Raw genomic sequence first — 121,896 nt, 5'->3', positions numbered from 1 at the left:
CCCAACAAGAGGGCCCCAGATCAAACCAAGCTTGAACTATCCCTGAAGGTAAAAAGGTTGAGGCTCGGGCTGTTCTACTTTGGGCAGGTCAGGGGAAGGCGGAATTCTCTGGAAAAGGAAATAACGCCGGGAATGGTGGAAGAAGGCAGCAGGAAAAGAGGAAAGTCACAGAAGAGATGGACTGACTCCTTAAAAGGAAGCCACAGGCTTGAGTTCACAAAAGCTGAGCAAGGCAGTTGAGGCCAGGTCATGAGGGAGAGCGCCCACTCGTAGGGTCGCCACAACTTGGAGGCGACCGTGACCGCAGGGGACAACCAGCTCCTCGGACCGCCAGGGCCTCCTCTAGACGGCAGACGGCGGAGACGTTCCTCTCTGCAATCCCCCCCCCAACATGCCTCACCACCGGGATCACGCCTTCCGCGTAACCGCCGCGGGACGAACACCAAGCCCTCCTGTCCCAGAAGCGCTTGCGCGTCAAGGCTTCTTCTGTGGAGCGGACGCGTTGGACCTGAAAAGGGGGAGGGGGCGCAGAGGGAGATTGAGTGGCAGCGTTCCAGCCCCGCCCCCTGCCTCGCCTTGCCCTTGTTCTGTCACCAACGGCCGCTAGAGGTCGCTCTGTAGAGAGTTCTCCTCCCTCCTTTTCCTTCCCCTGTAAGCGTCCGCCGCCGCCGCCGCCGCCGCCTCACCACCTCCAGACGGCTCTTAACGACAAGCGAGCTTAGCGCTCCAGGCGTGACCTCCCGGTTTCCGAGACGGTTTTGATGAGGGATGCTGCGGAGAGGCCCGGCGGAGCCGTATGGACCTGGACGAGGCCTTTGGGTTGGTGGGGGAGTTCGGCCCCAGGCAGAAGAGGCTCACCGCGTTCCTGGTGCTGCTGCAGGTGGGAGGACGGTCCAGCTCCTCCCCCCCTCCCTCCCTGAGTCAAATGGTTGCGCCTGAAACCTCCCCCCCCCGCGCAGTTTATCTCATTTGTCAGTCGCGAGGAAGAGGCAAAAAACAGCGCGGAAAATGTGGGGGCGGGGGCGGCCGAGAGGAGCGCAGCGCGAGTCGTCAAGGCAACGGCCGCGGCCCTGTGGCGACACAAGGGAGGCAGCGGGGGGGGGGCTTCTTCTCTGACGCCCAGCATGGGTTGTTGTTGGTGGTCCTCAGACCTTCGTGGACTACAGCCCCCAGAATCCCCCATCCCCGCCGAGCTTGGAGTCCCTTAACACCTGGAGGGTGGATGGGAGGGGGGGCACTCGGGAATCCCCGCGGGGCGCGTTAATGCCTCCCCCCCCCATCCGCCCCATTTCGCTGAGGGGAAGGGGCTGCCGTCGTGTCCGCGTTCCTGGAAGAAGGACGACGGGCCTCTTTTGAGTTCCGGGCGGTTTTACTGTCGAGGAAGTGGCTGTGGAGTTTGCAGCGCCTGGACGTGACATGTTGACTTAGACTGCGTGGCATGGAGAGGACGGGGGAGAAAGTGCTAGTTCCTGCCACGTGACGGCTGTGAGGCGATGCTGTTGCCTTCGGAAAAATGTGCACGAAGGTGGCTTTCGGGCAAAAAGTGTGCCGACGTCGAAGCCTCCCCCGTCTTTACACCCGCGTGTGTGCGCGTGGGAGGGAGGGAGGGAGGGGAAAATATATTTGCCTCAGCGTCTCAGTACATTAGCTGTGCTGAAAACTAACTCAGGGTCTTCCAGATGTTGTTCGGCTGCAGCTCCCATTAGCCCTTGCCTACATAGCCATTGAGAGATCTGGAAAGCCAGAACTAGCCCAACCTGGGTCTAAACCTTCAAGGCCATTCATCTCACATGCATTGGCAGATCTGCAGACTTGTACCTACGTGTTCCTACAATTACCACTCAAAGGCCCTTAAGACTTCCTTTATTTTTTAGTTTTCCCTTCTGTAGTCTTCCAGAATTCAGGATTGTGCATATGTGTTCTTTGCATTTTTAGTAATATCTCCTGATGAATTTGAGCCAGTGGACGCTTCATAAATTGGTTGTTGTGGGTTTTTTCGGGCTCTTTGGCCGTGTTCTGAAAGTTGTTCTTCCTAACGTTTCGCCAGTCTCTATGGCCGGCATCTTCAGAGGACAGCACTCTGTGCTTCATAAATTGTTAAATGACTAAAACATTAGCTTTTGATGAGGCAGCGGACGTTTGTCATTTTTCAGCTATGCTTGCACATGTGGTAGTGTGCGCCTCATTTCAAAAACCCACAACAGCTATCAGATCCCAGCCGTGAAAGCCTTCGAGAATACAAAAGTTTTGTGTACTATATCTGCAAGAATTGTAGTTTGTTTCTGTGTGTGTTCCAGATGTGATATAAATCAACCCTCGACTTGGGAACGGCCCTAGTTACAAACATTTCGACTTACGAACTGCTCTGATAGGAAAATTTGGACTCGACTTGTGAACTTGGACTCGAGTTACGAACGGAAAAAAAGTACAGGGAAGGCAGGGAAAGTGGGAAATTTGAACTTTCAGTTAGCAAAGAGGCTGCTTGTTTGCTTCCTCGCTTGTCCAAGTGGTTAGAAAGTGGGGAGAGAGACCTGGGACTGCCTGGTATTGTCATTTTTAAATGTAAAATTTAGTTTAAAAGGTGCTTTGTTTGGGTTAAACGGTGCTTGGGTAAAAGGGAGCTCAGTTTGAGTTAAAACCTGCTCGGGTAAAAACGTGCTTGGTTGCTTTAAAAGCTGCTTGTTCTGATTTAAAAGGTGCTTGGTTGAAAAGGTACCTGTCTTGGTGTAAAAGATGCTTGATTTAAAAAGTGTTCTTTTTAAACATTGTTCGTTCATTCTCTCTGTGGCTTCCTGCCGTAGGTTTTAACCTACGCCAGGGGTTGGCAAGTAATTTCTATAGGGGGCCACATGAAAAATCTGAATTGTGTTCGGGGGCCGAACCAACTTTACTTAAAAAAAAACTTTTTAGGGAGTTAACTATGTGAGTGTTGTAATTCATTCACCATGGGGGGAGGGGGAGAGAAAAAAACCCCGCCATTGAGCTAACTCACCTGTCCTCCATTTCCCCACAGCTTTCCTCCCCGACAGTCTTCTATCTCGCACAGGCGATGTGATGCGTCATCATGTTGCCTGCGCAAGGATCGCTTCCAGACTCTTGAGCCGCAGGCTGCGGAGCCTGCGGTTCGAGAGTAACAGTCAAGACAAGTAAGTTTTGCTTACTGCTGTGCTGGGTGACTGGAGCCGGAGCTCCGGCTCACTCAGCGGTAACGTGCGGGCCAGACAGGAGCGGTGACAGGTGGGCCGGACTGGAGCGATGACCGGCGGGCTGTATGTGGCCTGCGGGCTGCACTTTGCCCAGGTCTGACCGATGCCATCTTAGGATAAAAAAGAAAGGAAAAAAAATCTGCCCCTAGTGAAAGGGACGGATTAACCAACTTTGCATTAATTCCTATGGGAACTAATGCTTCGACTTACAAACCGCCCCTTGACCTAAGAACCAAAAACAGCTGGAACAGATTAATTGGTTTTCAGTGCATTCCTAGGGGAAATGCTGATTCTAATTACGAACCTTTCGATTTACAAATTTCCTTCCGGAACGGATTAAGTTCGTAAATTGAGGGTTGACTGTAGTATAATCTGCTGCAGAAATCAGGGCAAGAAGGACAGATACAGGAAGCAGTTGGTGGAAAGGGATGTTCCCCTCACTAACACAGTGTCCCCAAAAGCAGTGCTTCACTTTGTGCTGTAGAGGTAAATAGAAAAGGATATGTACGGTAGAATGTAAAGCAGTAGTTCTCCAGATTTGCTGGACTACAGGTGGACTATAAATACTTAACTGATGTGCTAGATGTGGAAGGCCAAAACTTTCCTAATTCCTGAAGTAAGGAAGTAGATCTTTATGCCATTGGTTTACAAGTTTCTCTGCCCCTGGTATCAGCTACAACTTATTGAGCTTGTCTCCTGTCTGCACACCTATTGTTTCTTGATCACACCAGAGTGTTATAATGTTGAGATCTGACCAGTATATTTATTGTCTGTCCCACTCTAAATATACTCTTTCTGTTTTACTTTAAAGGTGTTCGTGGCATGTCAGTCTATGCTTATAGTACTGGTGGGAGCTACACCTGAATATCATCTTGACAAAGAAGGGATTTCAGCAAGTACAGAAGCTCTGGCAAAACATGTCAGGTTTGCCAGTAATTTCACATCCATAGCAACAGAGGCAAGTACATTATTTTGCTGTTCTTTAACATTTTCCTGTGTTTTAGTTTGTTCTTCCACCCATCTGGCTTCAATGTAGGATGTTGCCTCTAAAATTTTTGGAATGAAAAATGCTTACGTTGGACTTATGTGCATTTTGCAGTTTTCTTTTAAATGTGGTTTTGGAATTTGCTGGTAAAGGAAAAGTCACTTGAACTGTTACTTTAACCTTTGTTTAATCTAGAATCAGAGATCATAGTTCTTTCTTCTTTTCTAAAGCATGTGTAATTCAGAATGTATTATCCTGGCTTTGAATTAAATATATAAATCAACTACTGTAGTTACTTCTAATCTTGTAGAAGTTACTATAAGATTACATACTACAGCATGATTTATATGCTTTACTAGTGAAGGCACTAGTTTGTAACATAATCTCTATACAGTATTAGTGTTTTGAAAAGTTAAAATTTTACAAACCCAAGGGACATTTCTGCCTCTACAGTCAAAGACTTACGTTGGCACTTTGCACATTCTTTGTTGTTCATCATTTGTTCTTGGATTCTTGTTTTATCCCTTTGTCTGTATTTTTAGTCCAGGATCCAAAAAAACTATGCAATCTCATGTGCCCCAGGAGATTCTAAACTTCCATTTCTCAAATATCTGCATGCCCTGCCCTGTCCCACTGCCATATAGTAAACTTTGTTTCGAAATTGATGTAACTTTCTGAAGTAGTTTATGATACATTTGGCCAGAGCTTTCCATGCCTTGGTATCTTCAGGGTTGGATTACTGCAATGTATTTCAGAAAATATTATGCCATCTGAAACTCACCTAGTCCAAATGCTGCAGCTAAACTGTTAGCAATGTTGGGCAAGGAGGTCATGTCTCTCCTATATTAAAATAATTCCACTTCCTCCTGATATGTTTCTGAGCTTAAGCCAAAGCCCTGTTAAATAATTTTAAAAGCCCTACATATATTACAACCCTGATGCCTGTTGGACTGCCTTCTCTCACATCAGTTTTCTGAGCCACTTTTTAACTACCTGCCCTTGTTGTCTGAACTGACATGGTCTTTTTGGTGTTATTTTGTTGCTTTTGGAATGCCTGCTTTAGATTGGCCTGCTTGTCACCCTCATTACTTTCAAGTAGGCACCATGCAAAAAGTATTTCTGTTCTTAGCTGTTGCCTCTGTGAATCACACATGTAGGTGTTTCGGCACCTGCACAAAACCTCATCAGAACATTCCAGAGCTCTAAAGAAAAAGAACCTTAAGGCAGCCTCGAGGGTTAGATAGAGAATCTTCCAATTTATGAGGTAGGCCTATTTGATGAGAAAACTGATGACACAATGAAGAAATTACACAGCAGAGAAATATTGCCGAAAGAATGGGCTTCTATACACCATACCAACAGAGACAATACCAGCAATACTAGAGCAATCCTACCCATACTTATAATCAAAGTTCTTATCGGATCATCAAAGACTTCCACTATTACCAACTCACAATACTGTAGGCAGCATTTCCAGTGCCAAAAATACAAACACCCAGTTCCAAACACCAAAGCAGAACAAACAAATGTGTTTAATTACTTACAGACTGAGATCTGCTTACCATTCACTTGCACCACACAGGATACCATTACCCTACTAGCGCCATATCTCACCATCTCGCACGCCGTCACCAACAACAAATGGTTCCTAACCATCACTGAACACTATTATGCCATGGAATTTATAACTTTCCCATTGACATGTCTCTTCAGACCCACAACTCCATGTCAGGTACTGTAGGGAGAGATGGCTACATTACTAGAAAAGGATGCTATACAGTCTATTCCTCTGGAACTGCTTCCCAAAGTGTTCTACTCTGATGTCTCACAGTTCCAAAGAAGGATGATGATCAGAGCCAATTCTGGACATGAGAGATGTAAATTCTTACATATATAGCAAGAAGTTCATAATGGTGACAATAGAAACAATACTACCACTCCTCAAAAAGGAGACTAGTTTGCTGTGATTGACTAGGAGGATGGCATTATTATCATTTGTTCAGACCATTGCCAGTTCCTAAATTTCATGTTTGGCAACCATATATACAAGATCAAGGCACTCTCTTTTGATCTTTCTACAGCATTCAGGGTTTCCATAAAGTGCATGGCATCAGTTGCTGCCTACCATAGGCTGCAAGGCATTATGGTTTTCCCTTAATGACTGGCTGATTGTAGTCAACTCCGTGGTCAAGGCAGAGAGATAAGTCCTGTTCAGCTTGTCTCTTGGTGGATCTTGGTGCTTGTGTGAATCCAGAAAAACCCTATTTATAACCACATCAGAAGGTTCACTGCATTGGTGTGTTGCAGGACTCCACAAATATGAGAGCCTACTTACCCCAAGACAGAATGAACAAGTTGATAATGTCGGGAAATGAATTCAAACCAGATGCGACCATCACAGCTCTCACAGCACAAAGACTCCTTGGTCTCACAACATTTACGATGGTGGCGATCCCAAGTGCACGCCAAAAATGAGATCAGCCCTGGTACCTGTTTTCTTTCAATATGTTGACAGATAGCAATTCCAAACTGCTGACTGGATCCCCTGAACTAGTGCAACAACTCCTGTGGTGGTCCAAAAATCCAGTTTAACTATAGGAAGGCCATTCAGGCACCCCAGGTCCAAGATTCAAGTGACAGCAGATGCACGCCTGACAGGATGGGAAGCACATCGCAGGTGTCAACAAATATATGCCATGTGGTCTGAAAAGGAGAGAAACACATAAAAATGGAATTACTAGCAGTACTGAAAGCTTTTAAGGCATTTGAGAAAATACTATCAAGCAAAGTAGTACAGGTTGCCACGTACAACACTACAGTCATGTAGTATGTGAACAAACAGGGCAAGACTCACTCCATGTCCCTTATAGGCATCGAACTTTGGGAATGGTTTTTTCCCCATATCTTCCCAACAACCATCCATGTGGCAGGGGAAGACAACCAGTTGGCAGAAAGTTTGAGTCAGAAGGTGTCTCGGGATCACAAATAGGAGCTGGCCACAAACATCTTCAAATATATTTATGACAAATGGGGTCAATTGGCCATGGACATATTTGTCACTCATAACAACAGAATATCTTGGCAGTTCCACTTGAGCAGGTTGAGGGAAAGATTCTCTAGAACAGTGGGTCCCCAGATATTCTTGGACTACAACTCTCAGAAATCCTGGCTAGCTTGGCTAGTGGTGAAGACTTCTGAGAGTTTTAGTCCAAAAACATCTGGGGAACCAAGATTGGGAACCACTGCTCTAGGAAATGCCTTCATGGCCCATTGATCCAGGAATTTTCTCTAGTTCTTTCCACCATTTCTCCTGCTAAATAGGGCAAAGGTAAAGCTTCACCAGGAGAAATTCAACATGATCTTGATAATTCTGTGGTGGCTGTGCCAACATTGGTTTGCAACACTGAAAATAAATTCCACAGATATCTACCACCTGCCCCCAATTCCTCACTTACTTACTTGGAACAACGGGATAATTCTCAATCCAGACTTAGCCGTGCTGAGGGTGATAACATGGAAAATTCCCCATTCTAAGTAGGATCATTCATGTGTCCCCGAAACTATCAACATAGCTACAAATACAAATGGCAGAAGTTCTCTTCCTTTGCTCAGTGAATTGGAAAATCTGACCTGCATTCTTCGTTGCACACAATGTTGCATCTGAAAGAGAATGGTTTATCTCATTCTTCCATCAAGGTTTATTTGTCTGCCATAGTGGCAAAGCAACCCCTAGCTCCCAAGCATCACAGTACTCCAGAAATCCAACTCTCAGGGGCTTGCAGCAGTCTTTCCAGATGTGCAACATCCACCACTACAATAATTGATTTCTCCCGTGCTTAACCAACTCCCAGCCAATAGCTAAGACAGACCAGAGTCTTCTTGCCTACAAAACAGCTTTCCTCATGCAATCACTTCAGCACAAAGGGCAAGTGAGTTGTGTGCCCTTTGACATGACCCATCTTTCCTGTAGTTTCACAAGGATAAGCATTTTCCCTGTCATGCCATTTCTCCCGTCATGCCATTTCTCCCAAAGTTAGTGTCAGGTTTTTACTTCCGTCAGCCCTCTAACTTTCTTTCCCTACTATGGATTTTGAGAAAGGCCTTCATATGTTAGATGTTCATAGAGCCCTGGCTTTTTACACATCCAGAAGCAAACACTTCCAAAAATCCAACAAGTTATTCATTAGCTATCAGTGTTCAAAGATGGGTGAGCATATTACCCCCCCTGCGATTATCAGAGTGAACACAATCAAGTTGTCTTGCCAACTGGAAAAGACCAGTACCTGTCTCTTTGGAAGGATACTCTTATCAAGTCTGTTGCAGCTTCCACAGCCTTTCTCAGAGGTACAGTATCCAGTTAAGAGATACCTACAAAATAGCAAAATGGTCTCAACCCTCAATGTTCATTAAACATTATAGGTTGAACTTCAGAGCTAAACTCAGTGCTGTGTTGGGAGAGTGGCCATGTCATCTATGTTGGCATGACATCTTACCAGCGATTTTGTCAAGTCACCCACATGTGTGATTCACAGAGACCATAATGAAGAAGAACAGGTTACTTAACTGTAGCTGTGGTTCTTCAAGTGGTCATCTGTGAATTCACACAACTCTCCCATCCTCCTCTCAGTCTAACATGCTGCTGTTCACTCATGGGCACTAGTGGACATGGGGAACTAAGGCCTAACCCTTAGGCACAGAGACATGTGCAGTGGATGAAGGGTTTCCCTAACAGTCTGTTTCCTTTGAGCTCTAGAACGTTCTGATTAATTTTTATACAGACAGAGAAACATCCATATATGTGAATTCACAGATGACCACTCAAAGAACCACAGTTATAGGTAAGTAAGACTTTTAGAAACCATTAATGTTGCCACATTTTATTTAGAGTAGTTTTGGATTTATTGGCCAAAATCTTATTATTAAATATTTCATATATAAGAGATATCAAACAAGATGTTTTTGTAATTTTCTCTCTATTGTTGCATGTCCAAGCACACAACTGAGTCAAAACTGGAAGATGTTTAACTATGCAGCAGAAAATAGCATAACTATGCACATCAGCTATGCAATTCTTGGTTTATATTGTCAAATCCAATAGGATTTAGCCATCACTTGTTTGAATGCATATTTACTGTATTAGCTAGTTGTTGTGAGCATGTATGCTTTATTTTACTATTGTTTGTTTTTCAAATTATAGTTAGCTACCCTGGGAAGATAAATTTTGTGCTGAAGGTACTGGATATTAATGATCTAACTATATAAATAAAACATAAGGTAGAATTTTTTTTTGCAGGATGTCCCTGGGAAAAACATCCATAAAGTGGGTATTGACCAGAAAATACTCTGCTACAAATAGCTGTTAATCATTCCCCAAAAAACCAAGAGGAACATACTGATAATGGGCATTTGCATACAGCCTTTCTTTTGTTTGAAGTATAAGTGGCCCGGTGGGCCAGATAGGCAGGTATAAATCAAATAAATAAATAAGTACTTGCTACTAAGTTACACTGTTTAATATTCAGCTACAAAGTAATGTATAAAGAATCATGTTGGCATATTCAAGGCTAATTTTATTTGGCATACTGTTTGTAGACTGTAACCCACTTATGAATGGGCATGGAGTGTAGCCACAACAAACAACAACATGGAGGATATACTCAGGGGTCTCCTACCAATTCTCCTCAAACTGAAGAAGCTGCCTGGATGAGGAGCAAAACATTTCACCCTAATAAGAAAGATCTTCAGCTGCCGTGATTCAGCATCCGGTTAACCTCACCTGGATGACTGAGAATCTTCACAGAAATAAACAACAACATTTATACAAGCATGAGGAGGAGGGGGATGTGAAATTGTCATAGAACTGCAAGATGTTTCGCACGGTGACAGTCTTGCCAATGATTACTGGACATTATAAACAGTACCTGGGGGTGACGGGAACAGATTTCTCAATGGTCAGTAAGAAGGGTGGGTGATAGGTATATGCAGGCATGAATGAACAGATTAATATGATATGGTGTATAATAATAATAATAATAATAATAATAATAATAATAATAATAATAATAATAATAATAATAATAATAATAATAATAATAATAATAATAATAATAATAATAATAATAATAATATACTGCCCATCTAGAACGTGTCTACTCTGGATGGTTTACATATAACATAAAAATAAACTAAGGTAAAATCCAGATTAATCACAGAGTCCAAGATGGGAAAGGAAGAAAAGAAGAAAAACAAGAAAGAGAGAGAAAAAGAAGAAAAAGGGATATAGGCTAGGTAATGGCAGTAGGGAAGGCCTGTCTGTATAGCCATGTCTTCAAGTTAGTCTTGCAAGCCCTCAGCGAGTTAGCCAGGCGGATATCTACAGGAAAGTTGTTCCAGAGGTGAGGGCCCACTCCCGAGAAGGCCTGATTTCTATTTTTTCCCCACTGGGCCTCTCTTGGCGTTTGGCCCCTCAGCCACCCCATCTGACTGGAGTGGGTGATACGGGTAGAACTGGGTGGAGGAAGGCGCTCTGACAGATATTGCAGGTCTGAACTGTTAAGAGCTTTGTATGTAATGGTTAGCACCTTGAAATCAGTGAAGTGGATAGGTAGCCAGTGTAAGACGACCAAGGTGGGGGAAGTGTGGTGAAATCTTTTCACCCCTGTAAATAGCCTGGCCACTGTGTTCAGGACCATTTGGAGCTTCTGCATCAGACTCAAAGGAAACCCCATGTAGAGAGTATTACAGTAGTCTATTCTTGAGACTACAAGTGCATGGACCAGCGTGGTGAGTGCCCCTGCATCTAGATAGGGACGCAGCTGGGCGATCCACTGAAGATGTAAATGGGCAGACTGAACCATGGATGCTACCTGGGTCTCTGTGGTAAACACCGGGTCAAGATGGACACCCAGACTGCATGGTGTATGGTGGAGAAAAGTCTTTGTCTAAGCCAAGTCTAGGAAAAGATGGATGAAGTTGGTGTAATAAGAGTGCAAAATGTACAAAATTGAGTCATAAAACATTCACTAGTGTTGAAAGTATAGACCAGCCTACACAGATGGACTGATTAACATACGTAACATTGAAAAAATAGTAAATACCTGTAAAGCAGCATCCTCTAGTGCCCTCCAGAGGTTTTAGACTACAGTTGTTAGTGGCCATGCCGCTTATGACTGCTGAGACCAAATCCAAGACATCTGGAGAATGACAGGTTAGAGAAGTCTCCTTTACATGAACATGTTTTCAGTTGAACAGGAAAATTTATTTCGATGCAAAAAATACCAAATATTCTGTACTGTGCTTCATTACTACTGAAGAAGAATGTAACTTCCTTTTTGAAACTTTTGTGCTGCTCTTTAATGGAAGGTGGTATAGTAATACTTACATTTTGAAAATGAAATAAAAGGACACGGGGTTCCTCTTGGCTTCAAAATGATGATCGTATTTTTTAAAAATAAGGAGAAGTAGCTTGCTTTTCTCTAAGGAATGATCTGGCTCAACAACAACAAAAAAATAGAAGCTTGATTAATGGGTATAGCTTACATTCAACAGTTATGGAAGCCTGTAAAGTTGTTTGTATAACATGCAGTTTCTTAAGTTTGGCTCTGTTTCTAACTTATCTTACCACTTATAGTTGTCACTGTTCATAGGACTGATGCAATAGGGATTATAAATAATATTAAAATCATGTGCCTTCAAGTCAATTTTGGCTTATGGCAATCCTTTTCAGTGTCTTCTAGGTATAGAATACAGTGGTGCCTCGCAAGACGAATGTAATTCGTTCCGCGAGAATTGCTGTCTTGCGAAGAAATCATCTTGTGAGGTTCCCTATGGGAACCTCGCAAGACAAATGAAATTTATTCGTCTTGTGAGGCATTGGCCTTGGGGGGAAAAAAACCGTCTTGCAAAGCATGGCCATAGAAGAAACCGTCTTGTGAAGCACCATAGCGATTGCAAAAACCAATCCTCTTGCAGGTTTTTCATCCCGCGAGGCATTCGTCTTGCGAGGCACCACTGTACTCAGAGGTGGGTTACCATTATCATCATCTGAGAACTCCCTGGTAATTAGGAGCTTGCCCAAGGCTACACAGGCTGACTTTACATGCACGAGGCACAGTGGGAATTGAACTTGCAACCTATGATTTCAAAGCTGGATGCCTAACTCACAGAGCTGATTATAAGGGTCCTTAAAATAATCAGTTATTAAAATTAGGCCATGACTGCAGGGGTTGTATTTTCATATTTTTCCAAACTGGGTCATATACCTGAAGAAAGTGATGTTTCTTGTCCTAAACCTAAGTCCTTACACGTAGGTTTAGGACAATTTACATAGGGTAATGGTGGACAGATGTCCGGATATTTTTGGCTTACAGTTCCCATCCGACTTAAACCAGTGTAGGCTGTTGTGTGGGACTGTGGAAGTTGCTGTCCAGAATCATCCACAGTACAACAGTTACAGTCATGGCCAAAAATATTGACACCCTTGCAATTCTGTCAAAAAGTGCAACCCTTCTCTCAGAAAATTTTTGCAGTTGCAAGTGTTTTGCTACTCACATGTTCATTTCTTTGGTTTGCATTGGAACAACACAAAAAAGAGAAGAAAAATCTGATACAATCCCACACAGAAACCCAAAAATACGCTGGCCAAAATTATTAGCATCCTGTCTAAATTGTAAGAAATAATTGCTTTTCAAGCATATGATGCTCCTGTAATTAGTATTTAGACACACCTGTGTCAGCTCGCGCTATTCATTGGCATTTGAATGAAAAGGGATGCTATGGTAGGAGACCCAGGGGGACACCACTGCTAACACAAAGGTATTAAAAAGCAAGACTGGAGTAGACCAAAACTTACGTGACAAAACCACAATCCTTTTGGGAGAACGTACTGTGGACAGTTGAGACAAAAATAGAGCTTTTTAGTCAAGGACATCATGGCACTGTTTACAGAAAAAGAAATGAGGTGTTCAAAGAAAAGAACACAGTCTCTACAGTCAAACGTGGAGGTTCAAAGATATTTTGAGGTTGCTTTGCTGCTTCTGGCACTGGATACCTTGACTGTGTGGACGGTATCATGAAATAAGATGATTACCAAATAATTTTGGGGTGCAACGTAGTGGCCAGTGTCAGAAAGCTGTATTTCCACCCGAGGTCATAGGTCTTACATCAGGACAATGACTCAAAACACACTTCAAAAAGCACTCCAAAATGGTTATAAACAAATGGTTCCAACGCAAACCAAAGAAATGAACATGTGGGTAGCATTTGCAACTGCAACACTTTTCTGAGAGAAGCGTTGCATTTTCTGACAGAATTGCAAGGGTGCCAATATTTTTGGCCATGATTGTACTCATCCTAGTCTCCATATAGTAGAAAATCTTAGGAGAGACCAATGAAAAATGACCTCAGGCAGATTGAGGGCCAGTTTCTAATTAGTGCAGTTGACTACTGAAAATCCACTGCAGAACTTTCCAGCCACTTTCTTGGCTCTTTTATATTTATTTCAACTCATTTTAATTTATGTAGGGGTTAAGTCTAGTTTACAATTTCTTGTACCATAACTGCATGAGGAAATCTCTGAGAATAAATACTTCCTGGCTTCCTTCTACGTTAATTGATGGTCAGAAACCAGGAAGTAATTACTCCAAGTGAAGACTTCCTCAATCAGTTAAGGCACTTGTGGTGCAGAAATATAATTTTTGGCTGCTAGTTTTTTTTAAAAAGGAATATTGGAAAGTCTTCATGATTAAAATTAGCTTGGAAGATGCATTTGGCCCATGGATCAGTATACAGTATTTGGTGTCTTATAATTTGCATTTTATAATTGCATTTAGCCTGCCTTATTATGCTCTTGTGTGCATCTTTCTCAATCATTGTTCTCAATAATATTTAAATGTATCCTTTCATTTTACTTCCTATTGAAAAAGTATTGTTTTAAGCATTGTGACATGGGTTTGTAAAGCATTCCCCCCTGCAATGTTCCACATGCCTGCTTTCATGTTTAAGGGATTCTTAATCCATGTTCTGGCTCCTTTAACCTTGCAATGCTTACACGGCAACGATGTCTGACCTCAAGTAAAGATGTATTAATATGCATTAGTTCCATACATTGGTGAGGAGTAGGGGAGAACTGCTGCACAGATTATGAACCCTTGTGCCGCACAGAATTCTTTTTAAGCAACTGCTTTTTGGCTATCTGGCATTTCACTTAAAATGGGCAAAAGCTGATATCTTTCTAACAGCCTCACATCTGTGTTACTATTTAAAGTTAATTGTAAACAGATGGAAACAATGGTCTTTTTCTGCTTTCTTCCTATCATACACAACTATTACCAATGAAATGTCCTCATGTTTTTAGGCATAACTTAAACTTGATGTACATTCTGAATTGTATTCTGGAGAATTGGGATGATGGGGGTGAGAAGTTATTTAGTGATTTATAGTGTCATAAAACGTCTGCTCCTGCAAATGTATACGTGGAAGTGCTTATGGTTATCTGGAACATTGCACCACTGTGTGTTGCTTAAAGTCCCTGCTGGAAAAAAAATGGAACAAAATGTTCTGCAGATGACACTGAGAGTTACATGTGCATTATTCATAAACTAGACGATCTTGGGCATGTCTAAACTTGTGTTACATCCTTATTCAAGAACTTCTGAAAGACCTAAAGATACAATGAACTCACCAAACATAAAAATTGTAGTTTTGTTTCCTTTATCTTTCTGAGCTAATTTTTTGTCAATTCATAATTGTTTCAAAGATCAGCATGCTAGATTTTTTTTCAGCTTTAGAAAGTTGGGTTTCTTATTGTTGCTGTTATTTTTCTAGCAAATGCATAGGTCATTTTAAATAACTCCTTTCTCTTACATGTTTTTAGGAAGGAAACAGTTTTCACATTAGGAGCTGTATTTGAGTTTTCTTCATTGTACATAAAGAACCACATTTTAGAGTTTTAGGTAAGAACCACAGATTCTAGCGGAAGAAAAACATGGGATATGTTCTTCTAGTAAATGTAAAAGAAGATTGATACAGTGTAGAATACAGCCTATGTCTTCTCAGCATCACTCTCAAGTATAACATTTTATCCACTTATATTTCTTACCGCTATGATTCTTAAGCTCATCTTTTCACTTTTTGTTTAATTAGGAATATAATCAATTGTGCAGCATTTGGTTTTTACTTGTCCTGATTGCTACCGAGCATATCAAGGACTTCATTATAGGCTCAAAATCTATAGTTCTATATAATTACATTGAAATACAAGGGACAGCTGTTTAAACAAATAGCTATGATTTCAGTTTGATATTTTTCTAGTTACCATAGTAACCAATGTTTGGTTGCAGTTCTTACCTACGCAAACTAAAAAATGTATTCCCTACCAGAGATTTCTTCTGTGTTCCTGGTGGCCTGAAGTAGATATGCTAATCTGTTCCCCTCATTACTACATTTTTGACCTTGAGAGTTCTAAAAGACTTTTTTCTGCTCCTTTTGTGTAATTCTGGGATACTCTAGTTCTGTTCATTACAGGGCCTTTGGCGTTTTTGGAGGGATTATTTGCCTTGCATAGAAAAGGCAATCCATTTCTTCTAAAGATAGTCAAAATGCATTCTAATCATGTGTCTGGAAACAACTGTTTGCTAACACATTACCTTTACACCTCACATCACCTTAGAAATTGTAATTGGGTATTTTTGGGTGTTGGGGGAAGATACTGTGGTGACTCAACGTGGATAATGTCTGTTTTTGTGGAATTTGCATCTGCTTTTAAAGTAGAGATGGACATAAGGAAAATGCCTACACCACCTGTGCCTCTCACCCAATCCCACGTCTATCCTGCAGTTGGTTTTCCCCCATGTTGAACTTGACTTTTTGAAGTCCACTGAGACTAAGAATGAGAAGAGCAGTTCAGGAGTATGTTAAACATGAGGAGGGCAGTGGTCCCCAACATGTTTAATGCCAGGGACTGGGTTTGTTGAGGACTATTCTTCCAAAGATCGGGGGGGGGGCTGCCGCCACTGGTGGCCATAAATGGGCGGGCGTGGGGGGCGACCGTGTGTGTGGGTACTTGTTATGCAGTAGGGTGTTGGAGGAATTTCCAAAGCATTAGATGTATCATAGAACACAGTGAAGACAATCATCATCAAGTGGAGAAAATATCGCACACCAGTGACATTACTAAGAACTGGACGTCCCTGCAAAAGTGATGAAAAGACTAGAAGAAAATTGGCCAGGGAGGCTGCCAAGAGGCCTACAGCAACATTAAAGGAGCTGCAGGAATATCTGGCAAGTACTGGCTGTGTGGTACATCTGAAAACAATCTCCCGTATTCTTCATAGGTCTGGGCTATGGGATAGAGTGGCAAGATGGAAGCCTTTTCTTATGAAAAAAACATCCAAGCCCGGCTAAATTTTGCAATAACATATTTGAAGTCTGCCAAAAGCATGTGGGAAAAAGTGTTACGGTGTCATGAGTCCAGCCGAAGATCCAGAACCTGAGGGGTTAACTGTAGCTGAGGAGAATGTTGAGCGATTAGAAACACAAACAGCCGAATCGCCCCCAGATTCTCCTCCCCCAGTAGACAGGATGAGGGCCAGGCTTCAGGGAAGACTTATGACGGAAAGGTCAGAGGATCGTTTGAAGGCTGCCCGTAGAAACATCCGATCAACTAGCCCTGAGTTCTGACAGGATGAAAAGGCTTCCAGCAGTTCAAGGGCTGTTTTTACTATATAAGCAGCTCCCAGACGGCTGGAAGTCCGTGAAGCAACAAGTCAAACCTCTGGCTTGCATCCATGCTCCTGACTACCCTGAACTGAACCCTTGGCTTTGGACTCTGACCCTGGACTACGTTCTGCGATTTGGCTTTGGACCCCGACCTCAGATTACAGGTTGTGATTTGGCTTTGGTATTTGGATATTGGCTCTGCATTCTCTGAACTTCTGACATAGGGCTGGCTTATCGGACTTTGCTCTTGAAAGCCCTGGGAACGTGACATATGGTCTGAAGAAACCAAGGTTGAACTTTTTGACCATAATTCCAAAAGATCTGTTTGGTGCAAAAACAACACTGCGCATCACCAAAAGAACACCATATCCACAGTGAAGCGTGGTGGGCAGTATTATGCTTTGGTGCTATTTTTCTTCAGCTGGGACAGGGACCTTAGTCAAGCTAGAGTGAATTATGAACAGTTCCAAATACCAGTCAGTATTGGCACAAAACCTTCAGGCTTCTGCTAGAAAGCTGAACATGAGGAGGAACTTCATCTTTCAGCATGACAACGACCCAAAGCATACATCCAAATCAACAAAGGAATGGCTTCACCAGAAGAAGATTTAACGTTTTGGAATGGCCCAGCCAGAGCCCAAACCTGAATCCGATTGAATATCTGTGGGGTGATCGGAAGAGCACAGGAGACGCCCTTGCAATCTGACAGATTTGGAGTGTTTTGGCAAAGAAGGGTGGGCAAATATTGCCAAGTCAAGATGTTCCATACTGATAGATTCAAACCCAAAAAGGCTGAGTGCTGTAATAAAATCAAAAGGTGCTTTGACAAAGTATTAGTTTAAGAGTGTGCACACATATGCAACCATATTATTTCAGTTTTTTATTATTACTTCCCTCCACCTAAAAGATCTCAGTTTGTTGTTCAGTTGAGTTGTACAGTTCATAGGTCTCATTAAAGGTGGAAAAAGTTCTGAAATGATTTATCTTTGTCTCATTTTTTTACATCACAGACACTTGACATTTTAACAGGGGTGTGTAAACTTTTTATATCCACTGTATTTGTTTGACCTTTTTAAAGTATTTATATGCTCACTTGGGTTAGCCTTAATTTTGTCTTTTAATGTTGTAAGCTGCCTTAGTTCCTTTCAAGGAGAAAGATGACACCAAATATTTTAAATAAATTAAATAATTAAATTAATTAATTAAGGAAGCTGCTTCAGACCATCTCACTTTTCTGGCTATAACTCCACTGTAAATTCCAATATACAGTGGTGCCTCGCGCAACAGTCGCTCCGTAGAGAGACGAATCCGCGCAACGATGCCGTTTTTGCGATTGCAAATGCGATCGCAAAACGGCACCTAGATAGGGGAAAATTCACAGAGCGAAGGTCGGTAAGCGGTTTGCTTACTGACCTTCGCTTTGCGACCCGCCAATCAGCTGTTCCGCGGCTTCAAAATGGCCGCCGGAACAGCCGAAAGGGCTGGGCGCGGCGTTTTCGCGCCCTTGGTAAGCAAGGGGAGGGTGCGAAAACGCTGCCGGAACAGCCGAAATGGCCGCGCGCAGCGTTTTTACGCCCTCCCCTCGCTTACCAAGGGCGCAAAAACGCTGCGTCCAGCCATTTCAGCTGTTCCGGCGGCCATTTTGGACCCGCCGGACAGCTGATCGCAGCGTTTTTGTGCCCTCGTTCAGCGAGGGGAGGGCGCGAAAATGGCTGCTGGCCATCCCGGAACATCGCACAACGGTGAGTATTCGGCCAAATTGGAACGCATTAAACCATGTTTAATGCGTTCCAATGGCTTTTTATTTTCCGTTGAGCGATGTTTCACACAGTGAGGGTTAATCCGGAACGGATTAACCTCGCTGTGTGAGGCACCACTGTAGCTACATAAGCCCAAAGGTAAGCATACCGGAACTTTACGTTTTCTGGCTAATAAGTTTAAGTGACATAAATATCATCATCATCATCATCATCATCATCATCATCATCATCATCATCATCATCATCTATTTATTTATTTATTTATTTATTTATTTATTTATTTATTTATTTATACCCCGCCTATCTGGCCCACCTAAACATGCCTCATGGAGACACATATGGATTCAGTCTTCAGATTTACAGTTCTATATAAATATGTAAAATACTGTCTGAGAATATTAGCTAAACATATTAATTTATCTTCGTTAAAACCATAGGCTTAAGTTTCTTGTTCCATTAGACCAGACTCATCCAATCAACTACTGATTGATTAAGCCAACACATGTAAATCTCACTGATTTCACCAGTCTACTCTAATTGGAATGACCAGTTGAATCTAGGCTGTAGTCAACACTACTAAGGTAAAGGACATAAATTTCAGATTTACTTAGATCAGTACTGAGAAGACAAACTAAGAGAATGCTATTTACATAAAGAAATACACTCTCATATAAACAGTACTCTCTACCTCACAGGAACAAGCTAAAAGTCTTGAATATCCAAATACAGTGGTGCCTCGCAAGACGAGTGCTTCGTTTTACGACAAAATCGCATAACGATGAAGTTTTTGAGATCGCAAAGCGATTGCAAAACAATGTTTCCTATGGGTTTTTTTCGCTTTGCGATGATCGGTTCCCTGCTTTGCTAGCCGAATATCGCAAAATGATGATTTTTGCACAGCTGATCAGCAGTTTCAAAATGGCCGCTGGGTTAAAAAAAATGGCCACCCGCTGTTTTCTGGCACAGATTCCTCGCTGCACGGGCAGTGAAAATGGCTGCGCTATGGAGGAAATTGCTTTACGATGTTTTCGTTGGAATGAATTAACATCGTAATGCGAGGCACCACTGTACCACTTTGTTTGCAGTTTAAAAATGTATAAGCAGCACTAATGGACTATGGCAAGATTCCCACAGGCATTATTTCATCTGTGCTGCGACACCTCCAACAAAGCCCTCCTAACCGGGGAAAGCAAAATCAATCAATCAATCAAGGAATTGCTCGTGGTTTATGGCAAAAAGTAAACAAAGGTTTGCTGCATATCAAATTCAAAAAGAACAACATCTTTACATATCTATTGGATATTACACTGGTTTTCTCTGCACACTGAGCCAAAGGAGCCCAAGCTGGTTGTAGGGAACAGGGTGACAGTTCCCGAGAAGCGAGGAGCGGGAGGTGGGGAGACGCACTGAGGCAGAGGAACCGGAGCAGTGGCAAGATTGCGGGTCTGCAAGGCGTGGATTTGCTTTTCCGTCCCCTCCTCCTATTGGCCCGTGATTGGCTGCCGGGGATGCGTGAAGACAAAGGCCACGAGAGGGTGTGGTGCCTGAGTGCACCCCCTGACTTTGCCTTGATGAAGTTGCTTCCCTGGCACTACTACTCTTGCCCTCGTTTCTCCCTGGCCTCATTATTTCCAGCGATGTGTTCTAGCCTGTACTCCTGCTTCACTTCACAAAGGAGGGGTGGGATCCCTTCCTGTATCTAGGGCCTTAAGCCTACCGTGCTCTCTAGGCTTGAGCATATGGGCCTTATTGTTCTCAGCTTTCCTGCATGGGGTGGGGTGGGGGCAAAGATCTGTGTCTGTGGCCCGGTTCAAGGAAGCCCACAGATCGGCACAGGTTCGCGGACTGGGGGTTGGGGACCCCTGCTGTAGGGCTTCATAAGAAGCAGTTGCTACCTCAGTTCTGACCTGCAAGTTTTCCTTTCTCCTTCTAGCTGTTAATTTTTTAAAATTAAAATTACAGTGTGGTGGCATGGGGGACCCAGTGGTGCTGGGTCCCCCTCAAAACAAGAAAACATTGCTCCTATATATCCAGAAGGCAGGGTCAAATTGATTTAAATAAGATTGATTTAAATAATTATTTAAATTTTAAAAATTGGGTTTTTTACTATTTAAATTTTAAAAGTTAGTTTTAAAATTTAAATTGTGATTTAAATCAATTTGATTTTAAAAAATCTTAGATTTTTATCCATGCTGCCAGAGGACTTTCTAAAAAGAGTATTTTTTAAAAGTGTAGACTTTTTGTGGGATGGTAGAAGGTCAGAGTCCTGGAGGAGAGTACAAGATCACTCACATTGTCTTTTAACTGAAAATATGTGTTTTTGTTTTCAACAGTGGTATTTAATCAGACATGAAGCATATAAAGTGAGCTTGGCATCATCCCTGTACTTTGGTGGATTACTTCTTGGAAATATAATGTTTGGTCCCTTATCAGATAAATTGGGCAGGAAGCCTGTGTATCTAACAGGTAAGCTTATAGAGAATGCTGTCTCCTACAAGACTTCCACATATTTCCAGCTTTGCTGCTAATATTTGTTCTTACATGGTGGCTCTTTTGTGGGTTGTTTTGCACATCATAACACTAAAGAACTGTTCTACAGAGCTTTGAAATTGCAGAATTGTACATAGATAGGAATAGATTTTCGGTATATTAGTAAAAGTTCATGCTTTAAGGCAGGCTTGTCCAACCTGCGGCCCGAGGGCCACATGCGGCCCAGGTCAGCTCGTAATGCGGCCCAGTGCAAATTTTTTATTTTTAAAGAAATTCCAAAGTTTCAAGTTACACTACCGGCGCTTGCGGCCGGAATGTGGCCGGGGCATGTCACAACAGTAGAGGGGGAGAGAGGGAAGGAAGGAGTGGGAGGGGAGGGGAGAGGGGGGCTGCGTGACTGCATTGTGCCATCCCCGTCAATAGGTGGACCCTCTCCCGGCCCCATAAAGCCGCTGGTGTCGAAGCTGGCAGCTTCTGCTGTCTGAGATCGCAGCTGCCAGTAAGTGCGCTTGGAGCAGGGCTGTCGAGGACGGCTAGGGCTGCCCCCCCCATGCGGCCCAAACCAAATTTTCATCTTCTAATGTGGCCCAGGGAAGGTGAAAGGTTGGACACCCCTGCTTTAAGGTAAAGATTTCCCTTGAGATTTAGTCTAGTCATATCCGACTCTAGGGTGCGGTGCTCATCCCCACTCCCAAGTCATAGATCCAGCGTTTGTCTGAAGGCAGTTTCCGTGGTCACATGGCCAGCGCGACTAGACACAGAACACCATTACCTTCCCATTGAGGTGGTACCTATTTATCTACTCACATTTTTACATGCTTTCAAACTGCTAGGTTGGCAGGAGCTTGGACAAGCAATGGGAGCTCACTCCGTCGCATGGATTTGATTGTACGACTGCTGGTCTTCTGACCTTGAAGCACAGAAGTTTCTGTGGTTTAGCCCGCAGTGCCACCACGTCCCTTCTGTGCTTTGGTACAGCAGTAAAATATCATAAGAAATGCAATGCAAAATGCTTGTTTTGGCCTTGAAAGCTGTAAATAGTTTTGGATCATGTGATCTGAATGAATGTTTGCACCTGTAAGAGCTTGCCCAGTCTAGCCTGCCAACAAGAGCCATTACAGTGGTGCCTCACTTAATGGGCGGCCCGTTTAACGACGAAATCGCATAGCGATGAGGATTTTGCAATCGCTTTTGCGATCGCTTTGCGATGGTCTGAATGGGTTTTTTCGGTTTGCGATGATTGGTACCCTGCCTCGCTTACCGATCATCGCAAAATGATGATTTTAAAACAGCTGATCGGCGGTTCCAAAATGGACACTGGGTAAAAAACATGGCCGCCCGCTGTGTTTAGGGACGGATTCCTCGCTTACTGGGCACCCAAAATGTCCACCGTATGGAGGATTTTCGCTTAAAGGTAAGTTTTTACCCCATAGGAACGCATTAAACAGGTTTTAATGCATTGCTATGGGCTTTTTTATTTCGCATAGCGATGAAATCGCTTTCCTTTTGCTGCACGGATTATCGTCGCTATGCGAGGCACCACTGTAGATTGGTGGCTGTTAGATACAGATATGCTATGATTTATTAAATATTGTTGGGTATTTTTTTAATTTGATGTTGTCTATATTTTAAAGTACTAAAACATTTTATGATCATTTATTCTGGTGGTACCGAGATTTCATCCACCATGAAATAAGTCTGTATATATTTTCTTTGTTTTTTCTGTATTTAAGCCCACAAATCAACCCCTGTACACAAAGATCTGAGAGTAAGTTTACTTATTGCTTGTGTTTTTTCCACAGGTCTTCTGTTTGATGTCATTTTTGGGTATGTCTCAGCATTTGCTCCAAACTATGAAATTTTTGCCATGTCACGGTTTTTTGTTGGAATTATGAATGGTGGCATGTCTCTGGTATCTTTTGTTTTGACACAAGAATATGTAGGGAAGTCCTTCTGGGCACTGACAGGTAAGATACAAAAACTTATTTGAATCTATGAAATGAAAGAACATTAAAATGTAGTCAAATCCATCTTTTTATGTTTAGTATATTTTTAGACGTAGAATGAGTTGGTATTAATACTCCAGATCCCACAGTTTTTAAAACATTCAAAAACTTGTGCTTGCGTAGTGTTTTGAACAGTTTTAGTCAGTGAATAGCTTTTTGAGAAAAACAAAATATTTTTTCCGCATTTTTGTTTCTAAAATATTCCCAGTTGTGTTGCTGATGCATTTTGAAAATGGTAGAACATTTTGTCCACACAACGTAACTGAGTGCTATAATTTCTGCTTCCCTATCTTCCTTATTGAAATAATGTTTTTGCTGTTTAAAGTAATGACTCTCAAGGTTCATGACCACATACTTCTCTTACAGTACAAGGCATTTATGGTTTAGTCAGGGATGACTGAGTTTAGATATCTAGCGGGAACTTTAGCAAAAGTAGTGAAACATACACACCTGCCTCCACAGCTCTTCTCTTTGAATATGACACTGTCATTACTTGATTTTTTTCACACCTGTTGACACATAACATATGCATGAGTTGACATGATTCAGTGAGTTGGAGCACCTGGCTGTGAGGTCAGAACTAAGAGTTTGAATGTTCAGTGTGCTTCTTTGCAGACAGACCAGCTGAGATATCCCACAGTATGTGTGGTTAATGGGATAGTGTGCCTTGCCACCTCACCAGCCTTAGGCAAGCTGCAGGATCCCAGAGTGCAACAAAAAGAAGGGACTATAGATGGCGGTATTTGTATAGAAATATCCCCCCCACAGGTGCACATAACGAGGGTCCGGCCCCCTGGGGCCAGACCGACCAGTCACCATTCCGCTGCTGCTGCGGGCTCCGCACTCCCTTCCTATCGCTCCAGTGGCCTCAGGGGGCTGGACCCTCGTTATCTGCACCTGTGGAGGGATATTTGTATATGAATATGAATACCCCCCATCTCTAGAAGGGACAAGAAAACCACCTATGACTACTATATACAACAAAAGTCATGGCATTGTCACCATAAATCAAAATCCTTGATGGTATATAATTTGTTGTTATTTAGTCAATAAGTCGTGTCTGACGCTTTGTGACCCCATGGACCAGAGCACGCCAGGCCCTCCTGTCTTCCACTGCCTCATGGAGTTGGGTCAAATTCATGTTGGTCGCTTCGATGACACTGTCCAACCATCTCATCCTCTGTCGTCCCCTTCTCCTCTTGCCCTCACACGTTCCCAACATCAGGGTATTTTCCAGGGAGTCTTCTCTTCTCATGAGATGGCCAACGTATTGGAGCCTCATCTTCAGGATCTGTCCTTCCAGTGAGCACTCAGGGTTGATTTCCTTCAGCATGGATAGGTTTGTTTTCTTTGCAGTCCAGGGGACTCTCAAGAGCCTCCTCCAGCACCACAGTTCAAAAGCATCAATTCTTCGGCGGTCAGCCTTCTTTATGGTCCAGCTCTCACTTCCATACATCACTACTGGAAAAAACATAGCTTTGACTACGCAGGCCTTTGTCAGCAAGGTGATGTCTCTGCTTTTTAAGATGCTGTCGAGGTGTGTCATCGCTTTCCTCCCAAGAAGCAGGCATCTGTTAATTTTGTGGCTGCTGTCACCATCTGCAGTGATCATGGAGCCCAAGAAAGTAAAATCTGTCACTGCCTCCATATCTTCCCCTTCTATTTGCCAGGAGGTGATGGGACCAGTGGCCATAATCTTATTTTTTTTTGATGTTGGGCTTCAGGCCATTTTTTGCGCTCTCCTCTTTCACCCTCATTAAGAGATTGTTTAATTCTTCCTCACTTTCTGCCATCAGAGTTGTATCACCTGCATATCAGAGGTTGTTGATATTTCTTACGGCAATCTTAATTCCGGCTTGGGTTTCCTCCAGTCCTGCCTTTCATATGATATATTCTGCATATAAGTTAAATAAGCAGGGAGACAATGTACAGCCTTGTCGTACTCCTTTCCCAATTTTGAACCAATCAGTTGTTCCATATCCACTTCTAACTGTTGCTTTCTGTCCCACATATAGATTTCTCAGGAGGTTGATAAGGTGGTAAGGCACTCCCATTTCCTTAAGAACTTGCCATAGTTTGCTGTGATCTGCACAGTCAATGGCTTTTGCATAGTCAATGAAGCAGAAGTAGATGTTTTTCTGGAACTCTGGCTTTCTCTATAATCCAGCGCATGTTAGCAATTTGGTCTCTAGTTCCTTTGCTCCTTCGAAATCCAGCTTGTATTTCTGGGAGTTCTTGATCCACATACTGCTGAAGCCTACCTTGTAGGTACATAGTTAGTATCACCTGAAATGGTCCTTTAAACCTTCTTCTCTGCATTTTTCTAGTAGTGTCTTATGCTATCCATCCTTACCTGTTCTTTTCATTTTTAAGCAAATGTTCATGGGATCATGTGTTCTCATTATCATTATGGTATTCCTTCTTCTCCCAAAAGTTCCCATCTGTTTGGTCCTATGTTCCCAGCTTGCTCCTCTTTGTCTCTTTCCCCTTTACAGTTTTCCTTTTTGTGGGGCTATCTTGGCTCACTTGTCATCTACTTTCATTGGAACTGGCCTTTGAGAGCTTGAAGAGATGCTCTGCTTCCTGTTGCTTTTTCGGGTGCTGTGTTGCTTAGTGCCTCTTGCCAGTGAGCTGGCTGAGAGAGTAGATTAAAACTTGGCATGGAGAAGGCGCCATTGATGATTGCCTTTCACAACATTGTTGATGATGTGTATGTTGTCATGACAACAATGTCTGAGGCTACAGTATTTGAAGTGTGCTTTGTGAGCTGCTGGTGTCTAGCATAATTTAATAATGCACAGAATAGATACAAGCATTTTGTTTTTCCTGTCACTGATTCAGTGCTCTTCAGAAGATTGTAAAACCCACATGGCATCATAATCAGGCTACTGTCCGATGAAGGTGGAGACTTGCAGCACTATCTTATCCACATTTACTTAGAAGTCCTTGTGTTCTCTAGGGCTTACTTACAAGTAAACATACATAGGTTTGTTAGCTGTAGGGTATATAGCTTTAGGGTAATTTGCTTTGAAGTCAAGGAGACTGCTTGCCGCTGAAATAAGTAGGATTGACATGCTAATAAGTTTTTTAAAAATGACATTCTAGCCCATCCTTTTTTTTTTGTTTTTGTTGTTGTTGTTGTTGTTCCCAACCCTGATCTGGATTAAATGTTAGAGCATGTAGAAAACATCTGTTACAATATTTTTCCCATTCTTTTTTGTTTATTTGTTTCAGTGTCATGTTTGCAATTCAGTTTTTGTGCTTTAATTCTCTAAATTGAGATGTACTTTTAAATAGAGATGAATAATGAAGATTGTATCTTAATAATGTTATTTTGAATTGTTGCTATTTGACACAGTCCATGGAGTTACTTCATGTCATTTAAAAACAGGGAAGATTATGCATGGGATCCCACCTGAAATAATTTGGATTGCTCATGAGTGAGGGGTTATAAAACTGTATTCTAAATAATTATATTCCCAAGCTACTACACCAGTAAATAGCTTTTTAATGATTTATTTGTTTTTATTTTGCTTCTGTTTTTAGGCTCATTGACAAATCTGACTTTTGCAGTTGGCATAGCAGTTTATGCATTATTGGGTTATTACATAAGGGAGTGGCGTTTCCTTGCCTTCGTATCAAATTCTCCTGGATTGTTCTTTTTCCTTCTCTCTTTGTAAGTAGTAGTAGTAATAGTAGTAGTAGTAGTTGTTGTTGCTGCTGTGACTACATATATGTTTTTGTGTGTGTGTATGTAATTTCAATACAGATCTTTACTGGACCTTTAGTACTGTTTTCTGGGGGGACAGAAGGATATAGGCAGAAATTTTAATTTGCTGTATGCCAAGTAATATTCAATCAGTATAACTTCAGGACATTTCTCTTTACTGATTAGTCTTTCCTTTATTTTTGACTTGTCACAGCAAAATGTTCGGTTTTGCACTGCATCTCCAATAAAAACAAAATCAAAATGAACTTCAGACTCACTGATATTAATGTTGATCAGAGCATGAACAAATCTGTTGTGCAGGAACACTTGTGGCTTAGTGATGAAAAAGGAAGGCAAGGAACAAATTAAAGACATTGATAGGAAAAGGTTTCCCATTGCCTACCTGAAAAGCCTCCTCAGGAAGCTGTAAGGAGCTCCTCAGCAATCTAGGGTAAGATACAGGAGGACCACTGGGTGAAGGAAAGGAGAAGGAATTTTACTCCTTGTAGGTTGTTGTAGGAACAAAGGAACGATGCCTATCGCTGCAGTAAGCGACCAAGAATTGAATCAAGATTCTTTTGAGTTAACAGAAATCTTGCATAAAATGCATGATTTGTAAGTGAGTAATAGCTGGAATATAACAAACAAATGAGATCTAGAAACAAATATATGGGGGGAGAGGTGTTAATTAGAAATAAAGTGAATCAAATAAATATTTCCCCTCTTTCACTTCTCTCTGTCTCTATGTTTTGGTATTAGATGAATTAATTATTAATACTACTGTAATAGTTAAATCGGTTATGGCTCTAACATAACAAGCCATTGCAATGTGTCAGCTCCAGTAAGTTTGTCTTTCTCTTATCACATTGAATGAAACAGCTTCTTTAGTTTGCTGTTCACACCAGTTAATAGTAATATAAAATAAGTTTCATTGTTCAATCCCTCATTTACTATTTGGAATGTTGATATGCTCTAGATAAATGTTTACACATGCCATAGAAATAATACAGAAGGATGTGACAAGAAGAAAAATTGATTTGGGCATTATCCAGTCTCACTTTTGTATGTATGGAAGAAAAGGTTTGAAGTTTTTCCATGCCTGATAAAGCTTTATTACAACTGGATGACTGAACAGTTCATTTCCTCAGATTTACTAATTTCCACAAAAAGTGAAAAATAGATTACAATGAAAGATTTATGTCTGGAATATGTCTATAAATGGTAGATGTTAACACACAGTCTTGTGTCTTTACTGATATAGGAGCCAAGCAGCTGGAAATTGTCTTACTGATAAATCAGTGGTCAGTGTCCTTTCTGTTTCAGGACTGTTTAAAATAGTCTTCCCTAAGTTGGCATCCTCTCTTACACCTTCCATCATCCCCTGAAGACTAAGGATGCTTTTGGATATATCACCCTGTTCTGATTTTTAAGATAGTAGAGCTCTAGCAAATGTTCTGTATTTTTGTGTGCCTTTTGTCTCAGTCATTTACGTTTGGAAAAGAAGTATGATGATCCAATGAACAGACATAGTTACTATTATGCAGATTTTAGAAAGTGATGCAGATGATCCATTTTGTTCTATTATGTGTCTGTTTGAATGTGTCCTTTTTCAGTATGCTTCCAGAATCACCAAGATGGTTATACTCTCAAGGCAAAACTGCAGAAGCAGAGTGTGTACTACAATACATAGCCGTTGGTAACAAGAAAGAGAGACTGGCTGTGAAACTGAAGCAGTGCAGAGCAGCAGTGAAAAAGGATGATTCAGCACCTGGTGTCTTAAACCTAGTGAAACATCCAATTCTTCGCTGGCGCACTGTCATCTTGATGTATATCTGGTAATTAATAGAAAGAGATGCTGAGACTATGTGAATCAGTTACACAAGGAAAGTAAATTCTGGCTCTTAAATTCCCGCTTTCACTGAAAATTTTACTATTGCTATTACTATTATTTATTTATTTATTTATTTATTTATTTATTTATTTATTTATTTATTTATTTATTTATTTATTTATTTATTTTCTATAGCTACAGTATAACATAAACAAAAACATATAACACATAAGCTAAAATACAATTTAACTGTGTATCCCACCACCGTATGCGGGACCTCTTGCCGTAATCATCATCATCATCATCATCATCATCATCATCATCATCATCTTCTTCTTCTTCTTCTTCTTCTTCTTCTTCTTCTTCTTCTTCTTCTTCTATTATTGTGCTCTTCTCCAAAACTGTATTGATTATTGATTTGGAGCTCTCCCTTTTCCTTTTATTAACACATATTCCAAAAATCTACCCCATATTTCATAAAAAAATTTTTTTCAGCTCTCCTTTCTTAACCTTTAAATTACAAGTTAATTTATCATTTATTGCTATATTCTGTATTTCTTTGTACTATTCTTTGATTTGCAATTCAACTTTTAATTTCCATTGTCTAGCTATAATCATTCTAGCTGCTGTTAATAAATTGATTATCAATTTTTAGTCATTTTGTCATATTCCACATTCTCATATATTGATAACAAAGCAATCTCGGCATTAGATTCTATATCTTTTCCACATATATAGCTTAATTCTTTAAAAATTTGTTTCCAAAATCTTTGCACTTTTTCACATTCCCACCACATATGAAAGTACGTACCAATTTCTTTCTCACATTTCCAACAGACATTCGGATAGCTGGCATTAATTTTGTTCATTATACTTCCCACTCGGATTAGTGACGGAAACAGAGAATTTTCCTACCATTATGAAAGTGTATGGGGAATTATTTAAAGAAAAAAAGTGATTAGATTGAAAGATTGATTGTATAAAATGAGATTGATAGATCAAATGAAACAAACTCTTCAGAATAGGAGCACTTCATGGTTGAATTATATACAGCTAGAAAGATGGACTAATGAATGAGTAAAGAAATATAATAATGGTAGAGAATATACAAAGTATGAACAATTTTTATTATCATATGAGGACATTAGGATGACTTTCTCAGTAAAAGGTTCTGTGAGTAAAATTTACTTGCTTCTTAATTTAGAGGAAGAAGAAAGTGAGAAAGAAGGATTGAAAATAGCGTGGGAGCAAGATATTGGAAAAAGAATAAATGAAGAAGAATGGAGGAAGATATGGAAAATAAGGGTTTTAAGATTTATGTCAGTGAGAATAAGAGAAAAAATTTAAAACTCAGTTTAAGATGGTATTTAACACCATTAAATTTTATTTATTTATTTATTTATTTGATTTATATACTGCCCAGTTGGCAGCCAGGGCCACTCTGGGTGGTTTACAACAGATAAACAAATGCATGCACTAGAACTCTTTTGTTGTTACCTCTTATTTCAAAGAACAATACAGGACATGAGGAATCACTGTCTGTTCTGAATCATGAGAGAGCACCATCTTGACATACATATATGTGTATCCACACACAGTAAATCAAAGTGCCAACAGTTGAGGCTTTTCTTTTTCCATATTTTATTAACCTTGCTAGTATGAGGCTTAAACTAGAAGTATTCAATGTGAGCTGAATGGTGAGCTTCATTTAGAGTAGTGTAGTTTATGTCTTCCTAGGGGATGAGAGCCTGATTATAATTTTTTGTAAGGAAAGAAAGGCAGAAATGCAAAGCATACTGTTTTACCAACATGGTTATTATAGGAAAAATGTACTAGGTGATATTTAATAAATTATGGCAAATGCCTTCATATGAATTGTCTTTGTCACAATATACCAAGAAAGAACTGCCATCTGTTTTAAGTAGAGATTGTGTGTTCACTTGGAATACAGTAATCGAGTCATTGGCCAAAAACCTGTTCTGTACACTGGTGGAAAAAATATACAGTGGCGCCTTGCTTGACGATTGCATCGTTAGACGAGGAAATTGCTTGACGAAGAAGTTTTTGTGATTGCTTTTGGATCGCAAAATGATGTTTTAATAGGCAAAAATCACTTAACGACGATCGGTTCCCTGCTTCAGGAACTGATTTTTCACTTAACGGCGAACTTTACGGCTAATTGTCAGGTCTTCAGAATGGCTGCCCGCTGTTTAAAATGGCTCCCTGCTGTGTTTTAGGATGGATTCCTCACTTTACAGGTACTGAAAATGGCTGCCCTATGGAGGATCTTCGCTGGACGCTTAGGTATTTAGCCCATTAGAACGCACTGAACCGGTTTTCAATGCATTTCAATGGGCTTTTTCGTTTCACTTGACAAGGATTTCGCTTAACAGCGATTTGAATGGAACGAATTATTCTCATCAAGCGAGGCGCCACTGTACCATATCCTGCAACACGACTAATTTCTGCTAATACACAAATACTTAGATCCCTCTTTGTGTATTAAGTTGGGTGGTTTGGCAAACAAACAGGAATCCAAGCGAGAACTCATTGGTTAGTGGCAATTAGCCACTGTGAGTTACATTATTTCCCTTCCACTGGCCCAATGACAGAACAGGATTTTGGTCACTGAATAATTGAAATTTTACTGAAGATACCATACACTTCTGTTTTTCTGCTTGTCTTGTCTGAAATAAAGGTAGGAGGTCAGAATAGTAATGGGCTGGAGGACCTTCAACATTAAAAAAAAGTAGTATGCAACAAATATTTGAAATTTACATTGAGAATTGTGCATTCCTCAGTGCTTGTGTATTTTCAGTTCTGCTGCATGTCATGGAATTTTGGCCTTAAACAGTCCTACTATAAAAAAGATAGAAGCATTTAGGATAAATTGTGGATTTATCACCGGATAAACTAGGGATTTTTTGACTGAAAAGGTGACCAGTGAAGTACTAAGGTGACTGAATAAAGATAAAGAATATGTGTATATGAAGTGAAGAAAGCTAAACTGCTGACCATTTAAGTTAAAATGGGAAATTGCCATACAAGATTGATGTTTAGAAAGGCTGCATCCAAAGGTGGAATAGGCATGATGATTTCCAAGCTTGAGTAGGAGAGGAACAGCAAGAAGAATGATATAGAATTCATAATAATGGAAGCCCTGTTGCAGAATGAAACAAACTTCCAACTTGCAGGATCCACCTAACAAATTAGTACACAGCTTAACATTGCATAAATTCCTCAGATACTGAGGAACATAACTGATCAATCTTTTTTCATAATGTTTAGGTATGTGTGCAGCCTTGTATACTATGGCCTAACGTTGAATGCTGGTGAATTAGGAGGAAATCTATACCTGAATGTGGCACTTTCTGGCCTTGTTGAGGTTCCTGCATTCCCTCTGTGCATGTTCTTCATTGAGAAATCTTGGTAAGATTATATAACTTTCTAGTTTTGCATGCAGGCTGTACACATTGTACAGTTCATAGGTAACATGACCCTTAAGCATTTTCCATTTACTTCTGATTTATTACAATGTTTTCATCTATGTTTAGCATGCTGGGAAGAAGAAGTCCTACAACCATCTTGGAGGGTTGGCCTGAAAAATGAATCCTCCCTAGAACAAGTGTTTGGTGATGCCATACGATACCTAGTTCCCATGTAGTCTTAGCATTTTGCAGGTAGCACATCAGACATATAGGTAACGTCATTTTGATTTGATTCATGGAAGGTGAATACTTTGTTCGGCACTGATCCGTTCACCTCCCGAGATATGGAGAGAAGGGGGACACAGCACTTGTCTTTTTTTTCTTTTTTTTTGCACTCAGTGTATTTTCCTCCCACCATACACATTTTTGCCTTCCGTTACTTATCTAGTTGACCCTTAAGAGACAAATCTATCAACATTGTAAGTAACAACATGCATCCTTACAGAGATTTAATCTGCTTTCCTTCCCACTTTAGGTCAGGAAGATGTAAAAGTACAGCTGCATTTTTAATATTTGCAGGCGTTGCCTGTGTATTTACTATGTGCTTACCAGAAAATGTTGGTGGTGAGTATATATTTTTTTCTAATCAAATGTAGCTTTTGCCATTGTACACACAGCTGACCATACTAGAAAAAAAAGAAAAGAAAATAAATACATGGAGTTCATTAGGGCCAAACAACAACTGTACCACAGTTATTGTATATCATAAAGAAAAAAATTAATCTTAGGTAAAATTGTCATTTTACATACTGTTTTTCTACCAAACCATGAAAGCCCAAACTGGTAAAGATAGTAGGAGTTGAGAGATTGGCAAAATGTTATTAATAATTTTTGTATTGGAGGTAAAAAGAATCAAGGAGTAATAAGAGGAGATTGTATGAATCTCAAAAATTAGGAGGGTTAGGGCTTCCTAATTTAAGGTTGTACTATATAGCTAATCAAATGAGACATATAGTTGACATGTCTAATTCTAAGAAGTTAACATAGCTGAGACTGGAATCTCAGTAACCTGATGAGTACCTTGAGAATATTCTTTTCAAACAAAATATTAACAGTATTGTAAAAAAAATCCTTTAAAAAAAGTATTTATTAATTTGGAATAATTATTGGGAAATATTTATAACATCAGTAATCCCCATTATATTCAGTTGTAGAATTAGAAAAATTTCCAGAAAATATGAAAAATCTGGAAATTTTATTAACAAAGAAACAAGTTATTAGATTAAATGATTATTTGGAAAAGATGGGTAATAAAGAAGAAATGTTAGCAATGTTAGATCAAAAAGAACATTGTGGCTTGATCTTATTCAATTAGAGCAATGGAATAAAATTTGGGAAAGAAACAAGAGTAAATGCAGGGATCTTACAAGGTTAGAAGAAACAGCAATGCGGAAGGAAAAGTAGATGAAAATGAAAACAAAATGAAAGGAATAACAACTAGAATTTATAAGATATTCATAGGTGCAGGGGACCATCAAAATGGCCTAGTTTTGTAATTCTGTACACCAGGAATGGGCAACCTGTGGTTTTCCAGATGTTGCTGGTGACCTCTCAAATGTTGCATTCTAATTCCCATCAGCCTCAGATAACATGATTATAAGTTGTCTTGCCTTCAGTAGAATGTCTTTCTCTCTAGATAAGCATAATTTTTTTGAACAGACATGTTTATTTGCAGATTGTTTCTTGTCTATTATATTCTAGGCTTTTTCTTCAGTCCCAGGGTCCTGGCTTTATATGGGAAATTGACTGTAAGTGCTGCTTTCAACATCATTTATATTTACACTTCAGAACTCTACCCAACAGTAGTGAGGTAAATGAAATTTGAAATCGTTATTTTTATATTTATGTCCGGTGCCGTAAGAATTCTCTGCTTAAATCAATAACGTACTGCACATGACTAAACCTCACCTTAAATCACTTAAAATTAAAGCTCACATTGAACCAAATAGAACCACATCTCAGTGCACCATGTCACCTAGAATACAGTAATTTGATCACAGAAATTAAGCAGGGAAGGGTTTGTTCAGTTCTTGGATGAGAGAATTCCAGGGAATATCAGGGATCTCCAGATAATGCTAGGAAGGAATCCTGCCCGAAATGCTACAGATGCTATCCATATTAACGTGTTGGGCTAGATGGACCATTAGTCTGACCCAGTGTAAGGCAATTACATCTAGAGTTACAGCACTGTTGGCCTTTGTGCCTCTGAGTTGCCAGAGTAGCTCTGCCAGCAGCAGAGAAAGGAGCAAGCAGATAGTAAGCCTCTTGGGCAATGTGATCAGTGATTTGTGGGCCCAAGAGTGAGGTAAAGCAGTGTGTTGCCAGTTACTAACCACTCTTTATGAACATGAAAAAGTTCCTTGAAGTATGGTGTCATCAAATGTAAAAAGGGGTGGGTTTTATCTCCCTGCCCTTCCAAGCTCTGAGGAAGAAAAATGTGTGATTCAGTAGGGCAAAGGGGTGCAGTTATTTTCCTCTTAATAGTTAAATTGTCTTGAGATGTGGGTGCCAATACAAGATTTTAAATGATTTGTGAGCTGTTTTTGAAGGAAGACTAAATTAGAGGAAAAATTGTTTCACTAACTCATCTATGCTCATTTGAAATAAAACTGGCTGGTTCAACACATTTGAGGAATATATTTCTGTTTTTAATGTATTGTCATTTCGTGAAGATTGAAAATGCTGGAGTAATATGAGCATAGAGTTTTATCACCACCTAGTGGTAAGGTGTAGCTTTGTAAAAAATAACTTCGCTTTGAATATTTAGGAGAGAAATATATTGCAACTAATAAGCAGACATCCATTATAGTGCATTGTATTTATTTATTTAATGTAAATAATGCATGGTTAATTCAACACGAGCAGCATTGGCTGAGAATATCTAAACTGGCAATCAAAACTCTGCACTGGCATAAACATTGATTCATTTTCTTTCTTTTATTCTACCTTTCATCCAAATCAATAAGAATACCATACAGGCTTCCCTCCCCCAATTTCTCCTTCTTCTTCTTTTTAATTTTCAGAGTAAATCTGGGAGATAGGTTCTCTGTGAGAGAGTGCCTGGTCTAGGAGAATCCAGAGAATTTTGCATCCCTGGATATCTTTAGCAAAAAAGAGGTTCACAGCTACACATTCTGTTATGAGTTTTATTGCTGATTATGGCAAAGTAGGATTCTCCTTAAAGAAGAAATATAGTTTGTTGAACAAGCTGCAACTGTAGTACTGAATCAAGATCTTCCTTTTTAAATATATGGTCTTCATTTAAACTCTACCTCTCCTATCTTTTAAAGCAATACTGCTCTTCATTTTTTTTATAACTGACACATATTAAGTGAAGGAGTTACAGATTTACTCATTTATTTTATTTTCTGTGCCCCACCTGTCTTCCAAAAAAGAAGGTAAAGTGGCTCACAAATGGCTAAAAGACACAAACAATTAAAATAACAATAAATGAGAATATTAAAATACAGTGGCTAAAATCCTGTTGCTTAGCATAGTGAGTCACAACTGGAGTAGACTCATTGAATCAGCAGAGATTTGGTGAGTCAACTTCTCTGTAAGCTCCAGTGGGCCTACTTTAGTTGCAACATTACACCAAGCAACAGGATTTTAGTCACTTAAACTTACCAGTGTTAGAAACAGCTCATTAAAACCAGTTAAAACCCAGTTAAAAACCACAATGAATCATTAAAGTATGCTGCATCACGTATTGCAACTCATTTCTTAGAAGGACAGTCAATTTCCAAAGGCCTATTTTTAAAAAGTATTTGCCTGTTGACAAAAGGGCACAGAATTGAGGTCAGCCTAGCCATAACTGAGAAGGAAGTTCTATAGCCTGGAAGTAGCCATTTAAAGTACCCTGTCTCATGTGTTCACCAAAAACATCTGTGAGGATGGTGGGAACAAGAAAAGGCCCTCTCTTGAAGATCTCAGAAGCCAGGGAGGAATATATGGGGAGATAATGTCTTTCAAATAGCCTGGACCAAATTCATGTGAGACTTAACTGGCACTTTGAATTCGGTTTGGAAGCAGATGAGATTCAGTATATTCTTTAATATATTTTTTTCAGTCCTGATATGCATATCGGTTGGAGAATTTTCACTTAGCATCACTTATTAAGTAGGATTAGAAACAAAACATCACTGTCTGCAGTGTTTCAGGTCCATGTTTCATCCAACTTACCATTCTCTCTGACAAAATATTCTATTCCAATGCCTCTCCCCTTTTATTCCTTGATTTCCAAGAGTCAGTCAGCATTCTGTATCCATCTGAGTGCAATGATGATGCATTTTGGCAACTTGGTTGTGGTGTATGTATACAGATGTAAAAAAGTTGTTTCCACGATTGATCTGGAACAAAGTTCTGGGAACCTAATGGTTGGTGAGAATGGGTGGCAGGTATCAAAGCAAGGGAGCACCCAAGTTAGAGAATGTAGATTGTCTGGTGGGATAGGACCATGATTAAATTCTGTTGAGAACTTGCTGTCTACTCAGGTTTTAAATTTAAAATTCTGCTTGAAAAAGGGTGCACATTGAAACTGAATGGTAGCAATCTTCGTACCATTCAGTTTTGGTTTTGTTATTCTCAGAAAAATATTTTGTGCAAACTTTGTTTCCTTTTGTAAAAACAGGAATGCTGGCTTGGGTGTGTGTTCAATGACTTGTAGATTCGGCGGTATTCTGGCTCCATTTGTTCCTTCTCTGGTAGGTATTACAATCTCCTCTTTTTACTGTGACGCCATATATTAAAAGAAAATATCCAAATCAAAATGAGATTTAATAATTCACATATACTGCTGTTAAGTATATGACCTTTAAGTGAATGCTACAGGAATCCATATTTATAGCTATGCCACTGTTTCTTATGACTTCATTTGGGGTTGCCAACAAAAGCTAGTTTCTGTGAATAGAATATATTTTAGCACACACACCCTTTTTGGAGAAAACATGGAATAAAAATTACTAATATTTAAAAAGAAACATGAAATAAGTAGCTTTCTTAATTTCAAGGAAAATAGAGGAGGGCAAAACACTTTCTAAGCACTGCATATCACAAGGCTGGAGAAGACAGACTTCAGGAGTAAGCCCAAACTCTGTGAGTTTTGGCTTATGTTAATAACAAGCCCATGTAATTTAATCAGAAGATGTGTCAATAATAATTTCAGCTCCAGTATTGTCAGTAATAATTTCATTTCATATTATTTATTTGTTTATTTAAAATATTTTACTCTTCTCCTTAAAAAGGACCCAAAGTGGCCTACTTAATTGAAAGACAATATTGGAAGCTGAAAACAATGAGTATACAATGGTGGTTCTTTTTCGTGGCCTCTGTGAATCCACATAATTGGGTTGTTCCGCGCCTGCCCAGCATGTCTCGGACATTTCTAGAGCTTAAAGATGTGATTAGTAGGACGTTCCCCTGCGGCGTGTATGCTCCACCCTCCAAAGGTCCCCTCAGTTCCTTTTTGCTGCTGCTTCAGTTGGACCTCTCTCGGAATGCTAGAGCGATTACTGAGATCACTCCTTTATATCATTCATTGACTATTCATCTCTTTCATTCTCTATTTTCAATCATCTCTTTTGTTGGATGTTCCTCTGTAAGTTATCCAATTCCCTTTTGAATTTACTTCATTCGTTTTTCTCTTCTACCCATGGTTTTTTCCTCTCTCCCCCCACCTTTCCCTTTCCCCCTTACTTTTTATGACCCCCCAGGGCCTTTCAAGTGGTGCATGCTTTGTATGAATAAGATCCCTCTTAACGACGGTCACGACCATTGCCTTTTTTGCTTAGGGGCGCAATACCAAACACACTCCTGCCCTGAGTGCAAAAAGCTTACAAAGCTCGCTTTAAAACTATGCCTACAAAGGCTTTGCTCACCTTTGCGAAAAGTCTTTTAAAATGGTCCCCATGGATCTGGTAACCTCTCCAATTCTGCGTCCAGAACATTGAGAAACTCCTCACCTGATATCGAGCCTGACGACTCCGTCACCTCAACAGAAAGACCCTTTGAAGTCCGCTTCAAAATCGAGCTCAGCATCCATGTCAAAAGCTCCAATCTGTCCCAGTGACTCTTCTAAGAAAAAGAAAGATAAGGCTAAACTTAAGAAAACTAAGAAACCTACGAAATTGACTCAAATAGACCCACCTCAACTGGTGCTCCCATCATCGATCCTCAATGCGTCATCTAGAGACGCCCCTGGCTCGATCTCGGATAGAGATAATCTAACTTTAACACTGGCTCAGGCTGTAGCTTCCATTACTAGCCTTTTGCCGAGTACTGGCCTATCTCTGGCTAATGTTCATTCCAGCCCAGCCTTGGCCAATTCAAGCCTTAGATCATCAGGACGGGCAATACCTATTCAGGTCTCTGGCTCGGAGTTGTCTCATCAATCTCTCCACAAACACTGGGCAAAGAGATGACACCTTTCTCTAATCCAATATGCCCCTCCACACAGGGAATTTTACTATTGTCCCGAACCATCTCGATACTCAACTAGAGATGCCCATGGGGATTGGTACCACCACTACGGCCCCTACTATCCTGAAGACCTGACTGAGCATGTCTATTTTGACGAACCAAGGAGGGTGAGAGATGCTTATTCACCCCGATACTCACCTTCCATATCACCTTCACTGTCATGACATACAGTTGTGTTCAAAATTATTCAACCCCCAATGCTGTAAAGGGGTTTAGGGACTATAGTGTACATTTGGAATTGTATTCAGAATGAAATCCTACAAGGACGTTTTAAAGAACCAAAAGCAACTAAAATAACATCAATTGTTTATGTAATACAGTAGTAAATGTTTCTTTTGTGGTTTCTTCATTGCCACAATTATTCAACCCCTTAAAGACTACCACTCTGAAGAAGAGAGGTTCATTCAGGTGTTTTCGATCAGGTATTGAAAACACCTGTGGATGTCACCGAGCACCAATCAAGCATAATAAGCACCAATTAGGCAGCTTTAAAATGACTGTGATACTCAGCTCCTTCTAGACATTTACTGGTGTGGTTACAAACATGGTGAAGTCAAGAGAATGGTCCAGGAAGACAAGAGAAGAGGTGATTTGTCTTCACAGGAAGGGCAATGGCTATAAGAAGATTGCAAAGAAGTTAAACATACCAAGAGACACCATAGGAAGCATCATTCGCAAATTCAAGGCAAAGGGCACTGTTGAAATGCTACCTGGTCGTGGAAGAAAGAAGATGCTGACTTCGACTGCTGTGCGCTACCTAAAGCGTAGAGTGGTGAAAAGTCCCCGTGTGACTGCTGAGGAACTGAAAAAAGATTTGTCAGATGTGGGTATAGAAGTTTCAGCTCAGACAATAAGGCGCACACTGCGTAATGAAGGTCTCCATGCCAGAACCCCAGGCGCACCCCCTTGCTGTCTCCCAAGAATAAGAAGAGTCGACTGCAGTATGCCAAAAGTCATGTGGGCAAACCACAAAAGTTGTGGGATAGTGTTCTGTGGACTGATGAAACAAAATTAGAACTGTTTGGGCCCATGGATCAACGCTATGTTTGGAGGAGGAAGAACAAGGCATATGACGAAAAGAACACCTTGCCTACTGTGAAGCATGGCAGAGGGTCAATAATGCTTTGGGGCTGTTTTGCTTCTGCAGGTACAGGGAAGCTTCAGCGTGTACAAGGTACCATGAATTCTCTTCAGTACCAGGAGATATTGGATGAAAATGTGATGCAGTCCGTCACACACCTGAGGCTTGGGAGACGTTGGACCTTTCAACAGGACAATGATCCCAAGCATACCTCCAAGTCCACTAGAGCATGGTTGCAGAGGAAAGGCTGGAACATTTTGGAGTGGCCATCGCAGTCACCAGACTTAAATCCGATTGAGAACCTCTGGTGGGACTTAAAGAAAGCAGTTGCAGTGCGCAAGCCTAAGAATTTGACTGAACTGGAGGCTTTTGCCCATGAAGAATGGGCGAAGATACCCGTAGATCACTGCAAGACACTTGTGTCAAGCTATGCTTCACGTTTAAAAGCTGTTATAACTGTAAAAGGATGTTGTACTAAGTACTAAGATTGAATGTCACTTGGGGGTTGAATAAAAACTAATAATGATGTGAGCACAGAAAAGACATTTGTGGTTATTTCATTATAAACTTAAGGTTATATTTCTCTGACCTACAAGTGCCTCTTTCATGTAAATGTAAGCAAGATGACTGAATGATCAAAATCAATGTCAAAATGGCCAAAACATTCAATTTCAGTGGGGGTTGAATAATTTTGAACACAACTGTAGATGCTGTTCATCCACAGCATATCCAACACTGACTCACCATACATCGATCCCTACGAAATCAGCTCTCAAACATATTCTCCTGGTACCGGATTCTCAGTCGCAACCCAAACAAGCTAAGCACTCTTCCAAGCACTCTTGACATCATACGTCTCTCCAAGTCACCACCACTTAAAAAGGACCTCCCCCTCCTCCTCCTGACATCGAACAACATCCGGTATCACATATACCTCCCATACACCAACTACCTCCACCATCACAACCTTCGGCGTTGGCAACCAAACTACCACACAGATGACCATCCTCACAATCGTCCCTTTCTACTCAAGATTTAACATTCGGTATTTCCCAGGAATCACCCTCTAATTTACCTACCACAACTTCTGATGTGGGCGAAAACCATCCACCATCCCCATCAGAAGACTTCACATCTTATTCCCAGCTTGTTATGCAAATGGCAAAATATTTACAACTCGATATCGAAGAACCACCAGCTCAAAAGAAAGACCTGATCTTCTATGATCTTAATCAGGATAAAACACCACCCCTTAGCTTGAGTTTCATCCCTGCCATGCTTATTTAGTAAAAGAATCATGGGATAAACCCCCTTCCTCACTTCAAATTCTGAGATGCGTGGAAAATCATTACAAAACTCACGGTCCAGACACAGCTTTCCTCTCTAAACATCCCATACCAAACTCAATTATTGTGGAATCTAATCAATCAAGAACACGTAATAAATCATCTGTAATTCCCATCAACCGAGAAAGAAGAAAACCTGACATTCTGAGAAGACGATTCTATTCCCTTACATCATTTATCACGAGGGTCGCTAATTACCAAGCCGCTATGGGCACGTACCACTGCTAGGTATGGAATAGAATTCTACCTATCATTCAAGTGGCTCCAGACACCACCAAGACAGAAGCCCTAAGTATTCACACTGAGGCTTCAACCTTAGCTAAACAGCAAATAATTGCTTCCTGCCATACTGTGGACACCGCCTCTAAAGTTATTTCCACTTCTATTGCCTTGAGGGCTCATGCCCAGCTGAGATCAGCAGGTATCTCAGATGATACTAGATCAAGGATAGAAGACCTTCCATTTGATGGTGCTGGCTTTTTCAATACTAAAACGGATGAAGTAATGGATAACCTCTATAAAATCCGTAAAACAGAACGTTCATATTCTACCCAACAATCTTACCAGTATCAGCGCCCTCAATTTCAAAGACAGTCTTTCTTTCAACAGCAGTTTCGACCATATTGACCACACAAACCACAAGTATCTGACAGATCCTACCCAGGCCCATCTACATCTACAATACCTGCCTTTTGACCTCAACAACAAGAAACACGTTGACAACCCTTTTGACACCCACAAAAGTATCCATATGTACATTCCAAACTAGACTCCATCCCTTCATCAGTGCTTGATGCCAAATCACTAATGATCAGTGGGTTCTTTCTATTGTCCAAAATGGTTATTTCATTGAATTCCAACCTACCCCACCCTCTGGCACCATTAAGACTACTCCATACTCACTAGCTCTCCATGAAGAGGATTCCCTTCTACAAAAACAAGCCATACTCGTAGTCCCGTCCTTTACCCTGCATGGTGGATTCTACTTCAGATATTTTGCAGTCCCCAAAAAGGATGGAGGACTCCGCTCTATTCTCAATCTTAGAAACCTTAATAAATTCATTCAACCTAGACACTTCAGAATGCTGACCCTCAACACTATCATCCCTCTTCTTTCATAGGAAGACTGGTTTGTCATAATTGACCTACAGGATGCGTACTTTCAAATCTCTATCCATCCGCATCATCACAAATTTCTACGATTTTGATTCAACAACATCTCATACCAATTCTGCTCTCTCGTCCCTTCAGACTTTCCACAGCACTGAGGACCTTTACCAAATGTATGGCACCAGTCGCTGCCTACTTCCATTTTCAAGGTATTACCATATTTCCATACATAGACGACTGGTTAATAGTCACCCCTTCTTATCACGATGCTGTCACAGCTACCAAACTCGATACTCTCCAAGATCTCGGACTCAAGGTAAACCTTGCCAGGTCCCATCTTGAGCTCTCACAGACTGCCACCTATATCAGGGCGTGCTTTGACTCCCTACAAGCCAGAGCCTTTGTCCGTCAAGAGAGAATCATCAAACTAAAATGAGCCATCTGACCATTCCAACCCCTAGCTTCGGTATTGGTGCATCAAGCCCAGCACCTTCTTAGGTTTATGGCTTCCACAACAGCCGTTATCCAGCATGAGGTCCCTACAGTCATGGTATCTATCACTATTCAATCCCATTACAGACCACCCATCCAAATATCTCACATTAATATTAGAACTTGCAAGTCAACTCGCCTGGTGGATGTTTCTTCCTCACTTGATTGGAAGCAGACTCTTTCAGCCTCTACAGCTCTCAATACAGGTAACCACCGACCCCAGCCCCTCAACATCACAAGATAACATGGTATGTGGAAGAGGCAAGAACAATTATTACACATCAACCATCTCAAACTCTTGCCAATTATCAAGGTCTTCCACGCCTTCTTACCTCTCATTGCAGGATGAGCAGTACAGCTAGATACAGAGAATACCACAGCACTGTACAATGTAAACATGCAGGGGGGTACCCACTTCCTTTCACTCCTGTCAAACTCTGGGAATGGTACTACCTACACCATGTCTTCCCAGTAGCGGTCCACGTTGCCACAGGGGACAACCTTATTGCAGACCATCTCAGTCACCTTACCACAAGGATGCACAAATGGACATTGAACGACAAAGTTTTCGACCTTCTCTGTCACCGATGGTGTGTCCCGTCCATCAATCCATTTGCTTCTGAGACCAACACCAAGTGACAGCAGTACTGCTCCCGAGCCGGTATTGACAGGAACTCACTTATGATAGACTGGGTCGGAGACCTACTCTACCTACTTCCCCCAGTTCCACTTATACAACAAATCATTATTTAACTTTGACAGTTCTACTCAAATGCCGTCCTCCTCGCTCCATGGTGGCCACACCAGCCATGATTCACCCACCTGAGGTTGATATCGACCATTGTGTTCCATCTCCCATCGATCACCAACCTTCTACCCAGGACAATGGGATGATTTACCACCCTAACATAGACTCTCTGAACCTGACAGCATGGAGGATACTCCCGCTATAAAAAAACATATTAGATCAAGCCCATAAGCCATCGTCATCATTAGGCATCCTTCAGTCTTGAAAGACTATGGTAACGTGCTCTGTATGTAGGACTTGGAACAGCGTCTAATGTGGCTGAGAAGACCAATTTGAGAGTGACAATCCCTTCCACACTGAAGAGAAATCCAATCTGTCCCCTGCCCAGCTCCCTGATTTTGCTGCTTTCGTGACTGCCTCTTTGCCTCGGCCTGCTGGACAAGGGTATCTTCAAATTGGGAGAGGCCATGATGCACCGCCTGCCTCCAGTCTGAATGCCAACATAGACTCTCTGAACCTGACAGCATGAGGGATACTCCCGCTATAAAAAACATATTAGATCGAGCCCATAAGCCATCAACCCAATGGTTATACCACAGCAAATGGAAAACATTCCTTTCTTTTACTAATTCTCAGAATTTACCTGCAACACTGGTTTCTCTGAAGACTTTACTTACCTTTATCCATCATCTCTTTCTCGGACTCTCATTCTACCCTCAAGGTGTAGATTTCTGCTATTGTAACCCATCAGCCTTCTCAGTCTGACTTGGCTAGGCTTTTCTCTCACCCAGTTTTGAAGAAATTCCTCAAAGGACTCCACAATATCTGTCCCCCACGTCAACATCCTTCTCCTCAATGGCCTTTGCAACTTCTTCTCAAAGCACTTACCCAACCACCTTTCGAACTGGCGGCTACTACTAATTTCAAATTACTTTCTTTAAAAACATCATTCCTTGTAGCAATAACATCTGCTAAACGTGCTAGTGAACTTGCAGCCCTCATCTTTCCTTCAGTTCCATTCTGATAAGATTACCCTCTATTTTGATGTATCATTTTTACCTAAAATTGTCTCTGAATTTCACCTCAATCAACCATTGATTTCTGTTTCCTTCTACACTTCTTGAGCACATGCTCCATGTGCTTGATGTAAGATGCTCTTTGGCCTTTTGCATCGATATAACTAAATCATTCAGAAAGCCTCCAAGGCTCTTCTTATGCTTTCATGGTCCTCATAAGGGTACCCCAGCTTCACCTCAAACTATCTTTCGCTGGATTGTTCAAACTATCTCATTGGCCTATGAGCTCACAGGCACAATACCTCCTGAACATTTAAGAGCTCATTCTACCAGAGTGCTGTCAACCTCTACTGCCTTCCAGCATGGACTAGAACTCCCTCACATCTGCCGTGCAGCTACATGGTCTAATCCATCGACCTTTGTGAGGCACTACTGTCTGGATGTCTGGGCAAAGAATGATGTTGCTTTTGGCAGAGTGGTTTTGACATCCTTTCTACCGTGATGTCCCACCATCCGGTAAGTGAGCTTGTCAGTCACCCAACTGTGTTCATTTCTAGAGGTCACAAAGAGAAAGAGAGGTTACCTACCTGTAACCATGGTTCTTCTAGTGGTCCTCTGTGAATCCACACATCCTGCCCATCCTCCCCTCTGTCCGTCACATTGTCTTTTGATATAGTTCTTTGACAGCGGCGGACTCTTACAGGAACTGAGGGGACCTTTGGAGGGCGGAGCATGCGCTCCATGGGGGCATATCCTACTAATCACATGTCTTTAAGCTCTAGAAACTTCCGAGACATCCTGCGCAGGTGCAAAACAACCCAATTGTGTGGATTCACAGAGGATCACTAGAAGAACCATGGTTACAGGTAGGTAACCTCTCTTTTAGATCATTCAAAACAATATTTAAAGCTGAAAGCAATGAGTATAAAGAGGTAGTTTGCATCATTAATAAAACAGTATTAAAGCTAAAACAATATAGGCACTCCTCACTACCTGTTTTACAACCACTCAGACTTACAACCATTTCTCCAGCATGGGGAAATCTCCTTTCTCGGACTTTGTTTCATTCTGCCTCCAAATCAGCCACGACCAACGCCTGAGCTCAAATCAGCAGCAATGCTGCTGCGGCTACTCTTCTGGCTAGGTCCTGCTCCAATTCCTTCCTGCTTCTGCCTTTAAGCTCCTCACTTAATAACCAATTTGCTTAACAATTGAATTGGAACTTGGTTGTTAAGTGAGGTGCGCCTGTAATTATGCAAATATTTAAATGGAACCAAAAAATACTGTAGCCAGTCATCTAGTTAAAAATTTTACTCAGGCAACCAGTAATTGAGGGAAAGCTTGCCTGAAGAGAAAAGGTCTTTGGCTGCTTGTGAAAGGACAACATAGATGAGGCCAGCCCAGATCTTAACGCCTGAGTAGGCTCATAATGGGAGACACAGTATTTGAGATAGTTTGGACCCAGGCCATATAATACAAATACTGGTGTAGTTTGCATATGTATAGAGATTCCAGATTGCTGACTCAAGTTTCAAAGATCTCCTCTTTATGATGACAGTGGCCATGGTGAAGCCTGGAGCAATGTTCAGCTCTTGCAGAGAAGTAGCCAAAGTGGGGAATGTGGGATCAGTGGTCCTTACAAATAGGAGAATGTAGTGTGAACAGAGGGCTGAATTCTCCCTCACCTAATCATATTGTCCAGTCAAATTCTGACACACAGAAATATCCTGTGCTGTATTTCATTAGAAATTAATGTATTAGGAGATACAGTTACAAACCTCCCGCTTGTGTAGTTTGGCCTTTTATCCATATGTAGATGATTTGATTAGTCACATATGAGAACTGTGCCTAAGAAATGTTTACCAGCAAATGCAGGGATAGAGGTGAGATAGAGTTTTGGTACATCCACACCTTGGCAATTCTGCAAGCCTTCCCAAAAGAAGGTTTTTAGTACAACAGATGAAAACGGCAGTCGTGGAATAGTCATATGACTTTCCCACTGCTTTACCATTTAGGTTTCTATATGCAAATGCTTTTCAAGTGAATATTTGTTGCATTTTTATATGAATTGAATAGGTAGTAAATTTTGGGATAATTGTTCTTCAGTGACTGAAATCCTGTTCACATATATTCCATGGCATCAGGTTGATGAAATAAACAATTACGGCAATTTCTTAAAAATCACACATTTTCCCTCCCATTCCAAGACCTCTGTGGATTTCAAGTGATCCCTTTCATCATTGGGAGTTCGTGCAAGATGAAAGACAGGAGGAGGAGGAAGTCTTTAAATACCAAAAACTTGTATCAGTAGTAAAATTATTCTGACGGCAGCCATTTTCAGTAATTAAAGGTGCACTGTCCCATTGCTGAGTTCTCATATGGTCTTGACTGTGAAACAAATTATTTGGGACTGATAGGCAGTTTGTAACGGGAGGGGTAAATGCTTAATTTCCAAAAAATTGCCCTGGCTGAGGACATCATCTGTCTTATGTCTCAGAACTTAAACAGGAGTTCAGCCAATAAGTCTTTAATGTGCGTCATTTCATAATTAGTTTATTATTACTTTATTTTAGAAAACCCTTGGTCCATCTGTACCATTTGTGGTCTTTGGAATTAGTGGATTATCGGCTGGTTTCCTGACTCTTCTGCTTCCAGAAACTCTAAACAAACCTATTGCAGAGACCATAGAAGATCTGCAGATGCCTACCTATCAAACACTTAAAAGCAAAAAGGCAGAGTAAAAATGATTTTTATTTTTATTTTTTAGAAACAGTGCTTATACTGACTTGGTCATGGGAAAAAAGTCCCATTTAACTGAACATTTGTAAAATATTTTGTTTCTCCTTAGTTCTTGTATGTTTAATATTTTGTTGCATATCCATGAATAAAGAATTCTCAAAATATTAGAGGCATTCTGTTTTTTATCATTGTATATTGCAGTGATATGTTTGGCAGAGTTCCTCTCATCCTGTGCACTCTCTAACTTTTCTGCTTTTACTTAGTCATTCTGTTACTGACAGACTATTAAATATGTGATACCAAGAAGGGGTCTTGGTTTCATATTTCCCATTTCTTCTCTTAAATGGCATCTGCAAGATTTTCCTGTAGCATTGTCATTTTAATAGCTGCTTGTCATGAGTAAGCTCAGCCTGGTTACTTTTAAAAAATTAAATTTACCATATTTTTCCTTGTATAAGATGCCCCAAATTTATGTCTTCACAAGAAAGTGGAGGGGGAAGCAGGAATCAAAGCACTTTGATTATTCCTGCTTTCCCCCTCCACTTTCTTGCACTTTTTTTTTGCAAGGAAAGTGCTTTCCTCATCCACTTCCTTGCAAAGAACCTGGAGGGGAAAAGCACTTCCCTCGCAAGAAAGTGGAGGTGAAAGCAGGAATCATCAAAGCACTTTGATTCCTGCTCCCCCCTCTACCTTTTGCGAAGAAAGTGGAGGGGGAAAGCAGGAGTCAAAGCACTTTGATCCCTCCCCCTCCTTACTTCCGTGTATAGGATGACCCTCAATTTTTAATCTAAATAGTTTAGACAAAAGTATTGTCTTATACACGGAAAAATACAGTAACTTTTAATTTTGATCCTGCAGCAATGAGATTTGGAAACTACAAATGTTTAGTGTAAGCTTATCATTTATTAAAAACATCTCAGTTATTCAGTGAAATTCCAATGGAGGCAAAATATTTTTTTTCAAAGAATAAAATGGGTTGACATTTTTTGGGAAGTCCTTTTAGAATTGCTTGGATGATACAAAGTATGCAGTCACTAAAATAAGCACTATAGGAAGAAATAATATTCTAGTGGGGGCAGAATCTAACAATGGACTTCCATAGGTGGAGCAGGAACTGGGTAAGTTTTCCAATCCACTTGCAAGCACATATAGACCTCCAAAAGCAGCTCTGGAATACTGGAAATCTCCCTGGAGCCCTCAGACAGCCTAGATGGCTACAGAAAGGGAGAGGAAGAAAGTCAACCTTCTGTCAGCTGGTTGGAGAAGACAAAATAGAAGCTATTTTTTTAACTTCTTAAATCTTACGTAGTAGAAGCATCGAAGAGCTATACTTAGTTGAAATGAGAAATTCGGTCATTAGTAAAAGTGAAATTAAATAAATTTAGGCACACCCTGCCCTCACATTTTTTTCATCAGCCTGTAGAAATTGGGCATTGGATATTGCTGCTGCCAGTTGCTTCAGGATTGCAGAACCAAAAGGAAGCATGTTCTGGCCTGTACAGTCCCATCACCCAGAGAACTCAAGACATACTACCGTGTTTCCCCAAAAATAAGACAGGGTCTAATATTAATTTTTGCACCCCCCCCAAAAAATTAGGGTTTATTTTCAGGGGATGTTTTATTTTACAGTCATGTCATCTGGTTGCTGCACAATGGTGGAGGACGGGGCTTCACTTAACTAGGACTTATTTTTTTTGGGGGGGGGTAAGGCTTATATTACAAGCATCCTGAAAAATCATATTAGGGCTTATTTTCAGGTTAGATCTTATTTTCAGGGAAACAGGGTAGGGTTCTTGTTTGCTTAAACTCCAGGCAGCCCCTGGCATAATCAGATGCTGCTGTTTAGGTTACATGGTCTGAATTTGCTTGCTTTTTACTTCCACATTGTTTTGTTTTGTTTCTTTCATAGCCTTACTATTGAATAGTGAACCTGCAGGCAGGAGGCAGTCTTGTCTTTTAATCTCTACAGAAAAAAAATTATTGGGTGTTAATTTGCTAGCTTTCTTAGTTTTTTTAAAATTCTGTTTATATCCCTCCTATCTAGTCCATTAAGACCACTCTGGGCTGCTTACAACAACAGAGAGGTTTTTGTGCCGATGGGGGAGGGGGAATCCTACAAACAAGTTTCTTTTGGCATCAGCTTTTGCATGTGATTCAGTGGCCTTGCAGGTTTGTGCTGCTCAAAATATAATAGCCTTAAGATATCTATAATAATAAACAATAATTTTAATTAATTTTTTCATCTATTTAACAGGTAAATCAGTTAGATGAAAACAGGTAACGTTGCAAGAAACATTTGATTGGAAAAGACAACAGCGGTTGTATGATGCTGTCGAGTATCACCTGACAACATGCAAATAGATCTTGGAATTCCCAGTACACCCAGTGCTTTATGTCGACATAAATTGCGAAGACTGTTGGTTGTGAAGGGGACTGTTATAAAAACTATATATGAGAAATCGACAAATTACAAATGTTAAACTGCCACATTCCATTTTAGGATGTTCAGAATTACCCACTTGTTTCATTTTCAATAAGAAAAGGACCGGTCTAATACAGCTGAGGAACTTTTATTAAACTTACCCTCTCCAATTCTGCAGGGCAGGTTTAGAAAGAATGATGGGTGTTGGATCCAACATACCTGGAAGTCACCAGGTTGTGGAAGGCTGGCTTTCTTTATAAACTATTTGTTTAGGTGTTAAAAAATTGAGGATTTTGACTGCAACATTTAACATATGGATTTAATCAGTGATCTGTATTTAGGCTTATATAAATGGCCTCAGGATGTCCCTTGAAATTAATATCATCCTACTTCCTTGAAGCATCTTCAGACTGGGAGACAACAGACAAGCCTGAATTATACAGGCATGCTTCAGTTCTTTTTCCCGCCTTCTCTGCATATTGTCAATATTTTTATATTAATGGTTTGAGGTGAATGTTCCAAAATATGTATAATGACCAAAGAAGCCTTTTCAGGTATTGTTTCTGAGGACTGCTGCAATATATCATATCTGAAGAAAGAACTGAATAATATGCAGCAGCTGTAAGGAAAAAGTGAGTGCTGAAGTAGCAGTTGTGTATTTTAGGTGAAACAGGTATCATTGCCTTTATGTATGATGGCAAGAAAATATGGGATTATGGGATAGATCCAAAGAAGCCCTTTCACATACAAAAAGTATCTTCTGCTCAGGGAAGGTCTATTTTCCAGGAGAGAGCTTTAGCATAAGATGTTTATGTGAAAATAAATCCAAAAAATGCTCTTTGGTATGTTCAAGTACTTTTGCAGTCTTTGTATGAACAGGCATTTAATAAATTAAAGAAGAGAGAGGAGCTGGATGATTTACCCAGGATTTTTGGGGAATCACTGCTTTACCTCCAGTCACTGAGACTGGAAATAATATGGAGATCCCCACCTCCCTTTGACTCTTCCCAACTGTGAGGAGATGTGTTTAGGATACGTCTGCCTCTGGACACTACATCGGCCAGGTTTCCTTCCCTTTCTATAGAACCATTGAATTTCCGAAATGCAGTAGCACCTGTTTCGCTTTTCCTTACATTGAATCAATCTTGAAGGGCAAGAATGTTTTGCACAACATGAAAACACCATACCAAGGATATTGATTGTCTTTTAATTCTATAGGAGAACTCTGTAGGTTAAAATCATTTTGATAGTCTACTTTTATGTAGGCCTGTGGTTTATAGGATTCAGGCACATTGCTGTGAAGTCATGTTGAGTTCACTCATTGCAGAAATGATAGCACAAAAAACAACAACCCAAAGTCTTAATCTGCCATACTATCATGTGCGCATCTGTTCTTTATTTTAATGTGTGCTGCTTGTGCACACTGGCCAGTAAACTGGATGGACCACCTGAGAGCTAAGAGATTGTCTCTCTTTTTTCAGAACTCAGAAAAACTCCTTTTTTTAAACTACAACTCCCACAATCCGTCAGGCAGCATAGACTGTGCCTATGCTGACTAAGATTTCAGGATTGAAGTCAAAAACAAATAACTCTTCTAAGCTCTGTTCTTTCATGCATTTCGTTTTTGTAAGCTGTAAATGGAACACAACGGAGAGGAATATTTCCAAGTATCACCAGATGCTCCATTACTTTCCTTCAGTGCTTGTGTCCAAACAACAGGAAAAAAGATGACTAGCCTTTATATAGAGTTTTGATATTATTATGGAAAGTTTTATAAATATATATTTTTCTAATAAAAATGCAACATTATAAAAATTTGGCTCCTGAGGAAGCAGGAGTGAGTGTCTAAGACAATTCTCTCTGACCCTATTACCGGGAAGCGAATAATTCTCATCTCAGATATATAATGTGTCTTTAATTGGGGCTAATTTGCCATCCATTTTGTTTTTATGGAAAAAAGTAATAAATAAAAATGGTATTGTAAATGCAGTGATTTTTCCTTTTTTATTGTTAAAATACTCTTATGCCTACATTAAAATTGTGCAAAATTTTCTTAAAACAATCTGACAGGCCAACATCCTGTTCCTTTAAGTCAATTTCAGCTTACAGCAGCTCTCTCAGGGTTTTCTAGAAATGAAGTATTCAGAAATGGTTTACCAGTCCCTCCTGGCAGTGCCCTAGGACAATACAACTTGGTTAAGAGCACTTAACCCTATTGGCCACACATCCTGGAACATTCAGACTCTCAACTCTGGCTTCACAGTCAGATGTTTTAACTCACTGAGCCATGTCAGTTCCCACACTCAATTATGACTCATTAGATAAGAAAGAATCAAGAGGTGGCACTGTGTACAGAATGTCATGTTCATTATTGATCTTAGTTGACCCGTTTCCCAAGTGGGTCTGCAACTCCAGTCCTGTAAGCCAGCTCTCTGCGCTATACCAGCTCCTGAAAAGACTAGCTCTTCAGAGTAATGTCAGCTGCTGTTACAAACATTGGAACATTATCAGTTGGAATAACATCTGTATGTACAGTATATGTATATATGTATATATATATTTATTTATTTATATGTATATATATATATATTTCAGATAAAAACTTCTAATATTAAATTCAGCAAAAGAATTTCTAGTTTGAAGTGATTACCATAATACACTATCTAATATAAAATCTAACTACATAACTATGTTATAAAAATTTGCTGATGTTTCAGAGATACAAATGCTCCTTCACCCGTTTTTGTTTATTTTTCTCTTCTTTAAAGTCAGCCTTTTATTTATACTTGCTGAGGCTGAATACAAAGTCAGTTACTCACAGTTCATGTAGTCAGGCATAAATCTTCTTCACACACCTCCCCTCCTTGGCAAAGTTAGACAGCTGATTTCACCAGAATGGCATCTCCTGAGTCAGATGCTTTGAGGAAAGAAAACTCACGAAGACAGATGGCAGTTTGAATTTGGAAATTTCCTGGCCCTTTTTGCTGCAAGTCCACTCTCCTGTGAAAAGTTGTCCCCCTTCACGTCTGGGGGATCTCTGACCTGGAGTTGATGCAGGTGTTCCCAGAGCCCTAGGATTCCCCTGTTCTTGTTGCTAAAGGAGACTACAGTATTTTATTCAGTAGAGGAGCCTTGAGACTTTTCACCCTGACATTTTAATAACTGCCAGTTATATTCACACACATTAAATAGAGGATGAGATACGTTATAAATGTATGTGCCATCATCCAAACATCATTCCATGTATTTCTATGGAAGCTAGAGAGGTTGCCCCATGGTTCTTCAGGATCCAGTCTCCTATCCACATCAAAGTACACTTGGGAAGATTCTCTGACCGCCAGGAATGCTCCAGGGGGCACAAGGACCTGAAATGATAATATCACTTGCCTACAAAAACCCTGGGGACGTGGTGGCTCTGCGGGCTAAACCGCAGAAGCCTGTGCTGCAGGGTCAGAAGACCAAGCAGTCGTAAGATCGAATCCACGCAACGGAGTGAGCTCCCGTCGCTTGTCCCAGCTCTTGCCAACCTAGTGGTTCAAAAGCATGCAAATGCGAGTAGATAAATAGGGACTACTTCGGTGGGAAGGTAACAGCGTTCTGTGTCTAAGTCGCAGTGGCCATGTGACCACGGAAGATTGTCTTCGGACAAACGCTGGCTCTATGGCTTGGAAACGGGGATGAGCACCGCCCCCTAGAGTCGAACACGACTGGACAAAAATTGTCAAGGGAAACCTTTACCTTTTACCTTTACAAAAACCCTAGAGCATGTACGGGAAAATTAACTCAATGGTTCAGATCCTTACCATAACATTTTATTGAACTCACTGACATTGTTCAGGATGAAGAGTGAACCTGAGATACTGAACATATGGAGATGTTTACATAACTGCTGGATAGTTTTGTGAGTTAGGTATCTGACTGCAGAGCTAGAGGCTGGGAGTTTGATTCCCCACTTTGCCTCTTTGAAAGGAGCCGGACTTGGTGATCCATAGGGTCCCTTCCAGCTCTGCAGTTCTAAGATTATTATTATATTTTTATAACTCTTAATCATGGGAGAAATGCAGCATATAAACAACAACAACAACAACAACAACAACAACAACACGTGGTGGCACTGTGGGCTAAACCACAGAAGCCTGTGCTGCAAGGTCACAAGACCATAAGATCGAATCCACGCGACTGAGTGAGCGCCTGTCACTTGTCCCAGCTCCCGCCAACCTAGCAGTTCAATAGCATGTAAATGTGAGTAGATAAATAGGGACCACCTCAGTGGGAAGGTAAAATGCCATTCCCTAGTCACACTGGCCACGTGGCAACGGAAACTGTATTCGGACAAGCGCTGGCTCTACGGCTTGAAAACAGGATGAGCACCGCCCCCTAGAGTCGGAGACTACTGGACTAAAAATGTCAAGGGGAACCTTACAATAATAATAATAATAATAATAATAATAATAATAATAATAATAATAATGATGATGATGATGATGATGATGATGATGATGATGATGATGATGATGATAATAATAATAATAATAATAATAATAATAATAATAATAATAATAATAATAATAATAATAATAATAATAATAATAATAATAATAATAATAATAATAATAATAATAATAATAATAATAATTCCTACCTGTACCTTTCTGGGTTCCTGTCAGGGACTACTGTTTTTTTTTAGGTGTTGTAATACGAAAAGTGTGTTGCCTATTGCAATGTGTTAAAGGGCTGATTTAAATTTTAGAAAATAACCAAAAATAGTTGCAGAATAAAAAGAGCACAATATATTTCTTGTGTGCATGAAAGCAAATTAGAACCTTGTGCAAAATGATGTATCAGATTTACCCATGCATGGATGAAATGTAAAGGTTCCCCTTGACATTTAGTGCAAACGTGTCTGACTCTAAGGCATGGTGCTCATCCCCGTTTCCAAGCCATAGAACCAGTGTTTGTCCGTAGACTGTTTCCGTGGTCACATGGCCAGCGTGACTAGACATGGAATGCCTTTACCTTCCCACTATGGTGGTACCTATTTATCTTCTCGTATTTACACACTTTTGAACTGCTAGGTTGGCAGGAGCTGGGACAAGCGACGGGAGCTTACTCCGTCGCGTGGATTCTATCTTATGACTGCTGGTCTTCTGACCTTGCAGCACAGAGGCTTCTGCAGTTTAACCTACAGCTCCACCACGTCCCTGCCATGCATAAATAGGAATAAATAAATATGATGATGTTGAATGGAAAGAAACATTAGGGAGCAGCTGGATTTTTAGCCAAGCACTCCAAATACAAGTAACAGTACCAAGAGTTGTCATAAATTTGGGAAGGTAGATTAGAATTTCAAGGAAGAGATTCCAACCTTAAGAATGCTTAGAGAAACTATTCCCCAGGTATCTCATAGGCTGTTGTTATTGTTGCGACTGCTGTTGTGCGCTGTGACGTTGCCCCCGCCTCATGGTGACCCTATGAATGATTTCCAAAATGTCCTGCCTCAACTGCCCTTTTCAGCTCTTGTAAACTTAAGTCTGCGGCTTCCTTTAGGGAATCAGTCCATCTCATTTCTGGTCTTCCTCTTTTCCTGCTGCCTTTTACCTTCCCCAGCATTACAGTGGTACCTTGATGTGTGAACGTCCCTACTTGCGAACAATTTGAGTTATGAACAGCTCCGTTCGCAAAAAGTTGCTTTGACCTGTGACTGGAGCCTCGACTTATGAACTGAAAAAAAGAGAAAAAAACCTTTCCTGCCCTTTTTTGACCTAAGTTCACCTTAGATCAAAAAAAGAAAAAATATATATAAAAAATTCACCCCCTAGCGGTAGAGTACAGATTAACCGGCTTTTCATTAGTTCTTATGGGAACTAATGCCTCTGCCTACGAACAGTGCCTCGACATACAAATGGAAAACAGCAGATATGGATTAAATGGTTTTCAATGCATTCCAATGGGAAAGTTTGACTTGACGTATGAACTTAATTCCAATACGGATTAAGTTCGCAAGTTGAGGTACCACTGTACTTTTTTTTCAGAGAATTGTGCCTTCTCATGATGTGCCCAAAGTAAGAAAGTTTCAGTTTCTTTTTTTTTTTTGCCTCCAAAGATATTTCAGGCTTGAGTTTTTTTGGTTGTCTAAGGTTTTTTTTGGGGGGGGGGGGTCTAAGGAAGACAGGAGGGCCTGGCGTACTCTGGTCCATGGTGTCTCGAAGAGTCAGATATGACTTAATGACTAAACAACAACAAGGTATCCACAAAGATTTCCCACAACACTACATTTCAAATGAATCAACTTTTTTCCTGTTAGGAAAATGCATATAACTTATATGCAAAAAGTTCCAGGATTCAAGATCTAGCTACTGAGCTAAAAGGTAGCTGTGTTAGTCTGGTCTAGCATCTCAGGCAAACACAAAATTAAAAAATAAAAACAACAAAAACATTGTGACACCTTATAAACTAAATGCTACATTTCAATGTGAGTTTTTGGGGACAAGTCCATTTCCTCAGAGCTGGAAGAATGGTGTTCAGATGCTTCCACATGGTTGTTTTATCTTTTTTTTTTTGTATTATTATGTTCATTGTTGGTGTGGTGTATGTTTTAGTTGTCTAACATGTAAACTGCCCAGAGTGGCCTACTAGCTAGATGGGTGGTATAGAAGCCAAATAATTCAATCAATCAATCAATCAATCAATCAATCAATCAGTCAATCAATCAATCAATCAATCAATCAATCAATCAATCAATCAATCAATCAATCAATCAATCAATCAATCGCAATGGCAATGCTCTCTTCATCAGTGTCATTGATGGCAGGGAAGGAGCAGTCTATGTCATCTTTGCTGGAGGCCACAGTCACCTTAAGGCAACTGCTCATACTCCATAGGGATCTGGAGCAGGCTTGCTATATAGGCTGGAGTTAAACACCCAGCCCAGCAATCTTGAACTTTCCAACTCAAGCATGTGTCTGTGTATTTAGCCCTTTGCTAGCATTACATGCAGTGTGAAAGGTTGTGTATCTCTGAGTTCAAAAGACTGGAGTATCACAGGTATAGGGCTTATGCTGTATGTGCCATTCCTTCCTTCCCCTTTCTTCCTCTCATTTTGACTGGCTTGTTGTTTCACTGTCTCTTGCTTCCTCTGTCATGATTTCCCCCTCCTCTGGCTAATGGGTACGTGTGAGGGAAAACAAAATGAACAAATCTGAAAGAGTCAGTTCTTTTCACATTTAACCAAAGGACCAGTATCTGAAACCTGGTACGAACGAAACTTGAAGGTTTTCTGTGTCAAGGGGAACCTTTACCTTTACCTTTACCCTAGCTAGAGGTATCTCTGAAGTGGAAACCCACATAATGCATAACTTCCTTTGAAGTTTATAAACAGTCCCTTTTGGGCTATATCTAAATTGCTTTGGTGGAAATTGGCCTTCAGTGGCAGTTGGAACAAACCATATTATAGGAATTCATAGAGAAATAACACTTATGCTTTTAAGACTTTAAACCCATGAGTACATCTATTGTTGACATAGACTTAGATTCTTTCTTGCTAAACGGGCCATTGCCTAGTAACGGTTTCAGTGTAGGTTTCAGAAAATGCAATCAAGTAATGGAGGAGCCTTGTAGGGACTGTAATATTTGTGTCTGGGTGTATTTCAAGAAATATGGCAGCTTTGCATCTGAGGAAGAGTACCGGCTCATCCTTTCATGGCAAACTTGATCAGCATCTAATGGTTGTTGTGGGTTTTTCGGGCTTCTTGGCCGTACGAATTAGCCAAACACCTAGCAACCCTTCTACAGACCCACATTGGACAAACCTCATCCTACATCAAGGACTCAGGGCATTTCATAAGCAAGATCAGCACCCTAAAACTCAACCCTGGGGATAGACTGGTCAGTTTTGATGTAGTATCCCTGTTCACTAAGGTACCGGTAAAGGACACCCTGATACTCATCCAGCAGATATTCCCAGAAGACATCAAGGCCCTCTTCCAGCACTGCCTTACAACTAGCTATTTCCAGTGGGATAATGAATTCTACAAACAGACAGATGGAGTGGCCATGGGCAGCCCTCTCAGCCCGGTTATAGCAAATTTCTACATGGAGCATTTTGAAAAACTTGCCCTGGCTTCAGCACCCCTCGCACCCACAGTCTGGTTCCGATATGTGGATGACACCTTTACAATCTGGAGTCACGGTGAAGAAAAATTGGAAGAATTTCTCAACCATCTCAACAGCATCCACCCAAACATACAATTCACCATGGAAAAAGAAAGAGAGGGCCAACTCCCGTTCCTAGATGTCATGGTCCTACGCAAAACTGACCTCCGACTGGGACACAAGGTATACAGAAAACCCACCCACACAGACAGGTACCTACACAAAAACTCCAACCACCACCCACGGCAAAAAAGAGGCATAATCAAAACACTGGTAGACCGTGCAAATCGGAACTGTGAAGCTCAGTTTCTCAACACTGAACTCTACCACCTGAATTGGGCCCTACAGGCAAATGGCTACTCCGAAAATGAAATCACAAGAGCCATCAAACCAAGAAAACAACACCGAACTGAAGAAGAAAAACAGCCACCCACAAACAAAGTATTTCTGCCATACATCAAAGGGGTCACAGACCGCATGGGGAAATTTCTGGAAAAACACAACTTACAAACAGTATTCAAGCCCACCACAAAAATACAACAAATGTTACGGTCAGCAAAGGACAGAAGGGACCCCCTCACCACTGCAGGAGTATACCAGATACCTTGCATTTGTGGCCAGGTATACATTGGAACCACAAAACGAAGCATCCACACCAGAATCAAAGAACATGAGAGACACTGCAGACTAAAACAACCAGAAAAATCTGCAGTAGCCATAAAACAAACTGGACATGAAATTCTATTTCAAAATACTGAAATACTGGACAACACCAGCAATCATTACATCAGACTGCACAGGGAAGCCATTGAAATCCACAAGCATCAACAAAACTTCAACCGGAAGGAGGAATGTCTGAAACTCAACAAAACCTGGCTCCCAGCTCTCAAAAACACAGAGTGCAAAAGGTCAACGAGCTCCACCCAGCCACAAGGTCAGGGGATTACTGCACACAAAAGACCAGCTAATGACACCCATCAACCACAGGGACAGATAATCTCCCCTCCTTATCAAAACAATACATCCACAACAAAACACATTAATCAACCATCTCCTGATTAGGACAATAGCCTACCTCACAAACTAGCCTTCTCACAGCCATAAATACTCCACCCACTCTCAAGCCTACCCAGAGCACAGTTTGCTGTCCTCTGAAGATGCCGGCCACAGAGACTGGCGAAACGTTAGGAAGAATCACTTTCAGAACACGGCCAAGAAGCCTGAAAAACCCACAACAACCATTAGATCCCGGCCATGAAAGCCTTCGCGAATACATTGATCAGCATCATTGGGAGAAAAATGGTGTCGGGCAATGTTATCACCAGACCATCTCAGAAGAGACAGGGATAAGCAAGAATTTCAAATGAAACAGTGGTACGCTTCTATTTCAGTTGAAAGTACCAGGCAAGACAAACAGAAAGGAGAAGAAACAACAGGTGGGCCCTCAAGAATAGAAATTGAGAGAAGGCAACCAATGCCAAAGGAGGAATCTCTAGTTAGGACTGTGATCAGGAAACAATCAAGGAACTAGGTGAGTTCCCACCTGCACACATGAATGGCACTAAGTGGCAGTGGATGAGGAGAAAGCACAGCTTTATCATTCTTCAATGTCATCTCTTCCAGTACAGCCCTGTGATGCATCTGTGGGTATAACCATATGGATGGGGAAAGTGGGATTATGTCAGCTAATCCTGACCACTGCCCTGACCTCTGCACATTTGGCTCAAAGTCTGCACATTTAGCCAGGATCCCCATCTGCATGTACAGAGCTCTGTGCACGTAAGGCTCTGTGTAGACCCTCTGTTGTGGGATGCAAGAGGTTGAAGGTCGCCCAGTTGGGCTTAGATATCTTGTTCAACTTGACTTCTGTTGCTGATCATGTCTTCGTTAGGTCACTTGCCCCTAGAAAATAGTTCTCCAATTATAAGGAAAATCTGGACACAAAGATGACAAGGATAGGAATAGTGAAAGGGAAGATTGTGTTTACATTCCCTACATAGGGAACTATCAGTCCAAGAATATGGTATTCTAGATATGGGGCTCCTAGTCAGGCACACCCTGTCAGGAAGGAACAAAAAGTTGAAATAGAATATCTGGTCATCCATTTCTGTTTGTTAATATTGACACAGCAAACAACTGCCTAACTTCTTATCATGTGCATAGGTGTCATCCCATTTCTTCAATTACAATGAAAATCTGGACACAAAGATGCTTTCATGTTGATCTTCAGCAGACTTGCACCAATGGAAGCCCATTCTGGGGTCCTCTGTAGTCAGGACAAGGTTTTATCCCGGTTTACCTGTGTGACGGCTGCGATGACGTCACCTGCCTATCATGGTTATGCTGGAGCCCATCTGCCTATAGCAGAGCAGGAGGTGGGACTCCAGGAGGTGGAGCTGTGTATATAAGGGGGGGGGGAGTGAATGATGTGAGACAGTTTTTGAGAGTTAAGAGTTATGAAGAGTTAAGGTCTGAGTGATAGTGTGTATGAGGGGATACTTTATTATTACTGATTGCCTTTTTATTTTAGTTGATAAAGTGATTTACCATTCCTTCTGTTGTTATCAATAAAATACAAGCTTTTATTTTTAAAATCATACATTTGTCTGAAGAGTCTTATGAAGGAGTGGTTGGTGGCAGCGTAAATAAAGTGTGGATGAGAGAGTGTCCTGACCGTTGTGATGTGAAAGAGGGACGTCACAACCTGTAATAGATTTCTTGAGACAAGAAATTTCTACCATTTCCATAAGAATCCTGGGTGATTGCTCCTGGTTTATATCAATAAGCACAAAATACTAGCCTGCTGCACTTTGCTAACATAATTACCACACCTTTCTCTAACTTACGGGCCCAGTTCTTATGGGTTTGCAGTACAAGTTCATACTGTGCTAGTGAAAGTGCTTAATCTTTTACAGAGGCTGTCTGAGTATGGATGGCTCAAGCAAGCCCAAATGGGCTTGTTTCGAATCCTAGGCTCCAACGAGGCAACTTCCACACATGCTTCTTCAGGATAGACGCCCACATGGAAGAAGCCATGGAAGCCACGCTTTTATCCGATATGTTCTGCATGTAGTTTGGACAGAATGGGAGATACAACGCACTGTTATCTGACCTCTCTCCCAATGGGAAACTGTTACTGTATGTCTCTGCATATTCTGTCCCAATAGTAGTCTCTTATCAAAAATATATAAGGGTAATCAAAGATTGTGGCACACCCATTTAAAACAATATATAGCTTTTCCTGATCTGCACCGTCAAAAGCATCAGTTGAAATTTTGGGTAGAAAAAACAATTCATTGAGCAAGGGAGTGAAATGCCATTAAAATACTGTAGCTGGGTGCTTAAAGAGCATAGCACATGCAAAGCTAAGGCTGCAAGCCAAACAGTCCACAGATGCAGATTCAGCCAGTGATGCCACTAATTATTAAGTCTAGCTGTAGGAACCTGTTCTTCTTCAAAGGTGTAACAGTTAGCAGGACAAGCAAGAAGCAGGGTGTAGTAATGGTCTCCTTGACTGAAGCAGCATACCTGTCAGCTTCCCAAGTATGTCAAGAAATGACTTTATGACAGGTATCAGAGGACCTGGTCATGACTAAACCAAAATCTCCACAAATCATAGACACGTGAGACATGAGATGTGAGACATGGTTTACTGAGAGGAGTAACCATCCATCAAGAGTGTTAACTGCAGAGATTCTTACTAAGATACTTCCCAGAGATCACTCAGTTACTGGGAAAGCAGACAAAAGTTTGCATGCTTTCACATGCACTGCTGAGAAGAGATGTTAAAACAAATGCAACAAGACTATGTGCAGAGTAACTAGTGAGGGGGAAATAAAGCAGTATATGTGTATGCACATATATGTCAGGTGGGCTTGGGCATCTTGCCCATCTTGACCTTTGTCATTGATCATCTTTCTATGTCACTCCCCCATCTTCTTCAACAAAACGATTGGTTGGCTGGTTAGTTCTTCTTCATCTGCAATGAAAGGCTGGCATGTTAGTCTTGAGACTCTATAGTAGGCAAGCTAACACTTCAGTACTCCAGTCTCAGTTTTACTCTGTTCTATCCTGAATTGATATTTTGGAAAATTAACATCGTTTTTTTTTACTTTCACCATACCGCAAGTACCCTGAGGGATTATTCCTCATTCATAGCCATCTTACTACCCGCTTTTTGTACTCTGCTAATATAATTACCATAAATTAGTGTGACATATACTGATAGATAACTTCAGCACATAATGTTAGACACATGAGTGACAAGCAGAATTTAAATAATGGATTTCATCTGAAATACATTGATCTCAAACACATTAGTAACTCCTTCACTGAAATATTGCACTAAGGAGAGAGAGGATTCATTCGTCAGTCATTGGGATTCATTCTCCAGGCAATGACAAATGGCTTCCATGAAACTACAAGAATTACTCAAGAGACTGTTCTCCATTAGTCTGACATATGGGTCAGCTCTGCAATTATCATTATGTGCCTCATCCTGTGATAGATGGAGGGAGTTCCTTTTCTGCTAAATTTCCATAACTGTAATTATAAAGGCCTGAAACCAAGTATATCCATTACCTCCTCTATGCCTATTGTTCATTTAGAGCACTACATGGGCTTTGTCAGAACTGGGACTAATTCTTCAGCTATTACCTGAACTTGTATTAATTTTACACAACTTTTAAGCCCAAAAAACAGCCATGGGCTTCCATCATCTTGGCTACAACAACTGAGCACATGTTGGTCCAGAAGGTGGAAGCACTTCCTTCTTAGTCCAGCCGTAGGTTTTTCCAATGGTAGTGACTCTAGTTCTTTCAGTGGCAACTGATGACTGCAAAAGGAATAGATTTTAGTGTGTTGTTCTGAACAGCTGTACTAATTTTAATTATGCATTCATTGAGCATAAGCTGGGTTCTTTTTCTTTCCCATAGAACACTAACTCCCTATCTTTTCTTTTCATCTGCTCACACAGCAGGGATGGGGCTCATGCAATTGTACAAAGTCCAAGGCTGGTTTTTTACTCCCCAAAATCATGCTGTCAAATTTCAGTGACCAATTACATGTCAAACCTTATCAGTGATGTTTAATGCATTCCAATGGCTTTCCCTGTCCCGTTCAGCAATGTTTCGCTATAGCGAAGGTTAATCCGGAACGGATTAACCTCGCTATGCGAGGCACCACTGTATTGTATTCTAGATATGGGACTCCTAGTCAGGCAGACTAGGAGTCCCCTGTCAGGAAGGAACAAAAAGTTGAAATAGGATATCTGGCCATCCACTTCTGTTTGTTAATACTGACACAGCAAACAATTGCCTAACTTCTTATCATGTGCATAGGTGTAATCCCAGGAAAGTTCAGGCACCTGAATGATTCTGCTGCTCTGCAGCAGGGATGCTCAGCTCCTGGATTTTCAAGGTCCCTAACATCTGAGCCCCATTGGCCACTATCTTGTAGTGAGAATGTCTGAGATGATGAATCAACCAGGTTGGAGGTGTGAGAAGTGGTGAGAAGAATGAACAGGTTTCCTAAAACAGCCCTCCTGCATTGGCAGTGAAATACACATCCAGCACATTGCACCTTTTCCAAATGAAACAAAAATCTTCTTTTGCAAGTGAAACCGAGCATTAAAAAAAAGAGAGAAGTGAACACCTCGATTAAACTTTGTTTGTGCCTCCATGGGCCAGGAAAATGGGCTGTGTGATCCTTTTCCTGGCTGGGTTGCAAAGTCGGTTTATTCTGTTTTTTCAAAAAAAGAAAAAAGAAAAAAAAAGAAAAAAAAACCCAGCACCAGATCCATCAATTGTGGGTCTCTGGGGAAGAGGTTTCAAGTTGCAGAACCATGACCCTCCAGATTTGTTTTAAGTACCAAAATTAACTGATGTTTGCAATCCTGCTGCAGAAAAAAATTATTTGTGGCAGCACTTAGCTTTTGTAGTTTCTGCAGTGGAATTTTGGCCTAGGAAAAGCACTTCATTGCTATCATACTTAAAGAACAGAAATCTCACTCTATGTAATTCACTTATATGATTTAATTGGTGTGATACGTATATGCGATAACCATTAAATCTAGATCTAGCTTGTACACATTTTTAGGTAGACAAAAGTCACCTGAGGAGTCACCTGATCACCAGTCTTTGTTGGGCATTCAGACTGCCCCCCCAATCAGCATTGTGTGTAGAGGAGTGGGGACATGCATACTAGCTCTGCTTCTTCTATGCCATGCTCGTTACACTCCACATACTCAAGGCAAATGCTTACACTTGAAGGACTGCTCTACTTATGTAGGCTCCCCATGCAATTTATACTTCCATGCTATTCTGCTCTCAGTAATTTTCTGTGACTCTTGCTTACAGGAACAGTGATTATACTGATGTTAATACCAGTGAGATGTGTACTATAGGTACAGTACACATTAGGTACAGTACTTCATCTATCCAGGCTATTTTCAGACCCCTAGAATGGAGTGGGTTGGATCTTGAGTAACCCATACCTGAAGCAGATCCATGGAAATCAGTGAGAATCAAATTCGTTATGAATAACAATGGTCCCATAGATTCCAATAGGTCTGCCCTGGGAATGGTTTCATTTGGATCTGACTCAGTGCACTATGATTTCCTGCCTACATGGTGTTTGTGGGTAATTGCGTAGCTGCTGACAAAACTAAAACCCTTTTAGATTCACCACGGTGGTTGCATCACACATCCTTACACCACTCTTTCCCCTCTGGTACCCTATAAGATGTTTTACTCTGCAACTCCCATTAGCTGCAATTAGTGTGGCTAAGGCAGAGCAATTGCACAAGTTAGCATTCAAAACATCCTGAAGCTGAAGAAGGCAACCTTAGACCATGGTTTGTTTTGCGGCTGCTGCTGCCCTTCTGAGAGAAGCTCTTCTCCCCCCCCCCCCCCGACTCTTGGTTCTGAATTTTGCTCTCTCCAATCAAAATGTACAGATCTGTTTTACTTTCTATGCCCTTTCAGCCTTTCACGGAGGCCTGCTGTAATACACAGGGCTGTAATAACTTCCTAAATCCTTCATGGGAATCCTTGCAGTTCATGGTTCCCCCTTTTCTTTCTTTCTACAAGGCAAGCCACTTTTTCTTGGAGAGAAATACAGTATTACACTGCTTGTGAGATGCAGATGTGCCCCCAGTTCTGTCATGTAGTTCCAATCTGAATTTGAATCAGTGGCAATACAAGGTGCAATGAAGCCTAGCTGTGTAGGCAATATAGGCAATGATTCCTGTCAATAGGCTAGGAATGACTGTAAGAACCAGAGTCTGGGCATTTCTTAAACAATGTATACCACCTCCCAACAGAACAATTCCGAATCACATCCTTCACAAATTTCCCTAATCAGTGTTTGGCAAAACCCACAGCTGTTGTCTGAGAGTTCTTTCCTGGTGTGTAGTGTTGTCACATGTGGTGTGATAGTATAGTACACATGCATGTTGCTTTATTGTCCTAGAGGAATGGTCATTTCATTCCATCTGTTCCCCTCCCCACCTTTCCAATGCATGGAAAGGGAGTTTTGCTTAACAAATGGAGCTAGAAACAAGAAAGGACTTGGATAAGGTTCAGAGCCAAACTGAATCCCGTTTCTACAAAGCAATCAAAACAATTGATGAAATAGTTGGGATCATCACCAAATAAAGGATTCGTCATCAGGCAACCGGCAGCAGTTTAATTGACAGAAAGAGGATAACATCAAACAGTGTTTATGAATCTACTTCAAAAGACCAACAACAGCTAATTTTGGGATGCCAGTCTGCTAAACAATGACTGTGTCATTCAGAATCTTGTTTAATATTCCCACCCAGAAGAAAAAACATGAGGAGAAATGACACTCAGTTTATTATGTAGTCAAGAGAAATTCTGAGGTAACTACATACCTCAGGAGAAGTTCTATGGGAAACCAGTGAAATGTACGCTGAATATTAAAGCAAAGAATATGAAATACATATCTAATTGCTGCCTGATTCTGTGCATATCAAAATTGGTGTCAGCTGAGTGATATTCAGAAGCAGAGTAGTCAAAGTTTTAGATAATTGCTGATAAGTTTCTAGTGCAGTGTGAGAAAAATGCTGATTTTTAAAAACCTTTTCCACAAACTGTCATTTATGTATTTCCTTTCTGGTTACTTACCTTAAAATCAGTTCTTTTTTTTTTTTTTAAAGAAGAATGAGGTCATGTTGATGCTTGGGAGCAAAACAAAATCCAAAAGGAGGCAATATCTTTATTAGGGAGGGTCAATTGCCACTCCCCACCCCCCACAGAGTATGCAAGGTGTTGAAATCGTTTAACATTTTCCATCAAGCCAAGTGGTAAGTAGTTAGGGAAAAGTACTGGTTAATGGAGAAAATAAAGATATGGAAGTCCAAATATTTGGCTAGCTGTTTGAATCCAGGGAGATCTACAGATTAACTCAATCCCAAATTGAACAGAGGGGATTGATGACTCAGAGAGTCCTGGAGCTGTCTTGTGGCCTCTGGCAAAGCCAGGTGGGAAGGTGACAGTACAGAGATTAAATATTAGATGCAGGACTTAGTTAAAGAGTCAATTAAAGTCAGATGAAGTGGTTTTTACCCAGTCTTTGGATCTGTGCAATCCCTCCAAGTGGTGTTAGAAAGATTAAGAAAACTAAAACTATGCACTAAATTTTAATCTCCACCTTTGTTATTTACAGCACTATGAATTCTTTACACCTCTGCTTTTTTTCAGCTGAAGTAGAGCATGTTTAAGTTGCACTAATGCGTGAGAGAGTAAAGCATGCAGTTAATTTCCTAAGCAGAACTCACAGGATTCAAATACACATATGCTTTGCTGGATCATGACCATGCTTGAAAGAAAGATGATATTCCAATGGTATTGCTTTTACCTTTTCACAGAATGGAATGTACAGTATAACATTTGTCAATATCCATTATGGAGAATATTAAAGAGATTCTTTCAGCATTTTCTCCCCCCCCCCCTTTTTTTTTTTTTTGCTATAGAATCATGAACCATTTTGCTCTTCTGTGTTCTCCACCTAGGTTTCCTTTCTCCTTTGTGGAAGATAATGATCAGCAAGAGATCATAGATACGGTAGCTCTTGCCATATCGTAAGTCCCTTTTGTGAGAATAAAGTATCCTATAGCCTTCAGCTAATGTTTCATCACAGAAACAACTTTTGGCCAATGTGGATGGGTGCAGTTCCTCATTCCAGAATTTCAGGATGACACTCCCATTCTTACTTGGACCACCGACCATTTATGATAATTAACAAAGAAGCCCCCAAATCTTGCTGTTTTGATTTTTTTCTGAGCTACCTAGTATGCAACACTGTCTTAAACTTAAATGCTGTTGTGATCTAAAAGCACATGGTTTTGTCAGAATTTGTAGTGATTAACAATCCAAGCATCAGATCTAGCACTGTTTAGGAGAAGAGTGTCAACATCAATACTCCAGATATTATCTTCTCTATGTAATGCTCATTTCAATGCTCTAGATGGCAGGAGATATCTAACAATCCACTGATCCGCTTCTATTTGCAAACTTAATTTTCCAGGTAAAACATGTGACACACCAAACAAATATACTATGTGCGTATCTAATCAATGGTTATTTATTGCTCCTTATGCTCGTATATTGCTTTCAGGAGGCCATTCTGGGATTTTTTGGTCATTTTTGTACTTGGTATACTTAATTTTGACAAGTAATGTGTTGGTAATCTGCTTCATTAAAAATAACAAGTAAAGAGTAATGCAAATGGATTTTCGAAAATGATGAGGACTAATAAGCAATGACTTATCTCATGGAAAATAATATTCCAAGCTCTTTCTACGTGTGAGAGGGTGAAATTATCCATTGACTGGCCATGGAAGCACTGAATAGTGAATTTTATCCAGAGAAGGACGCTGATTAGCTAGAGCTCATCATTTTCTTCCTGCATACTCTGCCTCCTTTTGCAGCCCCCTGTTCTTCCCTACTTGGTAGGGCTCTCAGGTCAACAACATCCCATTCCTCCAGATTTCAGCTCCACAACCTGACCGCAAGGCTTGCGTTCTTATGATATTATGGGGTGGGTGGGTTGGAATGACAAATGGAAAAGCACGGGGGGGGGCAATGTGGAGATAAAAGAAACATGTCTCTCCTACCAAGGACCTGCCACCCAGAATCAGTTGGGAGATTTCCGGCAACATGTTTTGCTACAACGTGCCACGTGGGGAGGGGAAGTGCATTACTCATATGAAAACACAACCATACATTTTCTAAACCAAAGATGGGACAAAAGTTAATTTGGGTCTATTGGTGAATCTCAGTCTAGATGATGAACCTGCAAACCAAAGTCAGCGTCACCAACAGCATCTTGTTCACCGAAATTTCAGGGTGAGGAGATTGAACTCCAAAACCTGAGTCTCAGGGCCAAAACTTGAGACTTGGCGACCTTACTACCAACTTAACCGTTGTACAAGATGTAAAGTTAGCATAAGTAAAACATAAGCTGGTCCTATTTATCTGAAAAGCAAGACACTACAGACATAATGGACAATACAAGACGCTACAGGATCATAACAAGACTTAACAGATTTTCCACCAGAGCCCCCTTTTTCAGCTTAGGCTGAAAGAAGCACATGAAACAAAGCTGCAGTCCGGCAGCAAATAGCACACAAGCCAGCCTTTTGCTCAGGTTTTAAACAAGAAAACATTGTGGCAAGAGATGGCTTACGTGTTATGAAATGCGAAACCGTCAGATAAGAGAGAAATCGTGTTATTTACTGTGGCACTGATAATGTGTTATTGCCTACAGGCAAGATGTAAGACATTCATGAAGTGGACAGTTTGCAGTTTAAGTGGATGTTGAAGGTAATACACATTTGAGAACATTTCCAGCTTCAAGCCTCACATCACTTATCCTGGAATGGCCTCGTGGGCAATGACTTCCAATCCTAACGTCACAGAAGCTCAGGAAGAAATACAGGCAAAAATATACGGAGATGTCTTCCTGGCCAAGCTTGGTTAAATCCATCATCTTCCAAAGGGTCGTATCAAAGAACTTCACACTTGATATTTCATAACCAACAGATGTTTCATAAACTCTGGCCCAGTTTTTGATGTATTTGCTTTAACCCCACTTTTTACACCCTTTTTGCCTGATGAAGAGTTTTGGGAGACTCCACAGCTTGCTTTATTTTTCACATTTTAGTGGTTCAGTGAAGGTATTGCCCAGTGTCAGCTTCTACTGTAGCAATTCATTTATTTCTATTTGACCTGTTATCGCAGGCTACATGACTCTTTAATTTTGTATTTAATCATTTTCTGTACTATTTCTTGGGGCAATCTGCCCCCCATCCTTTTTTAAAAATTGATATATCAATGAAGTGGTACACGCCTTCTCTCCCCCTCCCCTTTTCCCCTCCCCCCTTTACTCACTTTCCTGCATATCTCTCCCTCTCATCAGTTTTTGGCTTTTGTTTTCCTTTTCCTTTTTGAACAGCATTGGAAGGAGGAAGCAGGCTAAGTTTTGTAAAGAGCAGAGTTTAAAAAATGCAATGCTCCTTTCTTTACAATTCAAAGCAAGAAATCTCAGGCCCTCTTTCACCCACAAGGGAGCAGGGGAAGGCTTTCTCCTGAACAATGTATTAATGTTGCTTTTGTGGTATTGGTGGTGGGTGGTGCTGGCACCAGCGGTGGCTACAAGCAAGGTATTGATATCCATTAATTTTTATTAATGGATGAGATGGTTGGACAGTGTCATCGAAGCAACCAAGATGAATTTGACACAATTACGGGAGGCAGTGGAAGATAGGAGGGCCTGGCGTGCTCTGGTCCATAGGGTCACGAAGAGTCGGACACGACTAAACGACTAGACGACGACAATTTTTTTAAAAAAATGTACATAGTGGCCATAAAGTGGCCACAGCACCCAGAAAACCAAATCCTTCAAAAAGGAAATAAATCAACAGCAACATTCACACACACTGAAACAATAATGAATGAAGCAACACATCCTTGCTACAATTTAAAACAACCTTCCTGGTGAAGATGAAATAAACTGATTGCTGGAGTAGATGAATCTATGTTGGCCATGTCTCATGTGAACAGAGGTTTATGAAATAAATGATCTAAATAATGGCCAAATTGGTATAACTGTGGTTCTTTTGTCAGGTGTGATTGAGCTCTGATTTTACCTAAGGCAATCAGCATGTATACTGGGGAAAGAGGCAAACAGGCTTTTGCATGGAGAGAAAAAAGGCACTGCCAATTAATACTTTCATTACCTCTGTCTCACATGGAACCTAAACTCATTTTTCCTTTGTTGGCGGTCTGCCTTCATACCAGAGATAAAGACTTTATGAACTATTTGCTTTAGCCTCAGGTTTTATACCACATTTGATGAAGAGTTCTGGAGAACTTGAAAGCTGATCTTATTTGTAACTTTTAATTGATCCAATAAAAGTGTTGCCCTACCTCAGACTTTGTGATTTGATTTGTCCATTGTCTGTGTTTTGAGAGTCTCATACTTTAATCTACTTCTCCCCACTGCTTTGTAATCTTCTTGCTGTTCCCAGTCTTTGCAAAAATAAAATATAGTTCAGCATCTGGAGACAGTTGTGGCAACAATGTTATAAACTGGAAAAAAAGTAATAAATAATGACCAGAAGATGGCAGTAAGAGATTTTTTTTAAGAAAACACACTCTTCATTTAGTGCTAATTCTTCTCACTGGACTTTAGTGCAAAATGTGGTAATGGCTACATGAAATTTTCTTTTAATTTAACATCTAGGTTTGTTTGTTTTAAAGACTTGGCATCTCTTGTTAGGATCTGAGTAATAGGTTTCCAATAATTTCAATGGCTTTCCAGTGATCTTGCTCATTTATGTTTTCTCTCAGGCTTTTAATTTAAATCGATGCAATACTTTAAGCATTATCTGTCTAGACTCCCCCCCCCCCTCACCTGAGGGTCCTGAACTTGGCCTCTTCATAATATTAGTACTGTGCAGATGAAAAAAATATTGTGGGATAGGCAGTCTCAATAGGAATCCTCCTGCCCCTCAGATTATTGTTTTTAATGTGTTGAGTAACACATGGAGTTTTGAAGGCCTGACAGTGTATGTGTGACCGAGCTATCTTTTAAAAGTTGTTTTAGTGATTGTATGATCAATTTTTAATATTATTGCTTTTTAACTGCACAATTATTGTCCTTTTTTAGTTTTACTTGTATTTTAATTATTGGTAGCCACATTGAGTCCCATAAATAAATGAATACCACCCAGTCCTATGCCTATCTACTCAGAAACAAGTCCAATAAGTTCAGTGGGACTTGTTTCTGGGGAGGTATATATTTTGAAAAAAAGGGTAATTCCCTTATAATTAGTAGAATATAAAGTATAGAAACAAACAGCTACAGCACAGGGGAAATGTAAAGGAGAGACTAAAAAAACTCCCAGCTTCCACCTAGCCCTACTGTTTTCAAAATTAAATTAACCCTTTGCATATATATATATATATACGCTACAATTGATTTAAGTAGAAAAGAAAAAAATCTTTACTTACAGTTAAATTTCATGTACAATCAGAAGAGTAAAAAAGATAAAAGAAAGTCCAGCCTCCACCATCTGAGAAGCTCAATCCACCATAGTCTAGAGGGCATGAGCAGAATTTACATGTCTGCTGTGATTAACAGCCAGAAAGGAAGAGAGGGCAAAGCAAACAGGACAAACAGGAAGAGGGAAGGCAAACCAGAGGCATAAAGAAGAATTTTGCTAATTGATTTGTGGGAAAGAAGATAATCCCTTTTAGATCCTAAAAACCTCCCTCGCATTGATACCCAGAATTACAAAGCATGTATGAGCTCAGAAGGGCATCCTGTAAACCAGCCATTCTCCACCTTTCTTTTTTGGTTGGCCACAGCCATAAGCACAATATGAAAGAAATATAGCCCAAATCAAGATAGTTTAAGTTGCATAATGAACCTTGCAAGGTCATGTGTGGAGAATTGTTTCTGATTTGTAGCCCCCTTCAAATGTGCTAGGGCACTCCAGGGGGCCATATGGCCCCTGTTGAGAATGGCTGCTGTGGACCATGTTGACTGCCACCATCAGTGTTGTTAACATCCAGGCTTGGTATACTTTTATATACCAAGGGAACAGTGCTGTCCTCTGAAGATGCCGGCCACAGAAACTGGCGAAACGTTAGGAAAAACAACCTTCAGAACATGGCCAAAGAGCCCGAAAAACCCACAACAACAATTAGATCCCGGCCATGAAAGCCTTCGCGAATACATCGGACTTTCCTTTCACTTCCAGGCATGTCCACAGCTGGCCCAACCACTTCATTAGCTCTGGAGTTACTTGTCCTTATCCTCCGCTCTTCCTCAGTAGCATGTTGGATGCCTTCCGACCTGAGGGTCCCATCTTCCAATGTCATATCTTTTAGCCTTTTGTTTCTGTTCATGGGGTTTTCTTGGCAAAGATACTGGAGTGGCTTGCCAGTTTCTGCTCCAGGTGGATCGCGTTTAGTCAGAACTCTCCCCTATGATCTGTCTGTCTTGGGTGTCCCTGCACGGCATAGCCCATAGCTTCTCTGAATTACTCAAGCCCCTTTGCCATGACAATGCAGCAATCCATGAAGGGGGACAAAACTATACACTAAAACATAACTGAGACTATAAACATTGCACCTCATGGTTGGCATCCCTCCTCCTGAGATATTTACTCTAAGCTGTCAGAGACCCAAACAAGGTAACCTCTGCCCCTTTTGTTCTTTGAAGCCTGTGTATTTTCAAGGAACATCCTGACATCCTGTGTCTTAGCTGCTCTAAACTGTGGCCTTAATTGGCAGATCCACAGAGACTCCCTGACCTTTGTTTTTGTTGAAAATTCTTTTCTTTTTCAGTGTCTACCACCAGCAATCTGTAAGCTCACAGATTCTTGTTAGATGCTTTGGGAGGTGTTCTTTCTTTAAAATGAATTTGCAAGTTTCTATACTTTTATATACCAAGGGAACAGAGTCCCTGCAATGATATGTAGGGCCTTTAAAAATTTCTGTGAGCATTCTGCATTGGAGTGGGGGTGGAGTTCTGGAATTCTGGGGAGTGACAGTTGATCATTGGGTGAAATGTGGAGAAACTGAGGCAGGAGAGGGCTGGAAACAGGGTGGAGGTGTCTTTTGTGATGCAGAAACACTCACAATAGCCTCCTGTGGCTCACAACTGTGCTTAGGTGATTATTCTATACCTACTGGATATGGACATGATGAATTCCTATGACGTTATCCATTCTCCACCCTCTGTGAATGAGTCAGGTATGGAGTGGGGCAGATAGAACAATTAGGAGCTTTATATCAAACAGCAACATTGGCTGGTTTCCTTGGGATACCTGATTATGTACAGCAGGAGAATTCTGGGTTGTTGTATGGCAGTCCTCTCCGATTAAACATTGTGTTTCCTTGAAGGTATGTAGACTGGGCTGGGTGAAGGAGAGCAAGGAGAGGAAATCAGAAAAAATCTAGAGGCTGCCCCACAGCAGCTGCAATTTAAATTCCAGTTTCAGCCAATTAGTAACAAAACTAGCATGGTTGATTCATGTAATAATCCCATTCCTGGCATGTGGAATTCCTTGCCAATGGATGCTGAGCTTCCAAGGAGCAGCTAATCCTTCTTTTTTTTTTGGAAAGGGAACCAGCCTTTGATCTCTAAGACTGCTTTCTAAACACTGGATTTTGAAGAATATTTGGAATCTGTTTTTAAATATTGTAAATATATTTTAAGAATATTTTTAAAATCTAATCAAATATTTTCATGATGTTTTAAACATTTAATTTGTTTTTCCCTCGTTTTCAATCTATTGTAAATTGCCTTGGGAGCATACAGTGAGCATATGCATTTAAATAAATAGCTAGAAACTAAAGCCTGTATTATTTTGCAGACACAGCTTTGGGCAAATTTTCTGATTCTTGGGGAATGGTATTGTTATGTGAAAGTATTAAGGTGACGTTCCTTAATATTTTATTCAAATAGGTCCGGCTTTAAATGTGCAATAAATGTAATCAGGAGTGTGTTTTCCAATTAAAAAGCTGTAGAAAAGTACTTCAGTGTATTACTTGGAATTAAAACTTCTTGAATTGTAATTGCTTTTTGTTTGCCATTTTCCAGGTATATTTAAAATGAATGCAAGTGCGCTCATCAGTGGGTTTTTAAATGGTTTGCCGGTGCTGTGCATTTCAAATGTTGTATTCATTTTCTCTTACAGGTCTTGCTTACTTGTGAATCCTCCTACCAGAACTCAGTGGATCAATGAAAATAACACAGATGCTTCCTATTGGAAGCATCTGTGTTATTCCTATATACATTGTGCATATTTCTGCAGTCTTTGCTTTCACTGAATATTGAAGCGGTTCACTGTGTGTAATGGAGATTACCAGGTATTAAAAAACAGGTAGGAAGGAGAAGGTCATCTGAAGTCTCAACCACAAAAAGCTGGATTCTGTGACATTGGATGCATTGTATGATCTGTATACATTTCAATGGCTGGATTCCTGTTGTGCAGCTCTGCGCATATAAGGATCATGCCACATAATTACATCTTAATTTTAAACCTTCCTATCCGCCTTCCTCAGGGTCTGAGGCTCCCTAGAGATCCCTTTGAACCTGGTGAAGCCTTTGGGAGCCTCAGAATGGGCCAGAATGAAGATTGCAATATCTGAAAATCACTGCCAGTGGTCTTGATCCTGGTGGTGGGACTGGCGATGATGATTTTTGGATCCCAAGGCCCCCAAAGGATTCCCCAGGTCAAAGGCAATTGGGTGGGAGTCTTGGAATCTGATGGGGTGGATGGGATGGGAGAGTTTTAGTGAATTATTAAATTCCACAGCTGATGTCAACAGCCTTTAAAATACAGAGTTGTGTGACATGATTTCAGCCATGTAAAATGTTGGAAGGAAAAGCCCAGGGCTTCACTAACAGGGATGTGCCATTCATTTTTTGCTTGTTTTCTTGGATGGTAACTCTTAGAAATTCTCTGGCAGAATTCTGGGAGTTCCATCCCACAGACCTACACCTGCAGACACCTACATTTCTCTGACCTGGACCAGGGCCTAGCTGCAAGGTTGCACAGCTGTCTCAGGCCGTCTTTACTGTTGTGAATGTATAAAAAAGGAATTTGCCACTTGGGCATCATAACTTGTTTGGAAAGCACCCTCTATAGTGCCGTAAAGGCTGCAATACTACCATGCCCAGGAAACACTGCTCTTGGAGGTTTCTGGGAGCTGGAGCCCAACCCCACAAAAATACAAATGACACATCCCTGTTTACACATTTTTAACTATCATAACAAGAAGGCTTCAGCTCTGCTCTCAGATACAGATAGCAGCGGACATAGGTAACATCAAGGGAATGTATGATGGTATCAAGCAGGCTTTAGGTCCAATAAAGAAGAAATCTGCTCCCTTGAAGTCTGCTACTGGCATGATCATCTGGGACTGAGCACAGCAGATGGAACGCTGGGTGCAGCACTACTCTGAGCTATATTCCAGAAAGAATGTAGTAACCGAAGAGGCATTAAATAGCATCGAGTGCTTGCCTGTCTTGGAAGAGTTGGACAATGAACCAACTTTGTCCGCCTCAACTCCTTAAATAATCAGGTCCTTTCATAAGGAAATGAAGGGCACTGTAGTTTTTGATGGCTCAACATCAGATCCCTTTGATATCTGAAGGAGAGTGAAACAGTGCTATGTCCTCATGCCAACCCTTTTTGGGATCTTTTTTGCTGTCATGCTGAAGCACGCCTTTGGAACTGCAACAGAAGGTATCTATCTCTGGACTAGATCAGATAGAAAGCTCTTTAATCTTTCTACATTCAGAGCAAAGACCAAAGTCCAACTGAAATGCATGCGAGACTTCCTCTTCACCTATGATGCAGCGTTTATTGCCCACTCTGCTGAAGACCTCCAACAACTAATGAATTGTTTTAGCAAGGCCTGCCAAGACTTTGGATTAGCAACCAGCATGAAGAAAACACAAGTCATGGGCCAGGGCGTGGACTCACCTCCCTCTATTACCATCTCCACAAAGAATTGGAGGTTGTTCATGACTTTGTGTACCTTGGCTCAACGATCTCTAACACACTTGCTCTAAATGTCAAGCTGGATAAACGCATTGGCAAAGCAGCTACCATGTTCTCTAGACTCACAAGAGACTATGGTTCAGTAAGAAGCTGACGGCATATACCAAGATCCAGGTCTATAGAGCCTGTGTCCTGAGCACACTCTTGTACTGCAGTGAGTCCTGGACCCTTTGTGCATGGCGGAAGAGGAAGCTGAACATGTTCCATATGCATTGTCTCCGATGCATTTATGGTATCACCTGGCAGGACAAAGTTCCAAATAGAGTAGTCCTAGAACAAGCTGGAATTTTTAGCAGGTATACATTACTGAAACAGCAACATCTATGTTGGCTTGGGCATGTTGTGAGAATGGCTGATGGTCGGATTCCGAAAGATCTCCTGTGTGGAGAATTAGTGCAAGGAAAGCACCCCAGAGGGAGACCACAGCTGCAATACAAGGATATCTGCAAGCAGGATCTGAAGGCCTTAGGAATGGACCTCAACAGATGGGAAACCCTGACATCTGAGCGTTCAGCCTGGAGGCAGGCGGCAGGCATGGCCTCTCCCATTTTGAAGAGAACCTTGTCCAGCAGGCTACTAAGCCCAGCTTCTTTCACTCACCCCATTAAGTATACTGACACAGACTTACTTTCTTCACCCTCCCACATTTTCACCCATTTGATCTGGCTCTTGCCACCCTTTCCCCATTGCTCTTACCCACAAAACTTAGCTGTCCCCTCCTTTAAAAAAACAAACCCACACTTACCCACTCTACCTATTTCTGAATGCCATTTCCCACTGCCTTTACACATCAGATCTGGCTGTTTCCCCCACTTACCAGTTCTAATCATCCCAGTGGGCATTTTCTATCCCTTTTTTCAACTCCTGTGCACCCAATTTGCCACTTTGTAACCTCTCCTGTTAGTTTTACCCGCCTCTGTTTCTACTTTCCTCACTGCTGCACATCTCTTGACCATTAAGAAGGACTGGATTACTCAGGAGCAGGTAAGGTCTTCTCTCTGGCACACACAAGCAGCAATTTCAGGAAATCAAAAGAAGCCATTGAGGAGTAGGTCCAGTTTCCAGGCAAGAGAAGTTGTGTGCCAAATTCACAAGGACTCCAGAAAGGGATCTTCATTCCATTTCTACAAAAATATTTTTCTTCATTGTCAAGTAGTTGATACTTTAGCTTCAAAACCCAGTGGTACATCATGCCACTATGCTTTTCCTCAGCTGCTTGCCTGAAGTCTCTAATTCCATTGCCTCTCAATATGTTGCCAGGGGACGTACTCCCCTTTCACCCTTCTTAAATTCTGCACTAAGTATAAGAACCGATTTACTGTCTTAATCTTCCCATATATAACTCAACTGTAATTATCCCAAGCTTTCTTCATTTTCAAAGTATCACTTAGGATGGAGAGAAGTATTTCCCCCCCTGCAGTTAGAAATACAATTTGTAGTTGGCTACTCTCCCACTGAGAATACGACAGTGAGTTGAGCTCCCACGGTTTAAGGCACTGTAGTTCCATCAGGATTGACTGTTTCCAAGAACTGTGGATAGTTGATGGAATGGAGACTGAAAGGATGTATGAAGAGCAGAAGATATTCTGCGAAAAAAATTGAACATTTATTTGATAAGTATCGTATACATTAATAGCAAATATAATTTCTTCAAGTCCTAATACAGCATCATCCACATTCAAGCCAGATCTGTAAACATATTTAGGATAACCTTAAGGTTTGCAGAAGAACAAAAATTGTCCCTTCCAAATCGAGATGTATCACATCCCAATGTAATTCAAAACCACCAGCAGATTGCAGGCCCTCCACACTCTATCAAACTTATAGATTTCTAACTTTTGACTCAGAAAAACCATCTTGTCTGCTGTGTTATAATAGATTGGATGGCTTTCTGAAACTAGTTTACATACTGTATGTTTCAACTTCTTCATGTTAACATGAAGCCTTGAATTTTTTGCCTTTTGGAAATAGCCCTATCTGCAACCATTTTCTTGATGTTCAGATGGAGTGTTTGAAGCAGCAATCCACAGGGACATGCAGTTCTTGCTATCCCTGGAGAAACACTGAAATCACCCCCTCCCCAGCATGCCATGGTGTAACATTGATACAGTGTGAGGCACCATGTAAATCAGGTGGTGTCAATCCGTCAGAAGGGTGGGACTGAGAGAGTGGAATGCTAGATGACTGAGAGTTGGACAGGACAATTGAGATCCGCAGAAGGAGAGCCCAAACAGACACATCTGTTTCACCCGAGGCATCTCCGTACCAGATTCAACCTGAAACCCTGTATTCACTTACCTGAGAATGAGCCTCATTAAATTTAGTGGAACCTGCTTCGGAACAGACATGCTATTCCTAAATTCGGAATAGACATGCTATCCTTAAATTCACATTTTACCATCTTGGATTTATTGCATGTTTACTGGTTTTTAAATTTGTAATGCCGCCCAGAGTAGACCTTTGGTCTAGATGGGCGGGGTATAAATCAAATCAAATCAAATCAAATCAAATCAAATCAAATCAAATCAAATCAATCAATCAATCAATCAATCAAACAAACAAACAAACAAACAAACAAACAAACAAACAAACTCATTGTCAACATTTTTGGGCCATACCAGACAGATCTGAATTTGTCCTAACTCTGCCAAAAGGTGATATAGCAATAATCCATATTACTAGGCAGTGCAACATGGGAAATACTATACATTGCTACTTCTGATCTCTGATGAATGTGTAATATGGGTGGTTAGGGGTGTATTCTTGTCTGTAGAACTGTGAATACAATTCCCATCTGATCATTAGATCCACCAGTATTTCAAGGGTCATTGGATAAAGGAACAAAAACCTTGTATTTAAATATTACAGACTAAATAGATATGATGTTAGGGCTTCCTTAATATTAATTTTATTTGTTTGCCTTTTTTGTTCAAGATAAATTGCATAACAGAATCATCCAGAATACTTCCTCTTTCAAATGCTTCTGGCTTTTTTTGAAAGAGAATAGTTTAAGGGATAAACTAAACCCTTAAAACTCTTAAGGTTTTATCACACTTTTCTGTAAACTGAACCCAATCCACTTGCTTTTACAGCCCTGCTGTAAATTTGGGCTACGTAAGATGCCAAAGTTGAAATACTGGTACCAAAGTAGAGTTTACAAGCAAAAATCTGGCTGCCAAATGAAAGATCTTCATCGTTTTTGAAGTCTGCAGCTCTTGGACCATGTAGCTCTCCTCTCCAGCTATTTGTTGTTGCTCAGCCTACTCACGTTTATTTTATTATTTCCCACTGTAAATTCCTTTGAGCTACGCAATCACAATTCACAAATATACCCTGTTCTCTCCCTCTCTTCTCCCTTTCCTCTTCCTTTCTCTTTTTTCCCCCTTTCCGGGATCGAGTGAAAATTGCTCAGCTCTCAGCAAGCTTTGTTTCTAAGGTTCGAAGTAGCTCTGCCAGTGGCAGCCAGCCTTTGACAACCTGGCCTATGCCTGGCCTCTCTGAGCAGTCACTGTGAAAGGATTCATTACCACCACCAAATCCTTTAGCACTCAGGAGCTCAAGGTAGCTCTTCATTTCAGAGACTTAATCCAATTTTGTTTCTTGCTTCCAGGCTTCCTGTTATGGTGCCTTGTGTGACTGAGACACAGCAGGAGATGTCCTTAAGGTAAGGCCCTGCCAGGTTGAGAAATAAACACTTCCTTTGTAAAATAGCTCTGCCAGGTCTGGTTGCTTAATCCAGGACTGTGGACAGACAGATCAAGGATATGAGGCCAGTTCAGAATTTTTTTTACACTTGCTGATTCATTTGGTGCATTATCACATCCATGTAGCAGCAGCAAGGCGTCCTGATGCGCTGGGTGGCAGTTAACTATAGGGACAGAGTTAGGAATTGTTTCTCAATGACTCTGGACAAAAGAACATTAAGGAGGAGAAGTTGCTCCCAGCTTCAGTAGAGAAAGCTTCAGAAAATGCTGATTCTATATCTGACTTCTGAGGCAGTTATTAAACATATATTTTTAGGACACTTTAAGAAAATGTGCACTGCTGACTGAAGTCAAGGTCTACAAGTAGACAAGTGTTCAGAGGCAGTGCTGTGTGTGTTCAGTTGTTTAGTCGTGTCCGACTCTTCGTGACCCCATGGACCAGAGCACGCCAGGCCCTCCTATCTTCCACCGCCTCCCAGAGTTGTGTCAAATTCATGTTGGTTGCTTCGATGACACTGTCCAACCATCTCATCCTCGGTCGTCCCCTTCTCCTCTTGCCTTCACACTTTCCCAACATCAAAGTCTTTTCCAAGGAGTCTTCTCTTCTCATGAGATGGCCAAAGTACTGGAGCCTCAGCTTAAGGATCTGTCCTTCCAATGAGCACTCGGGTTGATTTCCTTTAGAATTGATAGGTTTGTTCTCTTTGCAGTCCAGGGAACTCTCAAGAGTCTCCTCCAGCACCACAATTCAAAGGCATCAATTCTTCGGCGGTCAGCTTTCTTTATGGTCCAGCTCTCACTTCCATACAACACTACAGGAAAAACCATAGCTTTGACTATTCGGATTTTTGTTGGCAAGGTGATGTCTCTGCTTTTTAAGATGCTGTCAAGGTTTGTCATTGCTTTCCTCCCAAGAAGCAGGCGTCTTTTAATTTCGGGGCTGCTGTCTCCATCTGCAGTGATCATGGAGCCCAAGAAAGTAAAATCTGTCACTGCTTCCATATCTTCCCCTTCTGTTTGGCAGGAGGTGATGGGACCAGTGGCCATGATCTTAGTTTTTTTGATGTTGAGTTTCAGACCTTTTTTTGCACTCTCGTCTTTCACCCTCATTACAAGATTCTTTAGTTCCTCCTCACTTTCCACCATCAGAGTGGTATCATCTGCATATCGGAGGTTGTTGATATTTCTTCCTGCAATCTTAATTCCAGTTTGGGATTCCTCCAGTCCAGCCTTCCGCATGATGTATTCTGCATATAAGTTAAATAAGCAGGGTGACAATATACAGCCTTGTCGTACTCCTTTCCCAATTTTGAACCAATCCGTTGTTCCATATCCACTTCTAACTGTTGCTTCCTGTCCCACATATAGGTTTCTCAGGAGATGGATAAGGTGGTCAGGCACTCCCATTTCTTTAAGAACTTGCCACAGTTTGCTGTGGTCCACACAGTCAAAAGATTTTGCATAGTCAATGAAGTAGAAGTAGATGTTTTTCTGGAACTCTCTGGCTTTCTCCATAATCCAGCGCATGTTGGCAATTTGGTCTCGAGTTCCTCTGCCCCTTCGGAATCCCGCTTGTACTTCTGGGAGTTCTCGGTCCACATACTGCTGAAGCCTACCTTGTATGATTTTGAGCATAACCTTGCTGGCGTGTGAGATGAGTGCAATTGTCCAGTAATTGGAGCATTCTTTGGCACTGCCCTTCTTTGGTATTGGGATGTAGACTGATCTTTTCCAGTCCTCTGGCCACTGTTGAGTTTTCCAAACTTGTTGGCATATTGAATGTAGCACCTTAACAGCATCATCTTTTAAGATTTTAAATAGTTCAACTGGAATGTCATCACCTCCACTGGCCTTGTTGTTAGCCAGGCTTTCTAAGGCCCACTTGACCTCACTCTCCAGGATGTCTGGCTCTAGGTCAGCAACTATATTGTCTGGGTTGTCCGGGATATCCAAAACTTTCTGATATAATTCCTCTGTGTATTCTTGCCACCTCTTCTTGATGTCTTCTGCTTCTGTGAGGTCCCTTCCATTTTTGTCTTTTATCATGTCCATCTTTGCGCAAAATTTTCCTCTAATATCTCCAATTTACCTCAGAGAAAACTACCACCTCAACATTTTAGTTAGTCGAAATCTTTTATCTAGTATCCTATTGCTAGTCCCAACTGAGGGAGGGTAAACCCACTGGCCAAAGTCCTGTATCCTAGTTACACTGGAACAACACAAATGGAATTCATTTTGGAGGCAAATTGCTTCAAGCTAAGAAATCACTGCAGACATTATTTGTTGTATACTGAGTTGTGTGACACAACGTGCAACAGATAACACCTTCAGTGATTTCTTAACAGGGGTCGATTTGCTTCCAAAAGTTACACTGTTTGTGTAGCTACACAGGAGGTTTTGGCCACTAAATCAGTTGATGATGGCAAGTCAACATTTATGAAAATCCCACTGAGTCAGTAGGTTTGTTTTAGCTGGGACTCGTAAGAGGATAGTGGGCTTTCTACTTTACATTCCACCAATAAATGAGTCCAAGAGCTTGAGTCCCATTGTGACACTAAAGTCTGTAGTGTTTCCAGGATGGGCATTTAAATGTTTAATGACAGCCTGTTATTGTTTTTTGTTATTTATGGTAAGTGGGGAGGAGGAACAGATGTACAAGGAACAATGGAGTGTACAAAGTTGCCACAAGCCAGAAGGACTGATGATAAGTAACAAGTAGTGTTGGCAGGAGATGCACATCATATTTGCAGGAGAGGGAGAATGAATTCTTAGTAACTGTTATGTACTGTGTCCTATGTAGACTATTTCTGGGTCCCACTACAATTCCCTCTTTTATACAATTCCTTCTATTAAAATTCATCTCACAACTTCCCATGGGCTTGATCCCATGAAAGTGATGCGATTTGTATTAAGTTCCCTGGAGACTGGAGCTACTCTCTTCGTACCCGTGGTGAATATTGCTGCCACCCATTGTTAATGCATGTCTCTTTCACTTTTGCTAATTATGTGAGTTACAAAGCTTTCAGCTTTGGAATCAGAGCCATGAATAGCCATTTGGGCACCTGGACAAGTGCTCTCCCATGGGCTTCACCCTGAGGCATGGCACAAGCATACTCAAAAGACAATGCAGTGTGCCCCGAAAGAAAGAGAACATTTCCATTTTCAAGGAGGAGAAAAGGGAAAGGGAATAAGGCTGGGAAGAGTTGCCATTTATTTCCCTAATGTTAATTAATAGATTCACCTCTAGATTTCAGTGGCCTCTACATTCTGGTGCTACAGGGCAAAGCCCCAATCCCTTCACCCTAGTTACAGCCCTCATTGAAAGTCTGTTGGCTAAAGAGCAAGAAGGCTTTTCCAATGCTAAGAGTTGCAATGTGGCAGCTGAGTTCCTGGGGCATAGAGGTCTAAAAACAGGGTTTCAAGGTCTTTGTGAAAAATGTCTAACTGGTTTCATATGGACTTCCCAGAAAGTTGCTCTTGCTATTCACTGATCAGATGGTAGTATTTTGTTACATATGCAGCAGCACCGAAGCTTGGTTCTAAAGCTTCTCTGCTGAGAAAGGTATGTGTAATATACCAAAAAACAAGGTATCCTGGACATGTTAAGGAAACAGACATTCTCTTTTCTGTTCTGGAAAATGTTGATTGCATGACTCCAAATAACTGGGAAGCCAGCCAGAGTGAAGTGAGCAAAGGTAACATTCACAAAGGAACTGGAATGGCCTTTCAAAGTAAAGCAAAGAAAATGAATTAAATTCTGGTGTCATCTTTGTCTATAAATCACACTGTTTGCATAGGGTTTCCTTTGTTATCTGCTTCTTTAGCACCAGAGAGAAATACTTGTTTTATGTTATTTCAATCATTTGGCATTTATTTGTTCAATTTTTTTGGGGGGGGGCAGAATTAGATATTGGTCCAAGTTTCATGTTCACTAATGTTTATAGCATAACCTGAGCAAAAACCTGTGTACAGTCCTATTCAACCCTTTGATTTCTTAGCCAAGATACTGATGTGCATATACAGTCCATAACACAAAAGGGGTGCAAGTATGAATAATAATCAGTTTTACATTATCTGCTATTATTCTGCTGATGATTCTGCACGTGATAATTGCTTTCGTTTTTGCACTTTGCCAATTTACATTTTGTGTACATTTTTGCTATACTGTATTTCTGCTAGTTCAGCAACTCAGGAAATCAGAGCACTTGAACTTCAACCAATCTAATATTGTCAAACCTATTAAATCCTAATAGTCAATTAGGTTGTAGTAAACCCTTTAGGAAGCACACAAGCTGTTCTTAGTTAAACAAACCCATTTTTTTCTCCTCCACAGTCTTTCTCTTGGTTTCTTTTTGTCAAGAGATTGCCTAGTCCTTAATCTATATTTGCTCTGCTGGCCAAACTAGACATTACAGATAGCTTGCAATTAGAGCGGACCTCATCTTAGCGTTGTAGAGATGGGATAACTATTCTTTCTCAGAATTCATACTTACAGAGGAAGAATGTGTTTATGTTTTGAAGACCACTTACAAAACAAAGCAAGCTAATTAGCAAATTATAAAAGGCGAGAAAAGTTTCTGCTCTGTCAGTTGTACACAGTAAGAATTTAGGGAGAATCTCCTTCTCATATCTTTAAATGATAGTTGACTTTGTGTCACTGACTTATTGCATCTGTTTACTTTTCTAATTTCACCTTGTCTACCTTAAAACAAACTTACATGTTATAGCATCTGGTGGTATTGTTACTGTTGAATCTTTTGTCTGAAGTACAAGGTGAGGATAATAGGTGATGGAGAGCAATGGCACAGAAACTGGTATCAAAGTCTTGTTTGACTTGGTCATGCTGGGACCCACCAGAGCCGATGCAGGTCACTACAAACAACACCCTTCCATTCGTAAATATTGGTCTAGATATTGCTCAAGGGCTGACCTTCTATAGGTGTTCATTTTATTATTTTAACTCTTTTTACTTTAAAAATATCTCATCTTTATTCTACCATGAAATGACGCTTATTCCAATGTAAATGTGTTCAACCATCAGGAGAGCAGAAGCAAATACCATTTTCTTCCTGTAACCTTGATGATAATATTTTAAAAAACCAATCAAGGTTGGCAAACAGGTTTGTTTGCTTGTTTCACTCCAATATAACAGGAATGTAGAAACAACTGTAGGTTATGGTCTAGAGACAAGGGGAGGGGGAAAGGGAATATGGTTGTGTACTAAAGTCAGTTGAAGCCTGTACTATTAACTAAGTGTGTGACCGCATGGGCAATTTATCCTGCAGTCTGCATCAGAACTGGCATAGTTAAAACAGACTTATTTACTAGCAACGATGTGATGCAAGACTAAATCCAGGAAAGCCCAGTCTTTTTCTATGAGGAATTTAGAGTGATGTTGACAATGCAGATAATTACAAAGTATAATTCCGCCCTCCCCAATTGATTGGTTGTTTAGCACTATATCAGATAAGCACTGCATCATTTTTGAAAAATTAAAAAAAAGATATGTAAAAAAGGGAAGTGCTGGGGAAAAGGAGGCATCCCCTTTCCTTGCTTCTTATTTAGAAATTTTTAAAAGTGTAAGACTGAAGTGGGAGAAAATTTGAGGGGATTCAATGACATTCACCCCAGTCCGGAAAAGGTGCCTCCCAGCCAAAACCTCTTAAAAGCATCATATGATGGTCACAGCAATTGCAACAGAAGAAGGGGGTGGTAAGCCACTTCTGAGTACTCTGTACCTGAAAACCTTGAAAAGAGTTGCCATAAGTGTGAATCACCTTGATGATGATGATTCTGGGGCAACTCCCAGAATTCCCCACTATGTCCATGCACTCAAGGGACATTTGCAGTACAGAAAGGAACTTGTAAATTGCAAAACATGGAAATGGAAAAAAATGGAGCCATGTCTTACCTTCAGGCAAAAAAGGGCAACAAACAACCCAGAAAGATGACCAAAGGAAAGAAAAACAATGAAAAGAGAACAAGAAGTAGCAGAAAGTGAGGGTAATGTTGACTCCCAAACTCAGTGGTGAAACATACAAGTCCAGCAAGTGCTATGACACTTGCTAAACAATCACAAATAGATCCTACTTTCTGGGCTTCTCTGTGTGATGGAGGCCTCAGGAACGCAATGTTTATTGAATTTAGAGATGTTTAAAATATTTTTTAAAAAAATTTAAATGCTTTTAACCTTAGTTTTAGTATTGACAAATATGTAATTGCTTTTAATATAATTTTTAACAGGATTTAAAAAACTAATTGTTTTAGTTTTGAGACACTTACATTGTGAGATGCCTGTGGGGAGAAAGGTGGCAGATAAATAACATAAATAAAATAAATAAGTCATACATGGTCAATTCAGAGAGTAGACAAGGGTCAGACTAGACCAGTGGTTCTTATCCTTTTTGAAAGAAACGCCCCCTTGAGCCATTGAGGAAGTTATCATTGCCCCCCTCCCCACGGTGATGATATTTATTTATTTATTTATTTATTTATTTATTTATTTATTTATTTATTTATTTATTTATTTATTTATTTATTTATTTATTTATTTATTTATTTATTTATTTATTTATTACACTTAAATCCAATGACCCCTGAAAACAAAATTCAATTCCAAGAAAATGAAATGCCCTAAAAACATTTCATGATTTAGTTGCAAGTGAATTTTAAGACGCAAAAAGAAATATAGAAAGGGCATAAAAACAAACCACAGTGCAGGAACTAAAAATTTCAAGACGAAAACTCTGAAACTAAATTAAGATTGGAGGAAAATATATATTCATGCACACTGTAAAAAGGCTGCAGCCATCTTAACAGGTTTGGCTTGCTCCAGGGCCCCCTACCACCCCCCTTCTGCTCCAGCACCCCCACACTGCCCCTTTTCGTTCTATTGCTCCCCTGAAAAATGAAATCACCCCCTGGGGGGCATTATCGCCCACGTTAAGAACCACTGGACTAGACAATATGTTTGACATGGTTTTAGAACAAGTCTTCCTTCAAATGGGGAATATGTGACGCAGCATGTGATTTTCCTCACCTATGCAACTTGAATTTGCTGACCGACCACTAGAAGTTAAACATCAGCATACTTTGTGAGGGTGATAGATGTGACATGTATCTTTGAGGAAATTCCATTACAGGCTAGATGTAGGGAATATGCTTTCCTGATACTGTCCAGCTTGACCCTTACAATTTCTGTTCTGGAACTAGTTTCGTTTTGTGGAACCTTTTTGTCTGTCCTGTTTACCTGGCTTCCCCCTTCTGCTTTTATAATAGGTATAAATAGGAAGGAGATGGATTTAGTTGGAACCAAGTTTGAGGAAATAAAGGCATGGGAAAATGACACATCTCTGATTTGTTGAGACAAGCATACTCCATTGAGAAGTGGGGGAAAGAGGGGTAGAGTGCAAAAGATGGGGAATGCTGGACAGCCCTCTTCCGAAACATTTCAGAAGTATCGGGAGAAAGATAAATGGTTGTGAATAGTCTCCTCTTTAAATGACATGCCCAAATATTGCATTGACGTATTGATGCTTTGTTGTTCCAATATTCAAAGGAAAATGATAAATAGTCTCTGCCTTTTTGGGATTTGGGGCCTCAGGGAAACTGTTGCCTCAAATAGTAGCGAGCTGGCAGATGTTGCTGTAAGCAGTGTCGTTTTGTTCTTGTCATTTCACCCAGTTAATGGGGGCGATTTTGGTGCACTCCCTGGAGCACCTCATGTATATGTCAAAAGTAATTTGCATGGGTTGGAACAAAATTAATAGACTTGATTAGATGGAGTGTCTTCCTTCTGTGTAAAGCTTCACACTGTGTTTTCTTCAGTAACAAGAGAAGTTGTCTCTAACAGATGGTACAAGTCTATGCTTCATGGCCATTGGTTAGCAAAAGCATAGCCAACTGGTTATATGTAACTCTTGGAGCAATGCTTTCTTGTCTCTGGTGACCCTGAGTAAGTTTAATCAAGGTATCATTAAAAGTTCATAGCTTTGCTTGTAAGGAAAAGTAAATCTTTTCCAACTTGTCAGAAATTCAGATACTCCATTCTTTTAGTGTCAGTGTTCCCTTTTGCATTTTCTGTGCAATGTATAAAAAGACATTGTTACATAATTCTGTACCAGAGCAGATATGCTCCATAAGCGAGCTGCCAAGGGTATGTAATATAAGTTTTGTATAAAAGCTGGCCATTTGTGAGGGATTAGGTTTGCTGGGCAAAACGTTCAGTTCCTGGGCCATTGTAATGAACAGTGACTCCAAAGCACACAGGTCAGACATGGTCTGAAGTAACATCATTAAGAGTTCTGAAATATGTCCAGATGCCTGTGTTGTGAACTACGTATTTTAATGAGAACACATATAAGATATTTCCCCTATTTTTAATGCACCATTTTAGGTTGGAAACAAGCAACAGTTCTTTTTAGCCAGTGGAAATAGTGGTGTAGTGGAGCCAGGGTTCACGGGCTGGTTGTGTAATGGAGGCAGGACTTATGGAACCAAAGCCCTGTGTCTTTCTGATTAGCAAAGGCCTACGTCATCAACTGCCACCCCCCTCTGGCCTCTGGCTTCCTTCTACTTTAATCTTCTATCCTCACAGTCACTTGGGGAGAAAAGGATTTTTTCCAGGAATATTGTTGCATGAGATCCCTGTTCTAATGGAGAATATTTTCAGAGTAATTTGATCTTGAATAGGCATTGAAGAGCCATTGGCTTACAAAAGACCCATACCTGGAAGAAACAAAAACTTCTATGGATCAACCAACTATCCTGCATTTTGTAGAGGACTAGCTATAGGTAACGGATGTGGTGGTACTGTGGGTTAAACTGCAGAAGCCTCTGTGCTGCAAGGTCAGAAGACCAGCAGTTGTAAGATCGAATCCATGTTACGGAGTGAGCTCCCGTCGCTTGTCCCAGCTCCTGCCAATTTAGCAATTCGAAAACATGCAAATGCAGGTAGATAAATAGATACCACCATGGTGGGAAGGTAACGGCATTCCGTGTCTAGTCACACTGGCCACGTGACCATGGAAACTGTCTACAGAAAAAACGCTGGCTCTATGGCTTGGAAACAGGGATGAGCACCGCGCCCTAGAGTCAGACACGACTGGACTAAATGTCAAGGAGAACCTTTACCTTTACCTAGCTATAGTTATTGTCTTGTGAGCCCCTATGTTTCCAAATTTATCATTATATCATTGCTGCAGGGTCAAAGCCCAGGGCCTCCTGAATAGAAGGGGTTGTGACATCATCTGTTACCCTCTACATGCTCCCTTGTATCTTTTGAGCTTACCTGCAATCCTTACAATTGCTGCTGGGTTGTGTGTGAAAATAATGGATTTTATCAGGAACAGCGTAACTTCGTAAGCTATCCTTGCTGTAATGCAAATTATTTGAGGTACCTTTGGTCTGGAATGGGCAATTGACATCTATTAACTTTATAAAGATCTGCTTCTCATTTATTGATATGGACCGATCCAGCTGCCTCCTTTGTTGGACTCTCTTTATGGCAAGGGGCTGGGTAAGGGGGCAATCATGAGAGCATCTGCCCTTCCAAATATACCACCACCAAGAAAAGATGGACAAGTGGATATCTTCTGCATTCTTCTGTTATGCCAAAACAGGACATGTACTCAGTATTCACCAGGTACATTCACAGTTGAAAACCTTCAGTGCTTATGCAGAATACATTTACAGCTGTCCTAAGGACTCTATTTTTTTTAAAAAAGCACACATAAAATTTCTCATATTTATGTGGCAGATATGGCTGCCATACAAATGAAATGAACAAAGAGCTTTGGATTGGGCATGGCTCCTTGTTAAGCATATGCTCAGTGATGCCTTGGCTCTCTGTAATGTGTAAATTGGCATTTGTATGGGGGAACAGGAGCCTAGACATGCATGAATGCACATGGCACCAATGCACAAACTTCACATAAACCTCTTAAAATGATATTATCTAGAATTGTTGTACATTAACAATGCCCAATTATATTTGTTATTGTAAGAAGATAAAAAAGTCTCCCAGTAATGTGTAAACTCACAATAAATACAATACAAGAAGGTATTCACATCTCAAACTATGGAACTCCTCCCTTGTTCTCTCCTTTTTTCATGCTGTCTTCTATATATGAAATTTGTATGCTTCATTAGCATGGTTGCATTCCATAATTAGATAACCATTATGGAGGACAAGAGAACAGACATGTATTGAACAGAACCTTTATGGATATAAGCATATTTGTTATTAATTCATCATAGTTATTTTTTTCTGTGGACTCTTAGTGTAACTTGAAACAACGGCAACTTGATTCAATGGCCTGTTATAATGAACTCTTTTCATATTTATAAGTTTTAATTAATAACATGCTAGGTTTGCTCCATCAAGCAGAATATATGAAGATCATCTGCCAAGCTGACAAACGTTTACTACGTCTTGGTTCTGGCACTGAAAAAGTGCTTTTTAGAGTAGATTACATTTGCCAGGTTGAATAATGTCATTGCAGGGATCCAAAGCAGAGTTTTATCTTGCATTTTCCAAACAACAGCTCCCCAAGCTTCAAGAAGTGCCCCTTTTGAAACCAAGGGGCTTTTCAAAAACAGCTTGCCATGACATTGGGGATAGGAAACGAGTGACCACTTTTCATATTTTAAAAGTGAAAAACCCCACTGGACAAGCTCAGGTAGCTCTTTGGTTCTCAGCTATTGCAGTATTTAACAGGCAACATGGACCATTAATTGTTTACTGGTAATTAAAGTACAGCTGCATGATGGTATAACAGGAACCTAAGGAATAATTGTGCTACTTCTGCAGTAGAATTGTACTGGAGTCCTTCATCATTGTCATTGCGCCAATTGCGACAGGAGCCTGGCCAGCCTTCCCTGTCTCCCCACACAGCTGACCACTGATCAGCTGAGCGGGGAGACTCCCCATCTCACCTCCTTGCCAAAGTGGTTGGCTGTGGGGAAAGCCAGGCAGGCACCTGCTGCATTTAGATGGGCTTGATGAAATGTTCCAGCCCAAGAAGTCTTCAGGAAAAGTAAATGTGGAGCATGAAATGACTAGAAAACACGACTAAAACCTCAGATTTGTCATTTGATTTAATAGTCAAGACCCTACCATCTGCCACCATTCTAGAAAATGGAGAACTGCAGTGAGTCTACATCCTTTTGACTAGCTGTTTTCAATGCATAGGAGAAATTAAAATGCTCCAAAGTAGCCAAGATATGTCCCAAGGGAAGTAGCTTCATTACAGATTGTACTTCCTTACTCACAGATCCTTTCCTAAAGAAGTAATAAATCCCATAAAGAACAATAGCCAGAACTCCATCCCAAGAAAGCTAAGGCAAGCAGAGGACTACAACTCCCCAGCATGCAAGAGCCTGTAAATAATTATTCAAAAATAACATTTCCAAGCTCTGGGTTCAGGGAATACTGTTTGATCTTTTTTACGAGGGGGTACTGATAAGTATTGAGCCTTTTGCAGAAGAAATTGAGCTAGGAAGCTATAAATTGCAGGGTGTATTGGCCAATTTGTCTATATTCAACTTTGCAAAAATCAGCTACCTATGATTTTAACTTAACTTTGATTTCCTGGTCCAAAGTGAACATGGCAGCACCTCCAGAAAAGTTATCAATGTGGAAGAGCATAGGATCATAATCAAGGTCCTGTTTCTTCAAGGGAAAGGTGCAAAGCAGATCCATAATGAAATGTCACAAACTATGGGTGACAGTGGCCCTTCCTATGCAACAGTTAAACGTTGGGTTGTCAATTTTTAAATGGTCATTTCAGTGTTGAAAGTGAGAAACCCAGTGGATGGTCTGTTTCTCTCTGTGCTTGCAAATGTGAAAGCCATCCATGACATGATCATGGACGACCGCTGAATGTCAGCCAAAAGTATTGCTATATATCTGAGAACATCACGTGAGAGAATTGGTGCCATTATCCACAATGACTTGGAAATGAGAAAGCTAGCAGCAAAGTGGATCCCCAAACTTTTGACAACCAAACAAAAGAGGAAATGTGTGGAGTCATTGGTGGCTGTTTTGGAACATTTTGCAAGAAATGAGCCAGATTTCCTGGGCAAACTGGTAACTGGTGATGAGACATGGATCTACTGTTATGATCCTGAGACAAAGGAACAGTCTAAGGAATAGAGGCACAATGGTTCCCCCAGGCCAAAGAAGTTCAGAGTGCAAAGGTCAGTGCAGAAGCAAATGGCAACAATTTTGGGGGGATAAGAAGGGAGTTCTGCTGGTGGACTACCTCCAACAAGGTTCAACCATCAATGCAAAATATTAGCTCTCCAAAGGTGTCATCCTGTTGCACGACAACGCCTCGTCACACACTGCAGGTGAAACAATGGCAAAACTGACGTCCTTAGGCTTTCAAGTGATGCCCCATTCACCCTAATTTTCCAACCTGGCTCCCTCTGACTATTATCTGTTCCCCAAACTAAAAAAAAACAACACCTAAAGGGACAATGATTTGGGAGCGTTCTGGAGGCAACAAATGCTGCAAATGAGTAGTTACACCAGCAGTCGGAAGAATTTTATTTGCAGGGACTTAAGAAGGTGCAGGACTGATGTCACAAGTGCATTGACTTCCTGGGGGAATATGTAGAATAGTGTGGCAGTTACAGCTTCCTAGCTCAATTTTTTTCTGGGAAAGGCTCAATACTTATCAGCACCCCCTTGTAAGAATACAAACTTTACAAGATGAATGGCCAAAATCCTCATGTGTAGCAGCATAATATTGGGAGGCAAATTGCCACAAATAAAAAAAATCACTGTGGATGTTATCAGTTGCATGCTGAGACATGAAACTCAGTGGCTGAGATCCTGTTGGTCAGCATAGTAAGTCACGGCAGAGTAGGACCATTATAGCATTGGCGATTTGGTGAGTCACCTATTCTGTATATTCCAGTGATTCAAGTGTGCCTACTCTAGGCACAGAGTTTGTGGGCTATAGCTCTTAGGAGCTTGTAGAAATTCCCCCAGCCAGACATCCTGGGGCTTTCATCAACCAATCAGGATCCTGACAGATATTTTCATGATCTTATAGCTAATGAATTCAGACTCCAGTAGCCATTTTCATCCTGTGGAGAAGACAGGGGAAATGAGTGGGAAGCTACAAAGAATTGTGAATGTAGTATTGGGTTGTTTTTTTTTTAAAGAAACTTCCTGTGTTCTAATGGGAAGACAGCCACACATAGTACCTTGCATCTCCCATGGAACTTTGCTTTGCCCATCCATTTCCCCTGTCTTCTCCCCAGGATGAAAATGGCTACCAGAGTCTGAATTCATTTGCTTGAAACACCTGCCAGGAATTTCATTTCTTCATTAAAATCCATCCAGAAGTCTGACTGGGGGCATTCCTGCAAACTTCTGAGGCCTGTAGTGTGTGACTTCCAAAAATCCCACATCTACTTACTATACTAAGGTAAATTGGAGCTAGGGGAGATCCACATGAATCAATGGATCTTACAGAAGAACTGGCTCACTAAGTCCCAACTGACTAGATCGGCCCACCGTAGTGTAATTTAAACTATGCTAAGCAAGAAGATTTCAGCCACTATACAACTGATAATGTCTATGGTGATTTCTTAACTTGGGGCAATTATGTGAAAATTAGGAGACATCATGACATAATCTAGTAATGAAATGAATGATGAAAAAGGAAAGAGAGGGGAGAGAATTGTGTGTACACCCCACAACCCTGTACAATATCTTTCTGTGTATCCCATACAATTTCTCTCTGTACACCATCATCCCATCCCATTTACCCATGGATTTATCATTTAAGCTAAAGAAATAAATATAACTCCATGAGACCAGTTAACTTTACATGTTGCCAGGAGACAAATACTGTGCACAATGCTGAGACAGAACTGGCCTCTTTCACAGAGGGAAATGACAGCTAGATAATAAGAAGTGGACTGATGTTTAATGATGCAAATAGAGTTCTAAGATCTGATAATACACTGGCATGAAATGGTCTTAACGGCAGAGTTTGAAATATATGATGAGCTGGATTTCATCCCTCGGCTCTGTCATTGGGAGATTTTTGTTTAAATGGCTAGAAGAGATGATCTCTCCAGAAGAACCAAGAAAAACACATCAGGGATTTAAATATTTCTTGCTGCTGCCAAGTCCCATTCATAATGACAACTGATGTAGAGAGACAGCACCATCTCCTGTGCATTTATTAATGTGAACTTCAAAAATCATGTCAATGAGAAAGTTTCATAACTAGGTCTAAGAGATTAAAATTGCATAAAAATATTGGACAAGAGACCACCAACTTTAAAATACTTTTCATTCTTGTTAATTTCAATGTGCAAGTGTCCTCAAATGTTGAAATCAATAGGATAGATATGCTTAACTTTGTAATATGCAGACAGTACTGCAAATTCATATGAAACTTATGAATATATATATGTACAAGAAAATATAGGGAGGAGTTGGTGAAGTATGAAAAAATAGGGACTGAGAGATTGCCACATTCCTGAACGGATAGCTGCTTCAGTCTGGTGCTACATGTAGAGTCATGAGGCATCCTGAACTCTAATGGGTTCATTGTAATTTTATATTTCAAGGGACTTAAAAGCACTTCATCAGACACATGATGTGTTAGCCATAGTTGGATAAACACATACACACTTGAACACGTGTATAAAATAGGATAGGTGCTGAAGTGACTGGACCTCTGCAGTCCTTAGATAGAGTCCTTTAGCTTGCAAAACCATGTAGATTACATGATTTCAAGGTGTATATGAACTTTAGATGGAACTACCATTCACTGTATCCAAGATGTACAGTCAATGGTAGTTCCATCAAAGTATAGTGGACCCTCTACTTAGGGAATTAATCCGTATTGGAATGGTGGCTGCAAATCGAAAAGTCTGTAAGTCGAATCTCCATTGACCTACAATGCACTGAAAACCGATTAATCCCATAACCAGTGGTTTTTATTCTATTTTTATTCTATTTTGGTTTTTTTCTGGTCTGTAAGTCGATTCTCTGGCTGCAAGTCGAATCTAAATTTTGCAGCCAGAGAAGTCTGTAACTCAAAAAGTCTGTAAGTCGAGCCGTCTGTAAGTCAAGGGTCCACTGTACATATGCACATAGAAATCATGTGATCTACATGGTCTTGAAATGTAAAGGAGGAATAAAATTCTATTGCAGACATTCAAATGAGATTTTGTTGGGTGATGCAGTCATTGTAGGGTTTACCTAGAGCAGTGGCTCCCAACCTTGGATAACCCAGGTGTTCTTGTACTGCAGTTCCCAGAAGCTTTTACAACCACTGGTATAGGCTGGGGTTTCTGGAAGCTGCAGTCCAAGAATACCTGGGTTACCAAAGGTGAAGAAATAATGACCTAGATAATAGGGAATCCTAATTCTAGCTGAAGTGAAGGGGCACGGAGCCATGGCAGCTCCCTCATTCTTGAGAACAAAAGCAGTATGAGTCCCCTGTCTTCTGCCAAAGTGTATCAAGAAAGAAATGAGGAAGAAAGGGACACTAGCACCAGTATCTCAATGTGGATTAAAAGAAGATCTGCAAAGGTCAGAGCAGTTAAATGGAAGTCTAGCGAACTAGATCTCTCCTTCTAACTAACCACATGTAAAGACATATATCTTTTGTGTAATCTGAGTTGCTCCCAGTCATCTGCAACAGGAACAAGGAAGGCAGAAACAATGTGTTCTTGAAGGGTTTCATGGCTGGAATCCAATGGCTGTTGTGGGTTTTTCAGGCTGTTTGGCCGTGTTCTGGAGGTTTTTCTTCCTAATGTTTCACCAGTCTCTGGCTGGCATCTTCAGAGGACAGGAGCTAGAACTCTATGTTCTGGTGTAGTGTGTGGGATTGTTGAGTATTTGTAGCTGTGGGATCAGCTTTTTGTTCTTTCCAGGAGATTTTGTGTTTCTTGTGATCAGGGTGTTTTTTATTATGGGTGTATTGTTGTGATAAGCAGAGAGATGATCTGTCACTATGATTGATGGGCCCCCACCAGTCCTTGTGGCTTGGTAGAGTTCACTGACTTTTTTGCAGGCTGTATTTTTCAGTGGTGGGAGCCACCCTGATCACAGGAAACACCCAGTCTCCTGAAAAGAATGAAAACCTGATCCCACAGCTACAAATACTCAACAATCCCACACACTACACCAGAACACAAGCAGAATTCTAGCTCCTATCCTCTGAAAATGCCAGTCACAGAGATTGGTGAAACGTTAGGAAGAAAAATGTCCAGAACACAGCCAAACAGCCCAAATAACCCACAACAATCATCGAAGGTGGAAATGTTTGATTCTCAATTCACAAATATGCAAGTAACTAGGAACTACTTTTATTACAGCTGGAGATAATTTTGGATACAAATGTACAGTACAGTATCTTAAAAATGGTTAATAGAGACCGATTTGGACATAGCTTTATGTAATGGTTGCAGAGGATAAACATCAAGAGAATGAAATTTGAGGTTCAGATGGTATAACATTGTACCATTTTCAAATATAGGGATTGGTATGTTCACATTTTGTTTTGCTGAAATACAGTATATATCAAACTTTTAAAAGTGTGGCATTTGGAATGACAATATGCTTTGTCCTATCACAAGTCTTTGGACACACAAACCTTGTATTTTTGTAGGAAAGTGCAAGCTCATCAAACTTCATTTCCATTCCTCCTGGCAAGTTTTAATATGCTCCTTTATGAGAAGCATGTACAGGTTTTTATTCCAACATACTGACACTGGGTTTAACAGGATTTAACATATACCTGATGGGCAAAAGGATGTCTATGGGATTTAGGCATGAAGAATGGATCTCAGTGTCAAGCAGACATGTTGAAATGGGAACAAAGGAGACATTTGGTTATTTGCATTTTACATTTCCCCGTCTTCCGTGTGTGGTGGATATGCACATCTCATTAGCAGCTCTTTGAAAGAGGAAAGCAAGGTAATTGCATACATTTCCATTTCTGACAACAAGCTCTCAGCCATAATAGAATCCTGCTTTCGACTTTCTCTTCCCAGCATTCTGACAAGATGATATCAGCCTAAAACTAAACTGGATGGTTTTGGGTCACTTCCATATTGTTCATTAACCATTGCATTGCTTGTTGTACCACAGTCATACTGCTCTGCTTGCCACTGTGGAATGTCTTGAAATGTGCCGTTTTATTTTTCCTTAAAAGGCAACCATGTTGTAAAACAGGTGGGATCCCCTATCATTTTGCAACATGGTTCTTTCAGAACTTGTGGTTATTTTGACATTTGACACTTCTATGAATTTTGTACACATTCTGAGAATGAAAGCATATACTCCCTCCCCATACAATGACTTTTTCTCTCTTCATCTTGAATAATTTCTATGAAATGCACTCATGATTACTACCTTTACTTCTAGCCTGTTGAGGTAATGAAACTATGGGCTTGGTTGAAGCAGCATCCACAGTTTCTTTAGGGGAGAATTCTATATTGGATAGAAATAGAGAGCTTTTATATTACCTTTCATTAAAATGTTCTTACCAAGTTTATGTCAAAGATGGCAGAAGGGTTCCCCTAGGACAAAGGCATGCACTTTATTGGTCCAAAGAGCCAAGCCTGGCATTGGTGGGGTGGCACTGGAGGTCATATATGTGTGTGTGCAGGGACACCTACTCTTCCCTATTCCACTCAGCAGAGATGGGGAGAGTTGAAACCCCTCTTGCTCCTCACTGAGATTGAAGAAGTGCTGGTGGAAGAGTTGACAGCCTCCACAAACACCTCGTGATCTATGCCACGATTCTGTTCCTCAGGAAACACGAAATTTCCATCCTGACTATTGAAAGCCTAATCTACAAGTGTCTGTTCACAAGATGACCCCATTAAGGTCACACCTTGCTCACTGAGTACAGGATTGCAACTCAGAATAGTATGGATAGCAGAACCGACCGTTGACATAAATTTGGGGAGCATGTGCCATCATATAATGAGCTGAATTACTTCTAAAGCAAGCATGCCAGTTATCTTCATAGTCTTGAAAATAATCAATAGAGCAGAGTAGCCATAATGATTTAAACTTTGATTCTCAGGATGTGAGTAATGAACTCAAACAGTGCAGTCAGTGATTAAGAGAAAGCAAGAGGGAGGAAGAGAGAATTTAGCATCTCTTACTTATATTTTAAAGGCTATTTCCAGTTTGTTTTCTTCCCAAGGGAAAGAAATGTCAAGGAGCTGGTCTTGTCTGGAACACTAGCAGTAAGACATTTGTACATATAGACTGTCAGCATAGTTGTCAAGCTAAATGAAGTTGTCCCTGGATTCAGATGGTCTTGTTAGGATGGGCTCCAGAGGAACACTCTTAGCAGACAGCACTGGAATTAGAATGAACAGGTACTGCAGTGTGTCATGCTTTAAGTAAAATTTTCCCTACATAGAATATTTCTAGAGAAGAAATACCTTGACATAAACCTATAACTGCTGGAGGGAAATCTATGTGGCCAAGCTTTTACTTCGTTTTGGATAGCCAGCAACTCATTTTGAAAATATATTTATGCTCAAGTATTTGCTGGTTTATTTCTTAGGACAGTCATGTAAATTACATGAAGGGTTAAGTGTCTGAATAGGTCAGATATTTGGATCAGTGAGGTTGAAGAGTTATTTTAAAAATATAATCAGTTATTGTCTTATTAACAAAACCCAAAGAGTTGATTATTGTATGAATCTAATTTCTGAAAGTAATGATTTGCTTTCCTGTTCCATTGTATGTAACTAAAATAGTTATTAAAGATAGTAAACCAAACAGAATAATAGAATCATGATTCAAGTGCTCACAGACTAATCTTTGGTGATCTGTTTAGAGCCCTTCCTGGTATCAACACCAAACCGACTGGTTAGTAGTTGCCCAGATACTCCTTTCTCTCTCTTTTTAATAGGAATAGAAGTACAAGAAGGGTGCAGAAGTCACTGGGCTGTGAGAAACATTTTTTTTAAAAATGAAAACATCCGAATGTCAGAGGCTTCTGGCTTGTAATAGAAAGCCCACTCTCCTTTGGGCCACCTTGTTGTTGCCTGAATAGTCATAACAGAACATGAGGCCATGGAATGAAAGACAACACGCGTCACAACTTGACCCTTCTGGTATTCATCATCCACTGTTTAGTTACAATGAAAGTCAGGGACGGGGACTCAAATCATGGGACTTGCTATCAAGTTGGACTTAAGTCATACTGGTGACTTGCACTCAGAGTCCCCCTCCCACCCCCCAAATGACTCAGACTCGACTCAGAACTCGGAATCCACCCACCCCTCCTTTTCTCTGGGGGGGGGGACTTGTTTTTAATAGGGACTTGGGACTTGGTACCAAAGATTTGGACTTGGGATTTGGACCCAAAGACTTGCTAATATCCCTGCTGAAAGTTGCAGTTGCTTGCCATACAAAAGAAGAAATGTTTTTCCTCATTAAGTAACAGTTGTAATGTCATCGTATCTTAAAGAAGCACACACTCCAAATTAACTACAAGTAGTTCTTTGTACCTAGTTGTTTCAAAGCTCTGGGTAGTAGCAGGAAATGGAAAAGGAACAGAATGCTCTGCAATATTGTCTTTCTTACACAGTTTATCATCTCCATGCTGACATTCCATGCTCATGGCCCCCAACCCATTAACATGTTTCTATCTATTCGTTTGCATTCAATATGAAGACAAAAAAAGGTAATAGCTTGGAAAAGAAAAGCCAGAAGTGGTATGCATGCTGAAACGGCATGCATGGAAAGATGTGACTCTTCTTACCCTTTTGAATTTTCATAGAAATATTGGTCCATGAGGCTGGTCAAATGTTGAAGGGTAGGAGAAGTTCTCAAGGGTAATTGAGACTATGGCAGAATAGGGGGCAAGAGGATCAGCCTGAGCAGGTAGGCTTCAGCAGCAAGTGGACCTAGAACTCCCAGAAGTACAAGCTGGATTTCAAAGGGGCAGAGGAGCTAGAGACGAAATTGGCAACGTGCACTGGATTATGGAGAAAGCCAGAGAGTTACAGAAAAAATCTACTTCTGCTTCATTGACTACACAAAAGCCTTTGACAGTGTGGACCACAGCAAACTATGGCAGGTCCTTAAAGAAATGGGAGTGCCTGACCATCTTATCGATCCACTGAGAAATCTATATGTGGGACAGGAAGCAACAGTTAGAACTGGATATGGAACACCTGATTGGTTCAAAATTGGGAAAGGAGTATGACAGGGCTGCATATTGTCTCCCTGCTTATTCAACTTATATGCAGAATACATCATGCAAAAGGCTGGACTGGAGGAATCCCAAGACAGAATTAAGATTGCCAGAATAAATATCAAAAACCTCCGATATGCAGATGATACCACTCTGATGGCAGAAAATAAGGAGGAATTAAAGAACCTCTTAATGAGAGTGAAAGAGGAGAGCCCAAAAATGGTCTGAAGCTCAACATCAAAAAAAAACTAAGATCATGGCCACTGGTCCCATCACCTACTGGGAAATAGAAGGGGAAGATATGGAGGCAGTGACAGATTTTACTTTCTTGGGCTCCATGATCGCTGCAGATGGAGATGGCAGTCATGAAATTAAAAGACACCTGCTTCTTGGGAGGAAAGAAATGACAAACCTAGACAGGATCTTAAAAAGTAGAGACATCAACTTGCTGACATAGGTCCGCATAGTCAATGATTTTTCCAGTAGTGATGTATGGAAGTGAGAGCTGGACTATAGAGGAGGCTGACCGCTGAAGAATTGATGCTTTTGAATTGTGGTGCTGGAGGAGACTCTTGAGAGTCCCCTGGACTGCAAGGAGAACAAACCTATCCATTCTGAAGGAAATCAACCCTGAGTGCTCACTGAAAGGACAGATCCTGAAGCTGAGGCTCCAGTACTTTGGCCATCTCATGAGAAGACTCCCAGGAAAAGGCCCTGTTGTTGGGAAAATGTGAAGGCAAGAGGAGAAGGGGACAACAGAGGACGAGATGGTTGGACAGTGTCATCAAAGCTACCAGCATGAATTTGCCCAAACTCCGGGAAGCAGTGGAAGACAGGAGGGCCTGGCATGCTCTGGTCCATGGGGTCATGAAGAATCGGACACAACTTAATGACTAAACAACAATATCAGAAAACCAGTATAAAACCATTAGTGTCATACATTTTATGACATCATTTTTTTCAGTTTCTAGTGAGGCTTTCCTGTGCTTCAGCTTAAATCCTAGTGTGGTGTAGTGGACAGAATGGCAGATTAGGGCTCTGGAGAACAGAGCTTGGCCATGGAAACTCACTGGGAGAGTGAAACTGGTAAAACCGCTCCTTAAATATCTCACTTACCTTGTGTTGCGAGCCCCTCTGAAGTCCCTATCCCCCCAGGCCTTCATGAGGTTCTCGCTCTTCTTTCTTCTTCGCTGCCACCAGATATTAATGCTTTAATATCAATTGATATTGGAGATAAGTGTGTTGTTAAAAACATAAGTCTTTTATTTGATCAGGGAAGTTAATAAATGATAAATATTCATGGAATAAATTACAGACTGCCAATCACTAATATTTGAATCAGATCAGATATAACTTCAAAACTCTTTTAACCCTCTGCTTCCATCTACGTTCTTATAGATCTCTAACTCACTCTTCACTCACTTTTATAGCTACACACAGTCTCTCCCCTCCCTCAGACTCCATCCACCAGTCTTTATATCCAGCTCCCTCCCCCCTTAGCTCCATCTTCTGTTCACTCATTGGCTCCTGCGTCAAGGTTCTGCAGTGACGGGCAGGTGAGGGCATACCTGTTCGCTACACCTTGATAATCCTATTAGAGTTCCTATAAGTCGGTTCTGACTTGATGGCACAGAACACACACACACACACACACACACACACACACACACACACACACAAAATAATTCCAGTTCTGTCACACAGAGACTCCCCCACACCAGGAAAAACTGAAAGATCATTTTTGCATAGTTATCTGATGAAAATGAGTTGATGTCTGGTATAAATTGTTTTTCTATTTCACAGCATACTACCATGATTACCTTGACTCTACATTGAAAATCTTATTCTTTCTTAGAGAGTTCCTAATGCCCAACTATTGGACATTGCTAATAATTTCTCTGTGCTTTCTGGATGTAACATTTTTCATCATTCCTAAATAACATTGCCAACTAGGGCAAGAGCCATATGCTCCTGTTTACAAATGTGAGATGTTCTGTTTTTACAGCTGGCCTCCCTCTCTTTTTAAAGCATGGGTTTTATTCATTTTATACAGTACTTCAGCCGAATGGCAAATAATAAAACCTTGGCAATTTATCCTAGTAGAATGATGTTTGATTTGCTTCCAAATCAAACATGTTTGCATGCTGTTTCAGAAGGAAAAAATGCTGCTGCATGTTGGCAGTTTAAATTCTGAATTTGTAAGTGGTTGGAAATTCTTGGCAGAAGAGGCTGATTAGAGTCTGTTGCAGGTAACCAAGCCTTTAAGTGTTTAAAAACTAAAGATGAGTTTAATCCAGAGGTATGGGACCTTTAGTCCTGCACCTATTTTGGATTTCAGACTGCAGAAGTCTCATTTAGTGTCACCAGGTCAGCAGTGTCCCATTCCCGAAGAACTGAGGCTGAAACACAAGAACTGGAGGTGGGCTCTTGTTATGTCTATTGGGTGGATCCTTCAGATGTGTGTGGGGAGACAGCGTAAAAATTCTGATGAATTAAGTGGGAATCAGGCCGTCTCAGTGGGGTTCCCATCACTCTGGAATGGTCTCCCATTAAGGATTTGGCAGCCTCCCTTCCCCTAGACCAGGGGTTTCCAAATTATGGCCCGTGGGACACATCTGGCCCACCTTGCCTTTTTATCCAGCCCATGCATGCACACGTGAGTGCATGAATATGCATGCACACATTCCTTCGCCCTTTGAAAATGTGGAAAATATATTATGTGGCCCTCATGGTGAAAAGTTTGGAGACCCCTGCCCTGGACTTTCAAGAAGCAAGCAAAAACTGAATTTATTCTTAAAGGCTTTCATGGCCAGGATCTGATGGTTGTTGTGGGTTTTTCGGGCTCTTAACGTCAGGAAGAACAACCTTCAGAACATGGCCAAAGAGCCCAAAAAACCCACAACAACCAAAAACTGAATTGTTTAAAGAAACATTTAAGGACAGTTTCCATTTAGGTAGTGATTGGACCCATGGCTTAGTTTTTTTTTAATCTTAGAAGATCATTGCCATCATTTAGTCATTAGTCTGAGTTTTTGTTATCTATATAGTTTCTTTTTTAATCTCTCTATTTCTTTCTGGAGGGTGGGGGTGGGTAGCAGATGATTTATGTTTGTACCTCCACCCTGAGTAGTGGATTTTCACTAAATGGGGTGGTATGAAAATGTCATAACTAACGATAAATACTGTACATGCTAATTGGTGTACTTCAACAGCAGTGTAAGCAGCAACAGCTCTAAAGCTTTAGTGCTTCTGACGCCGTAAGAATGGAGCTCAAAATCTCAGGTTGCCAAGCTGGCAACATTCTGTCACCTGAGAGTTCTGTTCCAAAGCCTGATACTCAGAAACTGTGCCTAAACCTGAACCTCAGGATAAAACAGGGGACCTGAGAACCTCAGCTGCAGCCAATGATGGCTTAGTGTAAGAGATTATTGATATGATTGCCAAAGGGCAGGACTAGATGGTGCAGTTAACACAGTGTTAGAATCTGAGGTGCCTTAAGGGATCAAAAGCTATCTGCTTATTCTACCAAGAGCTTGCCTCTGTCTTCATTTTGCAAATTAGATTGTTTTTGTTACTGTAATAAGTCAGTGTGAGGTAAACACAGCTTCATCTTCATGGCTGTTTTCTTTGGAATATAGCTTTGAAAGATCTGTATGCTTGGAGGAAAAATAATGTAATAGCAAGAAACATGCATTTCCCCAAATTTGTCATATGAGTTAAAGCATCTAGAGGGGAGGAGTATGAAAAGCTCTCAATCTTGTTTTATTTTGTTTTGTTTCTCTGGATCCTGCATGCACACCTGTCCTGTCTTTTCTTTGCATTCAGTAGTGAGGTATGTTTCCTTCATTAATGGAAACTCATATGCATTTTCCATACATTTTTCATACATGATTTACATAAGGTTTGCATTAGTTTATGCACTTCTATGGACTTTATTTTTGTTTATAAATCTGATTTTTCAGGATGCTCATAATATAAACACTACCCCAAAAATAAGCCCTAGTTTAGTAAAACCTGCCCTCCACCCTTGTGCAGCAACCGAAAGATGACATGACTGTATTTGAATAAGTGTAGATTGTTGTACATGAAAAAAAATCCCTCGAAAATAAGCCCTAATGCATTTTCTGGAGCAAAAATTAATATAAGACCCTGTCTTACTTTTGGGGAAACATGGTAGTTCCCCTCTGTCCTTCAGTAATCTTCTGTTCCAAGTCTTTTTCCTGTACCATTTAGCATCTCCAGGGCTATCAAATTGATTGCCTGTTAAAATTTTGAAAAGTTTAGAAGACATTCCTTTTGATCATTCAGTGGCTTGAATCATCAGTGTCTCAACCCTTTGCCTTTTTGTTAATGATAATTTAAATGTGAGATGGGCACAAATGGTGGTTCATTCACACAGTGGGTGTCCTGGCTTCCAAGCCCTGTCTCCTCTGGCGGATGCAGCAGTGCTTCTCCCCCACTTGCTCAGTCATCCCCTCTCTGCCCGATTGCCCCCCCGTCCGATTCCCCCCTAGCCAGGCCGCCTGCCTGCTTGGTCATCTGGCCTCTCTGCTTGCTCCAATATTACCGCAGAAGGCTTTGCTGCCTGGATCAGCTGGGCTGTGTGGTGGTGCCCCCCCAGAGGCAGCAACCTGCCTTTGTTCCCCAGCTTCTCCAGTTGGCTTCTGGGCAGCAGGAAAAACAGGTCACTGGTGCTGAGCAGGTGCAGCATCACCTGGATTATTCCAGCAGTGGGACCAGGCCCATTGTGTTATGCGGGCTGGAAAAATTACGTTGAATTCTCCCATTTATTGATATTGTAGTTGGCCTCTCATTTAGTTTTTTTTTATATAAAATGTGATTAAACAAGCAAAAGAAGACACTTTAAAATAAATCACTGCCAGCTCTATAGGTCTTCCAGCAAATAGCATGTGATAAATTTAACTTGGACCTATGTAGTCAAAGCTAGATTTGCCACATATTATTTGCTGCTTGTCTGACATGCAAGGAGGATGGAACCGGGAAGTAAAGAATGAAAAGGACTAACTAGTGAATTCACTTCTTGCTAGCAGATTTCTTTCTTTTTCAAAACCATTCCGCGCCGGCCAACCTCCCATTTCGTCTTTACTTCCACTGTGATCCTGGTCTTGCCCCTCCAGTACATTCTGTATTGCTGTGCTGATTGTATTAGTCTTCAGATCTAGTGAGAATGAATAAGTTGGCTTTGCCTTTTGAAGCTTTGTTGTTCTGCCTTTGGGGTGGATTCTGAACCGGATGACCCCAGAAGCATTTTGTTCCAGCTTTCGAAAGACAGGCTGTGTAGCGATGAAAAGACTTCTTTCTTTGCAGAGTCTTGGGGGCAGAGATCTTGGCAGAACTGTATCTGCCGATTCTTGTACTGTACATTACTGCCTGTCTGGCTTCAGAATAAGCAGTTTAGTAGACTCATTTGTAAAGGGTGTAATCTCTAGTATTTTTCTCTGGTGGTGGTTTAGGCTTTAGTGCTCTTTGACCCCTTTGTATGTCTGCTATATCAAGATTCCCCTCCAGTAAAATTGTATTAACAGACATTTAATTAAATGAGTCCGTTCTCAATACTCAGTCCCACTAAGAGGAGGTTTGTCTGTCAGCTTCTGTCTCCTAGCATTTCCACTTGAAGCTGTAAATCTTCCACAGAGAGTATGAACTTAATTGCTATTTCATTTTGCATTCCCAAGTTTAAAGCTGCACTGGCTGTTTGGGCAAGAGGTATGACTGCTGATGTTAATTCTCCCATGTTTTCTACTGCCCAGTCTATGTCAGTAGCAGGCAGGGATGCTGGCAAGTCTTTGGTATATCTTGAGTCTCAAGCCCCAAGTCAGAGTCCTGATGAAAAGAGTCCCCCCTCCCTGAAAAAAGGGAGAGATATGTGGGTTCTGAGGCACAAGTTGAGTCTGAGTCACCTCAGGAGTTGGTGAGTGCTCCAACACTGGAGGCGTTCAAGAAAAACGTAGACAATCACCTAGCAGATGTCCTTTGATTGTACTCCTGCAATGAGCAGGGGGTTGGACTTGATGGCCTTGTGGGCCCCTTCCAACTTCATTTTTCTATGATTCTACGATTAAAAAAACAACACAAAAACCCTGAGCTGAGTCACTTCTGTGACTTAAGTCCGAACTGACTGCATATCCTGTAACTCAAGTCCCCATTCCCGGTAGCAGGGCCATAACTAGCATGAGGCCACTGGGGCTTGGCCCCACAGGGCTGAATTTAGAGACTGTACCTCTTTCCCCTGATATCCAATATGACCTGGCAGACTGGCCTACTGCCAGAGGAAAAGCTGATTATGGGCAGGCCATGCAGCCAGTAGACATGGCCACCAGGGGAGAGCAGAAAGAATGTGATTGGTATGCCAGGCTCTACAGAGAGCGTGGCTAGCCAGTCTTAGTACATGAGGACCAAGGTTCAGACTTTGAGGAGTAGACAGGGTCAGAGGGTAGACCAGGCCTACCCTGTTAGGCTGGACAGTACAGGAAGTAACTTATTAATATATGATATGCTTTCTGAACCCTTTAGAACTTTAATGAAGGGTTTAAGTTGAACTGTGTATCTTAATGATTTTCTTTTGGTGCCGCAGTGTCCTGGAGTATCATTTTTTCCCTATACATTACCTATATAATTGCTGTGATTTTGCTGCTTTCTGCCTTTGCTAGATTTAATTATGATCTGATAGAGAGGTTAGAGTCTGAATTAAGCAGCCATCTTGGGGGTGTGACTGATTTAAACCATCCCATATCTAGGGCTTTTTTTTTTAAAAAAAAATTGGATACACTCAATAGTTTCACCAGGATAGCAACACAAGGCAAAGAGAAGTTTTGCTTTTCCACGGTGATGCCAGTGATAATTGCACTGCTACACCGTTGCTTTGATCTCAGACTACCTTGATCTTTGCATGAAGAATCAATCTTTCACAACAGAATTGGAATTAGGTATGCAGCCTTTACAGGTTGTGAAACATTTACAAGTTTTTTGTGTGTGCCTCCAGCAGAAAAATTTAGTGTTTATGTGAAGCTCTCTGAACATGCCATAGGAAAGTTATTTCTGATTAGTGGGGAGTTCGTCTTGAGAAAACTCCAGGATTAAAACGTACATTTTAGATTCTCTGGAAAAGACAATAATACTGGGAAAAGTTGAAGGCAGCAGGAAAAAAGGCAGATCAAATATTAGATGGATCAACTCCCTAAAGGAAGCTACCAGCCTTGAATTTCCAAAAAACTGATCAGAGCTGTTGACAAAATGACATTTTGGAGATTGCTCATTCATAAGATCACCATAAGTCGAAGGCAACTTAATGGCATATAACTTTTGTGGATTTTTCACCCACTCTATCCTGTAGCTCAAGTAGACATCAGAAAGGTCGATGCAAAACACAAGGATGTCAATAAATTTATTCAAAGTAAGAGACAGAAAGAGCCAGCAAATTAACAGAATAACCAGAAGATAAAAACAAGGAAAATAAAGCTATTTGCATTTGTATTCTAACTTTTTATATAAGTTTGGTTAGAACTTGCCCCAAACATCACATCAGAAAAAGCTTTCCCCAAATCCAGGGGAAGCTTAACACCCAAGTTAAAATATATCCAGAAAGACATGTAACCAAAGACCATCTAGCTCATGGCCTGTGTGCTAAGATAAGAAAGAATGTGGAAGTTAACAAAGTTTTCCCCCGACTGTCTTTGGAAGAAGCCACCTTGCCTTCTGTAGGCGGCTTCCTGGCATCCATGTCAAAAGGTCAACCTCCTGGTCTCTTATTTTAATCTGGACTGACCATCTGGGCCAGTCCAACAGTGAAGAAAGAAGTCAGCTTTATTCTAAGGTGTTTTTCTTTACCTTTTGCTGAGAATTACACTCTATAGCCCAATATATATTTCAGAATATGCAAGGTAGGGAAACATACAGTACAGTATTTGGTTTTCACCATAACAGCATGTCCTGACTGCCTTGGAGTCGCAGGCTGGAATTATACTGGCTCTGGAACCTTCCTTAGTTTTTGCACTCTCTGCCAATGGCACCCTTCCCTTTTCATGACAAAAACAGAGCTCTTTACCATCACTGGATAAAGGAAGGGGTGATGGAGAAAGGAAAAGAGCCTCGGTATGTTCACAATGCATATATTATAATGTTGGCACTTATCATAGTAAGCCACTCTTTAGTTGGAACCCTATTAATGACTCAGTAGGGTTTGTGTAAACTGACATAACTAACTGACGAAGTGCTAAGGTGTACCTTGGATGTACAGATGGGTCCATGACCAGATATATGAGCGAGATTTGTCTGGCGCCTCATCAGTTAGTCAAAACTAACTGTAGATTGCTATGTAAACCTTATGCAGACACGAATAGCGTTTTGGACTCTGGGTTTTGTAGGCTTTGTTGCCCAAGGAACTGTTTTTTTTTTTTTTTTTGGAATCTTAAAGTATCTCAGGTTCTTTCCTCAGCTGCTAAATAGGTCTGGATCCAGCTAATTACTGGAGAGAAACTGAAAGTCATGCACATCATTGTTTACATCACTCCTAGTTTCTTTGAAAAAGTTCAAGGTAAGGAAGTAACAAATGCAACTAACGAAGGCTGTAGTCCTACGCAAACACAGCTCAGAAGCAGATGATGCAGTTAGCACATTATTAGCAGGGGAACTCCCTTAAAAGTTGAATTATTTTGTTTCTCTTAACACAATGTTATTTAGCTCTGCAACTGGCAGTTTAGCTTCCTTTTGTTTTGCAATTTGTCAACAGGAGCTACACACAAGTTTTTTTTAAAATTACTGCTCAGTTGTAGAATCATGGAATCTTATGTCTGGAGGGAAACATTTCATCACCTTCTAATCACAAAGGTGGCATTCTGTGTGTTTTTGTATTTAGGTAAAGGTAAAGGTACCCCTTGACAATTTGTCCAGTCGTGTCCGAATCTAGGGGGCAGTGCTCATCTCCGTTTCCAGCCCATAGAGCTAGCATTTGTCTGAAGACAATCTTCTGTGGTCATGTGGCCAGCATGATTAGACATGGAACGCCGTTACCTTCCCACCATGGGAAGGTGGTACCTATTTATCTACTCACATTTTGCATTTTGCATGCTTTCGAACCGCTAGGTTGGTGGGAGCTGGGACGAGTGACGGGGGCTCACTCCGTCGCATGGATTCAATCTTACGGCTGCAGGTCTTCTGACCTTGCAGCACAGAGGCTTCTGTGGTTTAACCCGCAGTGCCACCACGTCCCTGGTGTCTTTACCTGAGAGTAAAATCTCATCAAAGTAGGTGACAGTTCTGTGTAGCCTGCATATGACTCTGCTGCACATGTATATCCTTTTGGTCAGGTCCTACCAGAACAATTTTGTTAAATTAAATAAATTTATATACTTTTAGTTGCAGCAGTTTGGTACACTATGGAGAAAGAATTCACAGTGCTTGCTTTACTACTTATAAAGAAATCTAATCAGAAGTCAGAAATCACATTAGTAGGGGTATTCACATTTTATTTCAAATTTTAATTTTATCTTCCTTTCTCATATCAGTTGACTTCTGAATCTTTCATGTTATTGAAATCCTATTTTCAGTTCAATACACTTGTTAATAATTGACTAGTGGTCATCAGACTTGTATTTCTATGTTAGTGATACTGTGGATGTAATTACAGTTCATTTGAAAATCTTTCTGTTCTTCAATAATATACTTTGAGAAGATAAAATATTCTTTTCCTGCATTTGTAGCTAGATCTTAATCTTAAAAGCTTTGACTTTATAGGAAGGAAGCATTCAATAAATTGGGGCAATATCTCTCTAAGTCATCAATCCTACCACAGTGTCTTTTAGCAGAAGTTTTCTGGGGACTGATGAATGAGTAGGAGGAGTTGGTAGCATCTTGTTGTGGAAATCCAAAAAAGTAAGAGCATTTCTTTTTATGTAAGCAAAAGTATGGACAAAAATAAATAGGTAGATGATATCATTTCTGACACCATGAGCAAAACACAAATGCAGCCAATGAGCTCAGAAACATGCTCCATCCTAGTTTTGTCTGTGTAGCTCCCTCCAACCCCCAATAGGCCAGAGACATTTCTTGGTCTTGGATCCATAAATGATGATAATGTGTTGTTTAACAAAACATGATCTATTAAACTCACCAAAGAACCTTTTCACACCTTTAGGTTTAACTGCACCATCAACCATAACTGCCCAGTTATCAGCTTTTAGACTTCCCAAGGACTATGAGAATGCCAGTGAAGTTAAGAAGCAGCAAGGGTTTGAATTGTGCTCATGGATCATGTCAGGAAGGATCCGTGCTAATATACTGTAGAAGTCTTCCTCCCTGTGAGCCCTTCCTTCAGCATACTACTGAGTGCACCCCTAAGATTTCAAAAACTGAAATACAGCAATAAGTGATAAATTAATGTATTCGCGAAGGCTTTCACAGCCGGGGTCTAAGTCATCTGAAGATGCCGGCCAAAGAGACTGGCGGAACATCAGGAAGAACAGCCTTCAGAACACAGTCAAAGAGCGTGAAAAACCCACAGCAATAAAATGATAAGTTAATTTGTAATTTAAAGGTTAAGAAAGGAGTGCTGAAAAAAATTTTTTTTTAATGAAATATGGGGTAGATTTTTGGAATACGTGTTAATAATGAAGCCAAACTTCAAATAATCAACGCTATACTGCCTACATTTCTTTTTAGCTTCAGCCATGTTGGGTAGAAGTTAACTGTGAAAATTGAAGTTATTTAAATATGCTAAGACAGAGCAATTCAAACTTGATTCATGTCCAGACAGCACACAAATATTTTTAAAACAGTTTTTGGTAATACTGAAAATATTTTTTACAACACCATAATGGAAAACTTCACGCACATTCGATAGAGTTTGGTAAATTGACTTTTCCAGTGTCCATATTGTAATATATTAGTAAAATGTTTCTAAATATTTTGAGTGGAGCCGGAGGTGGTCAAAATCGAAAAATTACCAATTTTTAGTTTTTGATCTTCAGAAGTAAATCAGACGTTGCACTTTCTGGCAAACTTTGTTTCATCGTTCTATCCACCCTAGAAATTGAATTATTACAGTTTTTACAGTTGCCTACAGCATGCATTTTTATACAAGGCATGGCTGGGGCAAAAGTAGGCATTGCCGGTGATTGCCTTTGACATCATCTCGTGAGTACATTGGATTTTCTGTTTCTGGACTAGATTATATCCTATTCTTAGACACATTTTCTGCATTAAGTTTGCTTATTCTGTTTTTCATTGTGGCAAATGAAGTGTTGAGAACAAAACAAAAGTCTTGTGTTTGTATGGTTTTGTTTTACTGAATAGGTGTATTGTTGGCGACAGTTATACTTCGAGTGTGAAGACTGTTTGTAGTGAAGATGCCACAATTTAATTGTCATGTTTTCAAGAAGAGAAAGAATGTAGGAAAATGAAAATATATGGTACAAAAAATGAAATTCTAAAAAACCTATATTTTTAAGTTAAAAATGGCTTTAAATAAAAAAATCATGGCAAGCAAACTAAGACAGAAATATTAATATTGCACATTAAAATCTTATAAACTAATCAATAAACATGTTGTAAAAGTTTCAGGTGTTTATCATTAACAGTCTCTGAATAAATGTAGAGAACATGGTAGCTGCTTTGCCAATGCGTTTATCCAGCTCGACATCTAGGGAGAGAGTGTCAGAGATCGTTGAGCCAAGGTACACAAATTCATGAACAACCTCCAATTCTTGCATGGAGATAGTAATAGAGGGAGGTGAGTCCATGCCCTGGCCCATGACTTGTGTTTTCTTCAGGATGATTGTTAGTCCAAAGTCTTGGCCTTGCTAAAACAATTCATTAGTTGTTGGAGGTCTTCAGCGGAGTGGGCAACAATGGCTGAATCATCGGTGAAGAGGAAGTCCCGCATGCATTTCAGTTGGACTTGGGTCTTTGCTCTGAATGTAGAAAGATTAAAGAGCTTTCCATCTGATCTAGTCCAGAGATAGACACCTTCTGTTGCAGTTCCAAAGGCATGCTTCAGCATGACAGCAAAAAAGATCCGAAACAGGGTTGGCGCGAGGACACAGCCCTGTTGCACTCCACTTCAGATGTCAAAGGGATCTGATGTTGAGCCATCAAAAACTACAGTGGCCTTCAGTCCCTCATGAAACGACCTGAAGATGTTAAGGAGCTGAGGTTCTTATTTTAACATGGTGAGCATGGGCACCTCCGGCTCCTCTTAAAAATACTTTAAAAATGTTGAAATGCCCATGAAAATACGTATACAACTCTGTGCAATCATAACTACAAAATATGTACAAAATTTTGTACTTATTTTTCTTAGGCACTCCTAAAGAAGATGACTTTGATTCACTTCATTTTTACCTATTTTCTATCTATATTTTTGAACATATTTTAAGCCACTTTTCTTCTCAAAACTCAGAAAGCAACTGAACATTTCTAACACTCCTATTTACCAATTATGAATCAAACAAGCCCATACAAAGCTTTGATACAAGTCTAAACAAGTACGTACGTGTGCAATGTGTGTGCCCGTATAGCTCAGTAATGAGAAATGACAAAATGTCATCAATCCCATTTACAACACACCGACATTTACCATAAAATTTTATCAATAATTTTATGAACTTATACACAAATGTAGCACACCACAATACAGAAAGTGCATAGTACCTAATTAAATAATATTATGATATATTATGTACACAGAATCTGTGTTTGGTGTAATTACGGATCGCCGAAATATTTATTATGATCTGACTAATGGGATCTGCTCACGTAGACCCCCATTTACATCTCATGCACCTCCCATTTTTCCTCTCTGATGTGGACCCCCTGCAAGTCAAAATCGATCCCTGGGGGTCCATATAGACTACTTTGGGAACCTATGGTTTAACCCATGAAGTATTAGGGTGTTCAATTTCAGGATCCAGTCAATTTCCCTTTTTAGTAAAGACCTTTCACAGTTCCCAGGAACTCTATTCACAGCCTAGAACACCAGATGCACTTTCGAACACTTTTTAAAAAGAAAATATGAATGATTCAGTATCTAATGTGTGGCTTTGTGTTATGCTCAGCTCCTGAAGAAGGCTTCGCCAAAATGCATTGAGTCAGAGCTTTTTAATGACTCATTTAAAGAAATACAGAATTAATAATAATAATAATAATAATAATAATAATAATAATAATAATAATAATAATAATAATAATAATAATAATAATAATAATAATAATAATAATAATAATAATAATAATAATTTATTGTCGTTGTAAGTATATACAGTGGTGCCTCGCACAGCGAGGTTAATCCGTCCCGGATTAACCCTCGCTGTGTGAAACATCGCTGAGCAGTAAGAAAAAAGCCATTGGAATGCATTAAACTTAGTTTGATGCGTTCCAATTGGCTGATTTACTCACCATTCAGCGAAGTTTTTCAATGGCTGGCAGCCATTTTCGCGCCCTCCCCTCGCTTAACGAGGGCGCGAAAACGCTGCGCGCGGCCATTTCGGCTGTTCCAGTGGCCATTTTGTTGCCGCGGAACAGCTGATCGGCAGGTCGCAAAGCGAAGGTCGGTAAGCGAACCGGTTACCGCCCTTTGCTCTGCGATTTTCGCCCATTGGGGCAGTCGCTCTGCGATCGCATTAGCGATCGAAAAAGCATCACCGTAGAGCAAATTCATCGCTGTACGGTGCGCTTGTTCTGCGAGGCACCACTGTACACAGTATACCCATACAACGAAATTCACAGACACCCAGAGACCAGAGCTTGTTTCTACTTTCTACATCCTGAGACTTTGTCTCTCATTTATAATCTGTAATTGAAGATCAATAGTACGTAAAAGTGTTTTTTTTTGCTACTTAAATTGCTTTTAGAGTGATTTTTCTTTATTTACAAAGAACTAGTGAAAACAAAAGGGCTGGGTGGAAGCTGCTTTTTTATAGCTATTCTCTCCTTTGTGTTTACCCTGTCTATAGTTTGTTTTGTATCCTATACTCTGCTAATTATAAGGGAATTGCCAATTTCTACAACACTTTTCTCTGAAGTGTGTCTTATTTTTCCTAGATTGCTTTTACAGCAGTGTCATTACTGATCAGTGTAATTGCTGATAAATATGACCTAAATCAGTTGAGGCCTTGGTTGTCTTAGGGAAAAATAATGATTGCGTCCATTAGGTTCCTGTTACATGCATTGTAGATTTGAGCAAAAAACAGTAACTAACATCATCTGTTATATTACCACTATGCAAGATACATAGTTTGGTGTCACCACTCTATGTAAGAATCCCTAAAGGTTGTGTTTGTATTACTGATTTAGGTAGGGACTGAGATAGAAAATTTGTAAGTTTCTGAAGATTAGGTCAGTTAGAAGTCGTAAGGCTGTTTCTCATGTGGTATGAGATTCCCCAGGAATTAATGTCAGTGGTGGAGGACCCAGGAGAGCTAACCCAGAACACTTCTTCTGTGCCAATTAAATACATGCATCATTGTTTATAGTTGACAATTTAACGCAGGCTTCTCCAACCTGTGGCCTGTGGGCTGCATGCGGCCCAGGTCAGCTCGTAATGCGGCCCAGTGCAATTTTTATTTAAAAAGAAATTCCAAAGTTTCAAGTTACACTGCCGGCGCTTGTGGCCGGAATGCAGCCAGGCATGTCACAATGGTAGGGGGGCAGAGAGGGAAGGAAAGAAGGAGCAGAGTGGAGAGGGGTCTGCGTGATTGCATTGCACCATCCCCGTCAATAGGTGGACTCCCTCCTGGCCCCATAAAGCCACTGGAGTCAAAGCTGGCAGTCTCAGCTGCCGGTAAGCAGGGCTGCGGAGGACGGCTAAGGCTGCCCCCCCATGCGGCCCAAACCAAATTTATGTGCGGCCCAAACCAAATTTTTATCTTCTAATGTGGCCCAGGGGAGGTGAAAGGTTGGACACCCCTGATTTAATGGAATCAGATAGATGATGGATGCAAAAAGGCCACACCTCGAATTGGTCGCAGCATAAATTATTAATACAGCATAAGGAGTAGCTCCCTCCATTGTGTGACCCCCCCCTGCTACCATGTTTCCTGAAAATAAGACAGGGTCTTATATTAATTTTTGCTCCAAAAAAAGCAGGAGGGCTCATTTTCAGGGGATGTTTTATATTTTTCATGTACAACAATCAACGTTTATTCAAATACAGTCATGTCATCTTGCGGTTGCTGCACAGCGGTGGAGGGCAGGCTTTCACTTAACCAGGGCTTATATCAGACCTGGGCAAAGTGTGGCCCTCCAGATGTTGCTGAACTGCAAAGCCCAACATTCCTCACTTTGTGGGCTAGGCCCAACTACTGGCTGTGTGGGCTAGGAATTATGGGAGTTGGAATTCAACAACAGCTGGAGGGCCACATTTTGCCCACACCTGGCTTATATTATGAGCATCCTGAAAAATCATACTAGGGCTTATTTTCAGGTTAGGTCTTATTTTCAGGGAAACAGGGTATCTGATGCACACCTTCCCCAGTCCTTTGTTGGGGCCATCAAAGGCTGGCAACTTGAATTGGGTATATACCCTTGGGTGCAAGACCTCTAGGTGGCAGACCCCTTGGTACCAGCTGTGGGGGGCTGTAGTGCCCCTCCCAAGCCAGGGCCACCCTTGTCAAACCCTCCCGATCCCTGTGGGAGGAAGATCTTCTGCCTGGAAAAGGAGTGTATGCCTGTCTCTCCCTCATTGGGGACCTGCTTCTATGCGCAAAACTGCCCCTCACTGCAACCAATCAAGTTGTGATGAAATTTGCATAGAATTTTTCGCTATATCCTTGCAATATGTCATCTCCTTTCCTGCATGCAAACAGCAGACTAATTAATGGGTGGGTGAACTCTCATCAAAGACTACTAGACAGGACTCATAGTGCTCAGTTTATTCTAGCCTGGTGGACCAGAGTGAAAATTCCACCACTCTGGTCCACCAGGTTACTCCTCACTGGCTGATATTCCTGTGCTCCCCTCTGCTCCTCCCAGGCACGCAGGTCAACCTGAGAAGTAGAAGAGAAAATGGCAACTGCCATCCTGTGTTTTGGGACTTGCCAGATAAGAATGGTGACTGGGTGACCCTGGCTTATGCTTCCCAAAGATGTGTTGCCATTTATGAGCACTGATAACCAGGATCTCTGGTTTCTTTAACAGTAATTTATGCTACCTAGTTAATTTTGACTAACGATGACCCTTTCTAGGTTTTTCTAGTTATAGAGTACTCAGAAGTGATTTACCATTCCCTTCTTCTATGGGCACCCTGGGGCTATGTAGTTTGCCAAAGGCTGTACAGGCTGGCTCTTTTTTCTACAAGTCACATCGGGGAAGCAACATTCCTGGGCTCTACTGTCAGATATGTAACTTACCTTCTTGATCAATGTAAAATTGATAAGGCTGTAGATATGACACAACACTTAAATTAAATAGTGGCAATCGATATTTATTTATTCACTTCATTTCATTTTATTTATATGCTGTTCTTTTCTCAAGGAGACCCAGAACAGTGCACACCACAAAAGCAATTCATATATATGACACACAACAATAAAATGCTTCACATAAATGATAATATGCAATAAAACCTAGCAACAACCTAGACAATTTTATTTTATATACTTTAATATATAACAATGCTTGCCATACAAGTAGTGAAATAGGCGTTCCTAGCATCCATCATGTGGTAATCTACATGAATCGTGATTTCACTCTCACTCAATACTTTCCCCGTCACCTACCATGTTTCCCCAAAAATAAGACAGGGTGTTATATTAATTTTTGCGCATTAGGGCTTTGTCGCAGAATGCCCATATCCCATCTGTCCATCATGTGGAGCTCTAGAGCTGGAGCCTATGAGAGGACAGGAGGGCGGAGTCAGAAGGACAGTTAGAGGCAGTTGGGAGACTGAGAGTGAATGAGAGAGGAGGAGGTTTTGAGAGTTTTATGAGAGAGAACGGAACGCTGGTGTGGTATAGTTGATTTATGGCTTAAAAAATAGAAAACATATAGAAGTACAATAAATAGACAGTCATCTGACAGTATTCCAGTGATTAACTGTTATTAATATTAAAAAGTGATCCCAGTAAAAAAACTCATTTAATAACCAAGCAATGAGTGAAACATAATAAAACATCTATGAAAAATATGTGATTTAACAACAAAATAATAAATAATCAATTATATTTGAATACACGTGTCTGCAACATCTATGGTAAAGTGTGGATCAAGATCCATTGGTGGCAGTTGGTGAAAGAAGAAATAAAACAAGTCATGTCCAAAGGTGGACCTAGGCTTGAGGGAAACAAACTAGGGACACTGGGGGTGCGCGACAGGCTTATTTTCAGGGGATGTTTTATTTTACAGTCATGTCATCTTCTGGTTGTTGCACAATGCTGCACAATGGTGGAGGGTGGGTTTTCACTTAACTAGGGCTTATTTTCAGGTTAGGTCTTATTTTCAAGGAAACAGGGTAGTTCCTTTTGCAAAAATGCTTGGGTGAGTCTTCATTCTACAATTTGTTATTAAATTGAGGAGCCTTGTGGTGCAGTGGTTAAACTGCAGTGCTGCAGCCAGAACTCTGCTCATGACCCAGGTTCAGTCCCAGGTAACTGGCTCAGTGCTCACTCAGCCTTCCGTCCTTTTAAGGTTGGTAAATTAAGCTTGCTGGGAGTGGGGAGCAATGTATAGCCTGCATGATTAAATTCTAACCTGCCCAGATGGTGCTTTAAGTGCTATGAGGTGTTACATAAACACCACAGTTTGCTTTATTATACAATGTAAGTCATTTGCTTGGCCTTGCAATGCTCAGTTTCTGTTGTCATCCGCAGAAATGGTTTTCAACCAGATGCACATAATATTTGGGGGATACAGTACCATTCTAGGTGGGAAAATATTTTTCATAAGAATTACTGAGTCCTAACTACAGAATAACTTTATTACTGCAGTTTCCAAGCATGAATGAACTAGCTATTTTTGTTTGCTTGTGTTTGCTCCCATCAATCCTTTTTTTAACTTTAATGCCCTTAAAGCCTGCCACAGATATCAAGTATAAAATGCTTGAAAACTGATCAAAGTTCTAGGGGTGGCAATGTATTTTGTTTCATTTTGTTTCTTTCATAGTTTGATTTACAGTTTTGATAGTGCGAACAGTTAAATAACACAGCAAATGATTGTGAAAGTCTAGTCTGCAGTACACAAACCTTTTGGCTAGTTTTGCTGTTGCTTGTATTCATAAAACACTTAAAAGTTTTTTTTTTTTTTGGAAAAGGATGATACATGTAGAAAAGAGAAATAATGGGGGTCTCCTCTTCAGCAGCTAGCGTTAACTAGTACCTTTGAGAGGAAAAGAATGGCACAGAAAACTTTTCAGAGACAGTACAGGTAAATTGACTGAACGACAAATCCATTGACCTAACTCTATGTAGCTGGGAAGAATAGCTGTAGTTAGAAGTTAAATGCAGTCAAATAATCCTGTCTCCATTAAAGCATTTTGTTACATCTTGGCTTGCCTTTGGAATCTGTCTCTTCTTATTGTTCCTCTAATTCTCTGTAAGAATACCGCAGCTTCCCCACACGCATATCTGTGTGAGGAGACTTTGGAAGAAAGAAATGTATTGTTAAAATATTCATTCTATCTTTTACTTTTCCAAGCCATTAGCTTCCTACAACTGGTAATAGTTTTTCTTCACTACTCTCTGTGGAACATCACCTCCTCTCCAGCTGAAGAAGCAAAGACATGCAGTAATTGGGAACAAATTGTAACTGGAAGTAGGAACTGCATTTCATCTTCATTTCTGATCTGAAAGCATATGTGGCCATACGTCACAGGCTGAAGACAGTATCTATTTAGAAATGGCTAAAACTATATGTAATGCTATTTGTTCAGTCAGCAAGTGTGTTGTTATCACAGTTTTGCTACCATAAGTTCACTGTCTTGTCCATACTCAGAACATGGCAGGGCAACATGATCTGGATTCTTCATGGTCCTAATCTAACTTTTCTTCTTTGGAAATTGCATAGGAAGAAAAACAATTATTTATTTTATTTAATTCTTAAATTCATATACCTCTTCCTTAGTGCAGTGCCCTACTTTGAGCAGTTTACAAATGGCTAAAACAGAATGAAAGCAAATGAAGTAAAAACAACAAAGAACAAGTTATAAACAATAATGTCAAGGGCAAAATTGCAGAATAATTCCAGTTGATACCAATTGAGTCCTCCTTGACTGAGGAGGTTTAAAATGTTGAAAGAACCTGTCCCCCAGTATCATGCTTCTGCTCCAGACTAACCTGTGTGGCTGCTTTTTATGAAAAGCAACACACTCTTTACTGTTCTTTGAGTGAATGATATTAAAGGAAGTCTGTTCCTGAATAGTAGCAGTAACAAAGGAATGCCTTATGAGCTTTGAACTGAAACTGTAGGAGCCTAAATCCTGTGTGTGGCAGCATATGCACATGGCTGGCACATTGCATACTGAAGCAATTTGGATTCACAGTAGGTGATATTTTCCACACTTCTAAAAAGCTCAGAAAATGATGGGGGCAGTAGGCACAAAGGTGTGAAATAACACTTAAATTCCCAAGGCTTTCAACCTGCTCTCTTCTTAATATTTTTCTTTAAAACTATAAAATTGAACTCTATTGTTTCAACCCATGTAATTTAAGAAATTGGCAGTACCAAACACAAGTTAGAATAACAAATCATAATGTGTCTTGTACACAACTGATGATTGGGTTTTTTTTTTTTGCTTAATTTATTCTTACTGAATTGGTTCAGAATATCTACAAGTGTTACAGGCATTAGAATGTCAGTTCTCTCAACAAACAGACCCTCCCCAATGGCCTCTTGTTACTGGCAACCGATCTAGACTAATGATGGACTCAAACACTTTTTTAAAAACTTGGTACCAATCTGCTGACTATTGCAAAAGAGGCAATTCATCTCACAATGAGCTCTCCACATGCAGACTTATGGAATACAGTAGTTGGTTGCCATAACACCATAATTGGAGCATCTTAGTGTTTATTATCATGCGGTTTTCATTTGCAGCCTCAGACTGACAATACCATTTAAAATGTTTTGAATGGGTGGTATAATGATTGTTTTGTTTAAGACATTCAATTAATGATTTTAATAAAATAAGCAGGAAAGAGCCACATGCGCCTTGTATGCTTCTTCTTCTTTGCTTGTGTCAGAAGCACTCTAATGGTGCATCCGGGGTAGAAGAATCAGCTGACAGGATGCTGTCATTGCCAGCGGAATACCTGAATGTGTTCAGAGTCCTCACATTCTTTGGGGAGTGACTATTGGTTGGATAAGCAAGTGTGCTAGGGAGGAGGGGCAAAGGCATTGAAGTTCTGGAATATTCCCAAAGAGTGTCTGCACAGGTGCAGAGGAACACATATCTGTGAATTCACAAGTGACCACTCAAAGAGCCACAATGATGGGTAAGTGACCTGTCCTTTTCAACAATTAATTTCTCTTATGTGTTAAAACACACATGATGCATATGCTTGTGTGGATGCATGCAAATGCTCACAGTGAAAAATCTTAGCAACAGGCTCTCCATTTTCCGAGGCAGTATTCTTCTGAAAATCAGATGGAGATCTTAGAAAACCTACTTTTTTGGGTCAACAGCTCCTAGAATCCCTCAACTGCGAAGGCTATGGTGGTGCTCACAGGGAGTTGCTGCGCAAAAACATAGCTTCTCTGAGTGTTTTTCTGAACCCCAAAACACATCACAGAGTTGAAAGGAAAGTCTCATGCTAATTTATTTATTTATTTATTTATTTATTTATTTATTTATTTATTTATTTATTTATTTATTTATTTATTTATTTATTTAATATCCCGCCTACCTGGTCGGATCAGGACCACTCTAGGCGGCTAACAACATAAATAGTACAATAAAATTGATATATAAAACAATTATTAAATAGTAAAACATTACACAAAGTGGGAGGAACAGTAAGAAAGGGGAAAAGGGTGTCAGGGGGCATCAGGGATTATCTGATGGGAAGGCCTGCCGAAACAGCAATGTTTTTAATTGATTCTTAAAGATACCCAGCGAGGAGGCCACGTGAATCTCAGGAGGTAAGTTGTATGTTTTCTAAGCATAAAACAAAGGGAAACCTCCCACGGCCTAGCTGATCATGGCTTAAGCATTCTGTATCTTAAAAAGTTACTTTTTGAATGCTCGTCCTCAAAATCTGCCAGGCAGAATGACCATTTGAAGCATGCTGCCTGGGAGATTCTGGGCAATGGGAAAAAAGCAATTTTCCCTTGCTCTGATTTCAAGTTAAGATAAAACCAACCTGCGACAAAAGTTTCCAAAATTTTCTTCTCCTTCTGAAAACAACTGAAAATGTCCCCACATGGGAATGGATGTGGTTTGGAACATCTCTTAGAACTGCCTGGCTTGGCTTTACCATTGGAAAGGCAAGGCAGGGCAAGATGGATTTTTGGTCTGATCCAGCAGGGCTCTGTGCCGAACTGAACCAGAGCAAAATGAAGCTGCAAAGAAAGGCAGGAAATGCAAGTCTGGTCTTTTAGCATCCAGTGAATTAACTGTAATTGCAAGTACACAATTGAATTCCTGGCGGGGAGTCAGGCAATAGCTTGAGGAGATTCCTTGAAACAGAAAAGCAGGACAGTGGGTGGCACTAAGATAACATTTACACATTTCCTCTCCCTTCCATTTCTCGGTTCCAAATCATCATCTTCAGAACTGTTTAAACAATGTCAATAAAAAAAATCAGTGACTTGACTGTCCTTTGTATACGTATGTGTGATATGTAGTTAGACCTGGAAAACACAGCTGGAATAAATAAGACATGTGCTCTGTGTATGTGCGCTTAGGCTTGGCCATGTTTATAACTGGTAATCAGAATCTATTCCAATAAAATGGAAAGAATCCAAAATTTAGTTTGGCTGGCAACTTGTCTCTTTCTTCTCCTCTTCTGGTCCAGTTTAATTTGAAAACTAGTGACATGTTTGTGCATCTTGTTCCTCTGTTTCCTTGCTTACCATCTGGAATCACATTTCTCAAGTAAACAGGCTGGTCGCTGATTTCTCAGAAAAGATTGTGTACCTGGCAGAGGATAGAAACACAGAGTAT

At 40.6% G+C, this 121,896-nt stretch overlaps 1 protein-coding gene across 3 annotated transcripts; it reads left to right on the top strand.

Moving 5' to 3' along the window:
• The first annotated feature begins 655 nt into the window (after positions 1–655).
• LOC110078742 (solute carrier family 22 member 15-like) lies at positions 656–51,612 on the top strand. 3 transcript variants are annotated; one of them, XM_020793190.3, is made up of 12 exons: positions 656–880; positions 4,018–4,164; positions 21,002–21,134; positions 22,961–23,125; positions 26,711–26,840; positions 28,487–28,708; positions 31,993–32,133; positions 32,668–32,756; positions 33,894–34,002; positions 36,823–36,895; positions 47,036–47,194; positions 49,456–51,612. In XM_020793190.3, the coding sequence occupies exons 1-12, from the start codon at positions 797–799 to the stop codon at positions 49,480–49,482; spliced, it is 1,479 nt and encodes a 492-aa protein (XP_020648849.3). In that variant the 5' UTR covers positions 656–796; the 3' UTR covers positions 49,483–51,612. The 3 variants fall into 3 exon arrangements, with proteins under 3 accessions (XP_020648849.3, XP_020648850.3, XP_072851276.2); XM_020793191.3 differs by having other exon boundaries at positions 47,036–47,199; XM_072995175.2 differs by lacking the exon at positions 656–880 and adding an exon at positions 2,175–3,146.
• The last annotated feature ends 70,284 nt before the right edge of the window (positions 51,613–121,896 follow it).

The sequence above is a fragment of the Pogona vitticeps genome, chromosome 3 (genome assembly GCF_051106095.1).
Source record: "Pogona vitticeps strain Pit_001003342236 chromosome 3, PviZW2.1, whole genome shotgun sequence".
Taxonomy (NCBI): domain Eukaryota; kingdom Metazoa; phylum Chordata; class Lepidosauria; order Squamata; family Agamidae; genus Pogona; species Pogona vitticeps.
Note: the sequence above shows the minus strand (reverse complement) of the source record. Positions and strands in the feature narration are given on the sequence as shown.

Bases quoted from the DNA above. Each gene is read 5' to 3' on its own strand.
- LOC110078742 (XM_020793190.3), top strand. From the start codon at position 797: ATGGACCTGGACGAGGCCTTTGGGTTGGTGGGGGAGTTCGGCCCCAGG. The intron at 21,135-22,960 runs GTAAGCTTATAG...TTTTTTCCACAG, and splicing joins GAAGCCTGTGTATCTAACAG to GTCTTCTGTTTGATGTCATT. The intron at 36,896-47,035 runs GTAGGTATTACA...ACTTTATTTTAG, and splicing joins CTCCATTTGTTCCTTCTCTG to AAAACCCTTGGTCCATCTGT.